Source organism: Parasteatoda tepidariorum, chromosome 3, assembly GCF_982258835.1.
Source record: "Parasteatoda tepidariorum strain Cologne lab strain chromosome 3, Ptep-v5.0, whole genome shotgun sequence".
Taxonomy (NCBI): domain Eukaryota; kingdom Metazoa; phylum Arthropoda; class Arachnida; order Araneae; family Theridiidae; genus Parasteatoda; species Parasteatoda tepidariorum.
In genome coordinates, this window is record NC_141757.1 from 85,771,874 (window position 1) to 85,882,029 (window position 110,156).

Consider the following 110,156-nt stretch of genomic DNA (forward strand, 5'->3'; position numbering starts at 1 on the left):
ATCACCTAAGTCAAACATCATTGACTGCGGTCAGTGTGCGGGTGGGTGACCACTTGGATCAGTCTGCGAAGGTGCGCGGTGTTGGTCCTCGTTAAACTGTTCTCCCGTTAAGTGCTCGACTTCGCGCGTTGATCGTTGGGCTACCGAAGCGAGGGTACAACCCCATATGCAGAGGATCAAAGTAGTAATGGCATGTCTGCGTGTCGTCCTCATGGATGTTTCCCAGACCGTCGCTAATAGCCCATTGTGCAGCTCTAATGCGACGCAAGTAAACTACAAATACAACAAATCTAGTGGATGCACCGCGAAGATCAGGGAGAATTTTTGATAGTGCTAGAAGTTTATTATTTAAGGGATGCGTCCTACGTATTTTGTTTATGTGTCACAAAAAGAGGATTTTTTTTTATTAGTCCTTTTGAAAAACGTTAATTTTTAAAAATCTTGCTCCATTTTACTTCCTTTTCAGATTTATGTCTGTTAATGTGTACATTGTGATTGAAATTTCCATCAGCTTAAAAATATAAGAAGGAAAAAAAATGCTTGCAATCTTAAAGAAAATTTTATAACTTGTGTTGTCATCAAGCACACATGGCTGCCAACTACTATGCTTTTCGGAGGAAAAAAAATTTATTAAGTGGTAGATAATTCAAACCTAAAACTTTTGTTAATTTTGCTAAAATTTTAAAAGCCTCACCACAGAAGAGCAGGCACATACAGATGTTTCATATGAAATTTTGAATCATTGGTGTTGAAAATAACTTCAAATCAAATACACAAAACAAAAAATTATATATTGGAACAAAATTTTCTTAAAAAAGCGTAGAAAGTTGGCAGACTTTGACACAGAGCCCTAGTTTAAAATTTGAGCACTCTAGCTAATCGGAAAGTAGTCACGATTCAATCAATTATAAATTCTATTTAGCAATAAAATTTTTTGGAAACTGTTGAAACTTGTACTGTCCTCGGGCACAGAGCCATATTACAATTCTCCTAGAAAGACTATTAATTCCAGAGTTCCTTCTAAAGTCACGAATTATAAAATTTAATAAGATCTCATGAGACTAAATGAAGTGAATATTCCAGTCCGGCGGTTCCCAAATGTTGTTCCGCATAGAATCGCAGAAGTTCCGAGAGTTAAAACTTCTTATTTTTTAAATTAGTTATGATTTTTGAAACTTATTAAATTTATATCCAATTAATAAATTCATTATTTATCTAATATCTCTGTTTTGTGAAATAATTTAATTAAAATGTTTGTGAATAAAAAAAACAATATTTTTTCTTATAACAATATAATGAATGAATTGTGAAAATAATATGTATTTGAAAAATTGCATTAGAACTTCGCATCGAGTAAAAAGAGCCAAAGTCAACGATAAAGAAGTATGTTTCTCTGATAACTATTCCTAACTTTTATTTTCGTTTTTATGTGAGCGAAAAAGCCCAATTTTAAGGCAAATATTGATAAAACAATATGATGAAAAAATTTCCTTTTTCATTCATTTCCTCAGTATTATCAAAATAATTACTACTCTTTCGTTAATCAATGTGTTCACAGTTGCTAATGAAATTTATTCATTTAGTCCCGGTGTTCCGCCAAAAGAAGGTCGATCATTATAGGGTTCCACAGCCTAAAAAAAATTGAGAACCCCCGGTATACATTTGTTCCTTTATTTTAAAAGATCCTCAGCTTCTTAAAACAACGAGTTCGCACACTCCTACACGAGAAAACCTTACTCTTGAATTAATTGCGCATTAAAACTGTAGAAGCATTCCCTGTTATTAAATAATAAACACCCTTAATCACATTTCCTGAGGCAAACGCAAAGTGTTTTTCCGCACGAGTGGCACTTGATTAATGAGGTTGGAGGCTATGACAGAAATTGTAGTCCATGAAATAGTAGCTTAATTCAACAATTGCTTCAGGGAGGGATATCAAAGCGATTTGGCTTTAGATAAAGACCTGTCGTCCATAATCTCTAGAAAGTACCGCCCTTAGCAACCACATAAGATAGTCATAACTATCGATTTTTAGTTTACTCACTTCAGGAATATTCCCTGTTTGTCACTAATGAACAGTAAAAAGTTAGTTACGTCCCAGATCATTAAAACTCAGAATGATGAAATAATTGCAAAACAAAAATATATGCTGCATTTAATATTGTTTTTTTTTTACCCTTTTATACATTTAGTTATTGGTGTAACTTGTTTAGTTGACTTTATGCTATTAAATTGAGTAAAACATGTTTCTCTTAGTTCATCCCATCAGAATAATTATTGAAAATATTCAGTATCCTATGGAATGATACTATTGCTCGCAGACAGTTTATGATAGTCAAAATTTACCACTGTCAAGTAATTTTCTTTGGTACTTATCCCTTTCGTAAGACACTTATTTCCACAATATCTATTATGGCTGGTCAGTATTAGTGTAGTTTCTATAATTACCGGATATATCACTATAATACTTAGTACCTATATTAGTATATTTGGGTTCAAAGTTACAAGGCTGCGGAGTTGACCATTGATAGTCGTAAACTTAGAATTGGGTCAGCTATTCAACGCCGGCTATAAAATAAAATGAAAAGGCATGTGCCCATTACCTAAATTAACGTAACGTTGGTGACAATAATAGTATGACGATTTTTGTTTCTTTTTTACGAATTATTTCCACTTTTCCATTAATTTTGCCTTTCATTACGTAACTAATTTTTTCCTCTTTTGAATTCCCGTTGAATTTTAAAAGAATTTTAACATTTAACAGTAATATTTTTATTTACATTTTAAAAGAATAACTATAAACAAAATTATAAGCACGCCGTTTCAGATCATTTTAGGAATACTAATTTGGAGACGTAGTACGCCCATGCTAACACGTTCACGTTGATCATTGAATTTATCTGACATAAAAAATAATTAAGTATTAAAGTGCGTGCAGTAAACTCTTTTTTAATCAAATAGAGCTATAAGCTAGCAAACAATACTGATGTTATCTTTAAAATATTCCAAGAAAAATTATCTATTCAAAAACAATAGCTCGCGTAACCAATAAGAAAATTCCATTTTTTCAAACGGCTCTTCTAAACGATCTATTAAAATTGTTAAAGTTATATCTAGTTTAAAATTATATTTAGATTGTTTATTTTGATAGAAGTCTTAACTTTAGAAATAGCTCTATCAGTTGCTGAAATCTTAGAAAAGCATCAAGTTATTGTTATGTTGAAGAAAATCGAATTAACTGTTATTTAAACAATTTTTTGTATCCGAATACAAAGCTTCTGAAACGATTGATTTAAATGTTGAGTTAATGGACAAGATCCGGAATCAATTTTACTGTGTCATTACATAAAATGTTACATGGTAAAAATTAAAAAAAATCAGAGGCGCGTCTTTCAGACTATTATGTCAAAAAATACAAATTACTTACTGACCTCAAATAAAACTCAAAGGACTTCGAATCAAATAATTAAACTCTACTATTACGTTTACTATAAAAGGAAGATTTATTAACTAAACAATAAAATTACAGCATCGCAGTTCCACAAAAAACAAATCTCTTACTCAAAAAAAACTATTTACATTCTAAACCATCACCATGGCAACCAAAAAACTCTTCTCTTTGCCATCTATAAACTGATATATAATAAATAAATTATTTAACAAAAAATACGATGCGCATAAGCACATAATATTTTACAATTACATGCTACAATCAATCACTTCGTAATATGATTCACATTGTAATAACTTGTAATCAAAAGACTTTTGATTCCGCAATCCGTAAAATATGCTTCCATTAAGTATATAGTCACTCTTTAATATGCATATATATATATATGAGGAATTCACTTGAAACTTGTTTTATAGTAAAATGTGAGCGTCAATTTGTTCAAAAATACTCATTATTTATGTCAAGAAATAAGTATTCAAAATGTTCAAGAAAAATTACTTTGGAACAAGCCATTACACTTTAAGTGAACATTTCGAAGAACGCTTAATGAATTTTTTCTAATTTTTTGAGATGAAGAATTCATTTAAAACTTATTTCTGATTAAAAAGTGAGCGTCAATTTGTACAAAAATATCCAAATATTTCAGGAAAGAGGCACTCCAATTTTTAAGAAGACAAAAAATGGAAGACAATTTTCGAAATGTTTAAACTTTTTTGCAATGAAGAATTTGAAGCATGTCTCCAATTAAAAAATGAGCTTCAATTTGTTCAAAAATACACAGATGTGTCTAGAAATAAGTACTCAAAATGTTTAAGTAGCATTTGTTTAGTCCAAACCATGCTAAGTAAAGAGCATATATATAGTGAACATTTTGGAGTTCAATTTGCGAATTTTTTGTTATTTTTTTGAAAAGAAGAATTTATATTTGAAATTTGTTTCAGATTATAAAATGAGAGTCAATTTGTTCAAAAATACCCAGATATGTCAAGAAATAAGTATTCAAATTGTTTAAGAAGCAGTTGTTTAGTTTAAAACATTCTACATAGAGAGCATATATTTTTACCATAATGGAGGACACTTTACGAATTTTTAAAAAAAAATTTGTAAAGAGGAATTCATTTGAAACTTGTTTCGGATTAAAATGTGAGCGTCAATTTGTTAAGAAATACTCAGATGTGTCAAGAAATAAGTACTCAAAATGTTAAAGAGTCATTTGTTTAGTACACACCATATCACTTTCCTATATGAACAGGAATTTCTCATTTTAACGCTTTAAAAGCAATTAGAAATATATGCATGCATACTTACATATTATACCACATTGCAGACCCCCTAATTTGAATATAATTGATATAGTACTCACGGAGTATAATTGATATAGTACTTCGGTATAGTACTCACGGAGTTTGAATATTATAGGTTTATATTTCGGAGAGATATGGGGCCATCTATATATGCAGTATATAAGCTACAATTTCTTCCTTTTAACACTATTTTATGCTTTTTGAAATTTATACATACATACTTAAATAGTGAGCCCCATTGCGTGGCTCCTAATTTGTCCATAATAATTTTATTTGGTATGCTATAATATGTTATCGGATCGAGTTTGAATATTGTGGGTTAATAGTAGGAGGCAATACGGAGCCATTTATATGTACAGCCTTTAAAGTGCCAGTCCCCTTTTTTTGAATAATTTTTTCCCGTATAATTTTTTCTTTAAATATTTTTAGTATAGTATCTTGTAATATAAAACCTGACCTAATTTGAATATTATAGGTTTACATTGCGGGGAGATATGGGACTACATATACAAGCAATATATCAATAACAATTTCTTCCTTTTAACACTATTTTACGCTTTCTGAAATATATACATCTACTTAAATAGTGTGCCACATTTTGCGCCTCCTAATTTGCCTATAATAATTTATTTTGTATGGTACTATAATATGCTATAAGATAATACCTGACTGAGTTCAAATATTATAGGTTAATAGTTAAGAGAGATATGAGACCATGCATATATACAGTTCATGAGCATCAATATCTCCATTTTAACGCTTTAAAACGCAATTCGAAATATTAACATACATGCTGAAATATTGTGCCACGTGGTAGGCTCCCTAATTTGTCTGTACTTTTCTTAGGTATGGCACTATAGCATATTAAAATATAAAACCTGACCGAGTCTGAATATTATTGGTTAATATTAAGGAGAGGGCCATCTATACATGCAGTATATAAGCAACAATTTCTTTACTTTTACGTTATTTAACGCACTTTGAAATTTATACGTACATACTTAAATATTGTGCCACACTGCGTGCCCCTTAATATTTTTATAATAATTTCCTTTGGCATGGTACTATAGTATGTTATAATGTAGCACCAGACCGAGTTTGAATGTCTTAGGTCAATATTGAGGACACTTAGCGAATGTTTTGTAATGAGGAATTCATTTGAATCTTGTTTCAAATGAAAAAGTGAGCTCCAATTTGGTCAAACATTTTCAGGGTGCATTAACCAAAACATGCTACATTAAGAGCATATATGTTTAACAGAATGGAGGACACTTTGCGAATTTTTTAAAATTTTTTGCAATGAGGAATTCAAATGAAATTTGTTTCAGATTAAAAATCAATTCGTTAATTCGTTCCAAGCGTCAATTCGTTAAAAAATACCCATAAATGTCAAGAAATAAGTACTCAAATTTTTAAGGAAGCAGTTGTTTAGTTTAAAACATTCTACATAGAGAGCATATATGTTTAACATAATGGAGCACACTTTGCGAATTTTTTAAAATTTCATTCAGGGTGATTTCTTTAAAAGTCATTTATGGTTATCAGTTCTTAAATTTGGTTGCATTGCAACTCACTTAACAGTAGGAATATTACCTTTTGTCAACAAAAATTAAATTTATTGATCAGTAAATCTTTGACATAACTCCAAAAGTTCCTCAAAAGTGCATTGTAACCCCAAAATTGCGATGAAAATGCATTAAAAAATTAGTCACCAATCGTTAGTCAATAATCGTTTGCTCAAAAAATTGTGTTATTTTTTCTTAATTCTGCGAAGTTATTATTTTTTAAAGAATACACTCTAAAAACTGTACCGCTGATTTCAGAGGCACATTTGGATCGTTTGTGCCTCTGAATTTTAAGGGCACAACGTGCCTTTAAAAATGAAAGGCACAATGTACCTCTGATTTCAGAGGCACATTTGGATCGTTTGTGCCTCTGAATTTTAAGGGCACAACGTGCCTTTAAAATTGAAAGGCACAATGTACCTCTGATTTCAGAGGCACATTTGGATCGTTTGTGCCTCTGAATTTTAAGGGCACAACGTGCCTTTAAAAATGAAAGGCACAATGAACCTCTGATTTCAGAGGCAAAATCAGATGTACCTCTTAGCTTGAAAAGTACATTGTACCTTAGATTTTGCTTTTATGAACCACTCATTGAAATAAGCATTTAGTGCATTGTTTCTCAACGGGGGCGATACCGCCCCCCGGGGGGCGGTGGGAGAATGCTGAGGGGCAGTGAACTTGTTTTGGGCTGTAGGGGGGCGTTGAGTATGTTATGGGCGGTAGGGGGCGGTGAGCATGGTTAGTCATTCAAATTTAGTTTTAAAACTCCCAAATAAAATTATTAAATTAAGATAAATTTAATAAGTAAAATAAATCCTAAATTAATATTAAATGAAAAAATAAGAATATTCGATACATCATTTGCACCAGCAATAAGACGAACTTGTACGACACCTATTCTCCGTTTCGAAACAGTATTGCAAAGCGCACGAGTCATTTATTTTTGCCTCTGACTTTTTCAAACCATTTGGCTCATGGTTCAACTTATTTAAGTCGTTTGGCGAAAATTTGATTCATAAATTTCTTATATCTGGGAACGGCTTATTTATTTTGAATTTTTTTTCTTCTTTTTTTTTACTATCGAGCAATAAATTTGCGGTTTTATTTTCATCAAATTTAGACTGGAAGAGCAGCGCAGACCTTCGAGAGTTACATATTCATTAGATCTATTTTTAGATTTTAGTGCGGGGTGACTACTGTGCTCTGAACTATTGGACGGATAGGCGTCAATTTGATATTCATATTCGCTTATTAATTTTAAATCGAAAGTGTTATGCTGTTGGTTTTTTTAGAGTAAAATCATTATTAGAATGAGAGGAAATTATTATTATTTTTTTAAAATTCGAGTGTATTCTATTTTTGCTTTATTAGGATCCTCAAAAATATTAGGGGGGTTATTAAATCACAATAAAGATTTTGGCAGACAGCTGCCGTTAATGTTATCGGATTTTCTAAGACTGTCTCCTATAGCTCTGACTCATTCAAGCCATTTGGCGAAAATTGAAGTGCATGCTCTTTTAGTATAAATATTTGATTTGATCAGTATTTCTTATGATAGTTTTCATTCACTCCTTTCAGTTTTTTCCCAGGTTTCGATTCGATTTTATTGTTTCTTTGGCCAGGTACGTGTGTGAATTAGTTTTTTATAGTATATTATTCATTAATTTTAAGAAATAGTTGATTTTCTTTCATCGTTTGCATTTTGCTGTCGCCAACAATGTCGTTTAACAAAAAGAAGTGTCGTCAATACAATGCCACTTACTTGAAGTTTGGATTTGTTCAATCACCATCGAACTCTCAACTACCTATGTGTTTACTTTGTAACAAAGTTTTATCGAATGAGGCCATGAAACCTTCTCGTTTGCAGGAGCATTTGCAAAAAATTCACCCTGACAAACAGAATAAAGACTTGTCATTTTTCAAAAACATCAAGGACAAGTTTCTGAAGGCACCTTCGGTCTCAGGCTTACTAGCAACCTCGTCCCAAAAATGCGACGATGGTTTGATAGCCTCTTATAATATATCAAAATTAATTGCCAAATCTGGAAAAGCTCGTACCATCGGCGAAGAGTTGATACTGCCGTCTGTTAAGGAAGTCTTAGAAACAGTTTTACACCATCCAGCCGCATCTAATGTAATAAAAAATATCCCATTAAGCAACGATACAGTTCGGCGACGAATTGATGAGATGGCGGAAGATGTTGAGTATTCCTTATGCAAACTTTTGATATCTAATGAATTTTCCCTGCAAGTTGATGAATCAACCTTGCCAAGTAATGAGGCTTTATTGTTGGCGTATGTCCGGTTTGTTAAGGAAGGAAAAATTTTTCAAGAGATGCCTTTTGCTCGAAGCTTGATTATAGATACCAAAGGAGAATCTATTTTTAACACTGTCAAAGATTATTTTAAAGAGAAAGACATTCCTCTTAGGAATATTATGTCTGTTGCCACTGATTGAGCTCCTGCAATGGTGGGTCGACATCGTGGGTTTATCGCCTTTTTGAAGAGGGAGGTACCAGATATTTTAGCTGTTCACTGTGTGATTCACAGACAGCATTTAGTTGCAAAGAATCTCAGTGACCGCTTGCATCAATCATTACAATACGTTATCTCTGCTGTGAACAAAATTCGCAGTAATCTTTTCAACGATTGATTATTCAGACAGCTATGCAAGATAAACGATGAAGAATTCAATCGTTTGCTACTACACACTGAGATTCGCTGGCTTTCCAAAGGCGCCTGTCTCAATAGGTTTTGGAATCTTTTCGACTCTGTGCTTGAGTTCCTGGAAGACAAAGAAGTAGCTCTGAGAGACAGATTGCTAGAATTTAAGATAGACGTTGCCTACATGACAGATTTATTTGCAAAATTTAATGGTGTTAATTTACAACTTCAAGGCGATGAACTCAATTTGATTACTTCAAAATCAGTTATTTCTGCCTTTCTAAAAAACTTATTTTGTGGAAGCAGAATTTTGGTAGGAATGAGTTTAGTCAATTTCCGATCTTATCGGATCTTAAAAAGAATGGTGAAATTTCCTGTGATGATACACAAGAATATTGTCAACATCTTGAGTCTTTGCACATGGACTTTTCTAATCGTTTTAAAGATGTGTTGACCCTGGAAGTCCCTCAATGGGTTATGAACCCTTACGTGAATATTGAAACAGCAGAGGTTCATATTCAGGAGGAATTGGTCGAACTTTCAACTAATGAAACTTTGAAGGCTAGCTTCCAGAATGGTGATCGTCTCACAGAATTTTGGCTTCAAGATAACATAAGTCGCCTCTACCCTGGACTGTGGGCTATCGTCAAAAAATTTTTAATTGCCTTCCCTTCCTCCTACCTTGTCGAGCGAGGATTCAGTGCTGTGACGGATCTAGTCACAAAAAAGAGAAATCGACTTGAAATCGTGCAACGAGGGGACTTGCGTCTTCACCTCACTAAAAATATTGAACCGAATGTTAAGAAACTAGCTCTGAACCATCAAGCACAATCATCTCACTGACATAGTAACTTGATTGCTTCGTTGATACCACGTTTTAGTGTAAAAAATTATTTTTGATGTTTTTTTAATTATAAAATTAAGTTTAAATAACTCTTTTTAGCATAGATTTCTTTATTTGTTTTCTCATTACCGTATTTATTTTGATTATAACAAATAGATTGCGATTACCTGCCGGGAGAAAAGTATCGAGTTAACGTTCACAATAATTTTTTTAAAAAACCAAGCAAAGTTAACGCGTAAGATTATTGCTTAAAAATGTTACCTCTTATAATTCAGCTCACCCTATGATCCAAATAACTAAATTTTCACAAAGGGGGCGTTTAAACTCCTTTTTGTTCCTTAAGGGGGCGGCAGCGTTAAAAAGGTTGAGAACCTATGATTTAGTGGTACCAAAACCTGTTATTTACCAGATTTGAACACACTTTTTTTTTTACCTATTTGTAATTTGCTTGCACTTCATATAAAAAGGGGTTTACACTATTACCAAGATATTAATTATAATAATTCTTAATGAAAAATATTTCTGAATTCTTTGAATATTGGCCACTTGAGGTGATCATCTCAAGGGATTCCATCTAAGGCTTTTTCATAGGCAATTATAAAATATGTAAATTTACACAATTTCTTTAATTATGTAGCGTTTAATGATACTTCAACAATTTCAATGATGTTTTTCTAATCAGATATAGGTATAAAAAAATAATATTTATTTCTGTTTATTCCAAGTCAATATAATTCATGGATTTTTTTCCAAAAAGTTATCCTCAAAATGGAAATTTCTTATAAATTTAGATATTTTTTAAATATTTAGAGATTTAATAAAATAGCTTTATAAGAATCAAAATTAAACACTAAATATCATGAAATCTAATATCTTTTATTTTCACACATAAAGAACAATATTACATAATTTAGTAACAGTTGCACACAAATATGGAAAAATATAGAACTTTCACAATATTTTAAAATTATAGATGTAGATTTTGAACAATTTGTATGTTTTATAACATCAAATATGTTTAATCAAATGACTTTACAAGTGTAAAATCAAAGATTTCTTTCTATTGAAATGAATTTTTTTTTAAAAGCCTGATTTTGGCGAAGCATATTAACCCATTAGGCGCCATCATTCCCATTTTGGGAACATTAGCTTTCAATTTTTTTAGAACTAACCCAAGTTCGTGATTTTTTTGATTTTTTTTAAAAAAATCAGATTTTTTTGATTTAAATCAGATTTTTTTGATTTTTATTCAAATACACTGTAAGAACTTTAATTTATGATTAAAAAAACTTTATAAATGCTTAATCAAAATTAATAATAAAACTATATTATAACAATATTTAGAACAATATTTTAACTTACTAAAATAATTTTTCATTATAATACATAGCTTTGAATGCATAGCAACCATTTTGAAACAAATGCATGATTGAAATTTAAGGACTAGTTCAAATAGAAAATTTAAAGAATACTTTAGTAGTCTGTCTAGGTTTTTCAAAGATAACTATTTTGTGAAAATGTAGACATAATTTTTGAAAATTAAAAATTTGGATTTATCTTTTCTTACGAGACACAAAAACAAAATGTTGAGAAAAAAGTATTTTGTGGAATTGTTCTACCGTTTTTCCTAAAGTTGTGTAGGTACCGGTAAACGGTAGTAAATTTCACTTGGACAGACCCCTGTACTTTAACTATTCAAACAGAGTTTCAATTAGCAAACCATAATCTTAATTTAAAATTTCCTTTTTTTTCCGTTTGATTTTTAAAATGACAAAATAAATGTAACAGATTGTGTTTATAAATGTAGTCATTCATCAAAAAATAAATATTTAATCTATATATTTTTATATTAAAATATTCACTTTTAATTCTATATCAAAATAGATACGTTAAGCTAAAAATATTTTTTTTTAAAAAATCTATGTACTCATAGGAATTTTTTTCCACAAAATTTCGTTATAGAAAATCAGATGTCAAAGATACTGTAAACATATTATGAGCAAAAATACCAGTTAATAACCCTACTGTTTCAAATAGAGTTTGAAAGGGAAGAATGACACTATATCAGGAAAAAAATATCTGAATTTATTGGCCTTTTTCTTTTCTTTCTATTTTTGGCAAATTGGGTATTTTCTTTTTAATATGCTTTTGAAAAAGCTTCAAAAATATACATTTTCCACCAATAAATATAATGTAGATTTTAATTCCATGCTTTTTCTTTCAAACGGTAGAATTTTAATTAACAATATTTACATTATTTTTTGAAAAAATTCATGTTTAATAATTACTTTCTACAGCTATGCAAGTCTATATTAAGACAGCATTAAATGTTTACTTTAATCTGTGCTTTCAATCTCAAGAATCAAAAGACTTTTAAAATTGTAATTTTCAATATGTTGGAATTTAACACACACCAAGAAAGAAAGTAATTTCGTTAACTAAAATTAATTAATGCAACAATTTATTTAAAATAAATTTTGAAACTAAGAAAAGAAAATAATAAAAGTATCAATAATTTAAAACACTGTTTTTTAACTTTTATAATCAATATATATAAAAAAAAATTAGTTGATTTAAATCAATGATTTTTTTAAAAAAATCATTTGATTTAAATCATGATTTAAATCGTGACTTAAATCAACAAACCCTGGAACTAACTGCACTTAATATTATTTAATTGACAATTTTATTTGAGCTCTGAATATATGAAAAGCATTTTGCAATTTTTTTTGAAAGCTTGTTTCAGAATTTTTATTTTTTATAGTATTTTAAAAATCGTGAAATTCCGCATTTTTATCCCCAATCATTAAACATGCATTTGTTTTATAAATATTATTAAAATAAAAATTATTTTAACTTAAACTTGATTACAACAATCTAATGTACAAAATAAAACTAATCCATAGAGAAAATGTACAATGGCTAGTTTACAATTGAAGAAAAAAGACCTTGTTCCCTTTTGGGGGAAAGTATTGGCGAAAGCTGTTTTCAAACGAAAAACAAGATGCAGATTATTTTAGCAGAAAAATATTTTTTCATGACAATAATATATGCACTAACTTAATAACGCAGAACATAGCGTCGTTTCAGGTTTATCTTTATATTACTACACTAATCTAATACGTTGCCAAAAATAAACCTCAATCTATGTTTATTTCCTCCCCTCAAACACGATAAAACATCTGCATTTTTCAATCTCTTCCCCATTCATTGCACGTTTACTCCTCCCCAACAGCAAAATGACTCTAAATTTCTATTTGCATTTTTATAAAATAATTAATTTATAATAAATTTGTATTATGTTTAAAAGTTTCCTACAGAAAAAATCTATCATAAAAAATTTCTAACATTTTCCTTTGGCTAAGAATTTTAAAATCTGGCAAATAATTTGAAATACTTAGTATAGGCTATGTATATATATATATATAGTAATATCATAATTAAAGGTCAATAAAGAAAAAGTGCTGGTAAAAAAAGAAAACACAACACTGGAAGCAAAATTATAATGGCAAACATACTTAATACAATGAGTAATTTAACCAGTGAGAATAGCCTAAACCAAATTTACAAAAATTACAGTTTAAAATAAAACAAAATTAAAAAAAATTAGCACTATAATGAGAAAATAAAATATCATAGTAAAAGGTGATAACATATAGATAAATTTGCTTTACAGAGTGGAACAACTGTAAGTCAATTTTACTTGGAGATGGTAAGATTCGTTTAATGCAGACTCTTATAAAAAAAAGTCCACATGTTTCGCAGAGAACTTTTATTAAAACATTTTCCAAATTTTGAAAAAAATCAAATGACACACATTTTTCTCTCTTTTAGTTTTCACTAGTTATTAATACAGAATCACAATAATTCGGAGAAATAGCAACGGACATTTAAAGGTTGTATCCGGAAGAAAAAATGCTCAAGTTAAACACTTTGCTGGGGGAGGTACATGGGCAAAGCATTTGCAGAGGAGGCCTGATCAAATCCTTCCCACAGCATCCACATTATTTATAGTTTAGCATTGACCACAGTGCTGATGTAAAATATCCTCAGAGGTAGTTGGATCATGGGTTTGAGTCCCCTGGACGCCAGACTAACTGTAGCAGGCTTAGTGGTTTTCCTCTCCATGTAAGTGTTTTATCATGCATTCAGCTCGGCTAGAACATTTAAAACAGGACTTATCAATGTAAGAGTATTTTATTTGAATAAGTAGTTAAAAGTTTCTATCACAATGTACACAAATACATTCATGAAGATTTTATTACATTAAGAATAGGTTTAGCTAAAATAATTTTTATATATAATATTATTGAACTAATTTAACACGTTGAATGCCATAGGGGTCACCGGTGACTGGTGCTGAGTTTTTTCGTAGCGCCACTGGGGTCACCGATGAACGGCGAAACCTCGATTATTCGAAACACATAATTCGAACAAATTTTTAATGCTCTAATTTTTTTTATATTCTTATTATTACTAAAATGAATATACTGAAAAAATCATTTTGGCCAGACGGGCAAGCCATGAAAATTAGTGTGGCATTCAACATGTTAAAGAAAAAAAAAAGTGTAAATCTATCTAAGCTTAAATACATAAGAAAGTGCAAGGATTGTTTTTAACACAAAACAAAATTGGAGTCAACAAAGAAAATTCAAATGTAAATCGAAAAGTAATTATTTATAAAAATAATTATTATTTATAAAAATATTTAATAATTAAAAAAATTTTTTTGCATTTACTGGAACACAGTCAAGACAAAGTAACAGCAAAAAAAAAACTATTAATCATTTAGTTATACTAATAATATAAATTTAGATTACACAAACATTAAATTGCCTTTCAGATAGCAAAAAAAAAAAAAAAAAAAAAAAACAATTTCACTGCATCAAGTTTATACACATATCAATCCTTACAATCAATATATTTTCTTTCTAATAAATATTATCAAAATTGCTTCGCTTCATATTTTTTTTACTACAGTTCAGGAAAAGCATTAGTTATAGATTAAAAAAAGTTTTTTGATAATGTTATTCTAAGTAACACAGGTAAGGTAGCAATAACAATAAAAAATAAAAAAAAGTTTCTTAAAAATTATTATCACTGATGCTGAATTAGAAAGTTTTACTAGGTAGCTTTTCGTAGCAAGAAAACATGGAGTATAAAGTGTTGAGCATTGAATATGAAGTACCAAATATTTTTTTAATAAATTATTCAGTATATATCGATAAAGCATTAAGAATTTATCTTGGAAAATGCCAGTGACACAACAGCGATTCTGCATATCTAATCCATTTGTGATCCAATGAATGTTATGCAAATAATTTTTTTATTTTTTATATATAGTTATTGATATCAAAATTATGTAAATTAAACTGCTCTAGTTAACAATACTTTAATATTTTTTAAAAAGTTCAAGCTGTTAAGTACTTGGCATTATATTATTTTAAACAAAGAGCAAGGTACTCATCACCGCCCATCACTCAACCATGACCAAAAATCCTATTTCTAGGGCTTTACTTTTTAACGGCCATGGTTAAAATGCCATGTAATTTTGATACTGGTCAGATAAAGTGGACTCCGCTTGAGCTAGCTCGTTTGAATCTTCTGCATGATAACCAATGAGAGAACTTTCACTTGTGGCATAATTTATATGCAAAGTATACACGCCAGTTGTTTTATACATTGCCAGGATCTAACTCATTACCCTAGTTCTCTAATAAGCAGTGTGAAAGATAATTTAACCAGCTGTGCCACAAGAGCACCCTGGAGCAAGCTATTAATCCTTTTTAAAAATCAAATAAATTAAATTTCAATTTGAAATGCTAAAATTTTTAAAACGAATTTCACAGTCATAAATAATTATATATCCCATGTTATCTATTTTGAGTCATAAATTCAAAACTAAAATTTGAAATTATACACTGAAAGCTGTGATGTTAGAATAAAACATTTTTAAACATTAGTACTTTTTCAAAAAAAATAATAACTAATTAAAAATTTATAAATCATTAGAAGATTGCCTTTTTCTCCCATGCTTACACCATATTTAAAATATAAATAAAGCATAATCTTATTTTTTTCTTCAGGTTTATATCAATTGTAAGTTTAGTAACAGTTTGAAATAATTATAATTAGATATCAATGTCAATTGTTTTCTAAAATAGCTAATGATTGAAAGTATACTTTTCATGATTATAATAAAAATTCGAAAACATTCTTCGTTGTTTTTTAAATTATTCAATCATTCTGTGAGAGAATTTCTGTGATAGCTCTCGAATGTAAACTAAGATAAACAAAAAAGCAAATTGGTATTTCAAATAAAAATGATTTCTTATTCATAGCAATCGCCACATTGAAAACCTCATACAAAATTATAATCAAACACTACAGAACAAATATAGGGCACTTTAAAAACATTCCTCTTAATATTATAATGATAAAACATAAATAATACAACTACAACAGAAATGTAAACATAACTAGGGTTAGCTCTCTCGCTTAAACATTTTTATAAGATTTGTAGCATTAATAATTCACTAATAAAAATTGAAATGTATTAATAAAAAAGATGCCGTCGTTACTTAGGAATTAATATAAAAATAAGATACAAGTATTAAACTTACCAAATTCAAGCATTTTTATAACATCAATAGAGCACATTTGTAGAAAACTTCTTCCATCGGTAGCGTGGATGCGAGGGGACAGAAAACGTATTTCGTCATAAAATTTTTCACTGATGTGCGCATGCGCTTGTTCTCCGTTACATGATCGTACCGAAGAAAAAGAAATGAAGCGAATTTCAGAGGCACGAAAGTCTTTTTGTACCGCGCATTGACTGGCGTTTGCTTTGGTACCTTTAATTTGTTGTGGTGCCTCTCATTTTTAAAGGCACATTAGTTATGTGCCTCTTACGCGAGAAAATACACGGTACATTTAGCCTGTGCCTCTGAAATCAGAGGTACAGTTTTTAGAGTGTAGGATACGTCCAAGAACGTTTTTGAACTGCATATTACTTTACATCTACATAGTTTGTAAGTTCTGTTAGATTTCAAAGTTAATTTTAACTTATTTCTAATCTAGAATATTTGATTCACTTATTTTCGTCCTCCGCTGACGAAACATTTATCCTACCATTAAGCATCAACCTAAACATTACCAAGTAACCGAAATAGTTAAATCGAAAATTCTACGATGCGACAAGAGCCCCGAAGGTGCGTTATCATAACAAATTCGATTCTGATGATTTCAGGCGCATGTTGATGAGGGCACGGGTTCACGAATAGTTTGCAATCGCGGAAGGAAGCGGGAAAGATACGACTTATAAAAAAGTTTTGTGATACAGAATCAGCAAGATATTTTATTTCCATTTCCGAAAAAGAACATGAAAAATGGCGCATTTCCACTCGAGGCTATTTGCGTAGATTTATTGATTTCCGATTTTGCTGAATAACAAGTTCCCGTAAAGAGAATATTGAATAAGAAATATTCTACATACAAGATATTTCATTCTTTTCTCGCCTCGGTACGTTATTTGAGAGTTTAAGAACTAGAAAAGAGCGTTCGGAACTCCAATTAGTGATTTTTTTCCCGCTCGTCAGCAAAACTTTGAGAAGAAAAAGAAACGAAAATTGCGATTATTAATAAGGAAAATATATTTTTTCTCAAAGGTTTTAAAGAATAATGTGTCTTACAATTTTTTTATACAGAGCGTTTTTCAATAACTTAAACTTGTCATAAATTTTTTTTTCTCTTAATGATATCAGAATCTAATATAATTTTTTTTTATCTACATCTAATTTAAATTGAGCTTTTGGATTTTTATACACAAAGGAAAAAAATATTTATTAGTATCTGCTCTACAATTATTAATGTAATTTGTTTTAAAAAATTTAAAAGTACCCAAGTGTTATTCATATTCGTAATTATAAATGTCCTTTATATAGATAGACTCTTCGAATTAGATAGTTGTACGCAAAATAGTGAACATACGCTTAGTACTAAGATTTTTTTAAAATTGAAAGTATACAGGATATTCCCTTATAACCATGCCGCAATAAAAATTTGCATTTCATAAATCAAATTTTTTTATTTAAATAAACACAAACGTTATCAAAATCTGAAGAATTATTATCAAGCTCAATAAAGTTAAAATGGAAACAAAATCTTTGAAAATCTGATTACTTATCGAATAAATCCAAAAGGCAACTCCTTACGCTTTTCCATACTAATTTAATGGTTTTCAGAGATTTTAGTTCCTTTTTGTTTAAATTGACATCGATAACGATTCTTTAAAAGTGATAACGTTTTATACATTTAAATGGTGATTAAGGAACACCCCATGTACCTCATTAGGGCAAAACGAAGTCCTCTTCCCCGTTCACAACGTCTCAGAAAATGTAAGCGTTTATTTGGTTTTTCGTAAAATTAAAGCCATCAAATTTATCGCAGTTTCTGTGCAATGATATAGATTGTGAGTAGCCCCATTTATTTTTATTTGTAAGTATGATTTGAGGGTATCTTTTCCTTTCTGTTTTTTGGGTTAGAATCGTTTCGAGCTAAATAAAGCAGGGATTTCTTCATGCTGTAGCATAATAACACATGAAGCAACGTACGTCACTAAATCCATTATAATTGTGTTAATAGTGTTTCGTACAATGTTTCCTACATCATTATAATTTCTAACACCGTTCAGTTTTATTGTTTGAACAACCTATTTTCGTAATCGTTTTACCATGAGTTTGGCGCAGTATAGCCTCATCTGACTCTGGCGCTCATTTCCTTTTATGAATCAAGTATGTTTCTAAACTTATATTTATCTGACATTCGAGGGGTTTTGCAGATGCCCTCAATGCCTTCCAATAAGTCTACAATTTCCGTGTATGAAGATATGAATCAGAACCGCACGGTTTCCTCTTTAAATCGCCACCTAATAAGCAAATAAAAAAGATACAAAGTACATTACGCAAAAGTTGCTTTAAATGTTTAATGAGCTTCAAACTGCCACTAGTATCTTAAGTAAACAATCGGAATCGAAGGTAGCATTTAAGAATAAGAAATGATAAGAAAATTATCATATTTAACAATGATTTTTCCTTGCCTCCTGCCGCTCTTCAAGAACAAATAACATTACTTAATATTAAGTGTTCTCCAAGGTTGAAATGATAAAAATTCGCTGCTGGTTTCTGTCCAAAACTCATCAGGGACAAATCATGTTACTTTGTAACACGTGACCATCGATGACGAGATAATGAGAAAAAATCATCTGTCTGAAGAAGCCAGCATTACTTCTTAATCCAGAAGTAGTTATTACTTGCCAGTTAGCGCTAGCAGTTAATATATTGGATTCTGATTTTTAAACATGAAAAGTGTAGTTTTAGCTTACAGTGGAGGATTGGACACTTCCTGTATTTTGGTATGGCTAATTCAGCAAGGTTACGATGTTATTGCTTTTATGGTAAGTTAATTTAGTTATGCTTTTTGTTAGGAACCTGGAAACACCAACACTGTAAAAAAAAAGGATTCTGCTTCCTTCGTGTTGACTTACGGAATGAAGTGTCATATCGAAGCAATTACTTTACTTACTAAATAGTTAATTAATATCTTTTTTATTTTATTCATTTAATATTTTTTAACATTTCACTTATTTTCGCTTAATTTTATTCAAATTAATAACACTGGGGGCCAATTTTTTTTTATAGTTGCATGAGATTTTTTTACCAGATCTTAGATGCCTTCGTGTAACTGATTTCAAATCTGCTATCTGTTTATCACGCCAAGATACAATTTTTTTTTTAAAATAACATTTTTATTCTGTTTTTTGTTAAAATATATTAGTTTAAAAACGCTATTTAACAGGGGCTTGCTTAAATGTTGCTACTAACTTCTAGGAGAGTTCGGGCTCATTATCAGGTTAAAATTGCATAGAATTCCACGCCCGAAAATATCATAAAAATATAAAATTATACGCAGCTAGGTGTTCTTCCTTATTATGAACTGTTTCTTCGTGTGCTTCTGAACAGATAATAATAGTTGTAACTGTTGTAGTTGTAGTTAATTTGCGTCGCACTAGAGCTGCACAATGGGCTATTGGCGACGGTCTAAGAAACATCCCTGAGGATGATCCGAAGACAAGCCATCACAATTTTGATCATCTGCAGAGGAGATGGCACCCCCGCTTCGGTAGCCTAACGACCTGCACGCGAAGTCGAGCACTTTACGGTAGAACAGTTTAACGGGGACCCATACCGCACCAATCCTTATGCAGACTGATCCAAGTGGTCTCCCACCCGCGCACTGACCGCAGCCAGAGATGCTTAACTTCGGTGATCTTCTGGGAACCGTGTCTTAACGATCAGTCCACTGCGGGACAACAGATCATAATAAAGAAGCGACCCTAGCCGCGTATAATGTCATTTCCGGGCATTAGCTCCTAAGTAATTTTAATCCTGATAATGTGCCCTAACTCTCCTGGAAGTTAATCGCAATATTTCTCGACCTTATGTAATATATTGCGTTTTTAAAGTTGTATATTTTGACAAAAATAGACTTCAAATGTCATTTAAAAATCTGTAGTTTTAGGAGCAAAATCTCTCACACCCAGGATAGGCAAGATCAAGTATTTATATGAATGCAACTAAAAATTTGCTCCCTTGAGTCATTCATTTTTTTATTACTTATTTCTAATTCTTATTCAAATTTATTAGATTTTGAAGTTTTTTTAAAACTCACAACCTTAAGAGTTGATAACTAAGTTCAAACATATAGACAACTAATATTAGTTAGTTATTTAATAACTAAGGGAATTACGTTCATGTGTTATTCTCCCTAAGTTAAAGTGAAGGAAGCAGAATATCTTTTTGAAAAGGATCCTAAAATGTGAAAAAAAAATTCAAAATGTTGCATTAAAAATACAGTAAACCCCGCTATAGTGAACCTTCTAGGGATCGAAATTTCGGTTCAACATAACCGGGAGTTCACTATATCCGTTACTCACGCAATTTAACTAAAGGTTCCCAAACTATCCTCCCTTTTATTACACATTATTCAAATAAATGACTGAAAAATATTATGTAGTAGCAAAAAATGTGTTTATTTTCATTACTCTTCGTCTTGCGTACGAAATTTTTTTTTTAAATCTTTAGCTGATGAGCACTCCTGAACATCAGATATGGAAACACTTCCCGACTCTCAGATAATTTTTCCTGAATTTCTGTTATTCCGTTTTCTAAACCTGTCTAACCTGCCATTCGAGCACATAAAAGTAGTCTCATAAAATCGCTCAGCAAATTCATCGACATTTGTCCAGATACTGGAAGATTGCGGCTTCTTCGATTGGTAATGCTCATTAAAGATCCACATCAACATCATAAACAACGACATGATTGTGGCAATGTAGTCAGTATTACGGAGTTGCCCAATTTACTTCCCAGTTATTGCTCGTCAATCTAAAACTGAGTGGGCTTCTAGAGGGGGATAAAACAAAGGGGAAATGACAGCTTATTGACTTAATTACGTATCTCTATGTATTAATTAGCATGGGTTTTTCTTCCTTTTAAATAAGGTTACTAAATATGTATATTTATTAGGAAAGAAGGTCCTTAAGGAACAGTCATCATGTATTTTAAGTTAATTCTGTATTTTTAAATTCTGTATCAAAACAAAATACAGTAAAAAGGCTGTTTATATTGTAAATGGCATGTAAATGTAGCTAGCATGTTCCATTCATCATTAGTTCATACCTTTGTCGGCATATTGTGAAACTTGATAACGGTTTATCTTGAGTGGGGGCATTCAACTTTTTCTTATTGGAGGCACACAATGGTTTGGTGAAGTGCACTTCTATGCGTAACTGTTAAGTAAGTAGTGAAAATGTTAAGGACAGAAAAAATTTTTAGATAACACGCTGTATTTAGTTTTAAAGAAATTAAGTTATGCTTAAACTGTTTCAATATGGAATTTGTAGAGAAGGAAAAAAATATTTTATTTTACTTTTGTTTTGTTTGCATAAAAAAGAATCTGAAAAATATTTTTTTAAATTGTTTCATATCTCTAATTCATTTAATATGTTTAAAAGGATCAAAACACTCATCAATAAGTGGAGATTAAAACATGGTGGAAAACATATATTTTTTTATTATACCACAACTAAAGTCTAAAAAAAAATCTTAAGCAATTATTTTGACAAATTGGTAATTTTGACAATGTGAAAATAACAATCGAGACAGTTAAAATGAGTCACAATGAGAAATGCAGTTTAAAAAAAAGCAGTATCGCTATGTTATTATTTTAAATTAAAAAAATTCCCTTACAATCCAAAAAGAAAAAAAATTTAAAAATCCTACAATCTTGTACTGTTTAAAGACAAAACTAGGTGTGAAAAGATTTTGATGCTCAGTAGCAAGAAAAAGATATATGATTGTAAAATACTTCATAAATATTTTATTTCCTTGCATAATTTTATTAAATGAAGTCATATTTTTTGTGGTATAATCATTGTATTTTGTGGATTGGCGTTTGTGAAAATAATATTACTGATGCTAACAAGAATTAAAAAAATTTTCTTCTATTTGTTACTAATATCCTATCAATAGGTACGATATATTTCTATGATAATTAATGTTTAGACCATCTACTATTTTGTAATTATTTCAGAAAAAAGGACAATTAAACTTATTTTTTTTGGCACTTTTGAAATTTTTTATAAGGTGTACATATGCTTCAAATGTTGTAATTGACATGATGGAAACTTTGTACAATTTGAATTGTAAATGAGTGTTTATCGAGTCTATAATATGTTGTATTTTTTATATTTTTTGAAACCCAATATTGGAGATTAATACTGAATGCATAGTTTTATTATGCAAACTACGAAGACATTAAATATCGAAATCTTCCTTTTTGCAAATTCTCCAGAGCAGCGTCACTATGGCCGTTTTAAAATTTTACATGTTTCAAATTATCTAGTTTCCTGGTCTAAAATAAAATTTTCAAATAGTAAGAAAACCTTCGAAATACTAAGCGTAAGACTGGAAATTGTGTAATAATTTTAGATTTAAGCAGAATATCAGCTTTCTCTAAAGTGAACTTTAAACAACATCTTGAACTGAAAGAGATAAAATGGGTAGAAACTTAACCCCTTAACGATCGGTTGATTTTCAAGAAAACAGTAATAAAAGTGCCTATTTTGCCAAATACACGTGTTTGATTAAAACTGACATCTAGTTTAAAATAAACTAACTATATACAACAATTAGCTTAAAAATATCCTGGTACTGCCTGCCATCTGGTGTGTAAAATGAGAAATGAAATTTTTTTCGGGCAAAAGAAATGAATTAGTTTTATTCTTATTGGCGCGTTACTACTGAACACTCCAGCCCGAAAATTTCACGGGAGCGAGAAATAGAGGGCGAAACCTCACCCCGTCATTTTAAAGGGAGCGAGAAGAAAAGGATTAAACACTGCAGTCTAGACAAGTCAGATATTGTCCCCAATGTATTTTCTTACTCTGAATTAAATGAGACCAAAACCAAGTCAATAGGACTAATGGCGCCTTAATTACGATATAAATGTTCCAAAACCATTTATGTTATTCCATATCCTTTTCCCCAATACTCAGGTTATTCAAACAAGTGTTTCTTTCTTTTTTTCTTTTACAGTTTTTTCAGTGTCGGATTTTATGTATAATCACCCTGCATATCGGTTGTTTGATTTGATTTTTGTTGATTTGCCTGTCTCAACGCGCGGTACCTTAATGGTAAAAACGCAAAAGTTTTAGAATTATTTTAATACATATTAGACCACATGCTAGTAACAGGAAATCAATTACAATGAGTCTTGTATGTATTAATTTTTTTTATTTGTTTCGCCTTTATATTTCGTCTTCAAGTAATAATTCCTTTGAGAATAGTAATTGCTAATTTTAAAATTTTATAAACTTAGAATCCATCAGAAGAAAAGGTGGTTGCAAATTATTTAATAACCTGAACAATTTCATTGATTAATGATAATAATAATGAAGGTAATTAATTACACAAAGAAACAAATCTTTAATAAAAAATTTTTGTTGTATTTATGTTTATATTTGATATTTCCTTTTTCGGGTGGGGGAATTTCAAATCTGTAATTAGTTTTACTCTTAGAGCTAAAGATTTTGTTTAAAATGACATTTTTATTCCATTTTTGGTCGAAATGCACAAGTTTAAAAAAGCTATAAATAGCAGGGGGTAGCGTAAATGTTGCTTAAAATTACTAGGGGATTTAAGGGATTATTAGAGATCGCCTATGCAGTAGGATTAAAACTGCATAGAAACCGATGCTCAGAAATGTTGTCGTGCACGTCTAGGGGTGCTTCCATACTATGTCCTGTTCAGAAGCACACGGAGAAACAATTCATAATAGTGAGGCGCCGCTAGCGGCGTATGACGACATTGCCTGCCAAGATTTTAATTGCAGAGGTACCTCTGCAATTAAAATCTTGATGATGGGTCCTAATTTTTCAAAAGTTTGACGCAACATTTATGCTATCCCCTGCTATATATAGCATTTTTAAACTTGTAAATTTCTACAAAAAATTGAGTAAAAATGTCATTTGAAAAATACTGTAGATTGGCGAGAGAAACCTATTGCAGATTTGAAATGACTGACACGAAAGTATCTTAGATTTGTTAAAAAATATCATGCAACAGAAAAAAAATATCCCCCAGTGTTATAATCGCATCACAATATATGTAACTACATAGATATCATGTACAATTATATCATAAATTCAGTCAAATAATCATAACATTAACTAATAAACATTAATATTAAACAATCATAATTATTATTCGACCATGTGTACTAGGCTTGCATCCATTAAAAATAATGTTAAAACTTTTCCTAATATTAATTAATTTAAAAATATTTAAAGATGAAAAGAGTTTTCTTTTTTTGTACATTATATAGTCGCACTATTTTCTTGCTGGCACTAACATACATTATATACTCATAATCCTAATAAATATCAGAGTATAACTATAAATTTTAGATGTGTGAATAGTTTTTCCATGTAAATTGCTTTTTTTCTTAAAAGAAGAAAAGAAAGTTTGTTTACTTATAATGCTATATTTTACAGGCGGATGTAGGACAAGAAGAAGATTTCGAAGTGGCACGCAAGAAAGCTACTAAACTGGGTGCAAAAAAGGTAAAATTGTTAGAAATTTAACTTCAAAAATATTTCCTGAGTTTTGTTGTGTTTATTTTATTGTGTTCTCATGTAAATTTATTTTATTAAAGATTAAAAAATATATATATCTTTCCAGATACGAAGAATGAAACGCTTGACACTTTTACCTAATTACACGAACGTAACAAAAAAGTTCAAAAATCGAAATTCGAGTAGTCTAAATTGAATTCGCGAATTAGCAATGTCTCAATCACTATTTTCTCACTAAACAAGACATAGATAAAGAATTTTTTCCCCGTTTTTTTGCTTACGACTTTAAAAAGTATAACTATTAACAAGATATTCGTAACAATATTATTTTTTTTTGAAGTACATCACTGCTATTGTAATTAGCTCTCTTGTCATCGATTGAACTGATGGAATCGTTGTAGTCTTGTTCTTAGTTGGAAATATCGGAAGCTTCTTAATTTTTTACTTACATTTTTTTAATTCTATATATCCCGAATAGTCAATTAAACATTCGGTACTTCCCGTGGATTATGAATGATACGTTTTGATTGTTATAAGCTGCTAAAAACAAAGATTTAACGAATCATTATTCCAGGTGTATATTGAAGATTTGCAAGAAGAGTTTGTAACTGATTTCATCTGGCCTTCTGTTCAAGCCAGTGCAATATATGAGAGACGCTATCTTCTGGGTACTTCTTTGGCTCGTCCATGCATAGCCAAGGCTTTAGTTGCAGTTGCAGCTAAAGAAAACGCTGATTACATATCCCACGGAGCGACTGGAAAGGGAAACGATCAAGTCCGGTTCGAATTATCTTGCTATGCTTTGAATCCAAAACTAAAAGTAAGGCAGGGATTTATTTTTCTAACATTTGGTTTTTAATACTCTTTACTTGTCTTTTTAAATTTTATATTAAATATATAATTTTCGTTTTCTTAATTTCTTTCACTCATGCAAATTTTTGATTCTAGAACAACATTTAACAGCGTTATAAAACTAAAACTGAATAGCGTGGCAGCCCACTGTGCCCATCCCAGTTATCTTGACCTCGGTTTCTGGGGTACAAAACAGGTGTTCCGGTTGAGTGGTGTGGTCAGCCGAACGCGGAACTCCTTATACTTATAAGCATGCTTGGCACTCATTTTATGGACGAACTGAGAGAATGAAAGTTTAAGTCGACCTAACCCGGGTCGAAAATAGAAACCGAGACCTGAGGCAGGAAGCTCTACCACACAGCCACCAACCGCTTTGTGCCTTTCAAAAAAGTGAAGGAGAAAAACGAGGTTACATTATTAGATTAGCAGGAATTGATAATTTTAAGAACTTTTTTGATTTTTTTTATCAAAAAGTAAAATAATAAAAAGATGCAATTAATTATATTTTGGATAAATTGTTTAATGCTATACATGCCATTTTTAGAGTTTTTCAAAATTATATTTTTGTTTAAATTGACAAAATTCGATATTGAAAATGCTAAAGATAATTTTTTTAACGTAACGTAAGTAAAAATAAACATCTTTGTAAAAAATCTGAAAACAGATATATGTATGATAATAATTAACTACCTTTTAAAAAAATGCTAATTACAAGATTTTATCAGTATAATTTTATCAGAAAAAAAAATGCATAGCGAATCTAAAATTCCACGTGCTTTGTTTTTAAAATTCTAACTGGGGATCGATCAGACTTGTATTTTATATGTTTCAAAAGATATTGCCAAATAAAATAAATATTTAACATCGATTTACGTATGAAAATTAAATAAAGAGGATTTAAAAATTTTTCCTCAGCGTTTTAGGCAGTTGAGTTCGGTCAAAACGAAATAAATGCCTTTTAAGAGTTTAATCTATATTTCTTTTTTGATTATTATATTTAAATGAGGTGCTTAAGTTTAAGTGCTGTCTTTTAATTTATTTCCTTCAGGTAATTGCACCTTGGAGATTAAAAGAGTTCTATGAGCGTTTTCCTGGAAGGCCTGAGCTTATTGAATTCGCTAAAGTAAGTTCTCTAAACAAATTACTATTACTTTTCTGTAACATATTAAAATTCTAAGAATAGTTTTAGTGGAAAATTCGGAAATATATTTCAGTTTGTTTCATTTCACCAGTGTAATGATATTTTACAATATAACAAGAAAAAACTAGAATTTTAATGCTTGTGAAAATAAAAGCAACAAAACTTTCAAACAAACATCAAAACATTATTAATAGTGCTATATTCACAAATATATAGGGGAAAGTTGGACAAAACGGGATACCATTAGTTTTTTTATTTACTACGGAAAATCTGTTAAAGAGAACTACACATTATTTTTTTTATAGCTACATCACTTATTGAAGCACAGAAAAAACATATTTTAAACTAATTTTAATGACTGTAAAATAGGAAAAAAAGTCATTTTCCAAACTCCTACATATCCCGTTTTAGCATACATGGGTCGGACAAAACGGGATAGGGTTTACAATGTTTAATTTTTTGTGTATAACTAACTAAAAACATAATTAATTGACAGAAAACTGTAAAGCAAAATTTCAAAAAATTTTATTTATGGGATTTTATTGCTTCTAACATTTTTATATACTCTAACGGACATAAGTATGTCCGTTAGAGATATACCAAATAATCTCTCTTATAGAGCCAATACATGCTCACGCGTTTTTTCTTGTTCAGCATTGAATACTTTGATTTTGTCTCTTATATGTCCAACTTTTCACTGCTGCCAATCCAGGGGTCAATGTATTTGTACGAGCCTTTTTTACCTTTTCTTCCAGTATAGTAATAATAATATAGTAAAAGTATTAGGCCAACAAATAAATAGGTGGATAAAACGGGATATAAAAAAACTCTATCCTGTTTTATCCAACTCATAAGTATCCCGTTTTGTCAGACTCAGACACTTTTCAAAACAAACATAGCTGCTGCCTAAACGTGAAAGAAAAATTAGAGTGACTAGACATGAGAATACTCGTTAATAGATGCTTCACCAAATGTAATACTCACTGGAATTGTAATCCTATATATATAGGCAGTGCAATGTGAAAAACAACGCAAGTAAATGTATAAAGTGGCAAAAAAATGGAGTAAAAAAGTTCTGAGACCTACAACTTTCTATCAACTAGTGATATCGAGACGGTACGCACTGTAAATGATATAATCACAGTCAAATAATAAGTTTCTGTCGTCGTCCGCTAGATAGGTTCAATAGTCTGGTCCCTAGGCCATGTATCCCGTTTTGTCCGACTATCCCGTTTTATCCAACTCTCCCCTATATATATATATATATATATATATATATATATATATATATATATATATATAGCACTTTAGCATTACTATATATATATATATATATATATATATGTAACATAAAAAGCCTTTTATTAATCTTTTTATGTTAGTTTCTTTGCTATAAAACAACTCCTACTTTATTACTAATTAATTATTCTATTTGAAATACTTTCTCACACTTTTAAAAGCCACATCCTGTTTCTAAATCTATTTTTAGCCAAAGTATGCATACATTTAAATAAAGATCTTTTTTCCCTTTTAAGCCGTGGGAATCACTCGAGCAAGTTCATTAACCAATTGTAATTTCTGAGTTTTCCCTCTTTTCCCTAAATAGAGACATTTTAGGATTTTTTGCAAGATTTTCCCTACCAGAAAGACTGTTTGCTGATGGAGTAAACATCACTTCTTCGCTCTCACTCAACTAAGAATGTTCAAATAAAAGTTACTCTGATTTAATTAAATCCTGTGTCTGTTTTCCTGCTCGGTCCGACTGCATCATTTTACAAGCCGAGCAGGATTTTAAGAACTGATGACACGGGCGCAGGATAATATTAAATGCTTCTTCAAAACATAAAAATAAAAAATTAACTAAAAGAACACACTTCTACTATGATGGAAGATTTGAGCCTTTTAACGAACGGATCGAAGACTTCACAGAGAATGCTTAGCAGTTCATTGCCAATGCTGCGAAATTAATTGGATTTGGATGAACCTTGAAAGCATAGTCTGCAAATTTATCAATTTCGGCGTTAGTCAGTGACTCATCTTAACGAAGAAGATGGTTTTTTCCCCTGTTCAACTAACTCTTCTCGTGTTTACTCTTGGAATGGTGCGACTATGGAGAAAACATTAAGAAAGAAAAAAAAAATGTTTCGTTTTCAAGAATTCCATGCCTCTAAAGACCATCTGTTCCATATTTGTGAGTTCCTGCTTATTTTAAAGTGACAGCGATTCTACATTTCCAGAAGTTCATCTTAATGGCTACGATTCTGTTCGCGTGTGCAGTTTAGTGATAATACAGTGATTCGCGCAGTGATTCCCAGTGTTTAGTGATAATCCTCGATGGAAAATTCTTCAATGGTATTCATATAATGAAAATTTACTTCGATCCGTGCTTTTGGTTTGATGATAATTTACAAATATTTTTTGATTATCAAAATATGTGGTGTTTGAACAGCGAAAATAATAATAGATTTTGGTTATATTCGGAAATTTTTTTTTCTCATTCTTGATATTTCATTGTGATGATTATTAATTTTTATGATTATGAATTTTTCATGATTATTAATTTTTATTCATTGTTCTTATTTTGATTGTTTATTTATGCATTTTCAAAAACTTATAATTATTGAAATTTACTTATTCTTCGAGGAATATTATATTATTAAATTGATTTAATATTATTAGCATAAAAATGTTAAAGGATATTTAGTTTCGTTTTGATTATATTATGTGTTGTAATATATGATCAATTGAATATTTTTTTTAAAATTTTGCTTTAGTGTTTATCGTAAGGTAACGATAAATAAGCAACTATGAGATTTAATTTACTTCTAAATGCTATATTTAATTGTTAAAATTTATTTTGGTTATTTGAATGCCCTTACGAAGTGGCAAAAATTACAAATTTAAAATGGATGAAAATGCCAAAAGCAATACAGATAATTCTGAAAAAGAATTGAGTGATAATTTACTAAAATTAAGTATGGATCAAAGTGTACAGGATAAACCAGACATACTAGTCTTTGAGCCGGACATTGGTGTTCAATTCACATCCTGGCTCAAACACTTCGAAAAACAAACTCTAGATGCTAAATGTAATGACGAATGGAAAGTTAGAAATTTTCAAAAATTCATTAAAGGTTCAGCTTTAAAATTGTATATTAATAACTGTCTTAATTGTAATTCATATCAAGAAATAGTTGAAATTTTTAGAGAGCATTATTTTTCACCTCCATTTGGCTTTAACGATTTTCAAAATTTAAAATTTTCGGGCCAAGCTAAAGACCTAAATTCGTATTTTACCGAAAAGGTAGAGTTGGGTCGAAAAATAAATTTAAGTAATGAACATATAATTGAGGGTCTATCTATTGGTTTGCCCCACCAAATCAGAACACTTTTGGTTTTAAAAGAACCTAAAACCCCAATTGAATGGCTCACTATTGTTTCGAAAATAATTCACGATGTACCTACGGTCTTACCCCAAACTGAAACTAAAAAATTACCTGAGTCTAAATTTAATGGGTATAGACCACAATATCAAGGCTGGGTACCAAGGCGGCCATTCTTTAACAACTCAAGTAATCCAAATTATAATCCTCGACAAAATCAAAATTTTCCCCGGCCTAATCAAAGTTATAACCAACAATCCCAATTTAGACCTAGAATTCAAAATGAAAAGTTTCAAAGAAATAAACAACAAACAAGTCATTTCGCCCAGGCTTCCCAGGAGTTGCCTCCTAAGCCATGTAAATACTGTGATAAGCTTGGTATAACCAATGCTTATCATTGGGGCCAAAATTGTGTAAACAAACCTAATTCTTTTATGACTGAGAATCAAACTCAGCATAAACAAGAAAGTGACCAACCACGAAATTGACAATTAATAGTATCCGGATACATACAAAATACATATGACAACTATAAAAGTGACAAATACCCGATTACGACAAATAAAACTATCCTGTTAAATATTGATACAGGTAGTACTTTAAATATCATCCCAACTAAACTTTTTGAAAAACTTAATGTCCAAAAAGAAAGAAAGAACTTTGTTAATGTAAAACAAACAAAAGGTATCTTGCAACTTAACCACACTTGTACCTTAAATTTAAAAATAAGGAAAATAGCTAGGTCAGTAAAATTTTAAAAAACTGATTTACCTAATACCATATTGAATTTGAGAGCTTTGTTTTGGATTTCAATTAATAATGAATTGTGTTAAACGGGTTGTAATGTAAATTCTGAGAAGACTGATCACCTTTTCTAATTGTAAAAGCAATTTGTTCTCACACATTTTTTTCCCTGAAATCCTGGTTAATGTTTGCAATTAAAAAAAAAAAAACCAAAAAAGAAAGTAGATAGAAAAAAAAAATTTTTTTTTTCAAATCTAAGAAAAACAAAAAGAAAGGAAGAAGATAAAAATTTGGGCATAAAAAAAAAAGAATAGTAAAAAGAAAAATGTTAACAAGTTTAAGTGAGTTTAAAGAAAAATAAAACAAAAGATAGACTGAAAATAAAGACTTAAATAGCAAAACTGAAAAAATCTTGAATTATCAAGTGTTTTTGAGACTGATTGTGATAATGTGGGGCCGCATTGTCAAAATCATGTTGACGGAATTATGCAAATTCAAGATAATGAAAAAAATTTCCAGCTTCAGGAATTTTAAGAAATTTTTCAGATATTTTTGCTAAAAATAAATAGTATATGAATATAGAGACAATAAAAATTGAACCTCAAAGGTTAAAATAACCATCAAGTTACCAGTGTCAAACTTTTTATTCTCTCATTGAAATAAAAATACTGAAGTCTTAAACTTCAGATTAAAGACCATTGTGTCAAAATTTTTTTATACATTTTATTTTCAAGATGTACAAATCCTGAAGAAAAATTTTTTTGGAAAAAGTGTCAATTTGTATTTGTATATCTCATATCACTTGTATTTTCATGTTTTTGAATATTTACATTTTAAAGAAAGTTTTTATAAATTTTCTTATAGTGAAAGTTTATTTTAATTGTGTTAGCATGAGTGTTAGCACTTTGTGTTAGCACATTGTGTTAGCACTTTATTTACAGTGATTTTCAAAAAGGACCTGAAAAAACTTAAATCACAAAAAGTATTGAAAATGAAGATCTAACACTTCATTTTGATGGTAGCGCTACTTCAATTTTTTTTTCTCGAGACTTTCATGAAATTTTTTTATATTGTGTACTTATATGTATTTTTTATAATTCATATTACTTTGAAATCTTGTTAAAAGTGCAATTTGATTTTTTGTATTTTAATTGTGTCATCATAGGGAAAGTTTTGCAAAGGGATAATTTAAAAAAATTTTAGATATTAGTCAAAATTTTTCGGCGAGGGGGGATGTAACATAAAAAGCCTTTTATTAATCTTTTTATGTTAGTTTCTTTGCTATAAAACAACTCCTACTTTATTACTAATTAATTATTCTATTTGAAATACTTTCTCACACTTTTAAAAGCCACATCCTGTTTCTAAATCTATTTTTAGCCAAAGTATGCATACATTTAAATAAAGATCTTTTTTCCCTTTTAAGCCGTGGGAATCACTCGAGCAAGTTCATTAACCAATTGTAATTTCTGAGTTTTCCCTCTTTTCCCTAAATAGAGACATTTTAGGATTTTTTGCAAGATTTTCCCTACCAGAAAGACTGTTTGCTGATGGAGTAAACATCACTTCTTCGCTCTCACTCAACTAAGAATGTTCAAATAAAAGTTACTCTGATTTAATTAAATCCTGTGTCTGTTTTCCTGCTCGGTCCGACTGCATCATTTTACATATATATATAGTAATGCTAAAGTGTTATATTACGAGATTCAACACGGACATTTCTATGGGATAAGTCAAACGGAAAAATACATTGAGTTAAAGTTGAATATATGTTTAAATTTTTTTCTTCTATATTGATGTCTTTATGGAAATACAGAAATATTTTTTAGGAAAATAATATTCCAGTTCCTGTTACCAAATCTGAACCTTGGAGTATGGATGCTAATTTAAGGCACATTAGGTGAGTTAAATACTTAATTTATCTGAAACGAACACCTAAACTTACCGAAAGTTAAGTCCGGTTTAACGCTACAATTATCCCCTAAATCTAACAATTGATGCTATTCTGACTCAATATCAATGTCAGGCAAATTTTTATCATAAGTAAAATCTGTCTCTGACAGTATGATTATAAAATTATATTAAATTCTCTTTCCTTTTAAAACTTGCGATGATTTTGGACTCAACACTTTTAAATATGAACTTTTTTTCATTACTTGAAAAATAAAACAGTTAGAAAAAATTTATTTTCACATCAATTAGAACGCGAATAAGACAGGATCGTCCTCCTCCTTCGTACTGAACTTCCAGTGATGCTGAAATTTTTGAAGCTTTTTCCTTCAAGATGATATATCCGTTTTTTCCCCCCAACTTCAAAGCGATTCATATCAAAACTTATTTAATTTAATCGAATGATGTTCAACACGAATATATTTTAGTCACTTCACCTTAATACTTTTTTCAGAATAGTTTCAGATTTTATTTTACAGTTTTTTTCTTTATAAAATCTCAAGGAATAAAAAATGTAAAAATTTTAATGAAAGGTATAGCAATAGCTTGGCGCAAATCATTAATTATTCGTCAATAGTCAAGGAAATTCACTTTTAATTTTTTAGTTCCTTTTTTATTTTATTTAAGTTTAATGTGAATGTCCATTTTGCTCTGAGTCTAAAAAAAATAAATAAAATTTTTAAAAACATTGTACAAAAATTATAAGGAAATAAAAGCTTGTGGAGTTCCACATTTTTAGCAAAGTTTGGCTTGTGCTTGGCAAATCGGAAAGTATCATTTTAATTTATAATTTTATGAAACTTTTTTAAACATTAATAGCAAAATATATTGAAGAAATATCAACACCCCAGTTCGTTGATGTTCCCCAACCCCCGAATATTGTCATGCAATCTTATATGGTTTGCTGTGCTCGCTTTGCTTGCTACTAAGTTAAACCCATTTGAAATGTGTTCTATAAAATCTTAAGAATTTAAATCAATTATTAAAATATTTAAAGCAAATTCCTCTTTACAAAAATAAAAATTTTCATTCAATAATAAGTTATTGAAATTAAAAATTTTAAATGGAATAAATGGCACTCAAAGAAATATATATATATATATATATACTCATTTTTCAATGAACAGCAATAAAAGTGAATAAAACTATTATTATTGAACCAGTATAAGATAATTAAAATATATAATATGGAACACTTTGTTTTTTGCTATGAGCTACTTGCTTTCAACAATTCAATTCTTTCCAACTTATAACTCAGTTTCTTTAAGCTTTTCTTTGACCTAGCTAGAAAAAAAATTTCGCTCAAACATTTGTTAACAAGTATGTTTACGCTTTCATGCTTGTGACAGTTTACACTCTTGATATTTTAATTCTTTGTTGCCTACTTAAAAAAGATGTGAGGACTTTTTTGTCGCCGTGTAAGAGAAAAATATATCAAGATAAGCTAAAGAATTTTAATTTTGAAGCATAATATTTTCAATTAGATCAATAATTAAAATATTAGTTTTTTTAGAGTTTAAAAAAATTTAAAAATAACTCATAGAACTTTTGTGAACACTTTTTACATATTTTTGTGTAAAAAGTGGTGTGACCATGTAAAAAAATTCAAAACAATGCATGCATGTCCAAATTATGGAAAGCGTATACTTAGTGCTATGTAGGAATAAAGTAAAACAACATAAATAAAGCACAAATAAAGGTACAAACATGTAGCTACTATAGTTTCAATGCTATAAACAGGAACCTTCCTCGATGTTAAAACTCAAATTGACATTAGAAGAATAATGATTATTATAATTGTGTTTAGACACCGAGTACTCTTGTTTGTAGAGCCAAAACTATAGTATGTCCACATCTGTACCTTTATTTGCACTTTATTCATATTATTTTACTTTATTAAACGTATGCAAGTTTTCAAAATTGATATGTCGAAACTCAAACTGGAGATAGAAAAGTGACGATCACAATAATTGTGTTTAGACACTGAAGAAGGCTTGTTTGTTGAGCCTAAACTAGTACGTCCATATCTGTAAACTTTATTTGCACTTTATTCATGTTATTTTACTTTATTTAATACATGAATGCTTCAAGTTTATAAAATGTTGTACCATGGGAAAACAGCTTTAAAGTCTTAGAATGAGTTTACTCGTGAAAGTTTACGTGAGGGTAAGTACAGATTCATTTGATTTGACTATCTATACTATAGATAGTATAGATATTATAGATCTATACTATAGATAGTATAGATCTATAGTATAGATATTGTCTGTAGGTTCTATAAACAATAAATATAATATATTTCTATATATCATGTTTTTTTTTTGACTAAATATCTTTCTGAAATCCCCACTGATTCTAAAGTCTTTTAATATTTTGCCAGAGTTATTTCCGTGTGCTTTTTACACAATCGCCCATAATCATTACTAAAAAACAAGTTTATTATTAATATTATAATATTTCATAAACACTGTAACGTATTTTTGATTTTCTTAGTTATGAATCAGGTATTCTAGAAGATCCATGGAATCCACCTCCAGTTGGTTTATATAAAATGACTGTTGACCCAGAAAAAAGTGTAGACGAAGCAACAGTTCTGGATATAGAATTTAAAGAAGGTATTAGATTTTCGTGTTAAAAAAAAACTGTGAAACTCTTTACTTCATAACTCAATAACACTTTAAATAGTGAAAAAACAACAACATTACATTTTGCCTTCTAGCAAGCAGCAAATCGTTAGTTTAAAAAACCAATTGCTAATTACATAAAAACGTAGGAGCGAAAATTGCAAGTATTTTCTGATGATCTGGATTTTTGATCGTTTATCCTTCTATTTTTCATGTGATTTTGCAAATTCCAATATTTTTAATACCATGTTAATAGGGCACGCGAATTAATTCTGAATTAGAGTTATCACCTTTTTACTCTCTAAATTAACAACGATTCCATCGTAAATCCTCATTGTTTTCCGATCATTTTTTCGATATTTATTAATAATTTTTTAATTTTTTTGGCAATTTCCACTTAATTTTTCAAAGTTCGATATTTTTATTACGATGATATTGCGACATCCGAAATTTCGAATTTGCGTAATCACTTTTTTATGAGCTTTATATCATTTTTCAACCATTATTTTAACAGCTATCTTTCGTTTTTTCAGTCTTTTTCACTCAGTTTTTCAAATAAGGATATTTTTAATATGATGTTATTAAGTTACAAATTTAACTAATCATTCTTTGACGCGATCAATTCGCGATTATGCTGTCATAAATCAACGTGATTTTCTAATCGCTTTCTCGGCAGTTGTTACTGTTAGTTGTTTAGTAACAGTTACCAGTTGTTAAAGTCAGCTGTGGCCCCGCAATTTGCACACTCTTTATTTTAAAACGATATTTTAAATATTATATTATTCCTACATAAGTATTCGGAATCACGCACTTGAGTACTTAAGCTTTCATACGAATATAATTATTTAATATTTACCATTCAGTGATCGTTTGATTGAAATAAATCACACAGCAATGGTTGTCATCAATGCATTGCCAAACCAGTTTAAAAAATGCTTGTTGGCACAGTGATTTTTCTAGTAGTTTTTTTAGCTCTAGCGCAAACGAGCGCACTTATTTTGAAAAATGAACTTATTCCTTCATTTTAATTTCAATCATTGCCAGCCATGTGGCCGAGTGGTTAGCGTGCCTGACTGCGAAGTCTATGGCTGTGGGTTCGAATCCCACTCTGAACATGGATGTTTCTCTCCGTCTGTGTTGTCTTCTAATGTAAGAATGTGGCCCACCCTATGAACGGGTATTTGTGGCAGTGTGGCGTGGGTAATATTGCTCGCCTCCGTGACTTTGATTCACAGGTGCCCACTGGGTAACGATAAATGAGCAACACTTCCGGCACCTTCTAAGGCGAGGAACGAAAGTTCAGTGCCTGCCGTTATTAAAAAAAAAATAATAATAATTCAATCATTTTCATTCCTTCAATTCTTGACTTTATAGGTATTCCAACCAAAGTGACGAATTTAAAAACAAATGATGTAAAAACTTCTGCTCTGGAGTTGTATTCATACTTAAATAAAATTGGGTAAGTAAAACATATTACTTACTTCTATTATATTAAACAATATTTCAGTTTTAAATCTGAACACATTAGATAAAAGTCGATAATTTCTTTTCTGCGTAGTGTGATCCGAATTGTTTAATTACATTTTTCTCACCATTGACAATATGAAGTTTCACTATTTCTCTAATGTTACATTCTTTAAAAACTTAATCGCAAGTGGCCCGGTTGGTAGGGCACTGGGCCCATGTCCAAGAGGTCATGGGTTCGATCTCCACCGGCCTGAGACTCCCCGTGTAGTAAATGGTAACTGGTGCACGTTAGATCTGTCGAGTTACAAAGTCTCCCATATTCAAATAACAAATCAAACCTCTGGGGGTACTGATCCAGGGGTTTCCTTGTCTTTTGGAATGGTTCAAAATTACAAGGCTACGGAGTTGAACATTAGTAGTCGTAAACCCTTGCACCCAACTATAAGTTTCACTTAAAATTAAAATAACACTATTATTCTAAAGCAATTTTTACAGTCAAAACTTTTCTCATAGTACAACACTTACTAGGTTTAAAACTCAGAATGGAAACAGCATGGTCACAGCACCAGTTTCAGCATGGAAAATAAATTCTTAACAGACAAAATTTCAAAAATTAATAAGTGATAAATACAAATAATTAATGTTTGTTGATTTGACTTAAATTAATTAGTTTATTAATGGAAAATTAAGATAGATTCTTCAAAAAACATGGTCAAAATGAAAGAGCAAATCTAGCATATAAAATCATACAAAAATATGGAGTCGCACTAGAGAAAAAAAAGTATGGTTAAGACTACTGGAATATGCTTAAAATAAAAGTGTTTTTGACTCCATAGAAACTTGGAAGAGCTTTGGAAATAATTTTAATAAAATTAACAATAAAATATGGTTTTATAATTTGCTATCAAAATTTTGCAATTGCGGTACCTTTATCATGTCGTCAAATCATTTTGTCAAATTTGGATTTTTAATTATGATACCATAGAGAGTGGTATGAAAACCACTAATTCGGTTAAATTTACTTTTCAGAATTGTTTTACTAAATGAGTGGTAATAAGATCTATGATCTTGAAAAACAGTAATTTTACTAGAATTGTTCTCCGTGCGCAAATTATATATACAAGAATAATTAACAAAACTCTTATTCATTATTTTATTTATACAGTATTTACGCACATGTTCAACATTTACGACCTATACAACTACATTAAATGCTTCAAAGTATTGCCAAACGCCTGGAAACCCACATCGTATTGACGCTACATGGAATGGCAAACATTCTTTAATATACAAATGTTTAATTTAAATGTTCACCGTTTTCTACTCCATGTTTTTTTGTCCGCCTTCATTCTTTCTCCCTTTTATTTTGGCCAATTTTTTTTTCATTTTCTTAAGAACACTGACTTATTTAAAATAAAAATAATTAAATTGTGCTTTATAAAGTATTTTTTCTTTAGCTATACTTATAAATACACTCATAATTATACAGTTATATTTATGAATATACAAATATAAAAACACGGAAGAAATTTTACAGACGAATTATCGAATCTATGAGACAGTAAGTTTATGGTAAGTGTAGACCTCTTGGAAAATTTTTATGCAGCAAACGTTATTTTAACATACAGAATTGCTTATAAGACTTACGTTTTATAAAAATGCAAAAGCACTGAATTCTGCATTCTCTAGATTTAGATTAAAATTTATGATACAATGAAATGAATACAATTTTATGAATAAAATATCATGTTTATAATATTTTATTAGGGGTCTGCATGGCATTGGTAGAATAGACATAGTTGAAAATAGATTTATTGGAATGAAATCAAGAGGTAAAAATAAAATTTTAATTCTTTAGTTCAATTTCAGTTTAGTTAATGAAAAATTAAAAAAAAATCATTCAAATTTTAATTTTTCCTTATTCTTATGTGCTTTAGAAACGTTACAGAATTTATGCAGGTTTTTCCGAGTAATGACCACCTTTAATATATGCTTTTAGTTCCCACGTCTGATAGGAAGTAAAAGATTAGTGGTCCGCAAACTCTTATTTATGTGGATATGAAAAACATTTTAAACTCTTATACTTCTAAATAAAAATAAAAATAAGTAAGTGCAAAAAGGGATTCAAATAAAATTAAACCATTTTATTTCAGGATGGAGAAAAAGGCGTCTAATAGCAAACTACAAATACAATTCAGTCTCACTACACTAATAAATTGAATTTTGATAATTTCAGACTCATCTTAGCTCTCCTCGCATCAATAATAGTTGATCATTGCTGAAAAACTTATTTTTTCCACTTATAATAATTTAATTTGAAGCCACTAAGACACATAGTTTTTTTTTTTTTAATTTTCGAAGGATTCTAAAATAATACGTTCAAGGTTGATCATTACACAACACCCGGTATTTAATTTACATTTTAATTCTTTATATTATGTACAAGTAACAACAGATTACTATTGTAAATTAAAAGATGTTTTTTGTTCAATATCACTGTTTCAAACTACTTAGCGAATCATATTATAATTCCGCCTACGTATTTTTATTAAAATATGATTTCTTTGTGAATAAAACTTAAATTTTTTTTATTTACTACGAGTTTACTGATTAAACTATACTAAATTAAAACTATTACACACAAATTTATTTTTGTTTTCTATTGCATTAGATTTTGTACGGATTTTGGATATTTTTTAGTTACTGATTTCAATTCTGTAATCAGTTTCTCATTCCAAGCTACATTTTTTTGAAGAAAATTTTTAGTCTATTTTTTAATGAAATGAAGGAGTTTAAAAACTTTATAGATAGAAGAGTGTCGCATAAATATAGCGACAAATTTCAAGGAGAATTAGGGGACGTTATCGGGATTAAAACTAAATAAAAACCCATGTCTGGAAACGTCGTCATACGCCACTAGGGGTGGTTTCCTGTAATGAACTATCTTTTTGTGGTTTTGAGTAGGTCATAATAGGGAAGTGCCCCTAGCCGTGTACGATGGCATTTCCGGGCATGGGTTCCTATGCAATTTTAGCCCTGATGATGTGTCCTAATTACCTTGGAAGCTTGTCGCAACATTTACCTACTTCCAGTGTTATACGTAACGTTTTTAAACTGGTACATTTAGACAAAAAATAGACTAAAAAAGTCAATTTAAAAAATTTCGTCGCTTTAGCAACAAAACAAATTTCAAAATTGAAATTCCCGCACTCGAATTAAGCAAGATCAAGTATTTGCATGAATGCAATTATAAATTTGTTCCACTGTGTAATCAACAATATGCATTTACTATAATTTACTATAGTGCAGATACAATTTGTTTAAGTGTAATCAACAGTAAGTATTTACCAATATTATTTACTATTATGTCATTAAAAAAATTTTCCCCAGTGTAATCAGCAATATGTATTTACTACAGTAGAGAACTCATTATCCGGAACGATCGGGACCATCGCTATTCCGGATAACTGATTTTTCCGGTTTTCTGAATCACTACAAAAAGCCGTTTTTTTATTGTTAAACCCAACTAAAAAAAAAATTTGGGAGTAATCTAAAAAAGAAGAAAAAACAATGAAGTAATACACTAATGATTATTTCCAAAATGATGGTAAGGTAAATATCTTTCAAAATAGAAGGAAAAATCCTAAAATCTTATGAGGAAAAAAACTTTTTTTTCAAAAAGTGGCCGGAAAATTTATCGAATTTCGTTCCGGTTTTTTGGTTTTCCGGTTTTCTGATTTCCGGATAACGGGCTCTGTACTGTAGTATAATTTACTTTTATTGCAATAAATTTATTTGCTTTGTAGTAAAATCGAATGGAAACAAATTACATTTTTTCTATTGTTTTACTCATTTCTTTAAGCATAAAACTTTTATCGTATGAATGATTGAAAGGTAACAATTTTTTTTACAATTATATTTCAAAATACATCTTTGTTTCTTAACTTTTGTTCAGAAACTAATTTTGCACTAAAATACTTAGACTAAATTAAACGTTTAAAATATTCATTATTCGGAAAATAATAACGATATTAAAACTACTATTCATGGTTTCCCTTCTCATAAAAATATGAATCTAACCTTTGTTAATAAATATCTTAAAACTTTATAGTAAAACCTCTGAAAGCGAAAGGTCGTTATCAAAATATGATCCATAATGAAAACTCACTGGTCAATGAAATGGGCAATAAAAACGTCCTTTCTAAATCTCTGGGGAAAATTTACTGCGTAATTTACAACTTCATCAAAAAAAGGCGAAATGAAAGTGGCATATAAATTTGATGTCATACTTTAAAATATATTTTACACATTTTTCTAGAGAATCTTTGCGCAAACGGGATTCAATATTTTATAAACTGCATTTATTATCACAAAACTTTCAAAAATTTAGGAATATACAGACTTATAAACTAATGTAAGCTTACATTTCGTTTCCCTTAATACGCAATCGAAGTTAAATTATTTAGTTTAAATAAGTATTTATTAGTGCTCCATGTACACAATAACTTTTAAGATAATATTTTAATAAACAAAATGTTAAATAAGAAAATGATGATAATATAGTAAACGAAAATAATAATAATATGATAAATAATAATAATATGATAAAATAATAATAATACGAAAATAATAATAATATGATTAAGAGACAAAAAAATGGCGTTATATGTCATATATTGTTTACTTAAGGTGCATATTAAAATTCTAATAAGCTCCATTTTTCTTTTAAGTATATTTAAAAAACACGTTTTAATGTAATTAGAACATTAATTACAAGTAATTAGATTCTTGTTTAATATAAAAGAATGCAATTATTTTTATAACCAACAAAATCGCTTGGATTAGACAACTATTGTTTTTCTCATTCTTTATTCATTTATTTTTTTTACTTTATTTACTCATAAATCCCTGATTTCAAACGAAGACATACTGCATTCCATTCAAAAAATTTATCTTGAAAGCGCATATTTTATAAAGTCGAATTTTACTTGATTAAAAAATTTCATTGGCTTGTCTATGGAAATAAAAGTCGACAAGTTTTAAACTCTCAAAAATAGACGCCCATTCTTAAGACTTGTCAGATGTAAATGAGACGTAACAAAAGTGATTTGAAATATAAAACGTACAGTTGTCAACGAAAATGGAAATTAAAAGCGAAAAAACAACGCTATGAAAACTTCAATAACTGAAAGTGAAGCAAAGATAACGATGGAAAAACAGAATAAGAAAAACCACCGGGGCAGAGAGGGGCAAATCAGAGCAAAATACATTTTCAAGCGAGATGGAAAAGTTGTGTGGAACTAATGCCGTTAGCATGGAAATCAGCATTCATATGAATGGAACAAGATTCTAGGACATTGAGATGAGCTGATGTGATTTGGGTTAGTATAATTTTGGTATTGTCGAAATGGAATTTATGCCAAAGATTTCAACAATCTGTACTCTGATTTAGGATTTCGTTTATTTAATTAAATTTACTTAACAATCCAGTGTCTTCCGTTATTTCTCACAAATGATGCAGTTCTCAGTAAAAATGCTTATTTACAGACGGATTTTAGAATATTGTTGCATTAGGAGGCTAAGCCCCCTGTTTACTGTCACTCTCTAACTTCGATGATTACTTCGCTATAATAGTTGTTTCTTGGCGTAAAACAGTTTTCTCTTCAAAATTTGAAACTGTTTCCTCATTCTTTTCTTCTGCTTCCATTCTCCACGTCTAAACATTTGTTTTATGATTCTATTAATATCTATTTGTGAACATAAATAATTTGCTCCGTAATCATCCATTAAAATAACATTTTAAATTAAATGCATGGAATAAATTAAGACAAATTTGGCGAGTATACAACCATTTTTTTTTTTTACAGAACAGGCTGATATATTAAGAGCAATTTGCGCATGCGTCACATTGTGCATGAAGCTGATCGTTAAGTTCTTAATCATTTAACGAATTTCTCTAACTGTAATTTATAATAGCATGTTAACGAAATTTTGGCCAAAAATTAATTATTGTAAATTGATTAATATGTTTAGACACTGATTACGTTATAATTCGCGATCGCAACGAACTATAGGGGGCGTTGTTGTATGAGACGCTTACCTGCGATTTCTACATGAACCGTCATTCAGTTACTCTAGAGACGTCGTTAGTGTAGCATGTAGCACTGCAACGTTCCTTCTTTATTGTGACTAATTAAATTTAAAATAGAAAAATGCTTGATATTCTTTCTTATGCAAACGAAAACAAAATGGTATCTCTTTTTATTAGAGAAGGAATATCCAAAACACATCGGAAAAATATTTGTACATTAACAGAAAAAAATATGCATATTCTTATAAGAGTTAAAACCTAATGCCCGAGAAATAGTTTACTAAATTTAATGCCCATGAAAGGCCCATTTAAACTTTACATTCTATAGTTTTAAGAATCATATTACTTCAAAAATTAAAATGAACAAAAAGTATACATAAGCCTCATAATTTTATGAAATTTAATTTTGTAAACAACGTTTTTTGACAGCAATTTTTATCAAAAAATTTCAAGTTTCAATAAAAATCATTATTTAGAAACTAAGAAACGTAAAATAAAGAATGCTGAAGAAAAAAAAAACAATTCTTTTTTGTCGCCATTTTTAGTGCTGCGAAAATTCGTCTTTGGGATTTGCCAAAAACAAAACAAGATGCAATTGTATTTTTTTAGGAGGGAAATATTTCACCGAAAAAACGAAAATGTACCAATTCCCACAACATAAAACTTTATCTTGGTAAACGTTCGTTTTGGAAATGTTATTTCATTTGGAATCTTATTTATCAGAGTTCATATGGCGATATGATTGTTTTGAATCTTTGCTAAACTCTATATCGGCTCATTTTCCACCGAAATCCGATTGACTATTTTGATTTTAAATAAAGTGTTTTATTTTATGAATTGTCGCAAAAATTTTAAGTGTAGATTAGCGGCACTTAAAAACCGCCAAATCTGTAGCGGCGGTGGCGTTAATAAGTAAGTACCGAATTTTTATTCCATACTTTTCTGAATCATATTACTTCAAACATTGGAATACACAAGAAGTATACATAAACACATAATGTTATACCATTTAATTTTTCAAAAAAAGTATTTTGAGAACAATTTTTATCAAAAAATTATAAACTAAAAAACGGAAAATAAAGAATTCTTAGGATAAAAAAACGATTTCAAGAATTCTTTACATTGAAATACAAACTTTCATATTGTTTCTTTTTTTATTATTCTTATAGTTCTTAATCAGACGTAAAAAACCATTCTGTAGAGAACCATCATCAAATGAAAAAAAAATATTTACAGTCAAATTTTTTATTGTAAAAATCATTGTACTTACCTGATTTATAATTCCCGGAGAATTCCAAAATGATAAGTTCCTTGTTTGAAAACTTTATTCTCAAATAATAGATGCATAGTTTATCCCTTCATTACTTTTAGATAACATACTATACAGCAAAATTTTATAATAGATATGAAATTGAATATGTAGCTAAAAACAGAATAGCTGAATTCTAGTTGAACTTATTCTTTCAACACTAAAAAATACTTACCAAGAAAGCGATTAAAATTAATTAAGAATCAGCACAAATGGCACTATTTCAAGTAACTTGGATAATTTTTTATTGTTGTTTTCCGAATTATATGGATACAGAAATATATACTATTCTATAACGAAGAAGAATATGCTATAACTATTACAATTCTGTATGTTCCGAATTCATATTTATTCACTGGAATGACGAAAGCAATGTTGACTTCACTTTAATTCGTAATGAATTGAAGACAGAAGAAATGCATTTTACCTTAATACACACATCTGTAACAGTATCCGAAATCGGAAGTCATCAGTTGCAAGTTTGTTGATAATAGAAATAAAAAATTATTGCGGAATTTTTCTTCAAATGTTTGCCGTGTTCTGTTCCTGAAAGATTTACTAATATTCTGGAGATTTTTTTCAAGTTCTTCGGCCTTTTCCTTAGGGAAATTTTGTTTCTTATTTGCTGCTAAAAAATGGCGTCTGATTCAGTCAATGATTTCGATGGAACTAAATGAAAACGTGATAAATTAATGTCCGATATTTACAGGCTCCCGCTAGACGGCGTACTCGAGCGTTGCGATCGCGAATAAGGAAACTCTTTTAGTTTTAAACCTTTAATTTAGAAAACGAACGTAATTGTAGAATGAGAAAAAATTGCAAGTAATTTTTATAGATTATGGATAAAAGAATATTTCATAGGAAAACAATATCTTTATGCTTTTATCAATTTTATTCTGATTAAAAGCAAAAAAAAATGGAAATTAATGAGGGAAAATTGTGTGTATCTACCATGTGATTTTTCGGCCAATAAAAATGCACCGACAGCAATAGAACACAGTGTTAGACAGTTATCTTCTTATGATATATAGATATATCTTAACTTTATCATAAAAAATATTTGTAAATAACACACAATATGCATTATGTGTTACATTTTTGGTATTTTTCTTATCAATATCATATGTTAAGGAATAATTATCGTATTGAAATTAAGCTTGACATTACTTGGTGGTGGGCAAATTGCTGAATCATTTAAACAGATCATGTCCAATTGGATAGTTGCACTTCAAGAAGACGAAGATCAGGGATACCGACATGTGTGACCTATGACATCAGCAGCTGATCACTGATAAGCAAAATGGCGTGTTTAAGTTAGAATGCTAATTAATGTGAAGTTAATTGGATACAGCATCGTATCGCACATCAAAATTGCTGAAATATAATTCTTTCTCGTCTACATCTTTTACTTAACTTAGATTTAATATTTGTTTACATATTTTATTGTAACCGTGATATATTTTTGTTTTGTGTACCTGGCAACTTCGATATTTGTCTGTTTATGTTCTACATGGCTCCGTGCTTGTCTTTGTGTTAAGTAAGAAATCTATAGCGAAAGAATATAGAATGCGTCACTTAAGAGAATTTGATACTTGACGGGCTTGGCTTACTCGAAATAGAATGAAAAGAACAGTTGCAAACGTAAACAAATGCCACGTTTCAACAGCCAATCAGGATCGAGATACCCACACTACATCACTTGCGGATATCTCATTGTTATTTTTACTCACGTCTTATAATTTTTGGCTTGTTGTGTATTAAATAAAAGTGTGTATAGTTTTAGCGATTCGTATAATGAAACTAACTGTTGATGATAAATTTTCTGCTTTTATTGTAAATACTATGTTTAGTTTATTGTGTCTTATTAAACCTCTGCTTTTAACATAATGTAATTGTAATTTTCAGGATGTTATGAAACTCCTGGGGGAGCAATTCTTCATGTTGCTCATGAAGATATTGAAGTATTCACGTTAGATAGGGTAAGAAATAATTTTAACGATCACTAATAAAAATATTCCTTTCACCTAAGATAAAAATAATTTCCTAAAACTAAAGTGATGATAAATTTGAGCATTTTTTATCCTTCCAAATAACTGTTTTATCAAATAACTGTTTCTATTCAATAACTTTTTTTATTCAGCAAATCTCTTATCAAAATATTATTTGAGTTAGAACCAATCGAGTTTTCAAATGCATAGGCTTAACAAAGAAAAATAATAATCTTGACATGAAAAGAAGCTCATTGTTAGACTTTCAGTTAGTAATATTTAATTATGGACATTGGATGTAATGATATATTTTATTTTAATTATACAAAAAAATTTTAAATTAAAACTAGTGTTAATTGAGTCTTAAAATAAGTTTTATCTTTTAAATAGAAAAGGCGTCATTTAAAAATTATTTTTGACATAGCGTTTTGTATGATATCGTATTTTCGTAGCAAAATTTGCACATTTAAAAAATAAAATAACTTAATTACATTTTTAAATAGTTAAGCAATTTATAAACTTTTTTTCCGCATTTTTCTTTCTTTTCGTCGCATTTGTTTCTCTGCATTTTGTATAATTCAGCGGAAAAACAACTTTTACAGTCTTAAATCATATACTGCCATCTATTGTCGATAATCGAAAACTTTATTAATTTCTTTCTTTTCTTTGAACTATATTTCTCGTCACTTTACTCTATTTTCAATTTAAAATCAAATATTTTTTTCAAAATTCTATACTTTTCAGACTATACTGTTAGACTTAAAATAAATAAAAAATAGGGCACCTGCCTTTCGAACGAAATTGGATGCCAGCGATAATTTTTGGTGGGGATAAAAGTTTATAACCTAAGTACTAACCTATATTTTTCGATGTAAAGCTAAGATTTTGTGATAAAATCTTTTCCTTTTAGTTTTGAGAAAACAATTTTTTTCTCTTTTTTAACCTACTAGAAAAATGTTTTAAAAAAGAATTTTACAACTGTTAGTTTGCCTACGTTGAAAAAGCGTTCTTAGGTCAAAATCAATTTGAGATGAAATATCGACTTAAATTCTTGTTGTAAAGATTGAAAAAACAATTGAAACTTGTATTTTTAATCCAATAGAAATCTTTAATTCAAATTTGAGCACTCTTGACTAGTAGAGAAATGGTCAAGATTTGGATTGATGGTAAACTCTTTTTCACGATAATATCATAATAAAGTTTGCTAGTAGTGATCAGAAATTATAACTTATTATTATCAAAGACGAAGATTTCTATGATATTTGAACTCTTTTGTTTCTTTGAAAATGGTTGGAATTTTGATTAACAGTCTTATTCTATTTCATGATCAAATGAAGCTAAATTCTACTTTTAGTGATTGGTAACAGATCAAAACTTGTGTTGTCATCAAATACGTAACTACAGTAAAGATTTTGAGTGTTCTAAATAGTTGGGGTGGGGGGGGTGGGGAGAGAAATCGAAATTCAAATTACAATATTCCACCCTTACAGGAAATGACTTAATAAAAACGTTAAAAATATAAGCAATAATCTAGAATAAAAAGTACAAATCTTATATTGAAATCAAAATACAAATACTATATGACATTTAATAGAAAATGGAGAAAAAATAATATTCTTTTAATCGCAGCATTAAAAAACGAGAGATAAAATAGGAAATGAAGAAAAAAAATGGAAGAAACTTTGTTAAGAAATTTATTCAAAATTCATTTCCAAAACGCACTTAAATTTAGTTGCTAAAAGATACATATAGCGCAAAAAAAAACTTTCCATTTTTGTTTAGAAATGATCTTTCATATTAGTCGGCACTTTTAATTACAAGACTGACTTGTTATCGGTGTTTTTATTTAACAAAATTAGTGGTTTTTTTTTTTTTCGATACAAGCATAAGCTCCAGGAATCTTATTATTTTTTACGACTAAAATATGCTATTTCCAAAGGTTTCAGATTTTTATAATTGAGATTCAGCAGCAATTAGTGAAAAATTTTACAAATTCCACACCATCAGCTTTTTTATAACATATTTTTGAGACAAATGTTGTGAAAAGTTTAGTCAGCTAAAATTCACGTAGTTCACATCACACCTTTCCTCAACACTGTACTCAAAATACCCAATTCCCAGGACACGTTTAAGTCAATTTATTTCAATAAAAAATATTGCTGATTTTGAAAATGAACGTTATATCAGGATGCAATAAAAATTCTCATTATACACGTTTTTTAAAATAAAATTGCTATGTACTATAACATTCCTATTTTCCTAATAGTTGTTCTTAATGTCAAAGAATACAAATCTAAACAGAAAGTTGTAAAAAAGTCGTAGGCTGAAATTTGTCTAAAAATAAAAGAAAATCATACAAATTGTAGTAGCATACACCCTTTCGCGAAAATATCTGGAAAATTTGTTTCTCTCAAGCGTGAGAGTTGTATTTGTTTCTTTGCAAACTACATGTTTACGCAGTAAAACAACTTTTACAGAGTAAAGTCTTACACTGCCATCTAGTTTCAGTATCTAGAAACTCTATTTACTGATTTATTAATATTAAACTTTCCATTTTACTAACTTTATGTATTTACTCAATTATTTTCAGCATTAAAAAAATATCATTAGAATTAATAATAATAATATTATTATTTCACTTTAATTAAAATCAGAATTCAAATCATTATTTTATCATTTACAAAATAGAATAATTAAATTACGTCACTATTCAGTACGAATAATTTTGAAGTGTTAACAACAGAAGGAATAGATTTATAAAATTATACCTTTTTTTTCACTTACTGCTTAATTAGAGCAATAGCAATTGTAAAGTGAGAGAAAACCAAATATATCATACTGACAACTAGACTAAGCGATATACATTTCGTCTTTAATAATTAATTACAAAACATAACAGCCGTTTAAGCTAATTAATTCTAGTTTAAGTTAATAAAACTATAAAAAGTAACAAAGAATTTAATTTATGTAAAATTTAAGTTTAGATTAAGATTAAATTTTTTTTTCAGTAGTAAATTTAAACAGAGTCTTCTACTAATGCTTCTTGAGTTCCAACAGTATTATTTATAAGATATTGTTCACAAAAGATATTCAGCCTTATTCATCATTTTCCTGGTGTATTTATTTATAGATATCGTTAACAAATAACATTTTCAGCCTTCACTACTTATTCATTTTTTATTATGCTATATTTACTAATAGATATTGTTTACAAATAACTTATTAATCATCCTTATTAAGTACTTATTCACAATCTATTCTAATCCTGTGCTAAGTGAATCGAATTACAAATTTTCTTAGAACATTAAACAGTGAAAGCAGTGTTTTCTATTTGTCATAAATTTGTCACATGATTGATCTTTATAGTTTTCGTTTCTTCACAGGCATGCGCAATAATTATGTCTAATTGACTGCAATAATTGTTATTTAATTTTTATGTAATGTAATGAAACTTAAATAAAAATGAATTTGTGATTTTCTAAAAAAAATTTAAAATAAAAATAATGAATAAATTGGCATATTAAAAAAAAATGATATAATACAACATGAAAATAATAGATACATTTTATAAACTGACTTCTAATTTTAAACGTAACCTATTATTCACTTTGGATTTGTTTCTAACGTTGCAGGAAGTTCTCAGAGTAAAAACAAACCTATCGGATACGTTTGCTGATCAAATTTATAACGGTAGGTAATGCATTTATAGCTTTTCTTTCCATAAATAAAATTATTTCTAAACTTTTACATTCACCAATAGGATTATGGTACAGCCCTGAAGGTGAATTTGTGCAAGCTTGCTTGAAACTAAGCCAGAAACAAGTAAACGGCACAGTCAGGGTAAAAGTATACAAAGGAAGTGTTAGCATAGTTGCGAGGAAATCACCCACTTCTACCTATAATCAAGACTTATGCAGGTAAAATAACAACAATTTGTATTTTCTACCACTATTAGTCAGTTCTAAGACCATAACATAGATCTAAACTTTAAGCTATGACAACAATTAATTCAGAGTAAAAATATTATAGTTAAGTTATAATTCTGTCTCGTCCCAAGAACTAACATAAATTATTGTAAAATAATTATAATTTATAAATATCTTAATCTTACCTTTATAATAATAATTTAAAAATACCTTAAAAATATTTTTTCCCCTTCAATTTCGGACATTCATAATGCTGATTGAGTCAATGTAGTACCCAAAATAAATGAATAAATATTTTTTTTTTTAAAAAATAGTATCTAGATGTGTACAAATAAAACTAAGAGTATGAAGTTTAAATTGGACGGATACTAGCTAAGTTATATAACGTGAAATATTTAATTAAAAAAAAACAATTTAATGTTCTCATTCATGCTCAAAAAGTAATAAATGAAGCCTCGCTATTATTTTAATAGAAAATAAATTAAAGTAATCGATTAAGATTAAAATAGTGCTCGACTTCGCGAGCAAGACGCCGGGCTTCCAAAGCGGAAGAGTCATCTCCTCTACAGATCAAAATTGTAATGCCATGTCTTTGGATCTTCCTCAGGGATGTTTCCCTGCCTGTCGCCAATAGCCCATTGCAGCTCCAGTGCGGCGTAAATAAAGTACACACCTAAGATTAAATTAAAACTTCAGCCATCCTTAAAATAATTTTTCAAGTAATTTCTTAAGTTTTTTTTATGAAATACTTCTTAAGAATATGCAGTTAAATATAAGGATGTCTAAATCATGTTCCGTATATAAAAAATTGCTACCAACTCAATTATAGATACTCCCTGTCCCAAGGAAGGTGACGGTATCCTTCATTGGACCAGTGATACTTATTTTCATTTTTCCAGTATCTATTTTACTTTTTGAACATTTATGTCTAGAATGGAAGGTAATAATTGTAGTAACGTGTACAAAACTGTCAGATTTGACGTGAAAATTAATTAGCATAACTATAACAATTTTCCCCTTTATAAAGCAGAGAGATTATGGAACATCTTATAATTAGAAAGCTGCACTTATTTCGAGAAATATAAATATTTTTGTTCTTAACTCTTTTTATTATAATTATATATATTTCATGTAAAAGAATAATTACACATAATTGATTTAACTGAACATTTAGTATCTGACCTATAAATGAACCAAATCCTAGGTGATCATTCAAAACAACTTTCACCAGCAATTAAATATGTTAAGTTTTTAATCAATAGAAATCAAATTAACCAAATGAATCAAAATTTTCAAACAAATATGTTGTTTGCTTTCATCAATTGATTCATCCATCAGATTTTGATATAATATTTGATTTTTCCTCATTTAAATAATTGCTTGCTTCATCTAATGTTTAAAGTGCACTAAGAAAAAGAAGGAAAAAAGAAACACCCTGTGTGCAAATAGTTTTCGATTCAGTTTTAAAAATTCTCGAGATATGACGAAATAAGCAAAAATTAAAGGATCCTGCTATTAAAAATATCGTCTGCTTTAGTTAATTAGCATATTTGAGGTCACCCCTTTAAACCCTTAAGATTGTATCCTAGTCAAGTGATGATTCGATCACTAGATCAAAAGTTATTTAGAGTACCTCGTTTTTTGTGCATTGCTAATAATTTTAACTTCATTTTTGACACGGATTCTACAAATATACATATATTAAGGACAGTTAAATTTATAATTTTTATTTCCAGTTTGGACATCCTAGGAGGTTACTCTCCTTATGATGCAGAAGGATTTATAAAAACACAAGCAATGAGGTAAACAAACTTTTCTTAAATACGCAAAATAATATTATTTGATTGATACACTGAATTCATAATTTTGAACTAATTCTTAATTTCCTTCAATCAATTTTATACATAATCATAATTTCTTTTTTTTTCAGATTAAAAGAATATTTTAGAATAAAGCCCAAACCATAGACAATTATTGAACTAGAATTGTCAACACTCAAAAGTGGTGTCATCTAAAGGAATTGCGATGTTCAAAGACGAAAAATGCTCAGTTCGCAAAGAGAAGAGCACTAATAAAATGTATAATGTAATAAAAATATATTTGTACTTTATTAAAATAAAGGTGAATATTATAAAACCTTCGTTTAAAACCAATTGCAAAAGTTATTAGGATTCATTAATAACAAGAAAGGGTAGAATAAAGTATTTTTACTCTTTTTTTTATTGATGCTGAGTGCTTTCTGCCTAATAACAATCAAGTTAAACTAAGCTTAAAAGCAACAAGCATCACTTACACATTTTAAAATGCATTCAATAAAAAAAAAATATTGTTTACTACTGGGCTCCGCCCCCTACACGCTAACGCTTACCAACCCTCAAAGATTACTATGCGATCCTATATGATTCGTTTTCCAAACCAAGCTTGCGACTAAGTTACAATAATACTTTTTGTAATTAAATAGTTATTTTAATATAACAGTTTTCAGAAAAAAGTTACTTGAGTTGGTGTTTAACTGATTGCTCTATTTGAATAAATAAAAGAAATACTGAAAGTACTTATTAAAAAGTTTTATTTAATATTTACAGTAAATTGGTGAATAGCTTTTCCTTAACTGACTGTTTAAGTAGTGAAACATATAAATCAACTTGAAAACATAAAAACAAAATATGTACATTTTACAGAGTCTTAGATAAAAAATATAGATAGTTAAGTCATAAGTGGCACGATTGTTCAATGCAGTAGAAAAAATAACGTTATTTAACGCAATTTGCTTTAAAAAAATCAATTTACATTAGCACTTTTCTGTTTTTTCATTCACAGACCTAAGAAAAGTTGAATAATCAGAAAAATTATTTAAAATTTTGAATGGAAATTAAATTAATAGCCTGTAATATTGGCATGTATAAACATTAAATAATGCCATAGGAAAATTAAAAATCTTAAAATAGGCATTTTAGATCCTACTTTTCCAGTAATTACTTAGATATTACTTAGAAAGTCATAAATTTATTTATGGCTGCTAATGACAATTATTATTTTTTTTTTTTTAAATTTTTGAGTACAAGTTCCAAGTAACTTTGACACATAAAATGTCTATTTAAAAATCAGTTATGATTTTTAATAAATATTACATATTATGATTTAAATTTTTAGTGAATAATTAAATCTTATATATATATTTAAAATTTATATCTTTATATTTTTTTTCTTTATGTTTTTATCTTTTTTTAATACTTGCAAAAAATTAAAAAAGTTTTTTCTGAAAAAATAACTAATAAAAAAACAAGATTCATCACAGAGATACCAAAAAACTAATCAATTTTTCAGTAATTAATAGAACTGTTTACTTCTGTGTAGACATAATTGCTACACATTGAAGATGTTACTGAGTAAAATATTCAGTAAGAGAATTAAATAAATTGGCAAATTGTTTTTATTATATATTGTTTGAAGTCTTAAAACACTTAGAACTTTTAAAACAAAATATTTAAAGACAAGTGCTGTGACATATAAAAATTACAAGTAGAGATTCTTTTGAATAAAAAAAACTAAAAATCATACATTGTAATAACTTCACATAAAGGAATTCCAATTTAGAGAAGAAATATTTATGAGCAAACTAACTTACTAAGAAATGTACAGAGCTACATTATATAAGAATACATAAAACATAATTTTACTTATAATTGTTGGGTATTCTGTAGTTCTCCACCTTCTAGATAATAATATGAAGAACATAAATTGCAAAAAAACATAACTTGCATAAGAAAAAATATTTTTTCTTTAAATTAATATCAATAATTTTAAAAATAAGGACTGTTGCATCAAAATATCAAAAATACTAGTTTGAATGTGAAGACTTATTTTTCCACAGGGAAAAGTTAAAAACATTTCTTCATAAATAAAATCAAGTTTTAGCAAGGTGTTATAAAATGCATTTTTTCTTTTTTTTTTTGTTGAAAATATGCATTCATTTTAACAAAGGTAAATAAACTCATTACATTTGTATTTTCATTTTATTTTTTATTTATTTATTAAAAAAAATCATTGAATTGAATTATTGCGGCTTTTTCATAATTTTTTTCGTACGGCCCTTTCCAAAAATTTTTTTTTTTAAAAATGTGTATTGCTACTTTAATTTCATATAAGAACTCAAAAAACTAAAAATGTTAACATAAATTACAAAAAAAGAATTAAGTTATGCATATTGTATTTAAATGAAGTAGGTGGAAAAGAGATATAACGCGTGGAAGAAAAACAATAGTAAAAGATATGAAAATTAAGATATTAACTAAAATGAAATTTATGAATTTGAGAATAACATTTTACTCAAAAGTGAATGAAAAATGAAGATCAGTTAATACATTTCTTACATTCCTTCTCTTTCAATAAAATTTATTACTAGATAACAATAAAAGATTAATAAGTATATATAACAATATATACTTATTAATCTTCTTAGCTATGCTAAAGAAAAGGGATTATGCAGCAAAAATGAAGAATAAAAATTAAGAAAACTTAAAATTAAGAACTGAAAAGTCTAAAATATTAAAACCACAAAATTTTTGAACATACATAAATCTATACTCGTTTTTATTTAAACAACTTTAACTTTACCATTATTAAAACAATTATAAAGTTAAAAAGAAATTAGACAAATATCACAAATTATTGGCGCAAGAGAAAAAGAGATGATGAAAGTAAAAAAAACAACAGTATTTTGGTTATACATCTGTTATTGATGCAGTTCAATAAAATAACTACATACACACATACATATATAACACATATAATCTTTAAGATTATACATCAGATAACTTTTAAAAATGTTGCTGTTTTCAACATAACACAACATGACTAACATATAAAATGAAACATAAATTAAGATTAAATATATTTACAGTCAATACAATCAAAATAATGTTTTTTATCTGTCACTACAATATATAAAAATATTTATTTTTTGTTTCCACAAGATGTGAAAAAATTTAAGTCTTTTGATAAAACATATCAACACAAATTATTTTTACTAGAATTTAAAATATAATTGAAAACTTTTGAACACTTCCTACACTTAAGTATATTAAATATTTTGAATACAAACAATAGATTTTAGACAGATAACAACATAAAACAACAAAGTGAAAAGAGTAACAACAAAGTGAAAAGAGTAACAACAAAGTGAAAAGACATAAATGCTGTTAACAACTGATTAATAAATTTTACAATTTTTTATGTACCTTAATTTCATACATAACTGACTTTTTATATTTATTCTCTCATCTTATAATGTTTACAAGCTATTTATAATAGCAGAATATCACATATTATTCCTTAACAAGCTCCTGATTTTAAATAATATTATTTACAACACAAAAAATTAATGCAATAGCTAGGTTTGACTTCTCCGAATAAAGAAATTTTTCATTTTTAGTTCTGGCACAATTTTAGTTGATATTTATGTAAAATAACATTCTGAATCAGATAATAATCCACATTTTGCTCACTTGCCAAGTGTGTGTGTGTTCTTTTTTTTTATTTTTAGAAAGGCCTTCATGGCCATGAAATTGATTTAGAATAGAGGAAAGAATTAACTCATTAATTTAAAAATAAGAATATAATCTATCATAACTGACATACAGTGAATCTCCAACATTTTCTTAGTTGGTAATTGTGATATTTTCCACCTCATATGCTTTTAGTCAAAATTGTGGCTATATAATTTTATCATTCTCAGGTGTTTGGGAAAAGAAAAAGGTGTAGGGGACTATGAACTAAAATATGTAGAAAATGAGAAAAAAATTTAAAATAATAATTTTTCACATAATTTTTTAACAGGTTGCAGACTTTCCTTTAGTTTCCCTTGTTGCATGTTTTAGAACTTTTCACCTACCTGAACCCACAGAAGAAATTTAACAGTTAAATCAAATCTTTCTCCAAATACAAATCATATTCACAGCCATAAATTTAATGAAAAGTGATAAACATATGGGGGTCTCTAGAAAATTGCGGTCATATAAGGTTTCAGAAGTGCATTTTACATAAGAATCAGCAAGAATGGCGATGGGGTTGATTTTCCTACAAAACAGTTATTTAGAAGATACTGAAACAAGAAGATTCCTTTCACAAAATTTGACACAATGCAGCTTAGAATCAATAAAATGAGTATCCACTAACTTCACAGAACCTTCTTCAGAACTAAAAAAAGACAAAATAAAACTAATTATTTCCGATGCATAAAATGCCATTTAAACTTAAACAACAAATAGTAGAAAGATAAAATTAAAAAAAATCATTTCTTAAATTAAACCTTAACAAAATTAATACTCCAGATAAACTCAGAATTAAACGCTTTCAAGTTTTTAATATTTTAAAAAACATGGTATAGTTAAGTAGTAAAGTTTCAAAGTTAAATTTTAAAAAAGTGAGTGAACATTTTTTAACAGAAATAAATAACAACTGAATCACAAAAAATTATTTAAAAAGGATTAAGTTACTAAAAAGCACTGTGATAACTAACGGAAGAATGAATATGAAATGAAAGGAAATGAAATTTGTATATTACAAGTCTAAAACCTTTTAGTTTTAGTACTAACCATGATTATTTCAGATTAATGTTTAAACATTATGCATTGTTAACTTTGTTCTTCTTACAAGAATGGCTAACATAAATTAATTGAGACAATGTTAAAATGGGGCTAAACTTTTAATATATAAGAACTTGGCAGCCCACTTCCAGTGGATCCTCTAACAAGTCAATGTCAAAGGGAATGAAGTCACCTGTCCTTAAGGGGCTCTTCTGAGACAGAAACATCACATTATTTCATAAGGAGTTCTTGATGGGGAAGAATACAGACAGGCATGGCAGAGAGTGCTTGAGGCATAACCTACATTGTGAGGGAAACAGACCAATTCAAATGGTTCCTCTTAACTCTTCAGAGAGTATTTAAAATGTGTGACTTTTGAATCTGGAAAAAAGGTCTTCTCACTTTGTATCTGAGAAATCGGAGGATATCCTGGATTGTTTGGGTTTTGTTCAGGAGGTCATCTGATTACAACCTTTTTTGGTGCTTGATTTTACCAGAGTATACAAACTCATTGATCAGATCAACAAATTAAGAAGAATTGGCAACAATAGAAATAATGAAATTCTTCTTACACAATTTTCTAACACCAGTACTTAAAAATCCTAAAGAGGATTATTAAGTACTGGTGTTAAAATATATTTTTTCATAGTGTTTCATAATTTTTTTCACAGTGTTTTATTATTTCTAATAGTGCTTAATTAATTTGGTTCAGAATGATTACATAACTATAAATAACTTAAATATTTCCAAATGTAGTAAATATAATGCAACTGAGCCCTTTTGTAACACATTTTTATAAAATGAACTTTATTAGAATTTATTTCTCATTATTCAGAGTATGAATGACTCATTGAAAATTATTTGGAGCCATCTAAATTTGAAAAAGGTATGTTTTCTGGGAGTTGCAATAATTCTTAAGTATGAGCAGATGATTTATTTTTAAAGTAAATTATTAAAAATTTGGAAGTTTTTTTCCTCATACGGCCTTCTGTAGGCATAACAAAATTGAGAAAATTCTTCATAAGATATTTTTGCAATATTTAAATTAACAGTTTTCCAAAAAAGATTGCATTCATAAATGACAAACCAATGTTTTAGAAAGTATAAAATTGCTTTAAAATAAAATAGTTATAACACAAATAATTAAATTAAAAAGAAAATGGAAGTTCTACATAAAAGATACATACTTATTTTTGTCAACAGTTTTATCAGGAGTTCCTTCAACAGTACCATGGAGAGCATCCCAAACTTTTAAATACTTATCACAGCCTCCAGTTGCTAGCAGTGTGCCGTTTCTGTTATAACTCATGCTTAATATCCGGCCAATATGAGGTTTGAATTCTTTCATTGCTAGACCAGAACTTAAATCCCAAATCTTAACCAAACCATTATCATCTAGAAAGAAAAATATGTCATAAAAATTTTTATAAATTTTGTTAGATTATAATAAAATAAGTTCAACATAAATGTTGACATTCATAGTGTGGATGGAAAAGGATAGAGTAATAATGCTAATGAAGTTCATAAGTAGGGAGTAGTTTGTACAGAAGTAGTTAGTACTGCATGAGCAGTAAAATACATCATTTAAATGAACTTGTCAAGGAATATTACATACAAGGAATTAAAACAAAAATAGTTAGAAATTAATAAAAGTAACAAAATAGAAATCTTGATAAAAAATCTATTGCGTCATGGATCAGATTTAACATGATTCCTAAAGTAAATATATCAGTTACATGAATAAACAATCAGTCAAAATTACACAAAATGAAATAACAAAAATAAAAATATGGTAAACTAAAAAGATTTTCAATATAATTTACTTAATGAATAAAATTTTACAAGTAATCATTAAAATAACCAAGTTTTAAATATCATTATACCAAATACAAAATTTATCATTGGTAAAAACAATAAAATTTTGCTACCTTATTAAAAATAACAGATAAGCACACTCGACTGAACTAAACATCCATATTAACACGAATGGGAGAAAAAAAAACTAAGCAAATTAAACTATACGTTATTATAATGTAAATTTAATTCTATAAGTTTTATACCAATAAATAAATTTATTATTATATTACATATTAGCAAGCAGCAGTTAAAAATAAATTGCAACAGTTTCAAAGATAGTCTATAGTAGTAGCTCACTACAGTGACGTGTAGTAACCTTTTCTTCAAAATTGCACCTTTTTAGTTGCAAATGGTAGCTCGGTCATAACCTTAACTGAATAGGAAAATTTTTTCTAAGGAATATCAAAGAACTTTTGAAAATGTGTTTCATGTTTTTAAAAAAATAATTGTCAGCAAAAATAATGTATATTGTTTAAATAATAAAAGTATGGTATTTATTACCAGCTGATGCTAAGTGTTTTCCATTTGGTGAGAAAACTATTGAGCTAATAAATGCTTCATGGCCAACAAAACTTCGCACAGTTCGAGCATCTTGTGTAGTCCAAAGTCGAAGAGTCTTATCAGTTGAAGCGGTAGCAATGTATTTTGAATTTGGATGAAATGTGATACACTATAAAGTAATTATATAGTTACAGTTAATTTCTTAAAATTTGACTAATCTTAGAACAACAGTTGTAAAAGCTTTCAAAATCAGTAAGAAAATTAAATATAACCTATTGACTAGCAGAATTTGTATTGATTACTAGAATTGTATATAGAAATAAAAACTAAGAAGTAAGTTTTCTTTTTTACAGCAACAAAAATTATTCAATAACGAAACAAACTTAATTGATTTTTTTTTTCCTTTTCTACCCTCAGAAAAATTTTTTATTATTTTTAAGAAGAAATCTAGTTAATCATTGTAAGAATAAGAGAAAAATTTCCAGAAACGGTTAGGGAAAATTTTCTAAAATTTTTTTATTTTAAAACACTTCAGAGCAAATGGAGTAAATTGCAGAAGTTTTGAAATAGAGCAACAGAAATGACACCACTTTATTTTCTAAAAGTGCAGGAAAACATTCTTAAATCTTTTTTTATTGTGAACTTGCAAGTAAAATACCTAGAATGAGTTTCTAAAAAAAATTTGGGAACAAAATTAAAATTTGGAAAAATAATTTTCTTCACACTTTTGCAGGCTTAAGGATGTCAATTTCATTTGTAATAAATTAGCATGTTTAAGAATATTTTATATTAAATTTCATTTTTCATTGCACAAATTACATTAATAATAAGAATGAATTAGAATAGGAAAAATATAGTAAAATAGTACTTGAATAATAGTACTATTAAATTATTCATCAATCTTACAATTTTAAAAAATTCCTAAAATTTTCGAATTGTTGTTTTGTTTTAGCAACTTTCTGCATTGATCTAATAGTTATAAATATATTATAATTGTAAAATTAGTAACTAACTTCTTAATAACTGATTGCCTTGAAGTCAATCAGTAGATCAAATCATTGCTGTGGGCAAGTTTTGTTTGCTCCACAAATTTGCATTAAAATTGTAAAAATGGAACAATAACCATAATAATTTAGAAGAAAAAAATGAGGGAAAATTGGGACTGGAAATACTCATAAATAATGTAATCTTTAATCTTTTTTCAATAAAAAAACTTTAAAAATTAAAACAAAAGACAATAGTGCTATATGGTATTTAATTTTAAAATAACCTTAAATGTCTCTCTTTTAAATTTGTTACATAAAGGTATTTCTTTACAAACACTTGCAATTTTGCCCATATGGTTATTTTTTCATAAATTATTTATAAAAAACAGCATCTAATTCTGATTTCCTAGCAATTTCTTAAATTCATTTCATTGATTTATGTTTCTTAATGAGGCTTTTTCTTGATTCCATTTTAATATGGCAGGGTTTTCACTCAATTTTAAAAATAAAATTTTCAAGGTTTTACAAGAAAATTTCAACAAACTTCCAGATTTCACTTTTGCAATACAGGGTAATATTTCATAAATAATGTAATTTTTTTTTTATTTAAAAATCAATGAAATTTACTTTTTGATAGAAAACGTGGTAAATAGAAAAAGAAAAAAGAAATAAAATGTCATTTTAAAGTATGTAATTTTACATGGCAAAACATTAAGTTAAAGCAAAACAGGTTGAATAGTTCTTGAGAAAGCAAATTTTAAATATACAACTTTTTTTGCTCTAATTAACTAGCACTGATTAATTAGCATATTTGAGGTGAACCCCTCGAACCAATAAGATTCAGTCCTAGAACATGAAGATCCAATTATTAGATCAAAAGTTATTCAGGATAGTCCATTGCTGTTTTTTTCTCTTTTTTTTTGCGCAACTCTACATAATAAATAAAATATGAAGTAGCTTCGTGTGATCTAATGCTTTAATTTATATTCATGTTATGTATTATAATAAGTAAAATCGATTTTAAAAATTCTGCGTAAATTCAAATAAAGAATATTGATGTAAATATATACATAACATATGCACTAAAAGACAGATATAGTACAAATAATAAAAAGAAATTGGTAAGAAATATTGTACTTTGTTAAATACACTTTCATGTAATTCGAAATATTTACAAATTTTAGAGAAAAAAATAATAATTTATGAAAATTTGCTCCTTAAATATTTGGTTTCTTTTAAAGATTTCATTATAATTATTAATCTATTTCCTTAACAGTTTTATTTATTACATATTATAAAATTGGAAACTTTCAGTTAAGAAACAAATGCCTTTAAAATGTGATTAATAAATAAAAACATCACAAATTTTAAACAGTTTTCACACAATTTAAAACATTTAACTCCAGAAGGAAAAAAAAAATTTATAATTCATCGAAATTTGCATGGTGACAAACTTGCAATCCCAACCATAAACAACTCAACCAATATAATTTTATTTATACATAAAATAACTCATTTAAATTAAGCAGGAAGGAATAAACGATTTTTTACATAAATTTAAAATATTTTGCAACATGGATATAAAACAAAGTGTTACTTCAACATCTCCAGTGTGCCCGACAAATATTCTTAAAGGTTCGCTTTCCTCAAACATCCACATACGTGCATCTTTTGAAGCAGTTGCAAAATATGCTGAATCAGGACTGAAATTTTAATTTAAAAAATTTTATCGAAATGAAAGATTAATAAAAATCACTAAAATACAAAAATGTACATAAATAATATTGCGGTTTTGCTGCTTTATATAAATTAGTAAATATTATAAAAACTTTGCCACAGGAAATTTTGAAGGCATATAATCCAAGTCTTAATTTGTTTGCAAATAATAATAATATTAAAAATCTTAGAAATTATAATATTCTGTCATAGATATAGATTATTTTAATTGGTTAAATTAAAGATTCTATATTGCTTTGACTCTGTTGTCTGTCTATTTGGAAATATAAAAAGTAAAAATTCCAAACAGATTATTAAATTTAGCTTTAACTTTCCCACAACTTATAAACACTATTTATAACTTAATTATGCACAGTAATTTATAACCTAAAGTATGTAATAATATCATACTTGATACAAGAATTTTAAATATTAAAAAAAAAAAATTCTAAAAATGTGTCATTTACAAAACCTATTACTAAGACTTAAATAGAACTGATCACATTTAACAAAAAAACCATACATGTCAATTTCTTTAGCCAGGTAATATAGATAAAAGCAAGCAAGAGAATATAAATATATAAAGGGCAATTGAAGCTAAACTTTCTCAAATCAGAAGGTTGTGAAATTTTTATAAGATATGTGTTGTGATGTCAACCGACGTCACCTTCCGTCATCACTACGAGTCAACTACGACAGCCTGTAGTTTCTATATAGCGGCGCTGCCTTACCGTTCCAGAGAGTATATATACCCATTCCTAATAGATGTTCATCGCTAACCTTGTTACGTGCTGTAAGCATGTTCTTGTTTTGTTATGTTTTATGGTTTTATTAAACTTATACCTTTGTTATTATGTGTCTTGATTGGATACCACCAAGAATATCTCACAATACAATACGTGGCAATGAGGATGGGATCGTATTCCACTGATCCTATTTCACGAAAATTGGAATTCGACCGCACGGCATGACGAAGTTCAACTGCAATTGGATTTTTGTTGACATCACATTCACACAACTATTTAAAATCCTGCACTTAGAATTATTGAAAAGAAAAAAAAATAGATATTTAAACCCTTCTTAACTGAATTGGCCATATTATTAAAGTTCAGATGATACCTTATAATCAAGTATTCAAAAGGATAAGTATGGTTTTACTCATCTGTATACTAATAAATATTAAAAACTACTTCCTTTAAGTCACACTAATTTGTTTGACGAACTATAGGAAATATAAAAAGAATTTAAATATTAAATTTTTAGTATATGAGTCATATGACTGAAGGAATAATCAAAAGAAACTGAAGTGGAAAGATACACCTAATGATATAAAAATTTCATTTGCTTAAAAAAAATATGAAGATAGTAATAAAAGTCAGAATGTTTTTAGTGCTCAAAAAGGAGACGCCCATTCTCAAAATTGATCAGGAAACAAAAGTGAATATAAAGGAGAACTTTTGTTTCCCTCATTCACCTACGGCGAGTCTTGAGAATGAGCGCCTGTTCTTGAGAGCTCAAAACATGTCAATTTTTATTTCTATCTTTATATATATATATATATTTTTAACCAAATTCTAAATCATCAATTATATCAGTCAAATAATTAGCAACAGAATAACATTTATTTCAGTTAGTTATCTAGGGTTACATAAATCTAATTAAAATAGTATAAGAATTTACCAATAAGTGGATTCATAAGAATGGGGAAACAAGATTTGCAAAAACTGGAATCTGCACGAAATTCTAATGAAGTGAGGGGGAAAATGTTTTTAAACTATGATGAATTCATATTGAGCAAAGGAAGTGTTCAAATCATCAAACCTGTTTGAACTAAACTGTGTTGGCTTTTCATTAGAAACAGACTTTAATTGTTCAATCCTTTTTTAAATTATTTTAATTCTTTCTTTGCTCTCAGTTACTTCAAAAAGAAATGGTAAGACTTTGATAATGTTTTGTTCTTTTAAATATACTAACTTAAAGATTGGCTTTTAATGTGCATAATTTTATGAATTCAATTTTTAACAAGGCTTTTGATAATATGTAGTTAATGGAATATTAATGGCAGTCATAATGGAATATTCCTTAGAATAATTTCATATATACAGACAAACCAGCAATTACACTGCCAAGTTAAAAAAAAAAAATGAAAAGATAGGTTATAAAAACATGCAAACGACATATATCATGGAGTGCCCTTTGTATAAAAGACTTTTTTAAAACATTAATTTTTATTCTGTAGGAAAATATTATAACAATTCAAAACTCGAGTCATTACTATTAATTTAACAGTTTAATCAGGCAGTTTTTCAGTTACTTTATTTTGTTATTATTATTATTTTTGTCTGTTTTATAAAATTTTTCACTAAATCACTCAATACAGAAATAGTATAAAAGCAGTATATGAATTTCGATTATTTTGCCACAAATCTTTAAAAATCTAAATTTAAACCCAAATTTTTTTTCACAAAATTATATAAATTCGTACTTAAAAATGCTTAAAATATATTTCATAAAATAATATGATTAAAGATTAAATAATTTTGGAAACTTGATACCTGTTTAATAATTCAGCTCAAGATTAATAAATAAAAATCAATTTAAATCAAGAAAGTTCTAATTTCAATAAAAAATAATAAGACTTATTTTTAAAAAATTGTGATTTATTTTTTAAGTAATTAGAAGAATGAAAAAAATTAATAGCAAATGGGCAATCTATTCAAATTTAATATATTTCAACACATAGAGTTTGAATTTTCTTGATCATTAAGGAAAAACAAAGAGATATCATTATTTTTTAAAATTACGCCAAAACTGTTGAAAAATAATAAATAAATATTTAAACTGAATTCATATACCTCATTGCAATATCCCATATTGGATGATTATGTCCTGAATAAACAGCTGAATTTTTAAAATCAACTAAATTCCAAGCTCTAGCTGTAATATAATCACAAATAATGTATTTAAAGCATCCATTACACAAACATTTTGCTTTGAAAATCAAAAGTTAAATTTTAAAATACTGCAGAATATAATTTTATCTGATCTCATAAATTTTATTTTAAAAGTTCTTCTATTACATAAATCGTTCAATATTTTAAATTTAAGCAATGTTTTAAATAGCAGCCTGTCTTGACTTAACAAATTTATTAATATTACGCAAAATTGAGTTTAATGGCACCTAAATCAGAAAATTATATACTGTGCCAATTATAAATTATATTACTTATCAAAATTAATGAAGTCAAAGAATGTTATTAACTTTTTACATTATATTATACAAATGACGTTACAACTATTAACTTCTGACCCCCTAAAATATAGCAAATATTTTACAACAGTAGAACTAGTATTTACTTCTTGTAGGGAACTTTCAGCAGATTGGGGTGATAAATATAATGTATTACCATTTTTGCGATAGAGTAAATACCATAAATATAGATAATTTTTGAAAGATATTAATTTCTATATTAAATACTATTTCGCAAATCAATTCCTCAATTAATTATCAACTATAATTATTAAAAATATGAACCATGTGAATAACAATATCTCACCAGTACAATCCTCAGAACAGGACAATAAAACAGTGCTGTCAGGTGTGATTGCTAATCCAAATACTGAGCCAGTATGACCATGAAGTAATCTATTTGAGCTAAAAAGATAATGATAATTTAAATATACAAAATATAATCGTATAATTTTTTTCCCTTTAATATTATTAACAAAAGCTTAAGAAAAAAGCAAATATTTTGATGAAGAAACAACATTCTTGAGGAAAAAAATATATAAAATAAAATAGTTTAAAACATAATTAGCATCCAAACTAATACTCAGGAGTTTATTGGTGTCATTCTGACATCAAAATAAATAAGCAAGACCAGAAATGTTAATTTTTTTCATACATTGTACAAGTAAAATTTAATTATAAAGCACATTTAGCTTATTCAAGCTTAGTCCACAAATGAATTTACCTTGTTTGGCATTAGTTCAACAGGGTATTAAATTCCGCCTCTTTTTGCATAGTTGTGTTTTTTCTAAGGTTTATGAAAAGAAGTTCTGAGTGAAAAAATTTCTATTCTCTCGATTTCTAATCTACTTTTCTTAGCCAAATAACAAAAAAATAATCAGTCAATACAGCGAGAGGAAAAAGTCCAGTTCACTTGTTTTAGATTCTAACTTTTGTCCAATCCAGTTTTAATCTCTGTAATCAAACATAATAAAATCATAAGTCTAACACTTTCTCTAAGGTGTCCTAAACTAATTGGAAAATCTAGTCTTTGCTAACGTCATTTATTAGGCTTATTGCATTGTGCCATATAGGTGCATTGCAAAGGGACATTGACAGTTTGCAAAGAGCTGGAATTTACAATTTGCCTGAGGCATATACACTCAAATCAAGCTGGGCAGCTACTTCGAGTGTTCTTATGGAGAAGATACATTATAATGCTCATTTAACTGTTATATAACTTGTAATGTGTTTAGTGTTTTGCACTATCTTTTACTTTAAAAAAATGCTTCATATCAATACTAATATTTTTTTAACCAAATTTTAATCTCATCCAAAGAAAATTTTAGATTGAAAATGTAAGAAGAGGAGGAAGCAAGATGCAAAACCTGAATCAAAATAGAACAATGGAAAATGGAAATTAATAAAAATATTAGTCAATATTATAAAAACCAATATATTTTTAAAAACATATAAAGAAATAAATAAAAATATCAATCATAAAAATTACCCCATATTCGAAACTTTCTCAACAGAAATATCACAAGATAAAAATTTCTCAAATTCTCCGGAATCCACCTTTACAGGAACTAATTTTTTCCCTTCTGATTTTATTTTCAAAAAATCTTTGGTTAGATCCCATAAATGAAGTTCAGAGTTTTCAAAGCCACATGCTAGTAAAGTGTTGCTGGCATTAACATCTACGGCACACAGACTGGAGAGAGAAAAAAAATAAAATCATTTAAAATTAAGGAAAAATCAACATAATTAAAAATGATGAAGAAAAATGATCAGAAAAACTATTTGTAACAATGATTGTAAAAGAAGCAACTTGAAGACGGACATCTTTAGTTCTAAAAAGTCACCTCACAAACTTAAGTCATGAATACATTTTTGTATCATGTGACACAAAATTTGTAACTTTTATCAATTATCATAGATAGCATATTATAAATATAAAATAAATAACAGAAAAGGACTTAATTACTGAGAACTATATAATTTTTAATATAAATAAATATGGCAGAGATTTCATTAAAGTTATGGGTGATTTAGTGTACTATATGACACATAAGTTTTAGGTTTAAATATGTTTTAAGAATTCAAGACACAGTTATAAACTATTATGAAATTGTTTCTTTATAAAGCCTAACTTTCCTGGATAGCTAATTAAAAAAGAGGATATTAAGTTTATAAAATAAATGTACAAAAGAAATTTTCCACATAGAAGAAATATTATATGCGATATTGCATTAATAGTAATAAAATAATACGGTGAAAAAGTTGTAGTAAAATATTCTTGTACTGTTTGGTATAAGTTATTAAAATTTTAATGTATGTGAAAAAGCATGTCTTCCCAAAATAAGCTTTTATGTGTAGGTAAAACATAATAATTATGCTTCAATCAAAAGCAATCTCAACAAAGTAAAAGTTATATACCTTTTCTTTTGTGTCAAAATTCTGTAAGTATAACTAATTGGTTTACACAAATTTCCTTTCAAACTTTTTACAACAGATTTGAATTTCATTATTTCTGATTCTACTGAGGAAACATCATATTCAGCTTCATAGCTAGAAGATTTGACAATGTTATCGGACTTCAATTCTTTGCCTTCTTGGATATTTTGCGGAGAATTCACTAGAAAAATTAGTAAACATTAAAATACAATAGTAAATGGTTGGTAACAGTTAAGAGCAAATTGCCTTTTTTCAACTTAAGTATAACCTTAGATGTTTAAAATTACATTAATTTAATTTCGAATGTATGTTGGTATATTCAATTGATTGTGAGTACTTTCAATACAAATTGGTATAAGGATAAAAAAAAATTGTTCTTTCCCTTGAAGCTTCATTAATTTTAACAATGAATATCTTAAATATTACAAGAAATAAAAGGGCAAAGCTATTGAAAATGAAACCAATTTTCCTTAAGAAAATGTTAACACAAATTAAAATACTTAGCTATATATAATACTATGAAAAGGGATAGATGATTTTTGAAAATATGAAATGAAAAATATGAAAGGGTTATTAAAACAAGTAAATGGTGAAAATTTTAAAAACAAGTTCTATGAATGAGCAAATATACTTACCTTTGTTATGAATGTGCAGTCTAACTATAGTGATCAAAATTTGACTCTTTATTTCCTTTATTAAAAAAAGAAGAAGAAAAAAACTATCAGAATGCTTGTCAACTATGGTTATAACTAATAATTCACGTATTTATTATATAATCTCCAAAACCATTCCATGTTCTTTAAAGTAATTTATCAATAGGATTCACACCAGTATGGAGACAATTGTCAGCAAATGTTCTACTAATGTCGCTAAAATCATACGCATGGGCAACAAATTTGTCGTCTTGTAATATCTTTGGAATTGCATCAAATTTCATGCATTTAAAAAAGCAATTGTTGTACTTATTTTATTGTTTCACGCATGGTTTAGAACTCAAATGTGTGGCAGTGACTGAAAGTGTTTGGCACAAAAACTTTTAAAATAAATGTTGAAAGTTCAAATTTGCATGTTGTGTTGTGCTTTGCATTCATGTGCTGGCAATATAGTTGTTCATCTAAAAACTAATATGCTTCGCTCTTTTAGAATTGACTTTTATAATTATTAATTTGAAATTTATAATTTCTGGATAATTAATTTTTAATATAATATTTCGCTAGCTCTTAGCTTCTCTGTTTTTCTCCTTTATTAATTTATTTGGTCTCAGCATTTTAGTCTCTATGTCGAATCTATTTACTAATATTATTATATTATTTTAACTTTTTCACTTAATTTTTTTTTTAAAAATGTTCCATCATTATGTGTTAATGAACCTAATTAGTTATTATAGCTATATGGATAGCTATAATATAGAATATTTTCTGATGTGAATCATAACATGAATTATGTAATTGCGAAGTTTGATTTTTATCCTCAGGTTTGTTGACCATATTAAATTTTTGGTCAACTAAATGAATACTTAGGTGGTCCTGTTAGACCACTACATTTGCACTACTGGTGTGAACCCTATTTATTTATAAGTGTTATTCACTAAAAAATCAGAGGAGCTTTAAAGGTATGAGCCCTGAAAATGTTTGTTGAAATTACAGGCAAAATTATTACACATTATTACTTTCATATCTTCATTGAAACAAACAGCAACATGTCATGTCATGCTACAAAAAGAAAAATTGCATCATTAAAATTGAATTTGTCACTACTTACTTTACTCTTTAAATCCTGCGATCATTTTTGTATTTCTAAATATTGCTAAGAGATGGCGCAACTAGTCCCCCCTATAATTTTCACAGTGATATTTACCGCCTTGAATTGAAATCAAAATCAATTTGTATTTTCGCTTTCATTAGTGTTACCACTGCATGTAAAAAATAGCTATGATAGTTTTGTGATAAATATGATTTTTACGCTTTGATGCTATAGACTGATTGTAAATTTGTTTTAACAGTATGGTTGGAAAATTATTTTCAAAAACATTTTTTACCTAATTTTAATAATTATTATATGCAGATATTTATCTTAAATACCTTAAAGCAATAGACTTAATAAATATGTTATCAAAGAGTATTTTTTTAAGATAAGACTTGGGTGCGCTGCAGGAAAAACTGGAGATCAGTGGATGAGGCATCACATATTTCAGCACCAATAGGTCAAACAAAAAACTGCTTGCTGACAAAAATATTTTGCATTTACGAAATCAGGAGAGAACATATTTTAATTTTCAACAACAAAATAAATGCATTTTTTGGGTCAGAAATTAGAAAAAAATTTGACAGTATTATGGAGATTGGCATTTAACTAGTGAATAGAAAATTAATTTAACAATTTTTTACACAGAACACTAACAATGCAAAAAAGACAATGGAATAAAGAAAATATTTATATAATCGAAGAAAAGAAAATTGAGCTATACCCTTATAGGTATCGCCTTATCTGAGTATCACTCTTATAAAGTATTCAGATAAGAAAAACAGAATAAAAAAACAGCATATTTTTTATAGTTTGAAACTTAAAATAGGTTTTTCTAAACTATTCATCTTCCATAGATAAAGTTTAACTTACATAGACAAAGTTAAATTCAGGAATAAAAATAACAATATAAAATATTTACCTCTAAAAAAGATTTTACTTTAGAAAAGCATTCTTCCGTAGAATTGACAATATACTTGCTTTCACTAAAATACACAAAACAATTAGTGCTATACTATAAACATAAATACAAATATTTACTACAATAAAAAAACAGTTATAAATACAGTAAAAAAACTTATAATTTAATTTTAAATGTATAATTTAATTTAATTTTAATAAAAAAATTCATATAAAGTAAAAAATAAAGTCATTCAAATAAAGTTAAAAATTTAAATAGAAATCTGAAAATAAAAATAATCTTGAAATTTCCAACAGTAAAAATATGCTTCATTTAAATTCTAACAAAATATATTTTTCTTAATAGTTTAATAACCGAAGTTTAATAACATGGGATTGATGTAATTAAAAACCTTTTATAGATGTAACAAGAGAGAATAATAGATAATTAGAACAAAAAAAATTATTAATACAATGACAATGAAATCGACAATTATAGCTCAGTTATTTTTTCTTTCCAAATTAGGATTTTTGTTAACCATAGATTTTAAATTACACAAAGAATAAAAATTGTACAAAAAAATATAATTTAGGAAAATTTACAGCTTTAAAATAAAATATTGATATTATTATGAATATATACAATTAACTTAAAACTATCCTACATTATGTACCATGTGACTATCCACTTAAAGTTTAACATATCATGTACATCTATAAACCTTTCTTGCCTACATTTTCTCTTTTAAATAGGTTTTACTTAATATAACTAAATAGCTTTTTTTTTTATTTTAAAGCAAATTTAAATATGAATAATAAAACAAAAATATACAATTGATAGAAACCAAAAATTAAATATTATAACAAATAGGAGGAAAATTGCGAAGAACCCTTGTGTTGCTAAAAAAAGTAAAAATTTTGAACAGAGTTAACACTGCAAAGAACAAAAAGTAAAGAATTTTATCTGTTACAGGCTGTTTTTTCTGATTATATTCTTAACTGTAAAGGAAATTATTAAATTTTTCCAGAATTATTTTAACATTTAGATTTAATTTAAACAAGATAAAAATTTTACATATAAGGACATTATATTTGCAAATTTTGCTATGTGTATGTGAAATTTAGATGAATTTATGCAATAATAATCTGTGTCAGGGCTCGAAAAACCACCCGTCCTCAGCGGTCAAAAATTCCCCGAGGACAACGAATTTCTCGAATGACGGCCATTTTCTCGTTAATGTTCGTGACACAATTTCAATTTTTGCTATCTTACAAGAGTCTAGTGCCTCACTTTTAAAATGACCCTTTAATCTAGAAATACAGCAACATGCTGCACATGGTGGAATTGATGTTTTCTCTGTCTGGGAGTACTGCAGAGGTTGAAAGGAAATTTTCAGCAATGAACTTACAAAGAAATACAATAGGTACTGGTTTTAAACAAGAAGCGTTAAACGCAATTATGAACATCTACCTAAATGGAAAACCCCTTTCAGATTTCTGTGCAGAAACCTCTTTAAATCATTGGCTTGATTGTGGAACTGGCAAACGTCATATTTGATTCATTTAAAAAACGCAGTACCTTCGGATAAATTGACATTCCAGATAACTTGACCTTTGTCATTTTAATTATCTCATAAAATAAATAAATTATTTCATAAAAGAAATACTAGGTTATTATTAATAACCTAGTATTTCTTTTATTACTGTATAATGTAATCCTAGTAACTACTTATTCATTGTTCAGTTTATATAAATGTTTATAATAAATAAGAGAAAATTATATATTTATTTATATAGAAGCTACGGGTTAGTTTTAAAGGAGGACGGGTACATTATTGGACAAGCCGTTCTCAGGGATGGGTAAATTTTTTTAGTTTTTTCGAGCCCTGGTCTGTGTGTATATTTGTAAAGATAGAGCTGAAGATTCAATCAATTAATTCAAATACTGGGCTAATAATTATTTTAAAGATCAACTAATATCTAGAACAGCAGAAGTTTTACTTAACCAAGAGTTAGTTATGAATTTATATTTTTGCGGGTAAAATTTCTAAATGCAGTTAAAATAAAAATGAAATTATAAAAGCACAATATAATTAATCAACAATTATACAAATGTGAAAAATAAAACTTATAATGGCTGTTTTTAATTAGAGTTTTGTACATTTCTTTCTCACTTTCATTGATTTATGACTAAAATTCAAGTCAAAATAAGTAAATTTTTTAATAAAAATTAGCTATTCTCGCCAATTGCAAAGCAAATGTTAGCCTCTACTGTTCTAAATATTAACAATAAAGCTACCCTTCACTAAGTATTTATTCAACACCAACATGACCATGCCATATTAAAATAGAGAATTTGTTTAATAAATTTAAAAATAACATATTACAAATTCCCAAAAATAAAATCTGCAAATTTGATTGAAGATTTTTAAGTTGATTCAAGTAAGAAATTTTTTAAAATAAAATATTTTTAGTTCAACATTATTTAAGATGAAGTTGTACCTTATTATAAAACATTACAGAGAAAAGTCAACAATGAAAGGCATAGTTAGTACAGTTGATTCAGAATTAAAATCCATGACTGGATAAAACTGGATAAGATGGAAATAAAATTCAACTTCTTCCCTAGATAAATAAAGAGCACCACTATCTAATTCTCTTTTTAAAATTGTGATGATTTACTAGAAACAGTATCTAACTCTGTATCTACAGCCTATCTCATTGTTAGTGCCAACATTTGCACAAGTGCTGCCACATGATCATAAATATATAAAATTAAAACACTTATAATAAATTTATAATTATGCCTTAAAATAAAATTTTAACAAACAAGTTTTAAAAAGTTTAAAATTTCAGTCTAGCATAAAATATTTCCTATTGCATTTTCTAGAAAAATCTAATACCATTTCTTTTAAAGGTAAAATTTTTAAACAAAAAAATTTTAATTTAAGAAAGTTATTTGTTTCATATAGATGATATTTTTATTTTACAATTTCAAAGTTTTCAAATTATGCCCGTAAATATAGGATATGAATTGCATATAATATCTTAACAATTATATTGAAGTAACACTTAAAAGAACTTTGTTAATTTCCAGATGTTACTAATATTATCATGTATAAATGTTTAACTAAATTCAGTAGTTTATTATTAATAGTATATTTACTATATGTAGTGTAGTATCTTAAATTAATACAAATTAATGATATATTAAGTTTAATAAAAATTCTGTGTCAAAGGATTAAACTGAAACTAAGTCTTAAAGCTTAGTCAAAAGATATTTCACAATCATGATAATTATTAATTTGTACAATCTTTTTGAGAAATTAAATGTTAACTTTAAACAGAGGATAAGCAATGCTTTTAACTTATTTTTTTATTGTCACATCTCGTTTTTTGGCTTTTTTATTCATGCTTTCAAAATCAAACAAACATAATAATTTTGAAAATACAAATTTTAAACACAACGAACTAAAAGCGAAAAAAAGGAGTCCAATAACTTATTTTTCACATTTAATGACTATTATACTAGTTTTAGAAACAAATTTAAAAAATCAAGATAAAACATTGACTTAATAAAATACATCATACACTAAAATAAAATAGTTTAGCAAAAAGTACAATTTTAAAAATCAAAAATTGCAATATAACATTAAAATATTTACCAAAACTGCTTGAAATATGTATGATTTTCAAATTCATGAAAGTGTCTGAAATCTTGCAAAGCTTTTAACACACTTGCATAACCAGCAGCATTTGAAAAAAGAGGTGAATATGTCAACAGAAACTGCTGCCCTATGTCAAATGATATTTCATATAATTTAAAATTAAGCAAACAGATACAATTCACTCATGTTATAAAGATAAATACAATATCAAAGAAATTGTTAAAAACAAAAACACTTTGCAGATTATGTTCAAGAAATTAAAATTAAATACACAAGAAATTAATACAAGATGTTTAAAATCATTGCAAATTAAAAACAAAAGTAAAAATTGTACATTTTCAGTTTGACAACACAGTTGTAATTTAGTAATTTTAACTTACATTCTTAATACTTTTTTACAAGGTGTCAATTTTAATCCAAACATAAAAATCAGAACTTACTAAAATCATTTTATTTGAATTCTCTCTAAAATTCTCTCTTTTTTTGACATATACTAACTAAAAAATTTATATTATTTTATGCTTTTTTATAACTTTGTTGTCAACATGCATTTGTACAGAAAAAATAATAATAAAATATTGTCCTTTCACATGAATATATCATATATTAGAACTCTAATCTTTACTTTTACTATGCTATGAATAAAGCAAGATATTTTTTGGTATAATTTTTCTATCATATATTTTGCTTTATTGATTTATATGATCTTTAATTGAGACAGAAATAAAAATAAATCAATCTGTAAAGACATAAAAATGAATCAATTTTGCCTTTTTTCAAAAAATAACTCAATAATTATGGAAATACAATAATTTAGACTAAAATATGTATAAATTATGCTTCTTAGAATGATATAATAATAAAAATTTTAAAAACTTCAATTTTAGATATTTTTCCTCAATTTGATTTCTTATTATTTTTGAAATCTTATTCTTATTAAAAAAAGTTAAAAAATCTTCAGCTAATGAAAATTGTCTATTTTTAAAAAAAATTTCTTTAAAAAAAAGACATGATTGAATTTAACAATGATCAATAAATTAATGAAATAATCATGATTTTGTAACTTCTTAAAAAAATTATTTATTTAAATCTTTTTGAATACGAAATGTGCACAGCAATGTGTGTATGAAAAAAAATAGATAGTAATAGTCACTAAAAATAGTTTTTCTAATTTTATTTTGAATAAAAAAAATTTAACCTCAGATTTAAGACCAATACATATTTTTTCAATTTTAAAAACTAAACTTAATATAACATTCCTAAAATTTAAAAAAAAAAAATACTTTCAATGAATTAAATATTTAGTCATGTGTGACAGATGTAATTGCACTAATTATGTACAAGTGAAATTTCATTATAAGTTTTGGTAAATGTAATTAAAAAAAATTTTAGTAATGAAAAATATAAATAACTAGAACATAAGAGAGAAAAAAATTTGGCATAAAGTAATTGAAGAGATATAAAAAAATAATAAAGTTTAAAAATGCTAAAGAATATTTTGAAAGACACAAAAATTAGTTTCAAAAAAATGATACAGAAATTTATGTTTTCAAGGTTAAATATTAATAAAAAAAATACTGCTATAGTTAAATAAATTTGAATTGTAAAATAACTTTATCACATAATATCACAGTTAATCACAAAGCATTCGCACATATATTGAATAAATAACAAAGCAGTACTTTATTATATGGTGTAATATACTAACTACTAAAAGACTAATGTGTTATTCTTAGCTAAAACTAATATTCCAAATTACAGATATTTATACAACTTAGTCTCAGTTACAAAAACCTAATACTTCCAGTAGCAAATACCTATCAATCTTAATTAACAGAAGAGATGAGTAAAAATTTATAGAAGTATTAATGGAAATTATTCCATAATTATGTAAGTTGAAAAAAATTTAAAATACGTTTTGACTTAAATAGCATGAAAATGTAATATATGTTCAATACATTTATAGAAACTCAGTATTATGAATTACGATAGTCTATGAAGAAACAGAATCCAATCTGTATCACTCATTATAAATCAACTTCTTTGTATTAATTTAAAAAAATTAACCTATAGTTCAGAACTACGCCTCAAATTGATACGAATCTCCATATTAATACAAAGCAGATGAATACAAATTGTTTTGAGACTGCTGATAAATACTACCAGCAGGATGCTAAGTTCGAATAAGTAACTGAGTACTGTAGTAATTGAGAGAGTTAGTACTTTTCTAACTGATACGAGTGGAGCTGTTAGTGACGTTACTAATTGGATTTATTCCCTCTAAATGAATACTAGTACATATTTGGTTCTAATATTTAAAATTGATGCTGTCATCTAGATGATATATTTATAAAATTAGTAAGTTATTTTTCATTTGTTTTAGCATTTTAACTTCTTCACATGTTGAAAATTAATTAATACAAAATGTATTCATTAATTTCAAGATATATTTATTTAAAGTACAAGGTACTTTAGAAAATATTGATGCGATTTATCTTAGTATGTAGGACTCTCTTCAGAATTTAAAGAATAGATGTTCAATAAGAGATATGTGGTTGTTTTATGCCATTAAGGCAAGGGGTGCGATTGTTTTTGTTTTCCCTTAGCGCCATCTATGGCCAAGAATTCGACTTCTGCCACACCCATACATCACACCCGTTTATAGGGTGGACCCGTTCATCCACATATCATAATTTTGACATGGACCAGAGAACGACCAATCTCCAATTCAGTACACCCAGAGGTATAATTTGTTATGGGAACATGTAGGACTTTGTGTTCCCACAGATTTAACATGCACCAACTCCATTTACTACACATTGAGTCTTTGGCCAGCTGAATTTAAACTCCTGTTCTCACGAACATGAGTCCAGCACCTTGCCAACCAGGCTACCCTGGCCCAATGAGACATATTAAAACTAAATTTGATTTCAAATATCTGTTACTGTCCTGCTCACATAAAAATCATTTTCAATGACTTTTACAAATTATATAAAATAAACTGTTCCTCCTAGACAACTACAAATAAAAACAATATTTTAAATATGTAGTAGATATAATGCAAGCTGGATTAAAAATTTAGTAATCTTTGCAAACGAAATGTTATAATATAACAAGATTATAAACAAATTACAATGATAGTGTTATAGGTAATAAAAATTCATTAAAAATCAAAATTCTACAAATTATTTAATTTCCAACAAACAAAAATTAACATTACCTTCATCTACTTTATTATTTTGTAGTAGAGTCATGTAAATGTACACAAAGAAAGGATATAAGTAATTGCTTAGCTCAGATTTTATTGATTCTGGAGAAGTCTTTATAAGTTTTATGAAACTAAGAGGATAAATAAATAAATAAACATTAATGAAAAAAACATCTATAATAATAAAGCAGAATATGTAAGACTAACATTGACAGCTTAACATTTTGTAAATAAGCAGATTTCTTACAATTTTTTACAAATAAAATGTTTGACTTTGAAATTATAATGAATTTTTTATGGAATAAAATAAATATGCCACTAAATAATTATTCCTCAAAAATATTGTAACATTACATTTTGTGCATTATAAGATACATAATATATCTGCACAACTGCTTTAAATTTGAAGCCTTTGACTAAGCATATAACAGTGTTAAACAATAACAACATTTAGTAGAAGGTAGACTTTATAAAGTTCCTAACAACCATAATCTTCGACAATGAAATTAAGATACTTTAACCGAATTGAACACTAGACTAAAAGTGCCATTAAAATATTACTTATTAGTATTAGACATTATAATGCTACTTTATGTACAGTATGGAAGGAAAAAAACACCTATAATAACTTTTGTTCTCGTGATTAAATTTTTGTGGGGGAAAATTCAATCATTTAAACAAATTGATTGAATTCCTCAAGGGGTAAACCTCAAACATGCTAATAAATTTAGTGTTATTAATTATGTTACAGAATCAGACACAAAAACAGATATTTGTAAACAAACATGCCTTTATTAAAAGGATTTTCATTTTTGACTATCCAAATCTGGAAAATTTGATGCCATTAATTTAGTTAGGATAGTAGGCAAAAGTTTCAGGTAATTACTTTCTATTTTACTTGTTGCATTTTTTGGCATATCACCAAAACTAATTGCACTGTTCAAAAAATTCTTGCAATAAATTATGAATCTAAAAATAGTTTCATGAAAAAATAATTTTCATTTAAAATTTTAATGATTATTTTTCATTACTTCATATTTAAAAAAAATTGAATTGAAAGGCATGCATGCTCTATCGTCATTTTAAACATTAATTTTAGATGACAAAATTTAAATGAATCAGTTAAATAGCTTCTGAATAAAAAAAAATTCAAAAAATCGTATTTTAAACTTTTCAATTTTAAAGAAATATTTTACTCATTTCTTTCAAATTTCGTAATTTACATTAAGGTTGGTCTTTAATAAGTGAAAATATGATAATTCGAACCCTGAAATCATCCTGAATAAATAATTTATTCAGGGTGATATCTTTTTTTTCTTACTGCACATTAATAGATAAATCTGCATGAATGCTTTAAGATTTACCGATTTCTTTTAACCTTTTGAAGGCTCATAAAATAGATAAATTGTCATAAATGCTATCATATATATATATACACCATTTTCTTAGTGGTGAAGAATGCTAATCAAAATGTAATTTACATAGCAGGATTGTTAGACATTTAAAAGAAATATATTCAACTAGTTATTACATTACTATGAACAGTTTTATAAAAAGAAATTTTAACAAACTATATAAATTTAATGTATTGTTTCATAATTAAAAAAAAGTATTCTCACTTTTTGAATTCATCATTGGCTGAAGAATAATTAAGTGGTATTTTTAGCCATTGCTTTGCACTTGTCACATTAACAGCCATCTAGGATTTTAACAAAGAAAAATACAAATTTTAAATCGACAACATTATTTTCTATTAAATTATAAAGTTTTTTAAATTAAAAATTATTTAAAATTTTAATGGAAATCATCACGGTAATGAAATTACTAAATCATAATAATGAAAGTACAAATCATAAAAATAAATTTAATTTAAAGAATCAATGGTTTTGCATTAAAAACAATACATAATTAATTTAGTTAAAAGTAAAATTTGATAACTATTAGATTTTGAACAATTGTCGGGATTATAGATGTTTTATTTAAATTCTAAAGTAAATATAATTTTTGTAAAATTATTTCATCTAGTTGTTATTCATGAACTCAAAGAAAATACCCAAATAAATTTATAAATGAAAAATTTTTGTAGAAGGTTTTTACAATTTCTATATAAAAGAATTACATAGGACTTTTAGCAACAACCTTGAAAACAATTATCTTTACAGAAGATATATAAATTTTCAATAGATTACTTTCAGAAACTTAATATGTTTATACCTAAATTTAAAAAAAAAAAAAACAGAAAAAGAAAACTTAATGCACTAAAAAGCAAAAATGCTGCCTACTGATATATCATGACATATTTAATAAAGAGAAAGAAGGGAATATTAACATTTTTTTAAAAAATTCATGGTATATCAGATGTTTGTTAAAGAAAATTATAAAACAAAAATTTCCATCTTCTTTCTTATTTATTGCATTAGTAGAGAGAAGAATATTTCTATAATAGAAAATTTTTTTTAAAAAACTGAATATGCTATTAAAAATGGAATTAAATACAAAAATTTTATTTGCTGACATTTCTATAAATTTTTGAAAGCTTTGTAGCAGTTAAAAAAAAAAAAAAGGACTGTTGATAACAAAAAGATTATGTTCTTTTGACAATAAGCATTTCTGATTGCAGATTAATAAACTTTAATTATGCACATAAAAAGTATCCATCCCAAGAGACTTGTGAAGCCTTAACATTCCACCAAACCTGATTAAAATAGACAGTTAATAATTACATTATAATTTACACCATTTTCAGAGACAAAGTTAAAAATGTCTAAAATCAATTGGCACAATATTTTTGCTCTTTTTTTGTGTGTGAACTGGGGTAGCATCATATATAGTTTATTTGGAACAGGAGATTATTATAAATCATAAAACAATTTAAAAATAAAAAATGGGAAAAACACATTTAAAGAAGCTCAAAGCCTTAGTAGATACATAACAATTATTTTAAGCAACTAAGTTATGTGTATTTAGTTAAGTCAGTCAAACTAGACCACAAGTTATATATGTGTTTTTCCTATTTAATTCCTTCTTTTAACTTAAGATTGCAAAGTTGTGTGAGATAAAGATGAAATAAAAATGACAGAAAAACATTTTCCACCCTAAATATTTTTATTAAAAAATATCTCTTTTAAAGAAATAATATAAAAATATTGTTTAATTAGACAGCTAGCTATCATTTGATTTTCATTTCTGTTATTTCGTAATTTTGAATATAAGTTAATTTGTCAGAAAAAAAAATTCTACTAAGAAAGATTTTGAAAATCATTCTTTTTCTTAATCCCTGTGGCAGAATTTTTTCGGGCTTTCTGCAACAAATTTCCCTATCTCTAATATATTTTGCTTTAAGATACTTTTAATTACAACAATTACGAATTTAAAGTAACGGAAATGTTGTGTTTACAGAAGAAAGCTTTAGAATAAAAATGTATAAAAAAATTTTAATCGTAAAAGTTCTAATACTATATGCAATATTCTCGCATTTTGTAGGCAGAAAAATTGCACTAATTATTTCCTCTTTTGAATTTTGTAAATCATTACACAACTTAAAATTTGTAAATAAATTAAACAATAGTAAATAAAAATCTGTCCATAAATTAAAAATCGTAAAATCCGTGCAGTAACTCCTAAAATAAAGATCATGAATCGCGCAAATAGGATTCTAAAAAAAAGATACTCAAATAAGTGTATGTAAAAACAAAGAAAAAACATCATTTGTAGAGCGAACTATCTTTTAAACTTTCGCTATTTCTGAATTTTTTTTATTTTAGATTATTATTTTGAAATTCTAGCAGAAGCCAGCCATTACAGAATTTTTTTTAAAATCTCAAATTTGAGTGGAAAAATCATAATTATTTCTTTCCTCTCTGATGCACAAGTAAGATCTCTACAAAAAAAAATTCTGCAGAAAAAAATAACAAATTTCGAGAAATTATACGGGGTTCTTAATATTAAAAAATATTCGCCAAAACTATTTTTCAAACACACAATTTAGGAATTTAAAACATTGAAGAAAAAAAAAAAAGTGTTCCCCTCCCCTTAAATCCCACCATGATATCCCAGAGTTCTTTGTTTAGCACATGTATGCATTCCCTTAAAATGTTCATAAAACTATTTTTTTATGGCCTATGAGTAAATATAACAATGCTTCTTTATGCGAACATAACAATTTAATGCATTAATTGAAATAAAATTATAATGCAGCATGTAAGAGCTCAACAATTTTATTTCAACTGCAGCCTTTCATTGCTTTGTATGTTTTTAATTAATATTAGAAAACAAATCAAACAAGCAATTTGGTTGATATGTCCTTTGTATTAACTATTCACTTAGCTTAACCAAATATTATTTTTTTCTTCATTAACAGCTTATAAAACTTTATATTAATTTTATAGCTATTTTATTATGAGCATATTATCAAAAGTAGGCTAAAATAAAGGTACAAAATTAGAAAATTAAGTAAAGTTTGCAGGGAAAAAAAGAAAGAAACTGGATTAAATTATAGTCTCAGGGAAGACTTTCCTATCGTGATCTGTGGCAGAATAATCCCCAAATCTTGGAAACTTCCAGGCAGTGGCCCGCGAGAAACTTAAAAAAATATCACAGAAAGGGACTAACTCGAAAGGTATAACATCTGCATGTTATCTTTTTTTTTTTTTTAAGAATTTGTAAGTTTAAAATCTATTTGGCACCTTGGTGATTGTAGTTAGCGCGACAGATCAAGATACGGAAATATCCCCTCTCTTACATTAATTCACTATTTAAAAAAAAAAAAAAACGTAAATGGCAGAATTTAAAGGAAGTGTCTTTGGTTGTGACAAGCTAGGTATGAGCTTGCTAATCACACACAAAATAATTTATTGAGGATAATTTAAAGACTCAATTGATTTCAATACAGGAGAAGAAAATATCTTATATTGTAACTACTACTAGGATATACCTTATACAGAATAAATAGTAGTAATACGCAGATTAAAAAAGAGAATATTTCAATATCATAGAATTAAACGGCTTTAAAAAGCATCTAGTTTTAAAAAGATACATATTGAGTTATGATTTCAAATCAATCACATAAAGAAATTTCTGTTTTAGTAAATTCAAGAGCCTATGTTACTGAAATCTAACAGATTTTAAAGCGATATTTCATACAACTAAAAGTTTCATTTTAAAAAAAAGAATTGAAAACAACATTAGCCGCGGAAATTTTCTCGCTTTAATGCAACAATTTTCGGCTACCTATTTCTGCCCATATTAAATTCTAAAAATATTCTCGGTCAAATGACATAAACATCTCAACTTAACTAGTGAGAAAAAGTGCCATACTTCACCTTTCATGCAAACAGAAATAAGTAGTCCAAAGCGAATTACTAAATAAGTTTTGAAAAAATAATTTTGTTTCAAAAATTTGGAAATAATATGTCAGATTCTGAATTAAAATGGTCCTCTCTTGAATCTAATCCTGAAGTTTTGAATAGGTTTTTAAGACATTTAGGAGTTTCTAAAGAGTGGGAATTTGTTGATATTTTATCATTTGATTCAGAATATTTACAATTTATTCCAAGACCTGCGATTGCAGTGCTATTTCTTTTTCCAGTCGAAAACATTAAAAAATGTCCTTTCGAGGCTATAAACTCTGAAGTTGACTGTCATGGAAATAGCGTGTACTTTTTAAAGCAAACAATTTTTAATGCATGCGGTACCATAGCATTAATTCATGCATTAGCAAACAACATTAGTGAAATCGGCTTAGATCCAGAATCTGTAATAGGAAAATTTATTGATGAAACTCAAAAGATGACAGTGGAAGAAAGATCTCATTATTTAAAGCAAAATAAAGCTATTAATGAAGCGCATGAAGCTACGGCTTGGGAAGGAGAGGAGAGGCCAAGTTGGTTAAATGATTCTGTTTGTTGCCATCATTACATCACATTATTACAAAGTGATTCTAAGCTATATCAATTAGATGGATTGAAAGAATATCCAGTATCTCATGGACATACATCTGGAGAAACATTTTTGTCAGATGCTGCTGAAATTTGTTCAGAATATATTAAGCAAGATCCTTCAAATATTAAATTTAATGCTATGGCATTAGTCAAGGTTTCCTAATTAATATGATAAAAATTATGTAACACTTTAAAAAAATGTAATTTAATTACATTGTTGTTTATTTAAATTACTTTATGGAATTTTTTTAAAACTTAGAGCATTTACTAAACTTGATTTTTTTTAAATATTTTTTATTATGATTTTTTGGTAGAAAAAATATCTATATTAAATTACTATGAGCATAAGAAGTTATGTTGTAAAACATCATTATTTGAGTTTTTTTTTTTATTAACTTTGTTAAAAATTAACATATTACGCTGAGGAGGTAGACGAAATATTTTATTACTGCAGAAGTGTTTAGATCATGCTATTTCCTACACATATCAATAAAGGTTTGAGGGACCAACAATAAATTACAAATGCAAAATAAGGTTTTTGAACACTGTGCGAAAAAATTTAGTAATAGATTCATAACTTGTGACAGTTACTTGTTATAACTTTAAAGATGTTCAATAAAATTAAACAAAATTTTTATGTTAAAATGTGAAGAAAAAAAAATCTTTTAAAACTGCACAAGATATAAGTAATTAAACTAGTTCTTTTATACTGTGCACGTGTGGGAAAAATTTCTGAAATTTGTAGTGAATCGTATTTGGCAACTCATAAAAAAAAAATTATGTTTTGAATATCATAAAAATTTCAAGCAATTTTCAAAGTTAAAATAGTTTTCGTACTTTTTAAAAGATAGCTCAAAATGATATGGGTAATGATAGCACAATTTCTACTAAAGTATTTTGTATCATGAGACAGAATTTATAACAAATGATAATCCCTTACAGTAAACATTCATACAACAAAATGTGATTCAATAAAAAAAGAAAATAGGTGGAGAACAAAAAAAGGATACTTTTATAGGAGATAATACCAAACGATGCCAGGGTCATTTTTAATAAATCTTGTTTAATAGTCTAAAATGAAATATGTGGAAAACATTGCGGCTTATTTTGAGCTTTTTTTTTATAAAGTATGAAAACTACTTAGAAAATTGCTCAAAACTTTTTAAATTTTCATGATATTCAAATCTGACTTTATTTATTAGTTGCCAAATACAACTCACTACAAAATTAAGAAAAACATATTCGAATTTCTAAAAAAAAAGAAATTTAATTTGCACACACACAGTTTAAAAGAACTACTTTATTTTGCATAGACTTAAACAAATTTTTCGCAAATTTCAAAGAAAAATTTTATATTTAATTTTAATTGTTCTAAAAATTTTGTTTAGTTTTATTTACTATATTTAAAGTTAAGCAAAAAACGCTAGACAAAAAAAATTGGTCTTTTAAAAAAATGTCAATATTTCCATAAATATTTAAGCTAGACTTTATATTAGTAATAATATAGTTAATGTTAGATTATATGTAATTATTGCCTATAATAACCAAAATATCTGTCACCAGTTACAAATCTTCTGCTACATATGGTTTTCAAAGAAATTATTTTTCATTTGTAACTCTTGTCAGTCCCTCAAACCTCTAAATGTTTTAAACTTCATTGATATGTGAGAAATAACATGATTTAAACCATTCTAAAGTTATAAAATGATTCTCTTAGTATTTCTGGCGAAATATTAAAAAATGCATTAGTATAGAAGTGTTTATTATTTTGGCCACTCCTTGTAGATTTTTCAAATACTTCATTTGATATTATGGCCTTAGCAAAATTTTTTGGATTTACAACTGTTTACATTTTTGTAAAAGGTAAACAAACTATAAATTTAGAAAATAAGTAATTTATTTATTTATTAGTGGTTTTTTCTTCTTCTTTTTAGATTTAAAATTTTTAAATGGGATAATATAACTTATAAGATAGTTGAATAAATAAAATAAACACTTTGTTTTTAAAATTCATTATACTAATTTAATTATACTAAAAAAATTAGGGATATTTCTGTATCATGATCTGTTGAGCTAACTGTGACCGCCAAAACGTCATATGGATTTTAAACTTGCGATTTTGAAGGGGAAAAAAACTTTTAGATGTTTGCCTAGAAGTGGCTACAAGTTATAAACTTCCAGTTGGTCCCTTAAGGTTTTTTTTTTTTTTTTTTTTTTAAGTTTCTTGCCAATTACTACTTGGGAGTTTCTAAGACTTGGCCAAGATCATGATGGAGAAATATTCCCTAAAAATTAACAATCTTTAAAATAATTGCCTAAGATGTGGCTTTTGAAGAGTTTCAGCAATTGTAATAATTTCATATTTTGTAGAGTATGACTAACATAGAATGATTGTTTTAATCTGATTCAGGAGCATTTAGAGTTAAAAGCACATATATTTGAAATCAATTTCATCTGCTTGTAAATCAAATCATTTATAGGAAATTAATATAACAATTATATAAAAAATTGATAAGAATTTTTCATTTAAATGTATAGTTTTGAAATAATTTTTTAGTTAATTCATTTATGAAAATTAGTCTTGACAGAACTAATTAATATAAGAAGTTAATGCTAAATCTTCTAAAATAAATTAAAGTTTTTAATTAATGCAACATAATCATTGTGGAAATTCAGAGCAAGTGGTTTGTGTTAGCCTATAGATATGTTACTTCTCAAACTGTAACTAAATTTCTAAAACTATTTCATTATTTCAAACAAATATCCCATTTGATGCCCCTATTCCTTTGTTAATTTTGTTGCAAAAATCTGAATACATAAAGGTGTACTTTATAAATTAACTTTATCATACAGTCAAACTATTTAATTCATAGACCTATTCATTCACATACTATTGTTTTTGTGAACTATCTAGTTATAATAGTTATTGATTGTTTAAAAAGATATGAAACAAATTGCATCAAGTTTATATTTGTAATTGGTAATAATAAAACTTGTTAAAGTATGGTTGCATTAAAATTCACTCTTTGATATTAAAAAAAAAAAAAAGAAAAATTATAAGAATTATAGAATAAAAGTATAAGAATTATAAGATGTTATGACATTTGCGATAGCTCCATAAAAACTTTACATACATAAATACTAATGCAAAGAATTGCGAGGTGAATTAGTTTCAAGAATTAAACCTTGTCTACCTTATTCACATACTGTTTTAAATATTAAAGATTTGTAATTGTTTTTTAAGTGTGTTTAACAGATTGGACATTTTAAACATTTTATTTAAAATTGAATTTAATGCAGTCAAGAAAAATATAGCAAGAAGATTTTTATTTATTCATATATAAGAGCTCTTAACTATAACTATCATATAAATAAATTCAATTTGACAATAGAGATTCCAAACAACAAAAAGCTACCAGGTAGCTTGTGAAGACAAAAACATCTAAAGATCAGATATATAACCCATTAACTGTCTAGCTTAAATTTAATTCACATTACAGCTTGTTTTTTATTATTATTATTCAATGGAAATATGTGGAAGGAAGAAAAACCTGTGAATTTTTAAGAAGGCTGGACAGTTAATAGTTACATTGAAACATCTGACAATAGTTACATTTAAATTCATAAATAAATACTAATGTTCATCAGTGTATAAGTATTATATACATACAAAAAAATAATAAGAGTAAGAAACGTCTCTAAGTAGCAAATAATTCAACTGTAGTAAAATGTAATACTTTGACTTAATATTTTCAAAAACACACATCAGAACATATTCTCTTCCATAAATGTAAGTTCTAAGTTTACAATATCTACTTAAAAGCATTTTCAAATTTTGCATTAATAATAATTTTATTGCTTCTAATTAGAATTTTCAATTAATTTTAAGTGTTCAAAATGATGGAAAGCGTATCAAAATATTTCTTTCTTATTCTTCTAACTGAACCATTTCTATAGAAGTATATTATATTGTAGTAAAAAGATGGCTTGTGAAAATAGTTTCTGTTTTTAGCATGAGCAATATTGAAGTGTAAATCTTAAAATCGAAAACAGTGAGAGGAAAGCAGAGAGGTCAGGAATTGCCTTTATTAGGTTAAGGGTGAGAAGTTTGTAGCTTATGCAATTAAACGTAATTATTTCAATAAAGAATTGCAGATATATAATTTTTTTATTAAATGGTTTCAATAAATAAATATATCACTGGTAAATCATCATCTTTGTGAGTAAACTAGTTGATTGGGAAAAGAGGTTCATCATAAGCAACATGAATGTGAACATCAGAATTTATAACTTTTGCTAATTAAGAAAAAATTACGACCCTTATTTATTATTTCCTTAATTTTGTTATCATTTTTTTTTTAAATTCACAGTCAGTCCTAAGTATTGTTTATAATTTAGGCAAAAAATATTTCACAAAGATCCGATAATTTTATGCTTCTCATTCATCATAATGCTGTAAGTAATAATGATAAACAATTTTTCTTATCATTTACATTTTACAAAGCTTGTAATAGAGTGAAAAACATAATTAAGAAGTTGAGTTGAGGTTGTATTTGGCAAGATATTAAAATTTTGGTGTATATATATATTTGTTTATAATAGCAAAATTAGGTACTAATGTTTTATTCCATCGATTATTTTTTTATAACACTGCACCAAACTCCCCCTGGTGATTTCCGAATTTATTTTCACATAGTTATTAATAAAGAAATAGATAAAATACAAACATAACTTAAGGCATGGAAAAAGGAGAAAATATTTAAATTTGAATCGCATCTAAACTTATTTTCCCATTGTCAAAATAATGAACAAATAATTTTTTTTTTTGGGGGGGGGGGCTGAATTTTCCTACAACCTTATGTAAAAGAATTTAGCAAGGCTTCCACAGTACCAGTGCATTGTAATAGATAGCAATCTAATGTTAAAGCTGAAGTCTATCCTAAAACTTTTATCTTTTAATTAACAACAGGTAACTATTAAAAGATTACGATTACACCTGAAGTCATGGAAAATGGGAGGTATCCCTCATCTTACTTCGTGGTATCCCAGGGTTCAGGGGCAGGGTGCTTTGTATTATGAAATATTTAGAACATTTCCCCATTATGTATCAAACTGCTTATAATCAAAGTATATTCAATGATATAATCTATACAAAATAAATAAATTGAATCAAATTATATTTTTAACGAAAGCAGTGGCAATGTTTTATTTAAATAGGAAAAGAACTAATACTAATTTAAAAGCTCCTTGATAATAGACTTTCTTTAATTTTACTTTAAGTTCGAAACCTATTCGAAAATTTCTGTGTCAGAAAAAAAGGAACTATTGTTGCTTTGCAATAACAATCTAATATTTTACACATACTTTCTAAATGCAATATATATTTGATGAAATTATCTAAGATAAAATCTTACGACATTAATTCTATCAACTAAATTATTTTTCAAAAAACTAGAATGCTAATTTAGGATAATTTTAGCTAGACTTTTTTCTAGAACATTGGGTGGTGTGTCCATAATTTATGCTTTGTTTATTGATATGCTAAAAGTTTGAATGAAGAATGAATTTGTAATATTGTTTTAATTAGGAATGTATTTGGTAGCAAATTTCTGCACTTAATTTTAATACTAAGGGTCTAAACAACTCTAAGTTACTGCTTAAATATGAAGCATTAGAGAAGTTTTCAGATTGAAAAAAACTTGTCATCACAATGCATATGACGAATTAAGCATTAATGAACTAAACTTAAAAATTTTGTTTAAATAATGTTTTTTCACTAATTAGGTATTAAAAAAAATTTCAAAATCATTCACTACATTATGGATTGCATATTGAAAGACATTTATACAATAAAACATAATAAACAGTGTTAAAACAGATGCCAAGCTCCACTCAGAGGGAACTTTTTTCTAGTGGTAGAAAAATTTAAAATAAATTGAGATTAATAATAGATTGAGATTTATAGATACGGATTACTTTTATTATCTGAAATTTACCAGATTGATCATAATCATATTGTATTGAAAAATTCATATGTATTTATGGATTTGAATTGGGAATTGTTTCTCATGATTCTAACTATAGTCTTTCTCAGTATACTTATTCTTGTTAGTTGTATGACTAAAAGCATTCAAACAAAAATCTTGATTTATTTGACTAGAAAATTTTGATACTTCATCTTATCATAAAACTATTTTTATTATTATTTTCTGTAAATCTTTATTCAATATAGTGTTTTTGTTTAACAGGTGTATATAAAATAGATTAAGTATTATTTTGTCTTTATCTCGAAAATTACGATGAATCTATTTTCTTAAATGTTAACCATTTTCTATTTGGGTTGTATTTTAAAACAGTTAATAGGCAAAGTTCTAATTTAAAAACATTCTTTAAAGGTTGCAATTCACACAAAAGAAATTATAAAAGCTACTTGTAAATAACTAAATATTTTGATATGGATTTAAGACACTTATATTTTAGTTTTATTGCTAACACTAATTCTCTCAGTTTCATTATGTCACAAAATTTTTATTATAGTATCAAAGATATAGTAAATTTAAATATTATAAATTCTAAACAGCACGAATAAAAGTGACTAGTTCTATGAAATCTAGTATACCTTAGATTACACTATAACAACCTATGTAATAAATAGAAATGAATGAAATTCTATCACAGAGAGCTAAAGGAAAATATCATGTGCTTTTGTCAAAGATTCTTCATCCTGTTGTTCCTGACGTCCTTCTTCAATGGACTCAAAATTTGGTGGTCCAAAAGGCAAATGCAATAAGTGTTCCTCAAACTGGAGAATATTTTCTGCTTCACCTAGAAACATATTGAACTTTCATTAAAAACTAATTTACATAATAACAAATATGTAAATAATATATTTGTGCAGATGTGTAAAACATTAAAATAATGTAGTGTTTGAAATTTTGAGTCACAAAATCTGCCATGGAAATAAAGAGTCAAATAAAATATATTTTAAAAAGGGTTTTTATTTGTAGGTGTATATTGAACGTAAATAAGCCTAAGTTCATTAAAAAAAATTTCGTACATTTAAACCTTAATATAATAAGAAACTTTCTGAAACATGAATGAGTTAAGTCAATAAAATCTATTTATCAAAAATTGCTAAATTCATAAAAAAGATGATAATGTAATTATATTTTACTATGTTTTTGGAAACACAATATTTATCTACTATCAAACCTTTAAAACAAATAAATTTTCCAGTTTGTATATTGAACAATTGTGACCTTGACTACCAAAGCCTTCTTTTAGAGTTATTTTTTAATTTAATCAAACTTCTCAAGTAGTTTGTTTTTATAATTTTAAAATAACTCGCTTTTATTTTACTGTCACATTCTTATCTGGTCTTTCTGATCCATTTTCATCTGGAGCTGCTATATTTTATAAAATAAAATTAGCTGTATATGATAAAGCACTTTTTTTTTTCTTTTTTTAAATAATTTATAGATAAAAAAAGTTTAGAGAAAGTATCTAATAAAGCTGTAAAAAAAATTATATCTGGCTTAGTAAAAAAAAAATAGGAAAAGTCTCAAAAATATAACTAATTTATAAAGTATTTTGATACATAAAATTTTTAAGATTAATATGAAATAAAAAAAACAGATTTTGATTAAAGCTAATTACACTTTAGATGTTAATTAAAGTTTAGCTTTATGCTTATAAATGTGTAAAAAGTAAATAAGTTATATTAACCTTAAACATTAAGACAAATGAACAATTAATCATTCAAAAATTTTATTTAAATGCACTTGAGAAAAAAAAATAATCACTTACTGTGAATTCTTTGAAGTTTACTACCATATGCAAGGTCTCCTTGATACAGAAAAACAAAAGTCAAAGGTAGAAGTGTTGATAGTATAGCTGGCTTTTTAGTTCGTTGAAACCTTAGAACAGAAAAATTGTATATGTAGAAAAGGAAGTTAATAGAATACTTGATACATGTACCAGATGAATTTTATAACTTAACTTGGTATTTTATTTAAAAGAAATATTACAAGATATCCATATTTTACAATAAATTTATTTTGACTTAAAAATTTATTTATTAGATCATCTGTTGTTTTTATAAGGTTATGATAGAATAGAGTTTCACCTAAAAAAAAGTTTTATCATTTTGATAATTATTCTTTATATTTTTTTAATAATAAATTTCCTTTAAAAAGTTATGAATAAGGTGAAAGTTAATTTCTCAGATATATTTGATTGCAAGTCAGAAAAAGTGTATTATAATTAAGCATCATGTAATCTGAATTCTATTTTCCAGGATATTATTAAGTAGTGAACAGTTTATACTTAAATAAAGATTTCTATTTGAGACTATGAAAATGGAAGAAAAAAATTTCATGCAAAAATAAAATAGTTATGTTTTGAAAAATAAATTTACTATGAAAATTAGAGTAATATTTTCATAACTATATATCTTACGCAAAAAGAGTTGATCCAGCTGCTAATACATAAAAAGTTCCAATCCAATAAAACAACTCTCGAGATTTTGCTATTTGTAAGGCCTGCTTACGCTCTCGTAGTTGATTTCTCATGTGAATTTGTCGCTCAAGCTATAAGAGAAAAAATTCATTAGGACCAGAAGTAGTACAAAGCATAAACAATTAAGAAGCACATTTTAATATACCATCAAGGAAATATTTCCTTATCGGTACCTGTTCGCACCAACTATTATCACCAAATTGTCAAAGAGATTTTAAACGAGAAAATTTTTTTTTAAACATTATAGAAGGTTTTCTCAGGAAAGTTTCTGTATCATGGTCCATGGCAGAATAATTGCCAAGTCTCGACAACTTCCAGGCAGCGGCCTGCTAAAAACATTTAAAAGAAAACATCAGAAAGAAACCAACTCGAAGGGTATAACTTGTAGCCAACCCTGGGCAAACCTCGATATGTTTTATTTTCTTAAATATTTTCCCGTTTAAAATCACTTTGTCGCCAATTGTAATTGGCATGGCAGATCACAATACAGAAATATCTTGTTTGGTCAGTGGTGGCTATGATTTATACCTTCTCAATACCTTTTTAATTATTAGTGGGCCACTGCCCAAAAGTAACCAAAACTTGGGGATTATTTCGCCACAAATATTGATATGGAAACTTTCCCTTTATCAAGTTCCTACAAGGTTTTTTAAAAAAATGTGAAATCTGAATATATTGGCAAATGATTTTTAAAGAGGACCATTGAAATAATTTTATTTACATGGAAAGCCAAAGGAAAAATTTTTTTACAAAATTCTTAAATAATATTGTCGATAAAATATAATAAGCTAATGCTAACTTGTAATCTTTGTAACTGCAACATGAAATCCTGATTTCTTTTAAAATTTTCATCCACCGACTTTCCAAAAAAAGACCCCATCTGAAATAGTAAAATATGATTGAAAAACAATATTAAAAATGAAAACTTTGCAGAAACTAATAAATATATAAAGTGCAATTGTTTAATTTTTAAAAACAGAGCTACACTTTGAAATAAAGAAAAGAACTTAATAAAATAATTACTGTTAAAATAAAGTTTTAAAGGAAATCAATTGATTCTGATTAGGAAAAGGACTGCCGATAAAACAAAATGCTACATAATTAATGATAGAACTTTAATTTGTAATCAACGAAGAATTTCAGAGATGTTCGATCAAAAAATTGAGTGCGAATTTGGCAGGAGATCATAAATAAACAGCAAAAACGAAACTAACATCAAAGTTGCCATTTTCTTCAAAACTATATAACCGAAATATTTCTTACAGGAATTTTTTTTTTTTTTTTTTTTCATTTCAATATAAACCATTGGAAAGCAAAAATATATCATAAAAGCTTGGAAACATTTATGAATCTGAAAAAATTTAGCAAATCGCACTGTCTTGGCTGACCGCCCTCTTATAACTCTAAACTTTGGCGATCAGCTGAAATGGGTGATTGCCAAACGAAATCTATCGCCAACTGCTTGGAACTGCTTTTTGAACGTGATTGAAAATGGCGAAAATGTTTGAGCTGGACGTACTCGGAATGATTAAGCAATGAAACGAATTCGCTAGGTAAGTCATATTTTTAATTGTAAATTTACTATATTATCTCCAATGTTCTTTCGAATGCTAAGAGCTGCACCATTTGCTCAATTAATTCAAAATGCCTTGGATATTTTTACTTGCTACCCATATATTGCAACTACATCACTACTGAAATCAGTTATTTTGCATTTATAGTTTCCTGTCATATCATAAACAAAATTATTTTTCAAAGCCATTTTCTAGATTTGATTGAGCTGGATTTTATATTTTGTCATCATGAAAATTTTATTTACAGGTAATTCTTATTAATTAAAGATTTATAATATAAGTGTATGTTTTAAAAGCATTATATTTTAAAAAATCATGAGATTTTGTTAATATTAAGAGATCATACTAAATTTCCTGAAAATGCAAAGATTTAGAATTTAAATTACATAGTTTGTTTTCCTTTATGTGTAAAATTTATGTATTTTTGAAAATCATAAACCAAAAGAAAAAATTTTCATTTATCAAAGTTTTTCCATGTTTCCAGAAATCTTTAGTTAGATTGTCTAAAATTAGCAACGCAGTTTAGTAATGAAATTTCTTAAATTTAAATGAGTTGATTTACGTTTATTTCAGAGACATAATACAAAGAGATTTTTTTTCTAGAAAATATATTAATTAAATTTTATTTTGATAGGAAGCTTTTGTATTGAATTTTCTTCATAACAGGGGAGAGTTCTTAAATCATATTCAAAATAGTTTTGTTTCAATTTTATTATAAACTTATGTTAAAAAGAAATTCTAAATATGAATCTGTAAAGAAACAGAAAAATTCTTATTTTGAATTTTAGATAATATTTATCATTTTCGTTCACAATTACTGCTCTTATCATTCTTTTAGATTGTCTAAACTATTACATAAATTATGAGCATGCATACTATAATCAAGAAATTTTATTCTATATGTATCACATTTATGTGCAAAACAATTTGTACACATAATTTAATTTTTATTTCAAATGCATATAAAATTATTATATTTCTTTAGAATATAATTCATATTAACAAATTAATAACAATTTAAATTAACTTATTTAGATTTTAATTTGAAATTAAATTTTTCATTTTACTACAAACTATTTATATTTTTTTCTATCTATAATTTTTATTTTCTCAAAATTCCAAGATTTTTTACAGTTAATGTTTAAGTCAAAAACTACTATGTAAACCAAACCTTGCTTATTTCTTCTGTACTTCTGTCCCCTTTACTCTTTTCACTAAGGGATTCCATGGTGACATATTTAACTGTTTTCTTAAATGTTTAACCTTATTGAGATATTGATGTTGTTGCAGATGAATGTATTAGCAAAGATGGCATTCATTAAAACTGACAGGGCAATATTCAGTCTGTGAAGAATGCATGACAAAGTTGCTAAAAAGAAAGTGTATGTATACACGACTTTATGTTTACTTATATATATGTTAACTAGATTCATGAAAACATTGTACTCTTGTCTTGACATTTAAGCCTGATCACCACAACTCAGCCCATTCAAACAAGAGAGAGTAGTCAAAGAACTGCATCAGACTTAGCACTTTGATGCTGTAAGGAGAAATATTCAGTAGAAAGTGTTTTTTTCCCTGATATTCTTCTTTGTACTACTTTACACAATGGAGAAAAATGTTTAGAGGCAATAGAATGTTATGAGTTAATTTAAGTACTAATTCTCACAACGGTTGTGGTTCTGCCCCTGAGGGACAGAGGGAAGATCGCTAAGAACATTGCCCCTGAATTATAAATACTCTTTCACTTTAAATATATTTGGTATATACAAAGTAACATTATACAAAACTAAGTAGAGAGATTACTGTAATAAAAATTTGTCTATTGCACAGAGATTCATCTAATTTTATTCTTTTTTTTAGCTTAAATGACAGACAGATTAAGAGGAGCCAATACGAGTATTTCAGTTAGTATCAGTAGTTAGTACTATTGCTACTAGTATAATGTTTTTTATTTTGATTATTCAACTAATTGTATATTAACTGTGGCATTTTAAGTGTTTTAGTTTTTTTTCTTCAACTATATTGTTGTAGTATTCTGTTTGCAAATTAAAATTTTAATAAAATAATAAAAGTCAAAATAAATATCTTTTAATGTTTATCAGTATTTGTCTTTAATCAAATGTAGGTTAAGAAAAAGTCAATGTTTTGCTGGTTATTATCTTCCTCTATTATTATTATTAAACAATAAATTTATTAATATATTTTTTATTTTAATTATTTTAAAAATTATTTATTCTATTTGCTTTATCAATTTTAGAAATTTATTATTTTAGCATTCAATCTCTAAAAATGGTGAAAGATTTTAAAAGTATTTAAATCTTACCTCTTAATAAATGAATTATCATGCATAAGTATTCAACATGGTTGATTTTTACTTATAAAACTTTCAAAGTAATGTAAGGTCTCTTTTTTCTCCCTAAATGACATATGGGCTAAAGAAGAAAACAGAAAAAAAGCAATGAAAAGTTTATAAACTTTTATTATTAAACCATATTTTTGTTAATATTGGTTTGATGCTGTGGTTATTTTTTAAAGATTTGTATTTTCCCCTTTAAGGTTAACATAGTTCTTGTATCAGAAAGTTAGTTGTTTATGTTATTTTTTTAAAAATTTCTTATTTCAGCCATCAGTCTGTTACTGTCTGATCGGAAAAACCAGAATTAAGTTTGCAAGTTGTGTGGTATAAGAGACAGTCTAAAAGAAATATGAGGTTTGTTTTTTAATATTTGATTCTATTTAAATTTTACTTGCTGATTTAGTAGTATTAGCATAATTCATAACACAAATATTTATCATGTTTTCAAATAAACTACAGTTACATAGTTTGGGCATAGTTATCCAGTAGCACAGTTTATTACTAGCAGTTTAGATGTAGAAACCATTATTTCTTTCTCTTGAATCTAAAATTCCAGACATAGTAATTGTATGATGACTAATGATAAAGTTACAGCTATTTCATTCAATACAATTTCACATTTGCTATGTAAATGGCACACTCACAGGACCAGGCAAAGATTAACTTCAGTTGTTTATACAAAGCGCAAAATTGTTGTTCTGCTGTTAATCTCTTATTTTGTAAAAAATTATTGCCCACCACATTTCTACAACTAGTCTCTTTGGTAGGCAGTGCACCCGCCAACCAAGCAGTTGGCTGTAAGGTCGTTTATGTCATATGTAAAGAAACTAATTTTTTTTTAAAAATCTGTGCTATGAGTAACTATTAAATGTTGTGATGTTATGTCCTATGGTTGCCTTTTTCTTAATGCTGTTAGTATTTATGTCTAAACTCTGATGGGTTCTGCAATAGAAATATGAAATAAGGTTAAACAGACACTACCCCTCTCTTTTAGACGTAAGTAACCTGACTAAATTGGAAACCAGCAAAAGAATTGAAAGTCTGAAACCGAGCAACAAACCTGTCATAACAATAATTTATTTAATTTTAGCAATTTAACTCTCATTGACTAAAACCCATAATAACTGTAATACATCTGAATGCTAAAAGATTGAATTGAGAGAATTAGTTCAACCTCATGACAAGTTAGACATATATGGAGGAAGTGGGCCAATTTTTTATTGTTAATAATGGGGGCTTGGTCAACTAGCAAAGCACTAGAGAGATTGTCTAATTGTGGATGTGTGCTCCAATGTTCCGTTGACTGCGTCAACATGAGTGAGCCTGTGAATGTTTTTTTTTTTTTAATATATATATATGTAATTGCATGTGTGCATGCTTAACACTTTTCCAGTAATTAAAAATATCTTAAAATGTATACTTTTGTGTTGAATGTCACTCTGTTACTCAAGTTGATTCAAGGTAATGTATGCAATCCTTTATAGATTTACAATTTAAAAAGCTGTGCTTTTAGTTATATACTTAACCATTGATTGAAATCTTTACAAGGTATCTTAATTGCAATACTTATTAGAAGCAACTTGTTCTCTTCTAGCTTTTGCCTGGATTATATATGGAATTATTCTTTACTTATTTAATATAGTTTGTTTTTAATCTAAAAATTTCATTAGTATTCAGATTGCAGCTTGTTCTTCTACTGATGATCCATATTTGTCCCGGGGAATAGTCTCACAGCATTGTCTGCTTAAAGCTTTTCTGTGAGATATGTTTACCAGGACTATGTTTCTACAATGGTTTATGCAGATTTTCATTTACTTTGAAGAATATCTTTGTGCCATAACATGATAACATTTCAGTCATTGATTTTGCAATATGTAATAAATATAATTGTATATTTTTTAAATTCATAAAAAATAATTATGCTCTTTATTGTTTGGCATGGTTTTCAGATATTAATATAATTGAAGTCTTAGATTAAATTCTGACCCACTGCAGAATTTTAAGGTAACATGATTTCTATTTTTTTTTTATCAAGAAAAATGCTTCTATTTTACAGCTGGTTAACCAGACGATAGTTATAAAGAAGACTTTTAGCTGCTCCTTTCCTCAGGATGTTGCCACTAGTAGTGGGCATAGACCTTATATGATGGCACCAGCAAGCACCTTCATAGAGTCAAGCTGGCTACCAATACTCTTGTCCAAATACTCTGGCTACCAATACTCAGATCCAAATTTATAATTTTTTTTTCTTCCTATTTTGTACTTTATACATATGCTTATCTCTTAATTACCACTTAAACATAGCTGCCAACTCTACTGGATTAGGCCAGTTTCTCCTGGTTTACTGGTTTCATTAAAATTTCTCCTGGTTTTTGTACATTTTAGAAAATTCCTTAATATTGAGGAAATTTCCTAAAAAAAATCCTTATTGAAATAGAATTTTTGTGCAGATTATTGCTTGAATATTTAAATAAGTATTAATAATTCATAATGATGCAAGCCTCATTTATAAAAAATAGTTCAACACTTTTTTTTTGTTCAAAAATGTTCAGGTTATTTTTATTCAGAACTCTCTTTTTAATTTAATTAAAAAAATATTTTAACTATCTTTGATGAATTAAATGCCTATTACTATTCAAAATTCTGAGTAAACATCTACTGGATTTTTTCCTATCAGTGTTGGCAGCTATGCTTAAAAAATAAATAAATAAAAAGGTTAAAATAAAGATTATCAAAAGAAAAAGTAACTCATTTATTTATCATTTCTTGAAGATACATATTAAGAGAAATACACTATTTTATAGAATATCTATTATAGGTATTTAATTAACTTTATATACAAGCTATTCATTTATTTATCATTTCTACTATATCACTACAACTGTTTCAGTTTAAATGATTCTCAAGTTAGAATTTAATGCTACTACATTTAATTAAAAACTTCTTAAATTTAGAAAATACGTCCTAAAGTATGTTAGTAGAAAGCATTGACCAATAGAAGCTAGCACTTGACTTGAAGAAAAGCCGGAGTTACGGGAAAATTTTAATTAAGGAGCTCAAGGATTTTGTATAACTTTGATGATTGTTCTGTCTCTAAAAATTAAATATTGTGCCCTCTTTCCCTGTCTAAGACCTGTATTAGTATTTATCCTTCCTCACGGCAACGACGTTAAATATATATAAAAGAATGCATTAACATGAGACATCAAAAAAAGCAAAATATACTATAAGAAAGAGCCAGAACAGATTTAAAAAGTTATTAAAACTGTTAGCTCAAAAGGCATAATATAAAATTTATTATTTAATTCAGTCATAAAAATATTATACAGTCGTATAAACTTGAAATATAATATTCTGTTATTCTTTAAAAACATTCTAATTTATAAAATTTCAAACACAAACAAGAAAAAAAATAATAAGATTTTTTTTTTGAAAGTGACTGACTTAATTTTAACTGTTAGTTCTTAAGATGACCTTTAATGATGTGCGAGACATTCCGAAGATTAATACTTCTCGGAAATATTTTTTCAATGCCCACCACTTCGGGCAACATATGTCCTCATGGCACGTAGCAGGCATTATTGTTAATTTCTGTTCTGTTGGTCCTATTAAGGTGGATCAGCGTCATGCTAAAAGCACAGATAAATTACATCTTAGAAGAAAGAATACAGTTTTCCACTTGATTAAAAAAACAAAGCACTATTAATTCAGGTTATAAAGTAGCAGTAACCATGTAATATTAAGCAAATACAAATAATTCATATAATGAGAATTAAACGGTTTAACTCTATTTAAGTTGATTTAAAATGAGGTCCAGAATCCCCTAAAACAGTATTTGGCCTCTAAATGCTTTTATTCAAAACGTAAAGAAATAGAATATAAATGCCCTTTTAACACAAAAAAGACATAGTCTTACAGTAATAATATTTTACGAAATCAGACACAAAAATTCACTTTCTCTGAGTGAATCTACTTTTTTACGCGTGTGGATTTCTGACCCCCAAGATATTATGGGTAGCCGGAACGAAGGAAATATGGTTCTAATAGTTTGAACAGAAGAGAGTTCCAAAACTTGAATCCCTTAATATTAATTTTACTTTTTGTGTATTTTACTAAGTCTGGAATACTTTTTAATCGAATTGAAAAAAAATTTTGTTCACAATTGTCAAATTCGGTTATTCAAATATAAATCCACACAAAATATATCGTTTAGTAAATAATCATTAGTTTTTTTATTTAATATTAGTCGGAAAAATTTTGCATTGTATACAATGACAATCATTTAAGAGAATGCAATTTTAAATAACAATTTTAAATAAAAAATCAGTGAAATCGGTCAATTAGTGAAAGTTCTACCTTGCTATTCAATTTTTTGACTCTTATTAAATAAAATAATTACCATTTATTATAAGTTATGTTTTGCATAGAATTCTTTTTAGATAAACGAATTTTATAACTGAGTGCAAAAATGTTTCAAATTCCTATAAAGGTTTTGGGGATATGGTGAAATAATCAAAAAGTAGAATTAACATTAATTGCTCAAAACTTTGGACTGCTCTCCTAACAAAACTAGGTATTGGGTTATTGCATCCCAGAATTACAACTTACTGCTGTGCTTCGTCTTTCGTTGGCGATATACCAACTTTCCAGAAAAACTTTGGTTATATAGCAGAAAAACGAGTTCGCAGATAAATGAGAACGATTAAGTGTAATCTTGGTCATATTTTCATAATTTATTCATTTTGTACACGAAACTAGCGTAAAGGTAATAGTTTAAAAACATAGGAGGTAGCCGCAATCTGGAAAATACGGTCCCCATAGTTTGGACAGAATTTCACTTTTTGAGTTTTAGTCATATTTTTAAAACTAATTGCTCTCACTTATACCCAGTTGCCCAAAGATTATTTAATGCAAAAAATAATTTTTAATGAATATTTATTATTTTATTTAATTGCGGGTTAAAAAATCTTAAATTATGAGGTATAACTTTTTTAATACCATATTAATCTACTTATTTTTCTATTTCAAAATGTAAAGTTCCAAGAGTTTTTATATGGTAGCAACCCAGAAAAATTTTAATTAATTATTTTTAAAAAAATAATTTGGTGACAATGAAGACGTATTTAAATGGGACGATTAATATTTAAAAGTGGTTAACTTAGAAACTTGACTTACGCGCGCAAAGAGCAAAATTTCATTCACATTTTTTTCGCGAATAACCGATTGCTATTCCTTTTCTTTTTTAATTATAAAATAGGGTGTTTCCTTTTCAGTCGTCTAAAAATTTATTCGTAATTTAATAAAGAGATTTGAATAAAACATTTTATTGAAAAAAAGCATTTTTTTCAACAAATGTTGAGTTTTATAAAAGCATGTTTCTGATAGAATGTAATTATACATCAGCTCTTTTTAATTTTATTTTTTAGTTTGTTCTTTCAATAATTGATACAATTTTAATAATATACAAAGGTAGGCATAGATTTGGAATAATATGTGTATCGATTTCTTCACTATATATTTTATAATTATTAATGCTAATATGTAGTCAACATTTTTAAATATCTTAAAATTTCTCAACATCTCATATATCGTCTTAATCTCAGAATAAATTAGTTACTGTCCACGCGTGTTTCGCAGAATTTTTTTTTTAATTTATATAATTTTTAATTTTGAAAATGTGAAGTTTTGTGGTATTTAGCTCATTTATGTTATACAATATTTGTTTAGTTCAAAATGCTTAAGAGGGATCACTGACTAATTGATCGAAAAGTTAAATTATTAATTCAACTCAGTAAAACTTAAAAGAGTTATCTACCACATACGCATTTAGTTTCAGATAATTTATTTTATTAAGCATTTTTATCTTATATAAGTCGGTAGGAAGAATATTTCCTACCAACAGCATTAATTTTTAAATATTTTTGATAAGCTATTTATTCACTGATTATTTCTGGGGCCATCTTCTAATAATTTCAGAAAAGAAAAAAAACCAAAGGGATTTGTTTACATAAATGCTGGAAGTAGTTAAGGGTAGTAGTAGGCTTGCAAGAATGGAGGCCATATCCGGGGAAATATTTTGTCTAGTGCGTAAAGTGCTCCTTCAATTCATTACTTTTAATTAAGTTTATTCTCTAGTTACAAACAGAATTTATAAATCCGGTTATTTATAAGCGCAGAATAATCAATTCTTTACTACAAGTAAAATTTTACAATCCATCAAAGGTTTTAAAAATCAAATTAGATTTAGGCTCCATGAACTTTTATTTTACAAGTAAATCTCAAATATAGTTTAACATAAAATTACTGAAAAACGAAGGATCTTTTAAACAGTTAATAATGCAAATAGTTTTGAGAAACTAATTTTTTTTTTACAACAATGTATAAAAAAATTTAAAAATAAAATCAGATGCTGATTACAACTTTATACACTTATGTGATAAGGAATTTATATTGAATTATACGCCTCTCAATCATGAACTTTCAACTTAAAAACACAATTTATTAACCTCATATACCATTTTCTTGCTGTATAATAAGATACATTCAACACATAACTAATTTCTGATAGATTTTTCCATTTTCATAAAGTGCCACTAATTTTCCTTTTAGAATGTCGGAGCAGTGGAACATTATTTTCTCTACTGTAACAATTAAAATTAGTTAAACTCTAATTAAAATTAGCAAATCTTTAATCAATCTACAACTGCAAAATTCAAAGAAAAACTCCAAGTAAAATTTACTCTGCAATTTACTAGAGCCCTCAGAGCGTAGACGTCAGTGGCGTGCCAGCCGGGGGGGCAGAGGGGGCAGTCGCCCCCTCTGAAATTTTAGTGAGGGGGCAAACAATATATTTCGCCCCTCCTGAAATTTAAACATTCGAGAAAATAAAATCAAGTAAAATTCCGAGTTAAAAAAATAGTCAAAAAGTAAAATTTTATAAAAAAGTAACTTTTTAGTTGAACTTTGTAGCTATTTTCCAAGTAAAAAACCTAATTTTCCTCTGAAATTAAAGTAAGAGGTTATAATAAATATGAAGGCAAGAAATAAATTTAGGTAAAATTGGTTATTTTAGGAAAAAAACAATTTTTTTTTTCAATTTTGAAGCTATTTTTCAAAAAGAAAACCTTATTGTCTTCTGAAATTTAATAAAAGGGCCTATATTGCGTTTCGCCCCTTCTGAAATTTAGACATTCACAAAAATAAAGTCAATTTAAATTAGTAAACTTAATGGAAGAAAAAAACTTTTTTCAACTTTGAAGCGATTTTCTAAGAGAAAAACTTTATTTAATTCTGAAATTTAAATGAAGGGTGAGTAGTGTACTTCGCCCCTCTTGAAATTTCGCCATTCGTGATAATAATGTCAAGTTAAATTGATAACTTTAGAGAAAAATAACCATTTCTTTTTCAACTTTAAGGTTATTTTCGAAATCAAAAATTACTTATTTTACTGTGAATTTAAATTGAGGGGGCGAATAACGTGCTTCGTCCCTTCTGAAATTTAGCCATTCTTGAAAACATAGTTAAGTTCAATTGGTAATTTCAGAAGACGAAAAGGAACTTTTTCTCAACTTTGAAGTTTTTATAAAAAAAATGTAAGAAAAAAAACACTATTTTCTTTTGAAATTCAATTGAGGGGGCGAATAGTGTGCTTCGCCCCTTCTAAAATTTAGCCATTCGTGAAAGTAAAATTAAGTTGGTAATTTGGAAGAAGAAAAAAAACTTTAAAAAAAAAAAAAAAAAAAAAAAAAAAAAAACATTTTTTTTGTCTTAAATTTAATTGAAGAGGCGAATAGTGTACTTAGCCCTTTATAAAATTTAGATATTCGTGAGAATGAAGTCAAGTTCAATTGGTAACTTTAGAAAAAAAGATCCATTTCTTTTTCTACTTTAAAGCTATTTTCGAAATTAAAAACTTTATTTTACTGTGAATTGAAATTGAGGGGGCGAATAATGTGCTTCACCCCTTCTGAAATTTTGCCATTCGTGAAAATAAAGTTAAGTTAAATTGGCAATTTTAGAAAGAAAAAAAAGAACCCTTTTAGTTTTTTTTTTTTTTTTTTTTTTTTTTTTTTTTTAAAGCACTATTTTCTTCTGAAGTTTAATTGAGTGATATTTAGACATTAGACCCCTTTTGATATTTAGACATTCATGAGAATGAAGTCAAGTTAGATTGATAACTTTAGGAAAAAAGCACTATTTTTTCCCCTTTAAAGCTATTTTCTAAGTAAAAAACTTTATTTACCTCTGAAATTTAATTGAAGGGTGAAAAATGTGCGTCGCCCCTTCTGAAATTTAGTCATTCGTGAAAATAATGTCAAGTTAAATTGATAACTTTAGAAAATAGCAATATTTTTTTTTCTACTTTAAAGTTATTTTCGAAATCAACAACTTTATTTTACTGGGAATTTAAATTAAGGGAGCGAAAAATGTGCTTCGCCCCTTCTGAAATTTAGCCTTTCGTGAAAATAAAGTTAATTGGTAATTTTAGAAGAAAAAAAATTTTCTACTTCAAAGTTTTTTTTTTAAACATTTTTTTCCTCTGAAATTTAACTGAGGGGGCGAATAGTGTTCTTAGCCACTTCTGAAATTCCGAAATTCGTGAGAATGAAGTCAAGTTAAATTGGTAACTTTTGAAAAAAAGTACTGTTTTTTTTTTCTATTTTTAAAATTAAAACTTTTATTTTCCTCTGAAATTTAATTGAAAGGCGAATAATTTGCTTTGCCCTTATTGAAATTTAAAAATTCGTGAAAATAAAATTAAGTTAAATTGGTAATTTCAGAAAAAAAAACTGTCTAAAAAACTTTCTTAAGACAAAGACTTTTTTTTCACGTATAACTTTCTATATAATTAAAAGAAAATCTCATCCCAACTTCATCTCTTTTGCCCTTCCCGGGCGGAAAGAGTAATAAAATGCAACCTTCACTGATAAAAATTGGTTTCAAAGCCACCCCTGACTTTCAACAATTTCCTTTCCACCCACTTTGGCATATAATTCTGGTGGCCAAACCCCCCACAAAGACAGTTATTTGACTCCTCAGAAACAGCCACCTCATGTTACACACTGTGGGTAAAAGTACTTTGCTTCTTATAAATTTTCATTTTTATGGCCTTTTGCTCCTTTGTCCTCTTTTTAAAATGTCAGATATCCACAGAAACATATCTAATTTGGATATCTCTTCGTAAATCGTCTCAAACAAGCAATTATCTAGATTTTCTGAGAAAACAGGTGTTTTAAGCTTTTAAGGGATCTAAACTGGGGAGGACTTGTTGATATTTTCTCTGGTCTGGTATTTTTGTGATGAGACATTTCTTAGACTAACGTAAATAAACGCTCTCTGTTAAAATTTTTTTTTAGCTCTTTTAATTACATAATTTAAGTTATCAATTTCAAAAGAAAGCATATTTTTTTTATTTTGTTTAATTGTTTTAAATTATTTTTTTTAATTTTTTTTTGTTGTTGTTGTCGTTATTTTTTTTTACATCAGTTTGATAAATTAAATAACAAGGAAACGTAAAATAGATATCGAAGGAGGTAAGCAAATGTTTTCATTTCATTAAATTATTTAATGCTTTAATAATTATGCATTTATGTACTATTTGAATTGCTTCATATAGTTGTTCGTATATCAAATACATTTAAATAGTACATTAGTTCATGATTTTACCGTTTGTTGTTGGTGTATGGATTAGTTTATGTTACGAATTTAATTTTTTTTAATTGTTAAATAATATTTTGAATTCTTTTCACTTTTAAAAACTTTGTTTTTATTCGAAAATGAAATTCAACCTTTAATTTTTTAAGAAAATCCTAGTCAATAAAAAAATAATAAATAAAGTACCTTGAAATAAAAAATTTGTTTTCGTATTTTCGATTATTCTTTCAACTTTTAGGAGGTATATTTTAATATCGGTTCCTTAAGATCATCAATGCCTTTATTTTATTGAAATTAATTTTCTTCTGCTCTTTTGGCACAAAAGTGATATTCATTGCAGATTAATATACTAAAAATAAATAAATAAAAATGACCGAAAAACTATTGATTCTAAAAACAGGAAAATGACACGATTGAGAATGCATCATATCAGCTCTGAAAGGTGTTTTTCTTTTTCCTTTTTCTAATTTTTTAAATTTACTATTTTATTTTTATCTTATATGATAACTATTATTATATTATGTATATCATATGATTACGTAGAGCAGAACTCTAACACCAAATCTGTTATACATTTACTCTCTCTCATGTGAAATAAACCAATTAAAAAAAAAAACATTATACACCAACAATAATTTGTATAAATAAGGATAATTCGTTTAAATAATGATAATTTTTATTTTAATACAAACAAATTAACTACCATTTTTATTTTTAACAATAAAAATGTTAAAAAATTATTCTTTAAAAAAGGTTCATTAAAAATTTTCATAATATTTTATTATTCTCAGTAATAAAAACTTTAATTAAACAAAAAACTTATTTTTAAGAATGGGGCAATATTGGAGGGTAAAACACATTCCGTAACATTGGAGGGGAAAAAATTATCCGCGTAATTTTTGTAGTCTTTTTTTTTTAAATCATAATTTTCATAGGATGCTAAAATTGTGTTAATTAACTTTGTGAAAGCTTTTTTCATGACTATTTCTTCTGAATTTAAAGTATTAATTTTCAAAAATTTTAATGCTGAAATTATAAATGCTGTTGATGGAGATTAAAAAATTAATGCGATTAATACTATTGTAATTCATCATTTCTTAAAAATGTGAATATTTCTCTTTATCAATTGAATATTTTTATTTTCCGTTTTAAACATGACAATTACGACTTAAATCCAGATAAATTAAACTGGAACAATATGAGAAAAATACTACACATAAAACTACTTAAATTTCATTTATTTTTCCGCATTTTGTGTTATATTATATGTTATATATGTATTATGTGTTATATATGTTATATATATGTTATTGTGTTATATTTTTGTTTATTTTATTTTTCTCTTTAAAAATCCGAAGCAAATAAAATTCATTGTCAAGACAAGCCATTAAAAAGAATTTTTTATTTAGGAAAAAAGCTGTATAACCTTTTTCTTTGGTATTATATTTGCTTTGGAATTTCAAATAAATAAATAGTTCCCTGTCATGATTGTTTACTCATATATGACGTCGCGAATATATATATTTACATGCCTTTCTGATCAGAAGTTTTATTAGGCAAATTATTCAAAAAAGAATCTTCTTTAATATATAGCTATATTTTTAGGTCCCTGTACACACTGGAGTAACGTAACTTTATTTTTAACTCGATGTTAATTATATAACTGCTGAATATTTTTTTTATAGTGGCTTTTTAAAAGGAGAGCATATGTGATACATAAAACCGTAAAATTCCATCCAATTTCTATAAAGCGTGTTGAAAATTTTTAATTTGAAATCAATAAGTAATTTCATTTTTTATAACTATATATTAAACAGATTCAAGAAGTTTTATGAAATTGACACTTCATGACTTGCATTATAATTAGCTTGTTGACCAGGGATACTTTATTTAAGACTTTTTATGATTACTTTATTTATTTAATTTTAAGTTATGAGCTTCCATTGCCCATAAGTGATATGTGCGCCAGTTTCATAAACTTAATTTATACAACAATACAGATATTTACTAAAATTGTCTGAAAAGTTAAGTTTAAAAATAATAATAAAGTAATAACTTAGTTAATTAAATTAGCTCCAACTGTTATTATTCTTTTTTTAATTTTACAATATCATTTAATCTAATACGTCATATGGTAACCATATTATATATAGACAGAGCTATACTTTCTTCAAAGTTTGCATTTTATATTAAATCCATTTTTTGATTTTATAAAACCTTCGAAATACAATTTTCAGTGTCTGACCTGTTAATTCCATCATACCTGTCTTTCTGTATACCGGATAATAATAATAATCTGAATCAAAATATTTTGGTTTTATTTGATGACCTGTAGCCTTAATAGCTTTGTTTAAAAAAATTTTCATTCATAGACAATATCAATGAGACTTTGGCGTTAAGATTGTTGTTGTTATAAGATTGTTGTTTCATCAATTAACACAAATAACGCACGTCGCATGTCGTTTTTATCATCAGTTCTCAAATTCATTTTATCCAATTTTAAAAGTTCTATAACTAATTTGTTTTTCGTTTAGTTTGCGTAACATAATAAAAGTATAACCTATAGTTCAATTAAAAATTAACTTCAGAAATTTTTTTAGAATTTTGAAATTTATGTACAAAAAAAAAAGTTATTTCTCATAAAATAATTTCAGAAAGCTAAAAATATGCAAAAATGAATATAGAAGTATGCACCAAAGAAAAAAATGGGATAATTTATTTTAAGATTTCGTCTGAAAGAGAAAAAAGAAGTCCCTGGGCAAAGTAGAAATCGGGAGCCATCACCGATTTTATAGTTAATACATTCAATGTCAATTTCTCTTCTACTAATCAATTTTCAGGATCTCTTAAAACGAAAATCTTCGCTTAAGTTCCAATTGTTCATGCGATTTCCTGACAATTTTGAGGAATCTCAACTAAAATTATTAATTGTAGCATTTAGAAGAAGCAAACACATATTCGTCGTCGACATTGACACCCAAATCTTAAAAAAAAGTTTAAAACATTGCTCAATTTTATAAAGAATTATTAAAATAATTGATTATTGTAGGGGAAGTCCTGGTTTATTTGTATTTCTACCAATTCACATAAATAATGAAAGACTAGAAATTATCTAACTCTAAATATTTATTGAAAAGGACAAAACACATAAAAATAAAACAAGGATAAAAAAAAACAAGAATTTGGAAGAGGGGGTTTTGGGCTCGAATTAAACGTCCGTACTTAACGGCGGTTCCTGGCAGACTGTCTTAGTTCACCGCCAGAGGCGCTGTAGTGGGGGAAAGAGGAGAGTTCGTTACACTCCCCCTCTGGTTCCGATTAAACGTCTCGTTGAGGGACCAGCACTTTTTGGTCTTTTGCTTCTTCTGAGGGTCAACAAGGTTTTTGGGTTAGGATCAAGAGTCTTTGGTCTGCCTCGTTTACGTAAAGGTGCCACCGGCACTGCATTTTCATCAGAACACTTTTTCAATGCGGATACATGATACTGTCCTAACGGTTCATGTGGCTTATCAACGTGGGCCACTTCATACGATGTTGGGGACCTTTGGGTGAGGATGATGTACGGTCCATCTCTCTTTGGCATGAACTTGGCCGACTTTGATTTTGCAGCATTGCTCTTAGGATGCAAAGTAACCCATACTTTATCTCCAGGTGCGTACAGTGGTGATTTTTGACGCTTTTGATCTGCATAGGTCTTTCTCTGATCTTGTTTGGATTCTACTCTATCTCGGATGTCATTAGAGATATTCGCTAATCTTTTTAGATAGGGAGTGATCTCGGGCACGAAATTATCGTTGTTGACTATAGCACGAAAATCACTCGTAACGTCATCTATGGTTCTCATTTCTCGTCCAAACATGAGAAATGATGCTGTTTCGCCAGTTGTTTCACACTTTGCACTGTTCATGGCGAATCTAATCATCGGAAGTTTTTCAGCCCAGGAAGTGTGATCTTGTCCCACAAGGATTGCAAGACGTGGCTTCAGGTCACGATTTTTGCGCTCTACAGGATTCGCCTGTGGGTGATATACTGGGGTGAGGTTCTGATCTATTTTCAAAAGGAAACACAATTGCTGCATGACAGCAGAGACGAACTGAGTCCCGTTATCACTTATTATTCTTCGAGGAATCCCATAGCGAAGAAAGATCTCTTCCACAAGAACAGTGGCGCATTCTTTAGCAGTGGCTGTAGTAAGAGAAAATAATTCTACCCACTTAGTTGAACAATCTTCCACTATAAAAACCCAGGATTTACCCTCTTTAGTTGTGGGTAATGGTCCAAAGAGATCTATTGCCAAGGTTTCAAATCGTTGACTGTATATTGGTGTCTGCAGAAGTCCACAAGGTTTTTGATTACTGGCTTTGTATCTGGCGCATTCAACACAGCTCTTAACATAGTCAGCTATGAAGGATCTCATACCAGTCCAATAGTATCGTTGATTTATTCTATTTAATGTTCCCTCTACTCCGTAGTGTCCAGCACTTGGAGCGTCATGGTGTAATTTTAAAATTTGAGCTCTTTCATGCAACGGTACTACCAACTGTGCTTCTTCAGCATCTGAAGCAGGAGAATATCGGAATAATACGCCTTGATTCATTATATATCCTCTTTGTGTCCAATTGGAATAGTCTACTCCTTTTTCTGGATCTTCAAAACATGTAATTATTTTCTTAAGCTCTTCATCTTTCATTTGCTCCTCTCTTATTTCTTTAGGTGTTTTCTTAGGGAAGTCTACGGAAATAGTGGAAGCTTCGCAGAAAACTTC

The 110,156-nt window shown here is 27.6% G+C and overlaps 4 protein-coding genes, 2 long non-coding RNA genes and 1 pseudogene across 8 annotated transcripts; 4 read left to right on the forward strand and 3 right to left on the reverse strand.

Annotated features, from left to right (window-relative positions):
* The first annotated feature begins 8,037 nt into the window (after positions 1–8,037).
* On the forward strand, positions 8,038–8,973 carry LOC147813933 (zinc finger BED domain-containing protein 5-like; annotated as a pseudogene).
* Positions 8,974–13,038: 4,065 nt separating this feature from the next.
* Positions 13,039–16,592, reverse strand: LOC147813934 (uncharacterized). The gene is made up of 2 exons (XR_015432632.1): positions 16,452–16,592; positions 13,039–13,985 (listed from the first exon to the last, which is right to left on the reverse strand). It is a non-coding gene; the product is annotated as an uncharacterized LOC147813934 (long non-coding RNA).
* A 2,387-nt stretch (positions 16,593–18,979) lies between these two features.
* Positions 18,980–52,636, forward strand: Ass (argininosuccinate synthase). Its single transcript, XM_043046714.3, has 13 exons — positions 18,980–19,282; positions 24,941–25,009; positions 25,596–25,841; positions 26,922–26,996; positions 32,971–33,041; positions 35,585–35,706; positions 37,090–37,174; positions 38,950–39,014; positions 46,488–46,561; positions 50,203–50,260; positions 50,331–50,487; positions 52,233–52,298; positions 52,427–52,636. Exons 1-13 carry the CDS (start codon positions 19,187–19,189, stop codon positions 52,461–52,463), a joined length of 1,221 nt encoding a protein of 406 aa, XP_042902648.1. The 5' UTR covers positions 18,980–19,186; the 3' UTR covers positions 52,464–52,636.
* Positions 52,637–53,911: 1,275 nt separating this feature from the next.
* On the reverse strand, positions 53,912–82,579 carry LOC107453481 (TAF5-like RNA polymerase II p300/CBP-associated factor-associated factor 65 kDa subunit 5L). Of its 3 annotated transcripts, none has more exons than XM_016070338.4 (14): positions 82,282–82,571; positions 78,968–79,047; positions 77,361–77,479; positions 74,138–74,267; positions 70,495–70,558; positions 68,465–68,519; positions 67,812–68,010; positions 66,883–67,086; positions 65,701–65,798; positions 64,999–65,080; positions 62,025–62,130; positions 59,442–59,610; positions 58,271–58,478; positions 53,912–56,694 (listed from the first exon to the last, which is right to left on the reverse strand). In XM_016070338.4, exons 2-14 carry the CDS (start codon positions 79,045–79,047, stop codon positions 56,586–56,588), a joined length of 1,623 nt encoding a protein of 540 aa, XP_015925824.3. In that variant the 5' UTR covers positions 82,282–82,571; the 3' UTR covers positions 53,912–56,585. The 3 variants fall into 3 exon arrangements, with proteins under 3 accessions (XP_015925824.3, XP_015925826.3, XP_015925825.3); XM_016070340.4 differs by having other exon boundaries at positions 74,138–74,262; positions 82,282–82,564; XM_016070339.4 differs by lacking the exon at positions 77,361–77,479 and having other exon boundaries at positions 82,282–82,579.
* A 178-nt stretch (positions 82,580–82,757) lies between these two features.
* Positions 82,758–83,450, forward strand: LOC107453454 (ubiquitin carboxyl-terminal hydrolase isozyme L3). Its single transcript, XM_043046725.3, has one exon. The coding sequence runs from the start codon at positions 82,758–82,760 to the stop codon at positions 83,448–83,450; it is 693 nt and encodes a 230-aa protein (XP_042902659.2).
* A 3,149-nt stretch (positions 83,451–86,599) lies between these two features.
* LOC107453473 (plasminogen receptor (KT)) lies at positions 86,600–93,030 on the reverse strand. The gene is made up of 5 exons (XM_016070325.4): positions 92,828–93,030; positions 92,604–92,684; positions 91,745–91,875; positions 91,094–91,203; positions 86,600–90,112 (listed from the first exon to the last, which is right to left on the reverse strand). Exons 2-5 carry the CDS (start codon positions 92,682–92,684, stop codon positions 89,970–89,972), a joined length of 465 nt encoding a protein of 154 aa, XP_015925811.1. The 5' UTR covers positions 92,828–93,030; the 3' UTR covers positions 86,600–89,969.
* Positions 93,031–93,274: 244 nt separating this feature from the next.
* LOC147813935 (uncharacterized) lies at positions 93,275–98,484 on the forward strand. The gene is made up of 3 exons (XR_015432633.1): positions 93,275–93,357; positions 96,005–96,091; positions 97,794–98,484. It is a non-coding gene; the product is annotated as an uncharacterized LOC147813935 (long non-coding RNA).
* The last annotated feature ends 11,672 nt before the right edge of the window (positions 98,485–110,156 follow it).

What these genes read in the sequence shown, in the direction of transcription:
- LOC107453454 (XM_043046725.3), top strand. Translation starts at nt 82,758, where the DNA reads ATGTCAGATTCTGAATTAAAATGGTCCTCTCTTGAATCTAATCCTGAA.
- LOC107453481 (XM_016070338.4), bottom strand. Translation starts at nt 79,047, where the DNA reads ATGGCTGTTAATGTGACAAGTGCAAAGCAATGGCTAAAAATACCACTT. An exon ending in ACATATTTCAAGCAGTTTTG is followed by an intron (nt 70,559 to 74,137) that starts GTAAATATTTTA and finishes TGTGTATTTTAG; the next exon opens with TGAAAGCAAGTATATTGTCA. An exon ending in ATATGGGATATTGCAATGAG is followed by an intron (nt 62,131 to 64,998) that starts GTATATGAATTC and finishes TTAAAATTTCAG; the next exon opens with TCCTGATTCAGCATATTTTG.
- Ass (XM_043046714.3), top strand. Translation starts at nt 19,187, where the DNA reads ATGAAAAGTGTAGTTTTAGCTTACAGTGGAGGATTGGACACTTCCTGT. An exon ending in CTAAACTGGGTGCAAAAAAG is followed by an intron (nt 25,010 to 25,595) that starts GTAAAATTGTTA and finishes TCATTATTCCAG; the next exon opens with GTGTATATTGAAGATTTGCA. An exon ending in TATAATCAAGACTTATGCAG is followed by an intron (nt 50,488 to 52,232) that starts GTAAAATAACAA and finishes TTTTATTTCCAG; the next exon opens with TTTGGACATCCTAGGAGGTT.
- LOC107453473 (XM_016070325.4), bottom strand. Translation starts at nt 92,684, where the DNA reads ATGGGGTCTTTTTTTGGAAAGTCGGTGGATGAAAATTTTAAAAGAAAT. An exon ending in TGCAGTTACAAAGATTACAA is followed by an intron (nt 91,876 to 92,603) that starts GTTAGCATTAGC and finishes TTTCTCTTATAG; the next exon opens with CTTGAGCGACAAATTCACAT. An exon ending in GCTGGATCAACTCTTTTTGC is followed by an intron (nt 91,204 to 91,744) that starts GTAAGATATATA and finishes TTCTGTTCTAAG; the next exon opens with GTTTCAACGAACTAAAAAGC.